This window comes from Sceloporus occidentalis, unplaced genomic scaffold (genome assembly GCF_023333645.1).
Source record: "Sceloporus occidentalis isolate IW3139 unplaced genomic scaffold, rSceOcc1.0.p SCAF_5, whole genome shotgun sequence".
NCBI classification, from domain to species: domain Eukaryota; kingdom Metazoa; phylum Chordata; class Lepidosauria; order Squamata; family Phrynosomatidae; genus Sceloporus; species Sceloporus occidentalis.
This window is the reverse complement of record NW_028316985.1, coordinates 10,968,032-11,090,448: the sequence shown is the minus strand read 5'-3', so window position 1 is coordinate 11,090,448 and position 122,417 is coordinate 10,968,032. Positions and strand designations below refer to the sequence as shown.

The 122,417-nt window shown below is 40.4% G+C and overlaps 2 protein-coding genes across 2 annotated transcripts; both read left to right on the top strand.

The window, feature by feature from the left end:
* The first annotated feature begins 1,827 nt into the window (after nt 1-1,827).
* LOC149311658 (ATP-binding cassette sub-family C member 9-like) lies at nt 1,828-89,321 on the top strand. The gene is made up of 41 exons (XM_089527575.1): nt 1,828-1,918; nt 2,018-2,203; nt 5,165-5,331; nt 6,519-6,660; nt 7,818-7,939; nt 8,585-8,751; nt 10,017-10,259; nt 12,719-12,961; nt 14,753-14,911; nt 15,914-16,069; nt 18,431-18,565; nt 19,739-19,901; nt 21,437-21,477; nt 23,948-24,090; nt 26,392-26,500; nt 29,480-29,590; nt 30,281-30,353; nt 30,585-30,690; nt 32,423-32,461; nt 34,569-34,607; nt 36,895-36,993; nt 39,870-39,954; nt 41,089-41,169; nt 41,840-41,977; nt 43,807-43,932; nt 45,810-45,906; nt 47,716-47,960; nt 48,774-48,922; nt 50,429-50,498; nt 52,473-52,630; nt 53,314-53,406; nt 66,279-66,381; nt 71,477-71,578; nt 73,250-73,370; nt 75,226-75,356; nt 77,270-77,348; nt 80,618-80,726; nt 82,158-82,261; nt 85,161-85,294; nt 86,777-86,839; nt 89,003-89,321. Exons 2-41 carry the CDS (start codon nt 2,196-2,198, stop codon nt 89,138-89,140), a joined length of 4,791 nt encoding a protein of 1,596 aa, XP_089383701.1. The 5' UTR covers nt 1,828-1,918; nt 2,018-2,195; the 3' UTR covers nt 89,141-89,321.
* A 6,161-nt stretch (nt 89,322-95,482) lies between these two features.
* On the top strand, nt 95,483-102,779 carry LOC149311657 (ATP-sensitive inward rectifier potassium channel 8). Its single transcript, XM_089527576.1, has 3 exons — nt 95,483-96,037; nt 99,961-100,433; nt 101,258-102,779. The coding sequence occupies exons 2-3, from the start codon at nt 100,069-100,071 to the stop codon at nt 102,156-102,158; spliced, it is 1,266 nt and encodes a 421-aa protein (XP_089383702.1). The 5' UTR covers nt 95,483-96,037; nt 99,961-100,068; the 3' UTR covers nt 102,159-102,779.
* The last annotated feature ends 19,638 nt before the right edge of the window (nt 102,780-122,417 follow it).

Genomic DNA, 122,417 nt, shown 5'->3' with positions numbered 1-122,417 from the left:
GGCATGCGGCCCCGCTCCGTAGGGTGGAAGCTCCACCCCCTGCATGTGGCCTTGCCCCGGAGGGTTGAAGCTCCACCCCTGGCTTCGGACCCCCAGTCGCCTCAGGGACACCAACCCGGCCCCCGGCTCAAAAAGGTTGCCTACCCCTGCTCCAAGTCCTAGTCTGTCTGGAGCAGCAGAAAACAAGCTTCCTACATCATCAACGTGACACCCCTTCAAATATTTAAACAGGGCTATCATATCACCTCTTAACCATCTATTCTCCAGGCTAAATGTACCCAGCTCCCTAAGTTGCTCCTCATAGGACATGGTTTCCAGAACTTTCACCATTTTGGTAACCCTTCTTTAGACACGCTCCAGTTTGTCAGTGTCCTTTTTGACTTGTGGTGCCCAGAACTGGACAGATTATTCCAAATGAAGCGGGAAGAATGGAATACCTCCCTTGATCTAGACACTATATTTCTATTGATGCAGCCTACTTACTTACATACATACCCAGGAGTAAGACCCACTGACACAAATGAGTCAGGCTTGCTTTAAAGTTTATATTCATAGTGTAATTTAGCACTGTAAGATGCATTTATATAATAGCTTTGTCAATTAAAATGGGAATGACAGTTTTGAAATAGGCCTAAATAACCTAAAGGCACCATATCCCATCCGATCTCAGAAGCTAAGCAGGTTCACCCCTGGTTAGTACTTCGATGGGAGGCTGCCCATAAATACCAGGTGCTTTAGGCTATATCTCAGAGGAAGGAATTGCCAGAGCCACCGGAGTATTATTTGCCTAAGAAAGCCCTGTGAAATTCCTGGGGTTACAATAAGTTGGTAGGTGACTTTAAGGCACATACACATATTGAAATGTCACATATTAGTAATGACATTTTCAACATGGAGCTTTTTTTTTCTTTTGGTCACAAGGTCCAAGTTCAAATTCACCCACATTGGGTTAGGTATGTGTGTGGATCTAATTACTCATGTTTATATTACACAGTTCTCTCATTGTGCTTAAGGTTTATAGTCTTCCTCCTCCTTATTTTATCCTTTCAAAAACCATGTTAGGTATGCCATGCTAAGGCAGAATGTCTGCCTGAAGGTGTTCCAGTGACTTTCAGACTGGAGGCTGGACCTTTCAGTCCCACTAACCATTATACAACATTGTCTCTCTCTTTCCAAACACAAACACACAAATGCACCTATACATAGGAACATACCAGGGCTGCATCTGAGGCCCATTACAGACGGGCTACAAGTGCCGTGTTGGCACCAAAATTAGGGTTTCAGAGTGCGCGGCAACCACACACTCTGCAACCCTAATACGTATGGACAGCGCCATCTTTATGTGTCGCTGTCCATACGTGACATGAATGCATGATGCAAGCACGTCGCTGCATCCATACCTCCAGGCCCCGCGCTTGCGTCATGAGCACGTCACAGTGATGACGTCCTCTCTGTGTGCTGAAAAGAACCAGCTCTCTTCTATGCCAACATTTTCTGAAGATGCCAGCCACAGATGCTGGCGAAACATCAGGAATAAACTCTTCTAGAACATGGCCACGTAGCCAGAAAAACCCACAAAAAACTAACCTTGATTTTACTACACCATTTTGCTACATCATTGTCTATAAAGGGACTTGAACATCCGTGGATTTTGGTATCCATTTGGGGGGGGGGTCATGGAACCAAATCCCAACTGAGACCAAGGGCCCACTGTATTATTCTTGTCTTGTTAAGGGCTGTGTTGACAGGCAGTTAAAATTTCTTTCCCCAGCTTCACCTGTTGAATACGTGCCAGTCCAAAAGCTTTTAAATGGGCAAGAAGCCATGCCCAAAGGACGAAAATGGAAATGAGACTGAAGGCCTTGGAGTATCCTCCAGACAAGAAAGGAGAGATCATTTAGCACAAAATTTTAAATAAGTAAGTAAAAACAAAAGGAGATGTTAGCTTGGTTCTCCCAAGTTTCCTGCCCTCTTGAGTGCACATATGAGAAAGACAAGAAGAATCTGTACATTTCAGAAACCCGATAGGAGGCAGCAGCTGATCTTCCCATCACCAGCCTAAAAATACTCCACTTTTCTGGGTCCTGTGTGTCGGCTTCTTCTAGCAGAGCAGATCGCTGTCGTCTGAATGATAACGGTCACACCCAAAGAAGTTTTGTGTGGCATTTTCTGTCTGGGTGTGTGTGTATTTGTGTATGGGAAGGTAAGACACTCTGAGCAATTTGATCTGGGCTGGAAAAGTCAATCCCTGTTTTACTTTCCCCCTTGTTTGTCTTATACCTTATGGTACAAAATATCCCCCACCCTCCTTGTATTTCAATGTTGAAAACAGTTTTAAGGTTTTCTTCAACAGCTCTGTACCGATAACTTTGTCATCCTGATTAAAAAAAAATCTTCCATGCCAGCTCCTTTTCCTCCTTTTCTCCACCTCCTTCTCCTTCTGTTTCCTTCTCTGGAAATTGTGACAGCAACTTTTTACCGGTTTGGTAACAGTCTGTTGCATAGTCTAAAGGCAGGCAGTGTTGCATGATGACTGTTTTAAGATGATTTTCTTTAGACAAAAGAAGAGAAAGATGCAAAAGAGCTATTTATATTATTGCAAATTGCATTTGCAGCGATATTTTCTTCTTATTATTAAGCAAATATGTGATTGTAACTTTTTCTTAGTAATTCCACCATGGTGAGGAGGTTTGAGGAGGGTTCAAATTGCCATGCAGTCATAGAAACCCATTGGGTGACCTTGAACAAGTCACACTCTCTCAGCCTCAGAGGAAGTTGTTGTCAAAAAAGAAAAGTTTCCCAATCTCTGTACAATGGTATGCACGATTATTCAAAAGCAAGGCCCATTATGCTCAGTGAGACTTAGTGTATAGACTCAGTGAGACTACAGTGCAGAAAGAATGCAGATCAACACCAGCTTAATTGCTATGGTGCCATCCTACAGAATCCTAAGATTTGCAGTTTTGTGAAGCTCCAGCACTCTTCGGCAGAGAAGGCTAAAGACCTTCTCAGGATTCCATAGGATGGAGCGACACCACTCAAAGTGATGGCAAACTGCATTATTTCTATGGTACAAATGCACCTGCCTCTCAGAAAAGTGTGTTCTAAGACTACAGCTTTACTCTTTTGTGAGGTTTCATCAAGAGACCCACATCTTTTCATCTTGATAATCTCTTCATCCTGCTATTTACATTATTCTTTATCAAATATAGATAAAATAATTTTGATATTTTTGATTAATATGGCAGCCCATCTCATTATTCAACAATATCAAAGTAACCATCTCTGTCCTTTATCTTATTTAGTAAAGAATGATGATGTAGGATGAAGAATATGGAGCAGAGAAAACAAAGTACAGGTTCCTAATGTGAAATAGTTAAATAAGTGTTAGAATCTAGCTATACATACATGATTTTGGATCCAGATCTCCAGTACCTGGTGGCCCTGAGGCCTGGGCAGATCATTTATCTATCAGCCTAACCCACTTCATAGGATTCTTGGGAGCATAAAATGGCATAGATTCATTGAACTGCATAGAGGAAGGGCATGAGACAAATGTGCTAAATATTAAACCATTATACAGAGCTTGGAAAAGTTATTTTTTGTACTATAAACAAAGTATCTCATCTGATTTTGCAATCTAAAGAGTGTCACACATGAGAAATATTACCAGCAGGTATTATTAAAGATCTCCAAGGTTGGGACTGAATTCTATATGAAACCCTGGGGAGCTATTGCTAGATGGACGAATAGTCTCATTCAACATAAGGAAGTTTCCTGTATTCTAATTAAATTAGATTAGGTTGGGTTGGGTTGGATTAGTTTGGATGCAGGAAATTGTTGTTGAATGCCTCCTCACTGTTTTCGATCTATGGAGACCCTAAGGCAACCCAACATGGGGTTTTCTTGGCAAGTTTCTTTAGAGACGGTTTGCCATTGCCATCCTCTGAGGCTGACAGATTGTGACTTGCCCAAGATATGTGTGTGTGTGTTTGTGTGTGCATGTGTGTGTTGGGCTTGAATGGATCACAAGTAAGACCCATTAACTTTAGAAAGAAAAGCAGTATGATATATTGGCCTGGGTGTTGAACTGGGAACCTAGAGACAAAGCTTTGAATCACCTCTTGTCCATGGAAATCCACTTGCTAGTCTTGGGCACATCACACTCTCTCAGCCTTAGAGGAAGGTAAGGGCAAATCCCTCTGAACAAATCTTGCCAGGAAAACTCCACAAGAGGTTTGCCTTAGGGTTGCCATAACTTGGAAATGACTTGAAGGCAAACGAGAACAACAAACTTTACAAAAATCTGTTTCTGATGGTGATGGAAACCACTAGAATTGGATGATTGATCTGGCTTGATTGAAATGCAAAGCTGCCTACATTTTGAGATTCCCTTTGGAAATGTGGCTGTGGGAATTATCCTGCACTTAAGAAACTACACCACTGTGAAGGGTTGGATTCAGTGTTTTCTGTTATAAATCCCACCAAATCTGTATTTCATCCATTTCTTTATTCAGTCCTTAGTTGCCTATCTCTCCTCTTGTTCTTATTTTGTGACTTCAAGTCCTTTCTGAATTATGTTTTCCAGAGACACAGTCCGGTGTTCAAACCACTACATCACATTAACTCTCATCACCACCTGCCTTCCTCTTTGTTTCCAAAACCAGCTTGAAACACTCAATAAGATGATCAGTCCTTCCCGTCCCTGTCTTATGCTTTTCTGCCTGTGACAGAAAAAGCTTCATTGGCTTGGTTTCTGAATGTCCAAAAACACACTTACCATCTTCTATTGTGCAACACAGTCTAGAAACCTATTTCTGGCTTGTACGACTTTGGATGACAAGCATGGGCTCGTGCAATTGAATGTTCTTGCGATCAGTTAAAATATCTGCACATAGAAAATGGGTGTGTCATCTGTTTGAGATGCTAGTTTTCTATATGAATGGAGGTTTTGTATGGAGTAGACTCACTTTAGTGACTCTGCCTTACGCTGAAGGAGTACATCCCAAAGATAGGTTTGCCAAGTCAGAGAGAACTTGACAATAACTGGAGTGGAATTTTCTGGTGGCAATAGATTTTTTTATGTTTTGGCCAGGAAAAGGCAACGATAAGAAACTTCTCCTGGTTTTATCACAACTTTTCTTGTTTCTTTTGCTTTTGATAGTACACCTGTTTCAACAGAAGAAATGAAAGTCGCATTTTGTGGCAATGACAACCCTTCTGCCTACAATATGAGTGGAGGCTTCTTAAGTAATGTCTGCTTTCTGGATGCCCTCAACTTGGTACCCCATGTTTTCCTCTTATTTATCACCTTTCCTATATTATTCATTGGTAAGTAATCAAGCTGCTAATATCTGGACAATCTGCCGTAACAACAACGACAACAACACAATGACTTTTCTCATTCCATTGAAATGTTTATAATATTTCTTCATACTGTATACCTGGCCAAGAGCATTTGGTGGCTCCAGTGTTGGTGTGGTGTTGAATCCATCCTATCTTCTGTCTAAACATGATGGGAATTCCTTTCTCCCAAGTATTGGACCAATTTTTTACAGTTAGGAATGTATCAACTTGAATCATAGAATCATAGAGTTGGAAGAGACCACAAGGGCCATCCAATCCAACCCCATTCTGCCATGCAAGAAATTATAATCAAAGCATCCCTGACAGATGGCCATCCAGCCTCTGCTTAAAGACCTCCAAAGAAGGAGACTCCACTACACTCCGAGGGAATGTGTTCCACTGTCGGACAGCCCTTACTGTCAGGAAGTTCCTCCTAATGTTGAGGTAGAATCTCTTTTCCTGTAGCTTTCATCCATTGCTCCAGGTCCTGTTCTCTGGAGCAGCAGAAAACAAGCTCCCTCCCTCCTCAATATGACATCCTTTCAAATATTTAAACAGGGCTATCATATCACCTCTTAACCTTCTTTTCTCCAGGCTAAACATCCCCAGCTTCCTAAGTCGTTCCTCATAGGACATGGTTTCCAGACCCTTCACCATTTTAGTCGCCCTCCTTTGGACACAGATGAGTGAGATGTTCATTTGGTTCCTTAAATTTGTTTTAAAAAATTTAAGATTTTGCGAAATTAAGTATGGGAGAAATGAACTTGAAAGAGTGCCCTATCCAGGAAAGGATCCTTAGCTCTTCAGAAATTGATCTATGTGTTCATCTGTGTTTGGGGTGCTGAACTAGGGTTGCCATCTATTTTCTTTCTAATGGGTTCCTTATCAAGCACAACATCATCTTCTCCATCCTGGGAAGAGTTCTATCCATTGATTTTGGCTAATACCAGTGGTTGAGAATTTTATTGGATACATTTTATTAGATACACTTTCAAACTTTGGAAATAAAATTTTCAAACTTTTCAAGTTTCTTCCTAAAATGGATGAGATACTAGCATATGAGAGATGAGATACCAATATGTGAAAGTGGGAGGGTGATGCTAAATAGACCAATCTATCCTTCAACTCAGGATCTGCCTTTCAACACTGTTTTTATGCATTCTTTGTTTCAGGATGGGGAAGTCAAAGCTCCAAAGTTCAGATCCATCACAACACATGGCTTCACTTTCCTGGACACAATTTGCGGTGGATTCTGACGTTTACCCTCCTGTTTGTGCATGTATGCGAAATAGGGGAAGGCATTGTTTCAGATACGTAAGAACAAAAATCTTTGCTAATACACTTTCATACACTTGCAAAAATCTTTGCTAATACACTTTCATACACTTGCAAGGTTTAGAAAAGATTTCTGAGAAATCAAATGGGCACAAAGCAGTATACATCTATTAAAATGGAAATGGATAATACTAAAGAAACAAAAACTGAAATGGACTTTAAGCCATGGGGAAAAGTTGCCTAAATTAGGTAAATTGCACATATTAGAGAAAATGCATTAAAAACTGTATGATCAGGAAGGAAACACAAAGGCCTCCCTGGCACCAGGAAGCAGTTTGGCCAGTTATTCATAATTTTTTATAAGTGCCTTCAATACATCAGTTGATTCACTCGGATTGCAGAAACAGCAAGCACATTTACAGATGTGTGCAGCTGGCTGCACAACGCCATTATTCAGCAGAAGGATGGTGTAGTGCAACCACTGCTGCAGGTTTATGTGAGGCCTAGATTCACACAACACAAGTGCAAATTTGGATGCTGGCAATAATAATTATCTGTTTGTGTTTTTGTTGTGTGCCTTTAAACAGTTTCTGACTTATGGCAACTGTAACGAGGATGTGTCACAGGGTTTTCTTGGCAATATTTCTTAAGCAGAGGTTTGCCATGGTCTTCCTCTGAGACTGAGAGAGTGTGACTTGACCAAAATCATCCAGCCGGTTTCCATGACTGAGTGAGGATATGAACCCTGGTCTCCAGAGTCATAGTCCAGTGCTCAAACCATTACACCACACTGGCTTGCCATTAGTTTCTACCATACCATTGAATGAGGCATTGAAGCTGTGTGGATAGCTGAAGGTTGACTACTGAATTCATGGAAGATAAAGACTATTGCCATGCTGTAGAATTAATGCAGTTTGACATCACTTTAACTGTCATGGCTCCATTCCATTGAATGCTAGGATTTGTAGTTTATTTTAGCACCAGAGCTCTCTGACAGAGAAGGCTAAATATCTCACAAAATGACAAATCCCAGATTTCCATAGCACTGAGCTATGGCAGGTAAAATGGTGTCAAACGGCATTAATTTTGTAGTTTAGATGCAGCGGAGTTTTAACCCCTCACTATATAGTGCATCCCCTTGACTGCTGTACTATGCAGCCAAGACACCTTTTCGATATCCCCTTTCTTTTGTGTAGACGGCTGCATACCCGCCATCTCCATCTCTTTCTTCCTGCCATAATGGGATTTGTAGCTGCTACAACATCAATAGTATATTATCACAACATTGAGACATCAAATTTTCCCAAGCTACTTCTTGGTAAGTACTATTAATACCTAACTCTGTCTCTGTCACTATGTCTATCTCTGTGGCTATGTCTATCTCTATGGCTATGGCTATCTCTATCTTACATATTATATATTCAAGCAATTCTTCATGCAGTGTGTTTCTTAAAGCAACCTGATATATTGTTGTTGTTGTTATTATTATTATTATTATTATTATTATTATTTTATATATATAGTGCTGTAGATTTGCACAGCGCTGTACATAAAAACAATAAATATAAAAGAGTAAACCTGCCTATGGCGTACAATCTAAGACATATTTGGGCATATTTATGTATCTATATTGATATCTAACAAGCTAGGGATTGCTTTGACTGTTCTAGAAAAGTGGGAATAAACTACCTTTGCATTGTATGTAGATGGAACAAGGTGTGAATGTGGTGTAAGTTTCCCTTTCTGCTTAGATCTTTCTCTTTTATACATACATGCATACACACAGCACACAAATACATACATTTCAGCTCACCCCCCCCACCCCCCATTTCAGCTGATCACTGCTAGAAACTGATGATGGGTGTTTTGTTCTACTCTTCCCAGTGCTAAATACAGTACTGTAAATCACATATGTGTTATGTATTATATAACTATGTGTTTTAATTTCCTTCTTGTGCCCCAGCTCTCTTTCTGTATTGGATCATGGCCTTTGTCACCAAAACTATCAAGTTAGTCAAATATTGCCAAGACGGGATCCATTTTGCTCAGCTACGTTTCTGTATCACTGGAATTATGGTTGTACTCTATGGGTTGTTAATGGCGGTGGAGATCAATGTCATCCGCATTAGGGTATGTTCTTCTATAGATGTATTGCTGGTAACTCTGTGACACCATTTGCAAGCCACTCGCAATTGGGGGATTTTTGCATTTGCTGAAATCTGATTTGTTCACTTACTCTAAAGGTGTCTCTGCCACTGTTCAGATAAAACATTCTCCCAAAGCTCTTGTCAGACTTGTTTTGGCTGCTTGCCTGTTTCATGTACAATTCCTGCTTATAAATTTCTGCTGCACATTACCCACTGTTGCTTTACTTAAAGCCTAGAAGCCCATAGAGCCGTGCTGAATATTTATCCCAGCTGTGTTCTCCAGACTTTTACTACGTTGCAAAGGCTAGGAGAAACCAAGAGAAATTCCATGCTGCAATAGAAAACAGCTAATTTCCTTCATATATAACTTATGGAAAAACACTTCCCACATTCCTGAATTTTAGAATAGGCAGATATTCAAAAATACTAAATAATAATAAGTGCCAGTATGATACTTAACTGCTTATGATGAGGCACTAAGGTGTATATTCATTTTTAATAGTATGTGCATAGAATAGTTTGTGAAAACAAAATCTGGATTAGACAGAACTGGATAATTTATTTTTTTATCCATCCTTTTGTTGGCGTTTTCATCCCTTCCTTGTCATTTTTAGGGGGTAAAGAGTGGGGACATCCATTTTCCATAAATATGGACAGAATGCTTGTAACTCACTTGAAAGTACCCCTGTGTTAAGGATGTACTACTTCATGAATTTGTATGCAGTGTTTAATTTTAGCAATTTTCTTCCTACTGTGAGAAAGTTTTTGAAAACTGAGTGGTTTTCAAATACTAGTCTCCATTCAAGACTTATTCTGTGCAAAATTCTAACATTTTTTGTGCAGAAAATGCCAGTTTCTGTGCAAAAAATACAAATTTTGTATAAAATAAATCAGATTATAGTCAGTCCAGGATTTTCCCCATCAGGGTTTCCTAGCACTCAAGAAATACCTTTTTAAAAACCATTTTGGGGAAAATATTTGCAAATATTCTTTCCATTTCTGCTCTTGGTTCAAAACCTTCTTCTCATAAGTTTAGTGAACCATGACTTATGTTAGGTTAAAATTACTGTAATGTTTCTCGTTGCTGTAATGTATCTCACATACAACCTCTCTTGTATCTTGCTTGTGTGTTTTTGAAAAGCAGGTGGCTCTACAATAGGTAATATATTTTTTGTTCCACTCAAGCCGAGACCCGTGTTTAGAAAACTTCACTGTCACTTAATAAGGCATGTCCTGTTTTATCCCCAGAGGTATGTATTTTTCACAAACCCTCAAAAAGTAAAGCCTCCTGAAGATCTTCAGGATCTGGGTGTGAGGTTTCTCCAGCCCTTTGTCAACTTGGTCTCCAAGGCAACATATTGGTGGATGAACCCTCTGATCATATCTGCTCACAAGAAACCAATTGACTTGAAGGCAATTGGGAAGCTGCCAATAGCAATGCGAGCTCTTACAAACTATGTCTGCTTGAAAGATGCATATGAAGAGCAAAAGGTAAGGAGCTGAACTGATATTATTTCTTATTGTTAAGCACAGAGCAATGGTTTTTCCAGCCATGTTTCCCCAGAATCTGGATTCTTCTTTCAAATTTGGTTTATCTTTAAGGCACACTGAAACAGCCTCTGCCTGACCTCTGTGTCCAGGTACTATAAAAGGCAAGAAAATACAACTTATTACCTCATTGTAATAATTTTTTTACCACTATTGAATAGAGAGGGCCACATAGGTTTTCCGTTATGGAGAAATTGTAGTATTTCTCTGAGCTTGCCTGGTATTTGAGATCCTCAGTGAAGTTGCTGTTACCTATCTCAACATCTCAAGAAACCAAGTTGGTGAGTACATGAGACAGGACTTTCTCTGCAGTGGCACCTCTGTTGTGAGCTTCCTCCTCAGGGAGATCAGGCTGGCTCTGTCCCTGTTGAGCTTCCAGTAGGGGACCAGGACTGCACTGTTTTGTTTGTCCTTTGGTCCTTAAAATCTGGAACCCTGGATGAACTGCTTAGTTAAGAAAATGTAATTATGTAATGACTCCTCCTCCACTATGCCTGCTTTACTGGATCAGGGAAGAAGGTCCATTCAGCTTCCAATTGGGGTGCAAATAGGATGATTTTTCAAGCCTCCTCCTGCAAGCAGTGAAGCAGTTATAAAGACTTCCAACAGGGGTCCTGCTTCTGATTATGGCAGATCCCAGAATTCCTCAGCATTGGTCCAGGACTGTTAAAATGGTGTCAAACTGGATTATTTATGCAGTGTGTTTTGCCACAAGAAGCTGACAGCATGAGCTTTCTTAGACTCTGTCTCTATCTGGGTAATGACTCTCCCCTTTTTGGTGAATTATAAGTGGCCCTCCTGGGTAAAGCATTGATGTTTCATACAGGGGGAGCGAAGTCCAATCCTTGCCCTTTCCACATTTTAAAAAGCAAAACTATCAGCAGAACAGAGGTTCATTTCAGAAGGCAGGTGTCAGAGTTTTGTAAAACTGTCACTGGCTTTGCTGGCTGGAGAACTTTGGGAGACGTAATCCAAAAAAGTAGCCACGTCTAAGCTTTGCAACATACATATATCACAGAAGTCCTCGAGAAGCTGTTAACGTAATGCTTTTGTTTACTTGAGTACTTTAGAGAGAATAGTTACTCAAGCGTAGCCTGCTCACAAGACTCCTAAAAAGAGTCTGATGAAGTCCAGCTCTTCCTGTCTGACGTGAAACAGAGATGGTTTGGACTTCATTCCATCTTCATGCAGAATCCAGGAGTCTTCTCATCCCTGACGACTTTGATCATACTTTATTGAAAGACATTGAGCTTGAGGCTGACTGGGTTCCCCTCCCCTACATAATTGTATTTAAGATCTTTTAATGGGCAGCTTTTCTAAGAGAAGCCAATGGCTCAAGGTACGAACGGGACAAGTTCGTTCCCAGGAATTGGTACAACAAAGGTTCTTTGACAGCAGAACTACATGAATGCAGCCAATTTATCAGTGGAAGAATCAGTGGCATCATTCGTTCATTCATTCATTCATTCATTCATTCATTCATTCATTCAGAGTTTTTATGCCCAGCTCTTCCGCCAGAGTGGCTTACAAATTGTTAATTATTCATGTGAAGTCGAAGGCTTTCATGGCCGGCATCCATGTTTTTTGTGGGTTTTGGGGATATGTGGCCATGTTCTAGAAGATTTTGCTCCTGACGTTTCACCAGCATCTGTGGCTGGCATCTTCAGAGAATGCTTGCCTGGAAAAAGTGGGTGTATATATACTGTGTGAGCCTGGGAATGCAGGAGTGATTTGCATGTGTATGTTCTGTGCTGATGGCTGGCTTCAGGCTGGGAGGCTAATGCACACGAGGATTAATGTCTGCTAATTGGTGATCATTACCTGCTGGGAAAGCCCGTGACTCTGAATGGTTTCCCATATGCATTTGCTGAGTCCTTATTTTGCTATTCCTCAGGACTGGTAGCCAAATTTTGTTCACTTTAAGGGTTTCTTCTTTCCGGTTGAAATTATCCAGATGTTTGTGGATCTCAATGGCTTTCCTGTGCATCCTGACATGGTAGTGGTTGGCATGGTCCAGAACTTCAGTGTTTTCAAACAGTATTTTATGCCCAGGATGGTTAGTGGCATGATCTGGTACTGCTGATTTTTCTGGCTGCAGTGCCTCTCGTGTTCCTTGATTCTTGTTTGCACACTGCCTTTGGTGGTCCCTATGTAATTACTCAGTTTCCTGCCCTCGGGTTTACATCTAAAAAAGACATGAAACAAAAGGAGGAGGGAATGGCAGTGCGGAAGGGGATCAAGTCCAGTGGTTCTTCTCTCCTTCAGAGGCCAGGGCCATGGCAGATGAATGGAGGGAGGGCCCTTCTTCTGTTTCTGGGTTAGGCACAATGGACAGTAGCTCAGTTTGAAATTCTCTTTTATTTTATCAAATTGATTTGGCTCTACCTTATTTTCTTTTCCAGAAAAAAGTGGCTGACCATCCAAATCGTGTCCCTTCCATCTGGCTAGCGATGTATCAGGCTTTTGGGCGGCCAATCCTTCTCAGCAGCACATTCCGTTACTTAGCTGACCTTCTGGGGTTTGCTGGACCGCTCTGCATTTCTGGCATTGTTCACAGTTTCTCCAATGATACCCAAAATGACATGAGCCCAAATGTTTCTGGTCTGTTCAATGGTACTGTGAGCTATTCTACCACATTATCTAAAGTAAGTGAACGATTTTGTCAACTTTATGTCAGCAGATAACATATTCCTTTTATTACCAGACAAGAATCCATCTGATGCATGTTTAGGTTCCCCTATAGAAGCAGTTGGACTTTTTTGTACAGCATGTAATGTCCTCATTCAGTTCAAAGCTGAGCAAGTGAAGTTGTGCATACATTGCTGTTGTGCATGCATATATATATATATATATATATATATATATATTGCGCTGTGCATTGGGTTGCACAACATTGTCATTCAAGTCTCTGTTTGAAAACCTCCAAAGAAGGAGTGTGTTCCACTATTGAACAACTCTTACTGTAAGGAAGTTCTTCCTAGTGTTGAGGTGGAATTTCTTTTCTTGTAGTTTGCATCCATTGCTTTTGGTCCTAGTTTCTGGAACAGCAGAGAACAAGCTTGCTCCATCCTCAATATGACAGGCCTTCAAAGGCTGCTTCTTGGCCTTTTGGCTAAGATCAAGTGTAGTAAAAGGCAATAAACTAGGCTACAGAGACAATACAAGGAGAAGACTAAAACTTTAACAAAAGGAGATAAACTACTTATATTGACTAAACACTCCAACCTATACAATAAAATAATGCAAAGAACATTTGTTAAATAGAGAGCAAGACACAATTGTAACCAATCTAGTCATCTCACCTACTTAGTCTAACCTCACCTACCCTACCCTGCTTAGTACATGGACTTTTTTCACTCTCATAATAAAAAAATACTTTAAACTTATGTCAAAAATGATTTTATAGTTTTCAAACACAATTTAAATAGTAGTGAAATACATTTATGTTCTATAAATGGCTTTTTTATCTTGTATTGTTTTTAAGTTTAAGTAATTAAAACCAATCTCAAATTACCATTAAAAAGACCAAACCTTTATTGCTTTAATGTCACAGCAATAAAAAAGTCTTTAACCTGTAAAAACCTAATTGGCTTTTTGACTAATTCTCAGTACTATAATAATAATAATAATAATAATAATAATAATACATTTTATTTGTATACCGCTTTTCCATAGATCAAAGCAGTTTACAGACCATATAAAAACCATTAAACAGCTCATAAAAATAGATAAAATCCACTAATACAAATTATACAAAATCTCTATGACGAGAGATTGGAACCTAAGTGTTATGTCATGTTTAGCATTAACAAACGAAACAACAGAAATCAAGGGGGGAAATAATTACGAGGGGCAACAGGAAGAGCCAAAATATTTCTCACCTGGGGTGGCCAAATAACTAGAGCTGGCCCTGTTGCTAAAATACAGTGGGCCCTTGGTATCCACTGAGATTTGGTTCCAGGACCAAAATGGATACCAAAATCCATGGATGTTCAAGTCCCATTATATAAAGTGGCATAGTAAAATGGTATCTCTGATATAAAATGGCAAAATGAATCTCTGCTTTTTTGAATTTGAACATATTTAAAATATTTTCAAGCAGTAGATGCTTGAATCAGCAGATAAATAAAACGTGGCTATGGAGAGCTGACTGTACTGCTTTTCTAGCTGTTGTGATAGTCTTAAAAGGCTGGATACCAAGAATGTGTGGGTCCTAGAGTCCAGAAAAAATAACTTTTTTGACAAGTAATGGAGGCACCTGCATTGATTTAACATGAAACAGGTCAACTACCTGCCCCTCAAAGTCGCTAAAGCATTTGCAGATATGAAAAGTATGTGAGGATTCCCCCAGAGATTTCTTTAATCATATTTTTCTCCCCCTTGATACTGGAGCTTCAGAAATTCTCTGAATTTATCTCTGTCCTTTTGTTCCTAAGAATCCTACAGATCCATATCTCACCTCTAGCGATTTTCTCAAAACCAATTATGTCCTGGCCGTTCTGCTTTTTCTGGCCCTCATCCTGCAAAGGACGTTTCTCCAGGCCTCCTACTATGTTACTATAGAAACAGGCATCAATTTACGAGGAGCTTTACTGGTGAGTAAAGGTGTTACTTCATTAAACTGCACACTATGAAATCTGATGAGACCTTTATGCTTTGCTTCATTTGTTCTTTATAGAAAATCACAAGCAAAGCTGGAGTAGGATAAAAGACAGAGCCACATAGATCTGATAAAAATGTTTACATACTAGAATGAACATACTCCAGGAATTGTTTGGCTTGCTTTAACTAATAACTCTTTGGTAGTCTTCAGTGCATATTTCTACTATAATGTGTAAAGGCTTGTGGTGAGGAGAGTGGAGCCACTTGTATGGGGATTCTTGGATTGTGATAAAAATATTTAAAAAGGGGTTTTTAAAGTTACTTTTTACTTGTATTTTTAAACTTATCTTTAAAATAGAAATCTGCTTTGTGTTTTAACTCTTATATTAATAGATGTTTCATTGTGCTGTGCTTTTAAATGGTTGTAAGCCCTCTTGCATCCTATGTGTGGAGAAAAGTGGCTAAATAAATAAATGTGATATTTCCAACTGCTGGTCCAAAATTTGTTAAAAGACAACATGCAAACTTTAAAAAGACCATCACACACCATAAAAGCCTATTCCAGTCAGTTTCCAAATGACATATTATTAGCTATATTTTTATTATTTATTATATTTTCTGCATAGAAAATGCTGTTTCTTGTGCAGAAAATGTTGTTGGGGACTTATTCCATGCACAATTTGCACATTTTGTGTAGAATAATATTGTGGGGTTTTTTTTTGGTATATTTTAATGTGTGATTTTAATAGTTAATTGTTTAATTGGTGTTTTAGGGGTGGGTGGGAATTATTGGGACATGGGGTTTGTATGGATGTTTTAACTGGAAGCCGCCTCAACTTTCACTGAAAGAGAGGTGGGGTATAAATACAGTTTTATTATTATTTATTTTATTTTATTATATTTCCTGTGCAGGTATCAGTATTTCCTGTGCAAAAAGTTGCATTTGTGCCCAGAATTTGTACTTGCTGATTGTATACTTGCTTCTTTTTCTTCAGGCAATGATTTATAATAAAATCCTGCGACTTTCCACATCCAACTTGTCAATGGGAGAGATGACACTGGGACAGATCAATAATTTGGTTGCCATCGAAACAAATCAGCTCATGTGGTTCTTGTTCCTGTGTCCCAACCTATGGGCTATGCCCGTTCAGGTAGAGCATGGAAGTAAGGGACTACTTTTTGGAAGACACAACAGATACATTCACTTCATTGGGGGGGGGGGGGTGGTGTATAAAAAGTCATGCACATCTCTTAAATAACCAGGTCTTAAAGAATAGTATGTCTTTGAAGACAGCCCTAAGGTCTATAACTGAAGTCATGCACAACAGGTTTAGTTCCACATTTAATCCTTGGCATCCCCAGGTTAAGTAGCAGGGAATGAGACCTCATGTGATATGTACCATGGGAACTCCCACCACCACCACCACCAATGTGTAGAAAACTGACCATGAGCTATAAAGGAATAATGTGATTTTCTGAACTCCTCCACCAGCTGCTGCTGATATGAAAGAGATGGTATAAAATGAACAAGCAAACTGAGTGGCGGTTGGGGGGGGGGGGGAGACTCACAAGGAGAGAATACTGGATGAGTATCCCTTACCTAAAATACTTGGGATCAGAAGTGTTTGGGGGGGATTATTTTGAATTTTGGAATATTTGCAGATACATAATGACATATCTTGAAGATGGGACACAAATCTAAACATGAAATTCATTTATTTTTCATGTATGCCTTATACACATACCCTGAAGGTAATTTAATACATAATAATTTAAAAATAATTTTGCACTTGAAAAAATTGAACCATCAGAAAGCAAAGATGTCGCTGTCCCAGCTACCCATGTGGACAGTTTTGGATTTTGGAGTATTTTGGATTTTGGTATTCTGGATAACGGAGACTCAACCTGTATTGCTCATACATTATGTTACGACTATAGCATGTGAAAGTTACTATGGGAGTGCTCAGCCCATTGGCAAGTGTAACATTTAGCCATTTTAGTTTATAGTACAGAGATCACTTTCCAGATGTGTGGAGCTTCAACACTTAGAAGCACCAAGTAATGTGGCCCATGGGAAGGGATTAGGGGGGTTGTAATCCAAAAGATCTGAGAGGTCAGAGCTTTCCCAGCTTTCTTTTAGTCCACTTAAAGTTCAAAAGCCTCTAAGGAGTTATCCAAGGTGCTAAATTTATTTTGGGGTTAGAGTTCAGCAACTTGGATGGCTTCTTTAGAGTTCAGACTAAAACCCAGAGCTGATTCTACTGAGGTGGAAGATACTAGCCATCACTGGTAATGGCACATGACATATGCCAAAATCCAGTGTATTGCACAAAAATGAAGATAAGATGAGAGAAAAAGAAAACATTCTGGATGTTGTACTGTTCATATAATGGTCAGTTATAAATAGAAATGGGGTGTTCACAGTTGAAAAACAGGGCTTAAGGGCCTGCAAAAAGCAACCAGGTGACTTTTTCAAAATGGCTGGAATACTGGCAGAAGTTGGTTTTATAACCTGCAACCTTAACCATCTGGGGCCCAGTTGACATCTACTGCTTCTCATCTACTCTTGTCATGGCAGCAAGGTAACAGTTTATGCATCTTTATAATGCAGGGGCTTCTTGAATAAAATTATTGTATCTGGTTTAAAGAATGTTTCCTTCTCCAAACTTTTCAGTTGAGGTAGAATGAAAATAGAAGGGAAAACCAGGACTTTATTGGTCTCAATAAATCAGATTTCAGCAAATATTTTATACTACTTTATTCTTTCTTTTACCAGACTCCCAAGATGGGGAGTCTAGCAATAACTTTTTTTAAAAAAAACTCAAATGCAATGAAATGTTAACATTCTCAGTCAAAAGCAAGTCAACAAAATATATTAAAACAATAAGCAACATGGGACTCCATTACAAGGAATGACCACTGTTATCTTTTAAATGAAAACAACAACAACCCACAACCCTTTAATTTTAAGACTTTGTTAAGAGCTGTGGCCAGATAGGAGAGTTCTGTAGAGAGAATGCCATGGGTAGAGGAAACACAAAGCAGGACACTGCATAAATTCTTTGGAACTGCATAAATTCTCCTGAATTCATTCATCAAAATCGGTATCATTATCATCTTCACCACCACCACCAGTTCTTCAGAAAGATATATGCAAGATGTGTGTGTGTGTGTGTGTGTGTGTGTGTCTTTATACCCCAGATATGTGCACACCCTTCAGAGGTGTATGTTCTGCAAGCATAGTTTGATTTTGGCATCCAGATTCAAGTACAACCCTGAACACAGGAATGCACAACACCCTCTGAATGTTTTGGACTTGAACTCCAAGAAGTTCTTGTAATAAATCCCATAGTCAATATCAAGGGACAATGGGAGTTGTGCTCTGAAACATCTGAAGGGCCAAATGTTCCTGACTCCTGCCCTAACAGGTGAAGCCACCTTGACATTCAGCTGTACAGTTTGTGCTGGCAACATTTCACAACACTCTCTATGTTTTCCTCCTTTTTTTGTAGATCATCATGGGTGTCATTCTGCTCTACAACCTTCTTGGACAGAGTGCCTTGGTTGGAGCTGCTGTCATTGTGCTATTGGCTCCAATACAGTATTTCATAGCGACAAAGTTGGCTGAGGCTCAGAAGAGTACGCTTGTAAGTCACTCGCTCCAACATGACAACTGTATGGTTAGAGCAGATGGTGACCAGAATGGAATTGCTGAAGTTCTATTTTTAGCCAATGGTTCTGCCTTCTTTGCTTATGATACAGTATGGCGCCGCTCCATAATCATGGAGGATATGTTCCTGGACTTACCATGAAAAAGTGAAACCGCAGATAATAGTGAATCCCATTGAAATGAATGACTTCCTGAAGAAGTTGACAATAGAGTTGCACTAGAGGACCGAGAGATTTTTAGAGAGAACGCTTCTAGGTTCTTCTAGCATGACTCTATGGTCAGTTTCTACTGGAAGCATAAAGAATTGCAACGAAGGACCAGAAAATGCTTAGGCAGAATGTATTTTTGGTGGGGCATGGTTAAGTAAAACTATGGGTACCAGTTACATGGATACAGGGGTTGTACTGTATTTGTAAACCAATTGATAGCATGAGATCTTCAAGTAGTTCATGTTAAGAGTAGATGCTGCTTAGCATCTTTATTTAAGTTCATTTAACGTACACTGGTTTCATAAAAACTGGAGTCAGAACAATCTAAATACAATGAATTACCATGGAAAGTCATGCCATTTATGTAAAACCTCAGAAATAATATTTAAAAATATACAGAGGGTAAATACTGTTGAACCAGTTGCTGGAAATTCTGGAGAATTGTTGTGCATTTACACGTCTGGATAATTACATTTTTCAATGAAGAGAAAATGGTTCTTAACATTTAAAAAAAATAGTGATGGCATCAAATGAATTCACATGTTTTCTCAAACCACAGTTTGGAATATTGGAGGGGGGGAGCAGCAGTCCCTCATTCCCTTTCCTTGTAGCTTTGGTTTCTGTCTGCAGTTTGGCATGATTTTGGAATTGGCAAACTATGACAGTGCTTGCCTTAAAAACTAGAATCAGATTATATGACCTGAAATGAAAGCTTGTCTAAAATGAACCTTTATCTTCTTGAATGCATGAATAAGACCATTTGCATTAGCACTCATTTCACTACCTGAGCTGCGTGGAAAAAATTTCAAAAATAGGTAACTTTCTCTACAGATTTAAAGGCTGGAAAGATAGTTTCTAAGAGGTCCTTTTGTATTCCTCTTTTGATTATTTTTATGTGCAACCTAATGCATTTTTCTCTATCTCCTTTTTAATGGAAAAAGGATTATTCTACAGAACGGCTGAAGAAAACCAATGAGATACTGAAAGGCATCAAACTGTTAAAGCTGTATGCTTGGGAGCATATATTCTGTAGAAGTGTAGAAGATACACGACTGAAGGAACTCACCAGTCTCAAAACCTTTGCTCTTTACACATCTCTCTCCAGTAAGTAATTGAAATCCCATATGGCATCTTGATTTTTAGACCTTATTTAATTAATTTATTTAATAATCTATACCTCTCTATTCTTTATCAAAAGACAAGCTCAGAGAGGTTTACACTCTCTCTCTCTCTCTCTCTCTCTCTCTCTCTCTATATATATATATATATATATATATAATGTCACAAGTGAGTGAAACATGCAGAACTGAGAACGCTCAGCAATAAAAGCAGTAGTAGGCCAAAAGAAAAAAAGAAAAAAAATCTCTTCATAATAGCAATGAAAATGAAATATTATCATATCGTAAATAAAAGCACTAAAATAGATCAGGTTTAAAAAAGTGGATAACATTTATGTGACCCCCTGAAACTTTCCAGTCCATCAAAGAGTAGAGTTGCTTTACTGCAAAGTGACCCTTATTGCAAGGGATATCCCCTTATTTAAGGTGGGAAAGCTTAACACGTATAAAGATGCAAAAAATCCTATATTTTCCAGTATTGCTCATACGTGTCGCCCCTCAAATTCTACAACAAATGGCTACTGACCCCCCACCCACCCCATTTCAGTGCCTATAGATTGAGAGGAAGATCTCAAGGCTATAAAGGGGGTATCATCTTTCACCCTTTGCTCATTCCCAGGATTCATTTCCTTCTCTATATGAACACACAGAGCGATCACATGCAATGCAGGTCATATTCTCCCAAATAAGAGAGCCAGTTGGGTGCAGTGGTTTGAGTGTTGAATTCTGTAGATCAGGGTTCAGGTTCTTGTTCGGCCATGGAAACCCACTGGGTGACCCTGGGCAAGTCATACTCTCTCAGCCTCTGCAAACCCCCTCTGAACAAATCTTGCCAGGAAAACCCTGTGATAAGTTTGCCTTATGGTTGACATATGTCGGAAAGGACTTGAAGGCACACAACAAGGAACATCCTTTCAGTAGTTCTTTAATCTCTTCTTCAACTTTAGATACTTCCTGGTAAGATTGGGGGGGGGGGGAATCTTTGTGAGACTTGCAAGTTTATGTAACTGGACTAAAGGGAAAAAATGATCCAACAAAATTGCTCTTCTGACCTCTTTTTCCCTTTCTCATACTCTGGGACAAGCGTGACAACAGCACTCTTACTAGTTCTCTAAACTTCCTTATTGAACTAGGTGACATCAGTTTGTTTACACTATTAATTACAGAGACAGTATCTATGGATGTCTGATATTTGAAAATTTATTTGTTTAAGGACCACCCTGGGATTAAGGGGGACATAATCTTGCTAAATTAAATAATTCCCACACATACACACCCGGAACTATATTTTAACTGTGATACAGCCCTACAATTCCTGTGGGAATACATTTTCCAGCTCAATAAAATACACAAACTGTATTTCCAAGGGTTTTGTTTTTGGTTATTTGACATGAAAAGCTTTCTTTAATTGCCTGTTAAGGGCTGGTTGGAACATTAAATTCTGAAAAGGAAAGCCTATTAAGGCAAAAGTTCACACTAGTGCCTAAAATCTGATACATCTTGGTGTGCTTCTTTCCACAGTTTTTATGAATGCAGCTATACCAATTGCAGCTGTTCTCGCGGTAAGAACTCTTTTGAAAGGGGTTGTTTTCATGAAACAAAATAGGATTTGAGGAGGTGTAGGATGGCCATTGCAATTGCCCCCAAACCCCTGGCATGCTATGAGACACTAGAAGCTCTTAAAATAGGAATGGGGAACTACTGGGGGTTGCATTGTAGTAATGGATAAGGCTACAGCCACAAGGCAGAAGCAAACAAAATAGTCTAGCTACAGTAGTTCCCATACTGGTAACCTCCCAATTAGACTACTGCAGCGCACTCTGAGTGGGGCTGCTTTTGAAGATATCTCGGAAATTGCCATCTTATAATGCCAATCTGAAAAGAATCGCAGCCTGAATTCAAGATGCTTGTAATGACACTTAAAGCCCTAAATGGCTTGAGACCTCAGTATTTTATGAGTCTCTCCCTATGTACGCCTGTTCAAGGACTGAGGTCTGCTGGAGGGACCCTTTTCTACATTCCACCAGTGGGAGGATGAGGGTTAAGGCTTTCTCTGATGTGGAATGCCCTCTCCTTGGAGGCATGATCAGCACCAATGCTGGCTTTGTTTAGGTGCCAAATAAAAACACAACTATTCACTAATATTTTCAGGGCCTTACTGATTCACTCCCAATTCTCACTCCCAGATTCTTTGTCCCTGGATTCAAGCATCCATGGCTTGAAAATATTAAAAAAATATATAAATTCCAAAAGCAAACCTTGTTTTTACCATTTTATATAAGAGACATCATATCTCTATGCCACTATATTTAATGGGACTTAAGCATCCATGGATTTGGGTATTCTCCTGGGCGTCATGGAACCAAATCCCAGCAGATACAGTGCCCATTGTATTATGCTTATCATACTTGTATGCTGCCCTGAGATGTTGTGATATTGGTGTACACACACACACACGTGAAATAGTGTGAAGTGATGTGGAGAAGGCCAAGTGGGACATTTTCCCACCAAGTTCAGTTCTTTGCAACAATTTCCCAGGTTGCATGCTCAGTTCCATGTGGGAATGTAAAATTTTTGCTTATGTTGTTCTTGTGGGCTGGAATGGAAAACTGCTCATAATCCTTATAAGGATTATATTATAAGGATTATATTATATTACTTCCCTATAATCCTGTCCAGCGCTGTTTTATGTTCCACCTAGGAGAAAAATATTATTGCTGATTGAATGCACAGTGTTTATTATTATTATTATACTTTATTTATATAGCGCTGTATGTTTTCTGCAAGTGAATTTGATGTTTATGACCAGAAAGAACACCAGTCCCGTTCGGATATTCCTTGCAGTGTGTATTCTGATTCTCACTCCAGTTTATGTCCACAATTCCTGAAGGGAGGGTATACAAGATCATCCATTGAGATTCAATAGATATGAAAAGGTTTGAAAAGCTGAAAATATGACAGAAATTTTGAGACAATTTTTATGAGTCAGTAATGGGCTGGATGAGGGAAAACCGACTCAAGCTGAATCCAGAGAAAACGGAGGTACTTGTGATAGGTTCCCCTGGTCCAGGAATGGCGGTGGTTCCACCTGTCCTGAACGGGGTCACGCTCCCTGTGAAGGACTCCGTGCGCAGTCTGGGGGTGCTTCTTGACTCGTCGCTTCACCTGACTGCTCAGGTGAATGCGACGGTCAAGAACACCTGCTATCAGCTTCGGCTTATTCACCAGCTGTGCCCATACCTGACCCAGAGGGACCTTGAAACTGTGGTACATGCTCTGGTAACCTCGAGACTGGACTGCAATGTACTCTACATGGGGCAACCCTTATACCAAACCCGGAAGCTACAAATGGTGCAGAATATGGCAGCCAGGCTGGTCACTAGTACTTCCATATAACACCGGTGTTAAAAGACCTCCATTGGCTGCCCATTCGCTTCCAGGCACAATATAAGGCGTTGGTGATTACCTATAAAGCCCTAAATGCTTTGGGCCCGGGATACCTGAAGGACCGCCTCTCCCCGTATATTCCGTCCCGCACCCTCAGAACATCTGGGCAGCAATTACTTAGGGTACCGGGGGCTAGGCTCACCTCCACTATGAGGAGGACTTTTTCCATCGCCGCCCCGGCCCTTTGGAACACGCTGCCCACAGACCTCCGCTCAGCCACCTCCCTGGCCCAATTTAGAAAGGATTTGAAAACCTTTCTTTTTCAGTCTGCATTCCCCGAGTAAAGTCCAACCAGACCTCCATTCCTCTTTAAGGGCAAGAGGATTGGCTAACGGGGCTTTTAGCTATTTTTATTTTTATTATATGCATTTTTATGCCAGTGTATGTTGTTTATTGTATTGTTGTTATTTTATTGTGAACCGCCCTGATCTTGGGAAGGAGCGGTATATAAATAAAATTTTTATTATTATTTATTATTATTATAACTCTCTAAGAATAAAATTGTGCAACAGCTATTTTATCCTGAGTTTTGTTTTGTCCAAACCAACATGTGCTTCCAGTAACCTTCTCTTTCTCCTATGACAGACCTTTGTGACCTACACGTATTCAGAAAAGGAGCCGCTAAATACAGCCCAGGCATTTGCATCTCTGTCACTATTCCACATTCTGGTCACTCCGCTGTTCTTACTCTCCACTGTTGTTAGATTTGCTGTCAAGGCCATCATCAGGTGTGTGATTTTTATCAATACAGGTTGAGTAGCCCTTATCCGGAATTCAGAAATCTGAAATACTTTTCGAGCTACAACACAAGTGGCATGGTATATACTTGTATTTTCAAGGCCAGCTGGAGAGAGATCCTAAACTTGGAATTGTTCTTTTCAATGACCAAAAAACATTTCAGTTTAAAAACAAAACACCTTTCCTTTCTTTAAACGCTTAGACTCTTTCTATGCTATATTTAGCACATTTACACTACCAGGAGATCATGCCTATCTTGTTTTTTCTGTTTAAGCCATTCCAAATAACCTATATTTGCCAAGACAAATCTCAGCTGTTTAGGGGCTCTGTTTCCTCTTACAGCCAAATCAATTTCCAAGTGAAAAGGTCATAGGATAATACCTCCTTAGCCACTCTTTCTCCTATTATCATCCATCAAATTATAGAATTAAGTGCTCTGATCCCAAGGTCATTAAGTGCTTACATGCTTGTGCCATGCCAACCTCCTTAATTTCATTGTGTGCAATAGCCTTGCTGCAGTGCTAAATAAACCCCATAAAATCCTGAGTGTACCACTGGAGGCTACTAAAAATGGAATTCTCAACTCTTGTTAATATAAATATCCCCAAGAGTATGTGAGAAGCTTACTCCATAATTAGCTTATCATGTAAGTTATTGCCAAGTTTCACATTTCTTGGCTCAGAAAGACCAATCTTGGCAGTGTGTAATGCTTACTTGCCTCAGTTGCAAAGAAACCATTACAGCCCCCAAAGTTGGCCATCCTGGAAATGAATATAAATGAGCATTGACTGGCCTTTCTCACCATTCCCAACAATCTTAAAATCTGCATTCGTGGATGTTTGATCAGCTCCGCTTGAACTCAGATGAGTATCTGGAACTTGGACAAAGAATGTTGTGTTTTTAATGTAGCACAACCAACAATAAGAATCAGTTTTGGAACTGTTATCACATGGCATGGTTATACCACATTGCACTGTGTTAGTCCCATATTTGCTTGGTCCTTATTGTATGATGTTGTGGCTCTCCTAGTGATGTACAGTCGGCTCTTTGTATCTGCAGGGGTTCTGTTCCAGATAGAAAAATCTGTGGGACCTCAAGTCCTGTTATTTCCAATGGTAGTGTGATATATGTGTGAGTGCATAGGTGTGGCTGTGTACATATACTGCCATTGGAAAAAATGGGACAGGGCCATCTGCGAATGGCAGGCCTACAGAAGAAGAGACCCTACTCTGCTGTGCTATACTGCTGGTGGGTCACTGAGAAATTTCTTTCTTTCCTACTGGAAATAATTGTTTAATGACCCCTATCCCTCTATGGTTTAGTAATCACTTTGGGTATGAATGTCTCATTCCACTTCCTTGTGATTTTGGAAATACAGTGGATGTGGTTTCATTGCTCCTTCTTTGGTGATGCCCTGGGGATCTCCAGCAGGGGAACCCCAGATTGCTTCCAGTGATTGTGGTCAGGAGGACCCCCAGGAATTCCCAAGATGATTCCTGTACTTCATTTTCCATCCTCTTCAGAATGGCATGCTTTGTGTCCATCTTCCTGATCTGGGTGAGGAATACTTCTTTCCCCAGAGAAGAAGAATTTGTCTATTATTTGTTTCAAGACTATACAAACTCAGACTGCAGGTGATGGAAAATTGCATCTGAATATTCTTTTCTATAAGGAAGATCTAGCCTATACTATGTCACAGTGAATTCAAGAAAGCTGGATTTGTTTGTTAGAGATCCAGCTCACATTTACTTTGTTAATTCAAATTGCTTTAATTTCCCATATTAATTACAGATTGGAAGGGTGAGGTTGTCTGATCACAGGAGCAATATATATAATTTTGGCCTTCGCTGGTTAATCACGAAGGAAAGAAAGCTTCTTTTCTTTCTTTCCCCTTGTTCTCAACATGCTTAGCACTCCAAAGCCATAAATCAGAAGCAGTCACTGAAATGCCAACTGGACAGCTATGAGAAGCCATTAATCCTACAGAAAGAAAAGTAGAATGTTAGGAAGATGGGTAGGCTAGAACATTTCCTTTTGTAAATGATGGGATCTTCTTGGAAAGCATGTGATTTTACTTTTGCCACATTTAGTATGAGGTGGAACAGTCCAGGAGGACTTTGGCCATTTGATGAATTGTTTAACATGCTGGCATCCGTTATTATACCATGAAACATGTATAGGACCAGGACTGTAGACTGGGGCAGCTGCCATTCAGGGTTTTAGTAGTTATTCAACAACTGTACAATGAACTGTGATGAATAGTAACTACTTCCCCTTCTCTCTGTTTCTAGTGTACAAAAACTGAATGAATTTCTCATAAGCGATGAGATTGGAGATGATAGCTGGAGAAATGGAGATGCTGCCTTAACATATGAGACATGTGAGAAGCATCCAGGAATTGTAAGCACTTTATCTCTCTCTTTAGAACAGAATCCACATATAAAACTCTTCTCTGAGCATACTAATGATCAGTTGGCTACATCACTTTTTAAACTTGGCTATCAAAAGTGTACACTAATTGCAGTGGAATAGTACATGCACATTTAAATAAATGGGGCTCCTTATAGTGAAGATAGAAGTGCAATGGGGAAGGATGCTATATTATTGGAAATTGTTTCCACATCTATCCTGGAATCCTGGAAATAAATAAACAAACAAATAAAATCTATTCTGGAGAAATGTAACACTGATAGCAAGGTTGTTCCAGGTTTGGGCAAAGTGATTTCTGGTGCAGCCTGCCAGTGCTCCACCATGGGGTTATCAAGAGACAGTGACACTTCTCTAAGCAGCATGGGGCTGCTGGTACTACTACCCAGAGTGACATTGCTTTGGGGGCATTCTGGGAAATTAAAACATTTGCTAGACCTAGCTGCTTACAACTGCTCAGAGTAGGGAGCAAGGGGGGAAAGTCAATGGAAAAGACAGTCCAGAGTCCAGAGCTTTATTATACACCCTCCAACTACCTGATTTCTCCCTTCCTCCCATATTCACCCTTTGTCCATAGCTTAAACTAAATTGCTGCAAATTGAGTTAAAAGTGCAAAAGTGTTTTGCACTCAGTTAACTCAGCCGCGGGAAAAGTGAGAAGGGCAAAACGTCGCCCTTCCCAGTAGAGTTAGTCAAACTCAAACTGCTGCAACCTCTCCTGGCTTGTGTGTTCTTCTTCATTAATAACTTTTGCCATCTTGACCATGCTCTGATGTTCCTTGGCTATACATGTTCTAGTTTTCATCTGTGAGATATTGCAAGGTGTTTAGTGGTGGACCTGGCACATAGTAGAAAATAAAGTTGTTTGGATTACAACTCCCAGAATATTTTCCACAAGCTCTAGCTCTGCAGGCTCTAGGAGGTTGTATGGTAGTGATGCGGATGGGAGGGCTAAAAATGCAATGAAGCTATTTCGCTGTCTTTTTGTACTGAGAGGCCATTTCTTACTCCTAGAAGAAAGTTGTCCTTTCATGATGGCACCCTTGAACAAGTAGGTTTCACCTGAAACACTTTGTTCCTATCTACAAAGCAAGGGACAGTTTAAACTGTTGGTTTTCTCTTACTGTGCCTATCCTTTGGTTGCTGGTTTTAGGACTACCTTGTGATAAATGAAATCTCAGGCCTCATTCACACTGGCGGCATTGCTCTGGAACGAACTGGTCAAATTTGGGGGGCCTCCTCCCAAATCTCTCTGGAAGCAAGTGCTGACTACCAATCAGGGGCATTTTAACATGAATGCCCTCTTGGAGAATTCAGGTTTAAAGTGAAAGTGCCTGGCTGTCAATCAAAGTTAGTTCTGCGATGGTCATAGGTGACATTTCCAGCACTGATTGGGGCATCAGAATTATGATTTCCACCCCTCCTTTTTTAAAGGACCAGGCACCACTTGTCAAATTTTAAAAACCTCTGGTGTGTGTGTGTGTGTGTGTGTGTTGTGGGCATTTGGGTCAGTGTTGTAGGTTATGATCTATCCTTGGCCCCATTTTCAACACCAAAATGCAAGCTAGTGCCATCTCTGTAGCCTGTATCCCACTCCCTTGGCACCCCAGAATGCCTCATACACAGGTAATAATAATAATAATAACAACAACAACAACAATAAAATTAATTCCTCACCTTGGAATGCCAGAAAAGGATGCATTTTTTTTTCTTTCCCTAGGCTACCCCTGAATTCTTTAGAGACAGTAGCAAAAGCTGTATCAATTTGCCAATTTGCCTAATTGGAAAGAGAAACATTACATTTGAATTGTAACATTCATTTGCATCGCAGCAGTCATCCAAAGGAAAAAAGAGGCTACCCCTGAATTCCTTAGAGATAGTAGCAAAAGCTGTATCAATTTGCCAAGTTGCAACATTACATTCGAATTGTAACATTCATTCGCATTGCAGCAGTCATTCCAAAGGAAAGAATATGCGCATAGACAGCCAAAAATAATTAAAAAAATAATAAAATCCAAAGGAAAAAGTTCTCTGCCAGATAGCAGAGACTTCCTTTGCTGTAGCACCCTGACCTGCCCTGAATTGACCCCATCAGTCACCCCCTTTTTGCCTCCTGTCACCCTTTGCATCCAGATCCCCCTTTTTCCTTCGGCTCTTTCCTCCTCCCCCTCCCCTCGGATGAGGGGAGGGAATGCTCTGACCTCTGCCCGCCCTCTGACCTTAATCCCTCCCTGAATTTGCCCCGATCATGATCGAGGGCAAGTTCAGATTTTGTGGAACCCGGGTCTTTTCAGAAAAGACGGATTTTAGCCCGATTCCTGATAACCCGCAGTAAGGGGCATTTCCTTGTGCAAGCCTCGACATGGATTGTGACAGAATCGGGCCCAATATGAACTTCATATGGAAGAATTGATTTCAAAACCGGTTTAAAAGGTAGTGTGAATGGCCCCTCAGTTAATGGATCCCAAAGATCATATCCTTCCATAGAAATCTGACCCTACTCTTTGTTCCACAATCAGTATCCTGGTTTTACAAACACACCCTTCTTTTTAGATGGAAATAGACTAACATAACAATTTCTATTTCTCTCTCTCTCTCTCTCTCGTGTGTGTGTGTGTGTGTTTTGTGTGTGGGGGGGAGAGTGAAATATAGTTGTACCTTTTATTTAATGGAAAACTAATCAAAGGTAACTAGTTATTTGTAACAAATTGCTTCCAGGATCTAGGCTGTGCTGGGTTGTGTTGAATTCAGGAAAGCTGCATTTATTTGTTGAGGATTCAGCTCACATTTATTTGTCAATTCAGATTGCTGTTATTTCCCAGATTAATTACAAATTGGAAGGGTAAGGTTATCTGACTCTAGGAATAATGCATGTAATTTTGGGGTTTGCTGGTTAATCATTAAGGAAATAAAGTTATTTTTTCTCCTCCCCCTTTGCGGTCAACATGCTTAGCACCCCAAAGCCATAAATCGGAAGCAGCCATTGCGATACCAACTGGACAGCTATGAGCAGTCATTAAGGATACCATCCCGTCATGCTGACATTGATGACTGTGCTATCAAGGTGCCTTGTGTTGTTGGTTTTTTACCTCCATCTTTCTTTACCTCTGTGTGATCAGTTAATGCAGAGATGAGCAGCTGTGCCCCTCCAGATAGGTTTAAGCCTACAACTCCCAGTAGGCTAACCAGCATAGCCAATGGTAAAGGATTGTGGGGATTTTATTCCTGAAACGCCTGGAAGGCCACATGTGCCCATCCTTGAATCAGTGAATTGTTGGAAAACCTAATCTAGATAAGAGAGATATACTGTTGTTGAATCATCCCTGCATGTAGGCAAGTAGTGTTTGCCCAGTCCTGGGTGGGTGCCATTCCTTTGAAGGACAGTTTCTCAGCCTGGAGGTATTATTAGATTTTGCTTTATCCTTGGCTTCTTAAGTGGGGTCTGTAGTATACAATGTCTTTCATGATCCAAGGTTGGTATAATGCACCACTCTTGTTTTGCATTCTGGGAAATGAGAATTATTAAGTATTTTATGATAGTCTTAGCATTAAGGAGGTTAGAAAGCAATGTTTAATGTGAAATGCAATTTGTTCCTCCTTTGTATTCTAGCTCTCATGGAATTCCATGTTCCGTTCCCACAAACTGAGTCTCAACATAGTTTTAAAGAGGTTCACATGTGTATCTGTATTAAATCCAGTGCAGAAGCTGCAATTATTTGTTCGCAATTCTAATGTATGGTATTCTACATTGCAGGTAACCAATGGGTACTTCTCATGGGGAAGTGGTTTAGCCACATTGTCCAATATTGATATCAGAATCCCAACAGGTAGGATCAATAGCCCTCCACATTCAACCATATTTCTTTCAGCATTATTTATCCTATAGTCTCTGGATGTTTTATAGCAAGATGGCCAGAGTGCAGGCCTCCAGATATTATTGGAGTGCAACATCCAACATACCAACATACCTCAGTGCAATTACAGTAGTTGCGTATTCATCCACTTTCTCTTTGGAATGCATCAATGGGTCATTTTTTTCATTTGTTTTTCTGTTCTAGGCCAAATGACAATGATTGTGGGACAGGTTGGTTGTGGCAAATCTTCTCTCCTCCTTGCTATTCTTGGTGAGATGCAAGCATTGGAAGGCAAAGTTCATTGGAACCGGTACGTTTTCTAATATTTTGTTAGCTTTAATAAGGACTTTCAGTATGATAGGGTTTTTGTTCCATTAATTATTGGTCCACTATGTTTTAGGTCCATTAATTATAGGAATGTGGCCTTACAGTTTGACAAATTAGGAGGAGTCTACCCAATAGAGCAAAGTGGTGTATGAAGTAAAGACTGGTCTTATGGTCACTTATAAACATAAACATCTAGTAACATCTTTTATTTTAATAATTGAATGCACAGGTGGAAAACAGGTTGTTCTATGCTATTATTATTCCATAAAATTTCATTTTTTCATAGTAGTTGATAAAGCAAAATAGTATATGTTACTTTTCCATTTTCCTCAAGCTTTTATCTTTCTTGTAAGTTGTTGCCCATCTGCTTTGCTGCCCTATTTGTTTGACCCCCTCCCCATCTTTTCTTAAACACATATAAATTTGAAGACAGTGCCCAACAAAGTTTATGCATAATTTCTGGAAACTATGGGAAATCTGCAAAGTGGTTTGCACTCCTAACAAATGTAGCTGTGCTGGAGAAGCTGCAGAAGTATGTTCTTTCTGCTGGGTTTGTTTTTAAGAGCAGTCTGGACAGGCTCCTTATTAAGAGGAGTATCTGAACACATCACAGTATAACTAGTATGTGCATTGTTCACCTAGCTCAGGCCAGAATGGAGGAAAAGATTTGATAATGGCCACTTAGTATGACTTCCTACATACATAATCCCAAACTGCATTTGCAGGATTAATGGATTGTACCCAAGGTTGGAAAAGCTGCTTTTTGAACTACAGCTTCCAGAGACATCCAGTGGAAATACTGGATGGGTGAGTCCAGGATAAACAACCTCTCTGAATCCCCCCCCCCCCAAGTTTTTAGTATTTAAGAACAAAGATCCCAAAATATGAGCAGCCCACAGCAATTATAAATAGATTGACTAATTGGCAGGCAGTTGGTGGTCTCCAGTTCTTCATGTCTTTAGCAAACTTTTCACAATTGATTTCAGGAATGAAGAAACGGGGGAATTGAAAAATGTATCAGACATGTGCCATGATAGGGAAGGCCACAGCTAATCAGGATTATACTGCTCCATGCTGTTGGCTTTGTTTGCATATAATTTTCATTGCTATGCTACCTATCTGGAGTTAATACACTTACACACAAATATGAGAAACCCTCCAGTGTATCCAGAGAACAGCACCACTGTATAGAAGAATAGATTGTGACAAGCAACGACCACTGAAATTCCTTCTTCTATACAAACTGTTAAAAGATTTAGAAGCCATGTGCTCTCTCACAGCTGGCTACTCAAGATTTGGAACTGTTATTTTGGACTACATCTCAAAGACTCCATTAGACATTATGGCCAGTAGGAACTGAGGGACATTTGGAATGGCCATGCTGGCAGGAGGACTATTGGAGTTGTAGTCCAGAAAAAAACATTTCCACCTGAGCTGGCCATTGACAAAAAATCTGATATGGATTTCAAGATCACATGAGCTGAAATAATAGTCAGTTTAGTGTTAATATATCTCTGTTTCCAATTATTTCATATTTTGTCACCTATTGGAATTTATTTCTGTGATCATGAGGGGAGGGGATTGTAGGGAGTCCTATGAAAGAAGAGAATTCATACAAAGAAACCATACAGTGATATATCACAGGCTTGATGTTTTCCAACCCTGTGTTATAACTGGCACAAGACAATGTGGTTGTGTTTTGCTGATAATTTCAGACTGCCTGACAGAGAGGCGTTTTCAGGAGGATTCTACAGGTATTACTAAATCCAACCCTGTTGGTTTTCATTCCCTGAAATAATAATCAAGGTTTTAATCCTTTTCATTGTTCCTTTACTACATAATTCTCTTTCTTTACTACATAATTCTGCATGCTTGAGTTTGCCATCTGATCTTATGGAGGTAAGCAAAGGGAGAGATATAGGGCAACTGCATTAATACAGATTTTGTCATACTCTGGAGCCTTGTTTTAAGCCTTGTGCTTTTTAGGCATGAGTTTATAGTTGTGTAACATGCCACCCTATGCTCAAACAGAGAAGTGAGTTTCTTTGAGCATGAAATGTCACGTTACACAGCTAGCAGATACTAAAAAAACAAAACAAAACCCTGACCCAAAGATTAATTGCACTCTATTAATACTGAATATAAATAGACTGTACAACTTGGATCTTTTGCTTAGGCTGATATTTCCTTCATTCAAACATTTATCTCATGTTCCTGGGCTTTATGAAAACTTTCTATATCCATGCAATAGTGAATTAATTAACAGTGATATGTTTTCCTTCATATGTGTGTTTCCCATCAACTACTGTAGGTTGCTTGTTTTAATAAAACATTGCCTGCTGTAGTGAAGCATTCACCCATATTAATAATAAAGCCATCAAGCCATATATAGTATTATTGTGATTTGCATGCATATGCTGTTTACACGTTCTTCAAGGAACTCAGATACTTGTGAGAAATGGCACAGATAAAATGTGTGATAAGAGGAGCTTGAAGTTACATTATTGGGTTCCATATTGAGAGAAAGGCAGGATATAAAGAAAACAGAAGAAAATGAATACATCTGTTCACTGTCCCTGAAATGGGTAGAATCCTGACATAAGATCAAGCAATGAAACTGAATTGACAGCTGGAAACACTGATACCAGTTATGTCCAAAAAAGAATGGAAGGAGAGTTACAATTGTATGATCAGTGTTATAGTATCACAGAACTATTGAGTTGAGTTGCTCAGTAGATGTTACAGTTAGGGTTGCCGGATCTCAGAGTCTGGCCCTGAGTTTTCAGTTTTTATAGGATGAGCTGCATGCAGGAGACAAAGATGCTAAATTACTAGTTTTGGTGGGTCAGGCAAGAGGAAACGGCTGGGATCAGATCTGCTAGTAGAGCAACAGCTTTGTACTACAGGTTGAATATCCCTTATCCAGAATTTTGACATCCAAAGTCCTTCAAATACCAAAATCATCCACATGGGTGGCTGAGGTAGTGACACCTTTGCTTTCTGATGGTCCACTGTACACAAACTTTGTCTCATGCACAAAAATATTTAAAAACAGTTTATCAAATTACCTTCAGGTCACGTGTATAAGATGTATACAAAACATACATGAATTCCATGTTTAGACTTGGGTCCCATACCCAAGATAGCTCATTATGTATATGCAAAGATTCCAAAATCTGAAAAAATCCAAAATTCAAAGCACCCCTGGTCCCAAGCATATTGGGTAAGGGAGACTCAACATGTATTTGCAAAGTCTAATTAATTTCTTGCTGCAACATACAAAAACTCTAGGTGTATTTACTTTGTTAGCTTCTTCTTTCCCTCCCACCCTCTGTTCTGCTCTGCATCCATTCTTTGCCTAGATTAAATGTTCTTTATCCCATCGCCACACAAGCAGTGAGCAAGTGTGGTTGGTACTTAATGCATAATGCTTAATAACATGACCAGGAGCCATCTCTAGATCTTAGGTTTTGACAGTGAAAACTCAGGGCCTGGGACAATCCAGAACTGGCAACCCTAGTTACAATATAACATATTACAGGAAGAATGGGGGGGGGGATATAAAGAGCCATATATGCACACCTATATGTTTACCATTTTTGATTGTACTGTACTAGGAGATGGTGATGGTTGCAAAGTAGGGACTTCACAAAAGTAACTGGAAGTTCCATCAGTACTCTGTGTAGCTGCAATGTAATCATGCTCAATTATCTGAGAGAATGCAGAATTCGTCTTCTTTCCATCATAATTTTGTGGGAGGAGGGCTTCAATATTTTCCCCAAATGTGTGAAATTTGTTCTCCTAGCTGCTGATAAACTTTTCCCTGACTACTACTAAAATATTGTTTGCCATAACTTGCAGTGTAAATGAAACTGAGTCTTCTTTTGAAGCAAATCGGAGGTATTATTCTTGAATATTTTTTTTCTTGAGTCCTTACCTTTCTTATCCCCAAATAGCACCTTGTTTTCTCATCCCTTTTACAATAACTTGCTAGATATTATTAATGAGTAGAGTTCTTCAACACAGTGGTTCCCAATCTTGGGGGTGGGGATGATGACACAAATGTGTTTAATCGGTCTGAAATCCTGATAAAAGCCAGTGGATACATGCCTCAAGATTTAAAAAACCCAGTGTAGGTACCATCAGCAACCAATGACTTCATATGATAGAATACCAAACCTAGCCTTTCCCTCCATTTTAATTCCTCACTCCAGGATTTGAGGGGTGTTGGAAGGCTGTAGGATGCACAAAAAAAAAAAGAGGTGGGTCACATGTATTTGCAGGTTGTACATTCCCAAGTCTTACAGTAGATTGTGAGAATTAAGGAGCTGATTTTATCACCTATTCAAATTTCAATATTTGAATTGATCTGTAAATTTTGGTCCTCCATTACTTTATGTATCATGACATTCAGCTGCGTCATGGCGTAGTATAAATTTGAGCAGTGCTCCCAAAAGAGGCAGCCCATGGATTGATGGTTGCCAGTTTGTGGAAAGTTTCCAGAAAGAAAGAAAGAAAGAAAGTAAGTAAGTTGTGCTCAATGGGCACAAATATGATAGCAGGATAGTATAGTGGTTTGAGTTTTGCACTAGAACTGCTCAGCCATAGAAACCCACTGGGTGATCCTGGGCAAGTCATATTCTCTCAGACATAGAGGAAGGCAATGGCAATAACTAGCAGGAAAGCTGAAATGAATTTGGAGTCTGAACTGTAGATTTTAATCAACAAAATCCTAACTTTGGATTATTTTGATAAATTGTACCATCTAGAATTTGAGTTTAAACCTTCACATTTAGCTGTACTGGGAAGGACAAGAATTTGATGGCCAAGCAAATGTGAATGGTGAATGTGAAAAACTTGATGGTCAAATAATCTTCAGTGGCAAAACTTAAGCTTCCAACGCTACTATTTAATTCAGCCAAAGTTCACAATTCTGCAAATTTCTATTCAAATTTGGGGTGATCTAAATACACAGACAATTTTTGAACTAAGACAACATTTCAGCTTTAACTTTTATAAGATGTGGCAGTGACTGGGAACCACTCTGTTATCAGATACCTGACAACTTAAAGGAAATTAACCCTGTACTACATATTTTGTTCCCTGTAAACTCCTTAAATATGGAAACTTGTAGAAAATGCTTCTAACCAACATTCAGTATTCAGCACCCATGTCTCTTTTTATGAAAATGCAGGTGACTACCAGTAACACTTGGGCAGTGCCTGTTTAATGAAACAAGTAAAATGAATGTGAATGGCAGTTAGAACTGAACTGAGTAGGTGCAAATATTAAATATACTATGTCCACATTTGTCTTGTAATGTTTGGATTTTTTTTTAATTTCAATATTTGAATTTGCATTTGGAACATGACGTTTTAACCTTGACACTGGTTAAATGCCTTAGATTTGTTGAAAACTTTGGGTTGCAATACATTGGGCTCGGACACACATTCAATATCTAACCAAACTCCGCTGGGGCATCCCATAGACAGAACAGGCATGCCCTATGTCAAAGTGAGGGATCTTGCTCCCTTACGGCGCATTACGACTACCAATTTTGAGATAAGTATCAGTAGGTCACATTTCAAAATACAGTGGTCCCTCCACATTTTCTGAAGTTAGGGGTGAAGGGCCCCCATGAATGTGGAAAAACCCCAAATTAAAAAAAAACACTATTCTTTTTACCTAGGAAGACACCTCTCTGGGAATCTCCAGGTCCTCCAGTGCAACTCTGTGGTCATCATATGCCAGAAGTTGGAGGACCTACAAATGTCTTGAGAAGTGTTTTCTCTAGGAACTTCAAGCTTCTTCAGCACAACTCTATGGTCAACCTCTGGCAGAGTTGCACTGGAGGACTTAAGAGATTCCTAGGGAAAATATATTAATCAAAACAGCAAATAATCAAATCTGTAAAAGTCAAAGCTGCACATGAGGAAGGCCAACTGTACCTTTTCAGCCTTTAGTTTTAGTACAGAAAGAAAGCCATGGCAGAGAGTGGGTGCTCCACTAACATAATGTTTTCCTTTTAAATTCCCCACCCCTTGATCCTTTTCTCTGGTTATAACAGCTGCTTTTCCTTTGCCTGCTTCTTTGTCTCTTACCAATTTCAGTTTATAGTTGGCTAAACCCCATGCCAGATCTGCCTGCCTTCAACCTCTAATGATTTTACATCAATTTATTCCATCAGGAATCGATATTCGGTTGCTTATGCAGCCCAGAAGCCCTGGCTCTTGAATGCAACCGTGGAAGAAAACATTACCTTTGGGAGCCCGTTTAATAAACAGAGGTAAAGATTTTTATGCTTCTAACAGCCAAATTTCTGAGTTTCACGTGATCCTCTTAGGAAGGCTAGAAGACATGGTGTGGGGGAAGGGTGTAAAATTTCACAAGACATTTATAGAATTGGGACAGGGACTCATTCAGGAAAAGTGCTCTTGCCAATACTGCTGTGCCAGTACTACTGAAATGACTGCTATAGGTGCAAACAATTATAGTAATAAGTGTGTAACCCCACTTACATTCCACAATTCTAGCTTAGTAACAATCACCTGCATTTTTTCTTGCTTCCTTGCCCAAAAATGCCATGACTTGTACATCTACAGAAACTGCCTTCCATTTCCAATGGAATTTTCTCTTCCAACACTCCCATCACTCGCAATCCTAAAAACAGCACTGAGAGTCTGGCATTCACATAACAACATTCTTTCCCCCTGTCCCTTTATCTCCTGACATTTTAGTGATACTGTCAGCCCTCCATTCCATGGATTCCTTATCCATTGATTTAACCATCCAAAGTTTGGAAATATTTTATATACACACACACACACACATTCCAAAAAGCAAATCTTGATTATGACATTTTATATAAGGGGGCAAATCTCTAGCTCAGCAAGGAGAGCAGTGTTTTGATGCCATTTGCAAGATTTAATTGATTTGTTGCTTCAGCTTGCAAAGACACTCGGAGGGAGGTGTTTTAAAAGCATATTAAAAGCCTGCTTAAACAAAAAGTTATTTGCTTGTCAAAGAAAAGAAAGTAGGGAAGAGGCCAGCTTAGCCTCCCACAGAAAGTAAACTTCTGGGGAAAGGGGTTGCACATCCATTTTGTTCAACCAGAAGTGACAGGATTGTTGTTGTTACTGTGTGCCTTCAAGTCATTTCTGATTGACTTCTGGTGACTCAAGGGCCCCGTTATTATGGGATTTGGGGGTGGTAATATTTGTTCAATGATGTTTTGCCTTTGCCTTCCCCTGAGGCTGAGGACAGAGCACCTCCATCCAGGATGCCAGTATCCATTTATCCCTATCCACTTCAATAATAATAATAATAATAATAATAATAATAATAATAATGGCTCCAGAGTGCCTTATGAAACAACCAGGAGATTTAACAAGCCAGTGGCATGTCTTTTGATGAACCAAAGAAGACAAGTGGCAGGAGATTGTGATATTTCGCTAATGGTAACTGTGGGAATTTCTTGCACTTCCGCTTCCCTACACAACACTGTCCTAGAACATAGTCGTAAGCTTAGCCTGTAGGGTCTGTTGAAACAGCCACAAAAGATAGGACAAAGATAACATATTTGGAGTTCTCTTTGGGAAAGGTAGGAGGGTCACCATTACCATTGTTTCTGCTGAGATGTCAGTCAGATTCTGCTTTTCTCACTAGTGTTCCCCAGGAGTCAGATTTTTCTTTTTCTTTTTTCCCAGTGAAGTTAAATGCTGTTTTAGCTCCCCATACAATTGGAGCAGTTGTGCAGGAATGGAACAACTTTTTTTGAGAAGAGGTTACAACATTTGGGATTATATTCCCAAATTGCATAAAGGAAGACATTACAGAAGTATATAAAATACGATGTGGAGAAAGTGGGCAGTTGCTCTCATAAATTACTAGAACTAAAGTTGGTTCAGTGGTATATATTCAAGGGTGTAAATCTAGTGTTTCAGTGGCAGTCACAGTAGAACTTCCCTCCCATCTCCTGGTCGCTTTAGATATCCATTGTTTCCTAAACACGAGATCTGAAGAAGTTCTTAGTCTTCCAGAGCCTGGTTTTGAGGCTCCATGGGAAGTTGCAATACAAACATTTGCTCTTTTCCTGGATGCACACACTTGCATAGTTCCATCAGTGGACACCAGTGCTGGGTACTACTAAGATAAATATTCCTTCACACAGTGACTAGTTAAATTGTAGAATTTGCATCCATAGAGGTAATAACTTGTTAAAACCTGTACCACTTTAAAGTAAGATTAAACAGAACTAGAGAAAAGAAAGCTATCTATACTGTCAGTACCCTCCAGCTCTCCTGATTTGGCAGGAACAGCCCTGATTAAACTTCCATCGTTCCACATTTTCATCTGCTTTTAAAAAATGTCCCAGTTTCTCTCTCCTCTTCCCACTTTTCCTCTTTGTCAGCTTGTTTTGATTGCTGCAAACTAAGTTTGAAGTGCAAAAGGAGTCTGCACTTAATTCATTCAGTAGGGGAGAAAGGAAAGGAGGGTATAATCTTGCCCTTCCCAGGAGACGCAGCCAAAAGCAAACTGCTGCAACCTCTTCTATCTTGTCTGATTTTCCTCATTAGTTATTTTTGCCATATCATGACCAAGCTCTGACGTTATATGGCCAGGTTTTCATCTGTGAAATTTTGAAGGGTATGCCTACCGGTCTTTATGTCAATCTACTACTTCAGAAGCAGAATATCTCACTTGCTGTGGACAATGATTTTACATTGACATTATCAGACAAGGGAAATTGGAAGTATAATCCAATGGCAATCTGAACGCAATCATGGGGTTTAACGTTATTGCGTGATAGACTACCACACGTAGTTTCAGGCAATGAGAAGTCAGTCTGAACGCAATCATGAGGTTTCACGTTATTGCATGAGAGGTGATCACATGCAATTTTGGGCAATGGCAAGCTATTTTTGAACAATGGGAAATCAGTTCGAATGCAATTCGAATTCATGTAAATTCACTGAACTAATGAATTCACGTGAAGGCGTTCTGGCCCCACTTTCTTTTCATTCGAAATTAAGAGAAATTCCTCCCGTGTGATAAACTCCATTCTTTCTGGGCTTATAGCATTTGCTTGGCCATTGTGGCAACAAAATGCAGGGTTAACTAAGACTTTGGACTGATCTTTATGCTATGTTCTTATATTCCTAGGTACAAAGCTGTCACAGATGCATGTTCTCTTCAGCCTGATATTGATCTGCTGCCATTTGGGGATCAGACAGAAATTGGAGAAAGGGTAAATTAAGATTTTTATTTTCGATTGTGGTTTGGTCTTGTTGAACCCATTCTTACATCTGTTTTCAAAAGTGATGGTTGTTCAAGTTAGCTCTTCTGTAGAAAGTTTCTGCATGCATACAAATATGTTGTCATCCAGCTGGGAGCCTTCCCCTTCCAGTTGACTAAGTGGCTGTTCTTGCCCTCATTTCTAACCTGTGCCAGGCATCGTGAGTGTGTGCCTTTTGGCTGCCATGGCAATGGGACCTACTGGACTGGGGCCCTGTCTGTATGGGCCAAATAAAGCATCCTCCCCCAGTCCTGAGGCAATCAGTCCAAATGATGCAGGGCTTAATCCCCAGTTCTGATATGAACTATCTGGATGGTGTCCAGCCAGTTCAGCTCTATACCAAAGTATACTCTCCTGTAAAATGGCTTTTTAAAAAATCACTTTTTGCTCTGGATCTTTCTGGAAGATCCAGAGCCTTCCATTATGATGCTGGGTGACTGTTTACAATGCATCCTTCTGTGTCACACTCTGTTGTGTGTGAACAGCTATCTGATATCACAACAGAGTGTCCAAGCTAATGCGGGGACATCAGGGTAACTTCAGGCCCAGAATACTCTGATTGTTCCTGAAGTATTTTGGCCTGTGTGGACCCAGCTTCAGACATTCAGAAGCTTCCTCCTGCTATTACAGAACATGCTTCCTGTCTTCCAAGAACTGAGGCAGGATTTGGAAATGTTACTGTTCTAGAGGAAAACTGGTCATACTGGCTGAGGGATGTTGGAAGTTGGAAAAAGTAATTTTTCAAGATCTGGGGTGGTGGTTGTTGCTAAGTAAACATAGTGCAACAGTGCAGTACGTTCACTAGCTGGTCCACTTTTGCTTTCTCAAAATATAGTATTTATAACTTGCACGTTATTTGGGATATTTTATTTCCTACTGAATGCTGAGATACACTTGCTATTTTAGACAGTTCAGGCCCTCCTTAAGTTCAGCAACCAAGAGCTGTTGCATCACATTATCTAAATTTAGTGAATTTTTGCTTTTAGTGTGGTTACTAAAAAGCCCACATTTTTCAGTGTCTTGTCAATACAGATGTCATAGTGTTTATTCAGTAGACTGATATTCATGGTCTGTTGTGCCCATTAGGGAATTAACTTAAGCGGAGGCCAACGGCAACGCATCTGTGTCGCTCGAGCACTCTACCAAAATACCAACATTGTCTTTTTGGTAAGACTTTTATCTTAAACAAATTATGCATACTTTCCTCACCTCGTTTCTACTTTATTTTCTGAAATTAATGTTTTATTTTAAAAAATTAAAACAGCAGCTTGAAATTTCCTGAAAGAGATAATATATATAGACATCAGCATTGAAATACTTGGGACTGGACATCTGTGATGTAGATCAAATATGTTGGTATCAGAACAGTTGGGATTAGATTTTGTTTGTAGGAAGTGGTTAGAGGCCATTGTGGAGCAGGAGCATGAATGTGGTGAAATTTGAAGCAAATTTACTTGGAAGAGTAATGGGTCTTCTCAGTTGCTGATAACAATGCATTATTGCTGAGAAATCTGCATGCATGCAGGCACAGGTGCACACACAGATTACAGTGGGGATTTCAGTTTAGAGGGAGGTCAGACCTGGATGTGGCAAATTACATAATCAGAAAATCCTAACATTGTGTCCTAGCAGTATTGGGCTCCACTATACCACTGAAAACCATGAATGGAGTTGCTGTTTTAAGGTCTCCAGTTCACTCCTCCTTGTTATGCTTCTGAAAAGTGACAAAGCTTGATCTCATAAACCTGAAGATTTGAAGTAGCTGTTCTTCTACAAGGTACCATTTGTCCAAAATGTAAGACCTTGCCCTTACTGCTCCATTTATAAATATTTCCAGGATGACCCATTTTCTGCCTTGGACATTCATCTGAGTGACCACCTGATGCAAGAAGGTATCCTGAAGTTCCTTAAGGATGACAAAAGGACACTTGTATTAGTGACTCATAAACTGCAGTACCTTCCACATGCTGATTGGGTAAGAGTTGCATACATGTATTTTTTAACATGCCTTACTGAATCCAACCAAATAAGATATGTCTAAAGGTTCTAGTGCTGACATGAACAGGACATGATAGGAATAGTTAATTCCTGTTTTGGTTTAGATTCGTTTTTTCCCCAGTATTTAATAATTGGAAGAACCTTCATGTTGATAATCAGAACATTTTTGCCTCTCATACTTATTAGGCTTGTCCCGTCTGAACATACTGTCCTCTCTTTGACAAACATCTAAGATAATGGCTACCATTTTATCCTGTGGCAGTGTATTTTGTTAAATAGTTGTGTACTGCATGATAAATTATCTTGTTTTGTCCTCAGCCTATTACTAGTCAATTTCACTGAATACCTTCTAGCATTTTCGAAATGACAAAATAATTTATCTCCGCTGATACAGTGCTACCAAAGTTTTAATTTTCCTCTGTCAGTACTGTTTGTGCTCTTTCTTTTCTGTGTTATAGAATTGCACATAATTTAAACCTGCAGCCACTCAGATGAATGCAGTGCTCATGTGATATTGGATTATGGTCATTCTGGAAGGTCATGCAATCACATGCCCCTGGAAAAAGAACTCTGAATAGACATCTTTTGAAAATTCAAAGTGGATTGCTTTGATTATATGAGCCTTATCACACAAGAAAACAAAAATGAAACAGAGCTGGAGAGTAGTACCTTTCTCTGTACCCTTCTGCATGACATTGTGGTGCTTCAGTTCTGTTCCTGTGGGAGATGGTCATCAAAGTAAGCCTTTTTTTCCCCACCAGAAAAATCTGTTCAACAAAAGACTCACTTTGAAAACCATCTCTCATGAGAAGAGAACTGAAGTGCTAGATATCATGCGGTAAGACACAGAGAAAACCACTACTCTCCATCTCCGTTTCAGCTTTATTTTCTAGTGGGATAAGACTCTATGAATACTGACAAAAGTGGTCATAGTCCACAAACAAATCCTCATAGATCTGGTTCCTGCAGTTAGATGTTACCACACAGTTGTGCAGAAACCAGGTCTATAAGGATTTGTTTGTATCCAGCAGTTTGTTCCAATCTATTTTCTACAATTGACTTCCAATCGATGAAACATGGAGCCAATTCATTACTTATGTATCTGTCCTAACTTGTGTAATTACCACTCACATAGATGGGTCTAACAGACACAGTATTCCTAGTAGGCTGTTCAGTTATTGCTATAAGGAGGAAGAGTTTCAAATGTAGAATGAGGAATAGCTGATTATCCCCATTTCACTTCAAATATCAATCAGGTGCTTTACAAGCATTCTGTTTAAGTATTCGAGAACGATGCAAACTGAAAGCACTAGTTTTGCCATCCTGCCTGCACACATCTCACAATGCAAGCCAGCAGAGAAATATAATGACCTGCAAGAGCCACAGAATAATTAAATGCATGTATGATGCTCTGAACTCATCCTCCAGTCAAAGGCTCCCAGATCAGAAAGAACAAAAATGACCTTGGTTTTAGGACATGTCACACTAGGGTTATTTAAAGGTTCTAGAGTGCTGATTTACCATATTCTTCCCCTAGCATGTAACCCATCCACCAACCATGCTAATCTCTGGAAATCTGGAGTCAGAGACCAGTAAGGTCAGCACTGATAGCACAATCCAGATGGGGGAAAGAGTACACATTGACTATATTGAATACCCCACCCCCACAAATCCTAATTCCTGCATTTGTAACACTAAGACTTTCAGTGTGGGTAATGGCAAACTCATTGATGTTGCCCATTTGTCAAAGAAGCAAGTAACTTTGTGTGATTATGGAACAGCTTCTTTAGTTGTCTTCCTTCTTAGATCATTGCCATGAAGGATGGTACTGTGCTCAGAGAAGGGACACTGAAGGACATCCAGACAAAAGATGTAGAGTTGTATGAACATTGGAAAACTCTAATGAATCGCCAAGACCAGGAATTAGAAAAGGTAACTGCAAACAAGACTGGGTGAAAGGCTACCTAGTAACCCATGTTTTATGCATTATATTAAGAGTTACGATTGTCTATTTTTAAAGAAATCTGAGTTACATTTCTATTTGCGTTTAACAGCATAAGGTTCATACTTGCTTCACTTATGACATGTTGTGTCTTTTCAATAAATGATCCATCCTTCAACTGAAATTCATTGGAAATTTCTAACTAAAGTAGATACATTGACTCAGTGGAACGTGCACAACTGCTGGCTGACCATGTTTTTATTTATTTAATGAGTCTAATGTAGTTGGGACTAACAACCGGATGCAGGTTTTGGTCACCTAATACAAATAAGATTGTAAGCTGTGCATTCAATCAAAATGAATTATTACTACAGTTGCAAACAGACCAGCAGAATCCTCAGCTTGTTATTTGCATGTGTATTTTTGTTCCCCTTATTGGAGCTCCACTATCCTCAACAGTCCTCCTTCTGTTCTGGCTTCCTTTCAATACTCCCCCCCCCCCTTTTTTTTTTTTTGAAAGGGCCTATGATAGCCAGCATGGTGCTATGGTTTTACCATTGGATTATTACTCTGGAGGCTAGGGTTCAAATCCCTGCTTGGCCATAGAAATCTACTGGGTAACCTTCGGCAAGTCACACTCTCTGAACTTCAGAGGATGGCAGTGGCAAACTCCTTCTGAAGAAACTTGCCAACAAAAACCCATGATAGGCTCACCTTAGGGCCACCAAGTAAAAAATGACTTGGAGGCACACAACAACAACAACAACAACAACAACAACAACAGTGGTTACAAATCGAAGTACTCAAGCGTCAGGACCCAGTCACCTTAGTCTGTATGGCAACTTGCCAAATGAAGATGTTATTTTTGTCATCTTTAATCTGTTTTAGTCCAAAACAGGTGCAAATGGCCAAATGTTATTATAGTTGTGGCCACTCTGCAGGACAAATGCGTAGAGAGGACAGTAGGGTTATGCGTAGTCATGTGAAACTAACTGACATAGGTTAATCTGAGCAATGTGTTATTCAAGCATAATTTCAACTACCTTCCTTGTTCCCAGATTGACTGCCAGTTTATCTCTAGCTTGATATTTTCATTAGATCTGTTTCTTCTTCCCTCCCCATGAAAATGTTTACAATTTTCACCCCTTTTCCCATATCTTGACAGCCACTGCTATCCTTTCTCTACACACTTCCATTTTGATAGGAATGGCCTTATTTGGCTTAATCTCTTGCACTCCTACTAAGCTATTTCTTCAGGTTAGTGAGCAAATAAGCTAAGAAGCCATAGTTAACCATAGCTTCCTATTACATGCCTTATCAGATCAGAGTGGAGCGATATGTAAGTGGGTGTGGTGTTTTAATACATTTAGTACATTGTGTATTTTAAGCTTTTTAATTGTTTTAAATTTTAATGTTTTAAAAATAATGGTTTAATTGAATGTAGTATTTAATTCTTTTTAAACTTTTGAACTTCATCCTTCATTTAATTTATGATATGAACTGCTTTGAATCCCGTTTGGGCAAAAAATGAGATAATAAACAAACAAATAAATAAAGTGTAATGACATCCGAACAAGCCAAGATTTGAAAGCCAGCTTATATCATGAGTTCATATCCTGGCTTGTTTGGAAGCAATTAACAGTAGTTCACTTGTCCTGCAATAATAGGAATTTATGATAAATTGAGGTTTCCTGGCTTGCTTTCCTACTTGAACAAATGGAGAAGCAAAGGTTTTACATTGTCCAAACTGGGGCACTGTGTTCCAAGCAGAAAATTGAGTGTGTAAGATCTGGTTTAATCACATGGGTTCTGTTTTGTGCTAAGTATCTTTGCACGAAATATTTCAGTCTTAAAATCTTGTTGGCAGGATATGGAATCTGACCAAACCACTCTAGAAAGGAAGACTCTCCGGAGAGCTATGTATCCAAGAGAATCTAAAGCACAGCTGGAGGATGAGGATGAAGGTAATCATATATATTGCCTGTAAAAAAAATTCTTTTGCTTTAAAAATTATTATTACAGATACATGCACACATGAGAATGCATGATAAAATATAAATACATGAGGACACTTGAGCCTTACTTCTCAAAATTGTTAAGTAAAAGTATGTTTACAACAGATAAAAAGCTACAATTTCCTTTGAATGAAGGCATGAACTCTTCCTTATAACAAAAGCCAGCAGTCCTGTGTGTTATGACACAAAGAGGGCACAATATTGTCTTACTCCTTCCAAACTATCTTCAGTGAAGAAGTGTGGATATGTCATGACAGCCAGGAATGTCAATAAGAAACCTAGTGCCAGTGGTGGTGTTTTTGAACAAAATGGTCCTGATGTAACTTACGTGGAGTATGGACAACAAGGAACAGAAGGGAGTCAGCAGTTTTATAAAGAGATATAAAAATGTTGAGCCTCTTATTTCATAACTTAAAATAATACAGTGTGCATATTATATTTCTTCAAAATGGTGTGCAGGCCTTACAAATGTACAGATTCATTTTTGACCTGCATGAGCTATTTTAAATCTAGGAGAGGCCCTTTGTAAAAAACAAAAATAAAACAAAACCAACAGGAAGTGATTTCCAAGTCACTTCCTGACGCAAAAAAGAGCCTAAAATGTTCCAGAAGAAAAACATGGTGAAAATGCCCCATGTCCCCTAGAAGGTATTTGGGAGCAAAAAACAAACAAACAAAAAACCTTTATCAATTTTCTTTTGAGGGAGAATAGTGGGAGACCTTGAGAGGCACAAAAATGACACCATTTTTCAAACAAGAATTTAAGTGTATGAAATCTGGCAAAGGCACCACCAGAATTTCATCACATAAAATCTCTTTTGTTCTAAGCATTCTTTTATGCACCATTTTCCTATGTGAAACATCCCACAACATTATTCCAAGGGATCTTACAGCACCTTTGAGACCGAGGAGACTATCACACAGGGGAAAATCAGGGGATTCCTGGGAATATTGTGTGATGGTGGTAAAGATTTTGACACCATTGTGATCTGAGAGGACTTAACTTGGGAAGAACCAGGAATGCTCCAGCACCAAACCATTCGTGGGGAAATCCCATGACTGGTTTGTTGCTGGAGCATTCCTGGTTCTTCCTGGGATAAGTCCTCTTAGATCACAACGTCATCTGAAAATCTTTGCCATGATCGTGTGACTTGCCTAGAAATATGTCTTTTTAATCCCTTGATTTTCCTCATGTGATAGTCTCCTGAGAGAAATAAGTCTGTAGTATAAGCTTTTGTAGCGTGGATCTATTTCAACAGATGTATCCAATTTTGTCTCATACTTAGGAGATTATCACACTTACTTTTTTGCCTGATTCAGGCATAGGATGGGATCAAGCCAGGACAGGTAAAAACGGGTGTTATTGCACGCGAAATTGCTGCTACACTGCTGGCTGACCACCACTCGTCCCTGAGCTGATCGATTTTGAAGGACAGAAAGCTTCCGTACTACCAAAATCAGTGGGATAAGCGCAGCTTGGGGATGGGTGGTGGTCAGCCAGCATTGCAGCAGCGATCCCATCTTCCCCCGTTGCAACCTGATCCTATCCCATACCCAGATTGGGCAAAAAAGTAAATGTGATAATCTCCTTAGACCCAAGCAGCTGATTGTTCAAGGGAACTTTAAAACATTTATGTTTCAGCCATAAATATTTCTACCCAGGCACATCTATGACAAAGTAAATCTTTCTCCTGTGATAGGTGTTAGTTAGCTGCAACTATGATATATTAATCAGCCATTTTATTTTTGACATATCAGAGGAAGAAGAGGAAGAGGAAGAAGATGACAACATGTCAACAGTAATGCGACTCAGAACAAAGATGCCATGGAAAACCTGCTGGCTATACATCACTTCAGGAGGTTTTCTTTTACTCTCCTTGATGGTCTTCTCCAAACTACTGAAGCACTCGGTCATGGTTGCTATTGATTATTGGCTGGCACAGTGGACATCATCGGTGAATAAAAACGAGACCTTGTGCTCCATTGATGGACCTGACAGCCGGGTAAACTAAAGTTGAAGTCTATAGCAGCAAATAAAGAACAATATGTGCAAGTATTACTGACTAGGGAATTTTGGGAGTTGTAGTCTTAAAAAGCAGAATTTTCAAGCTCTATAGGGAAATGAATCCAAGTGTCTCCAGGTCTTCTACAGAATACAACATTTATATCTTATATGTCCAAAGGAGGAAAGGGACTATATTTTGCCTACTATATCAGAGACATAATTGCTTTGTATATAGGTTGCTGAGAAACATATGAGAGAGGGTGCAGTTGCTCTCATGCTCTGCTGGCAAGCTTCCGATAGGCATTTGGTTGGCCCTTGTGTCAAGAGAATGATACACTAGATAAGTCTATGTTGTAATGCAGTGATGACCTGAAGTATTGTGGTTCACTCTTTTTTAAAATAGGAGTCAATGAAGGGAAGACATTCATTTATATGGGAGATGAACTTGGCAGGGGATGTCACTACTGAATGACTGTGTTAACCATGCGTTGTTCTCTAGTTCATCCCTACTGTTCATCAACATTTCTTCCAGTCTAATTTCAGCACTGAAATTCAATTTTGTATCCTAGCAGTATTCCCATAGGCACACACAAAGGAGATCACTAAATTCCACTTTTTCCAAAGTGCTTTAAAAACATCCAATTAATCTGAATAGGAAGTGCATAGAGTACTAAAACAGTAACCCTTTGGAACTATGACCCTCCAGCTGCTCTGCAGTGTAGTTATAAACATGTCGGGAGGGGGTATTTCATAATCAAAGAAAAATTATATTACTTCCCAGGACTGGAATTATGCCCCTTGTTTTAAACAGACTTGCAACGTGGCTGTGTTCAGCATCCTCAGTGGTGCAGGAATTGTCCTCTGCCTTGTCACATCTTTGACAGTTGAATGGATGGGACTCACAGCAGCCAAGAACCTTCATCACGACCTTCTTAACAAGATCATCCTTGGACCAATCAGGTATGGCAAGCACCACTTCATTAAAGCTCCTTCAGTGTCCCCAGTGAACCTACAATTGCCAGATCTACTGAGGTTCAGAACATGAAATGCAGATAATGGAGGCTGTAAGAAAAAGGGTCACAGTGGCTTGATGTTGGAATCTGAAGTGATAGGATGTCAAATAGAGGTAGATGATGGCACATGGCATGTTAGAAGAGAAGCCTGGCTGTAGGGCAGATCATATCCTTTGGGAAACATGTCAACTGACAAATGCTGTTAGGTGGCAGCTAGCATTTGGAGAAGATAATTGTGTGCCCCACATCTTGCCCTATGCAACCTAAGCTAGCCTGCACTGTAATTACAGTGCACTGTAACCCTAAGCACTGCACCATAAGCTAGCCTGCACTGTAACTACAGCAGAGAACAGTATTACATAGCCAATGTGGAAGAATAACTTATTTGCCAGTCCATTTACTGTCTGTACGTGGAACAGGATGAGGCAACATCTTGCTGTTTGCATGAGGCAGCAAAATGTTTTGATCAAGCCTGGTTGTGCCTAATGAAGATGGGGGTATGGGGAAAAGTGAACAGAGATGCTTCCAAGGCAGTCAGAAAGTAGTCAGCTACCTTGACCATGTTCCTTTTCATAATATCTAACTCTTCCCTTTGGAGATTCCATGCCAGTTCTTGAGATCTAGCTATCAAAAGGACAACTACCAAATGAATACAATAAGAGCCCTGCTAGAGCAGCCAGATGGTCAGCCCTAATCAACTGTGATGTGTTACTTAAGTACTTCTGGAATTCAGAAGCCTGTAGATTCTCCATTGGTTATCATGATTAATAGGTCTATTTTCCATCAATCTGCATATGTTCCTTTTCAAATGGTCTAAGTTAGTGGCCACAAATCTCATAGGATTAACAAAAATGTAGACCAATGTGTTTCTTTCAGATTACATTCATTCTGAATGTGGACCTCTAATATTTTGCTGAAGTTGTACTGCCTTAGACCCAGATGATTTGAAAGTGAGAGGACTGTGATCTAGTTTAGATGCTTCTCCCAAGGAACAGCTACTCATGCTGAGGAGATACAACTGGAGGACTTAGTTCTATAAAGACAGTGTTGCCTGTGTTGGTTCCAGCCTTGCCTAAGCTGGAATGATGAACCAGAGCACTGCCTCTGCCCATGATGTGGGTAGAATTGCAGTTCAGTAAAGACTGGGCCAGCAACATCATCATGGCCACCCTGAAGGTTAGAGGAGGAGGGACCAGCTTGTAGCCTCCTAAAGGTTGTTGGACTGTAATTCTCAACAGCTTAAAACAGTATAGCCAAGAGATGGATTATAGGAAATATCTATTGAGAACCACCAGTTGCTCATGGCTTGTTTAATGTTTAAGTTATCTGAGACCTTCTACTGGAGTCTCCATATTGATTCCCACTAGCTCTAATAACCTATATGATATAATTCAGGAGGCAGAAGGATAAAGCAGCATTCATTTTCATAAAAACCCTTTACATTTCTCCCCAGATTCTTTGATACAACACCCCTGGGACTGATTCTCAATCGCTTTTCAGCCGATACAAACATTATCGATCAAGTGAGTTTGTTATTTGATTTAGACTTTTAAAGATTACATTGGCCCAGTAAATCATATCTTTTGGGAGGATATTTCCCATTTTTCCAGATAAAGTCCTCATAAATGAAATGGGAATGAAATTGTAATGAGCTTACAGGGTTCCTATGAGGGTGGCTGAATAATAGTTATAAAGCACTATGCAGTTTTACAGCATTATATGAATGTCAACATACTACGATTGTGGAAGACTAACAAATCATATCTACACCAATTTTAATTCCCTTGGGATCAGCCTAATTTTACATGTCACAGTATGTGTGTCTGGTACATATAAACAATGAAATAAAATTGTAGGTTTAATGTGTTTTAGCACATTTTCAATATGACATGAAAAACTAAACAGTTTTTAGAATTGAAGAAAAAAATCTCATTTTGACAGCAAAATAATATACATTGCATGAAAATGCATTGTATTATACTATGCTTCCTGATATAACATTTTTATTCCTTACATTTTATCAACATCCTTGAAAAATTTTAAAATAACAAACCCAATCAATGTTGCTTCAACTGCCCCATTTCGCAACCAACTCAATGAGGTTGATTCAGTTATTCCTTCAAAATAAGTTGTGAAAACATCGTTACAGACATGTAAACTTGGTTTAAAATATTATTCAGAACATATTTTTTTCAGTTATTTTGTTTTTATTTATTTACAAATAAATTATATAGGAACCTGGGATATTTTAAAAGCAGCTGAAAAAGTGGGATGACAGAGGATTAATTAGGGCTGTCTTTGCCAAATTGGGACAGAAGGAAGGTATGAACTTCACCAGTTGTAATACAGTAGTAACTAGCCATGTAAATATTTCTTTATTTCATTCTTGCATGAAAGAACATATAACTTCAAAAATCTTCTCCCTAGGGAGTGAATTTCCTGGGTGGGTAACTAATTTTTATGTAAAAACAAGCCTTTGGAGCAAAACCAAATGAGTTGGTTTGGGCTTTTGCAAAAAAACCTTCTGCAAATAAAGTACTTTGCTATAAAAGAAATCTTGTGGTGTATATGCACATGCCTTCAGCTTATCTGTCAAGTTATGATGACTTCATGAATGTCATAGCATTTTTTAAGGCAAGGAATAGTCAAAGATACTTGCCATTTCCTTCCTCTGAAATATAGCCTAGCTGGCAATTTTCTTGCTGAAGTGTCATAGGACTTTACCCCATGAGGCTAAAAACTGAAATTTTAACAGGATAAAAGCATTTTGGCTGATACTTATCAGACAACATCGTGTCCATCCTGCCGCTGTACTGCATTCCACTCATTACTGCACTATACCTTTTCATTGATGGACAAAAACTATCAATACGTATCTTAAAAGCTGCTATTACAGTGAGCTGCATGGGTGCAAAGAGCCTTGTCTCTTCAATTCCCACATTACATCAGTTAAATGGTGGGACAGGGAGGATTCTCCTCTTCTCTCTCTCCCCCCCCCCATTCCAAAGCAGGCTAACTCCATGACTGTTGGGTTTTTTTTAATCTTTGCTGAGTTTGCGTATTTATGGCAAAACAATAAAATAAAAATAATTTAAATTATTTTGCCATAATTAAGCAAATACAGCAAAATTTAAAATAAATAAGCCAACAGGCACAGAGTTACGCTGCTTTGGAATTGTAAGTGGGAGAGGAAGAGAATCATGGCTGCATTGCTGGAGCTGCAGTAAAGAGACTTATCACAACATGGAGGTAATATCTGTAGCCATTTTACACAGCTAATCTGTACCTGATCCATGCAAGAATACATGTTTTCATTTTATGCTGCCTTAGAGACTGAAAAGAGGCATTGAAGTGATCTAAATGAAAATAACTGTGCTGCATTGAATCCCACGACAGAAGAAAAGTTATATGGAAATGAAGTAAATAAATAAACATGTGGCTATAAAGATGTGGACATTGGGCTCATGTGTATCATTTATGGCTTATCTTTGGTGCAGCACATTCCTCCAACTCTGGAATCCCTCTCACGGTCTACATTACTCTGCCTGTCCGCCATTGGGATGATTTCATATGCTACCCCACCCTTCATGGTTGCTCTCGTTCCCCTTGGGATAGCATTTTACTTCATCCAGAAATACTTCAGAGTTGCATCCAAGTAGGTTTCTTCAATTATTTTTTTAAAAAGCAACTGTGCCAGATGTTTTCCTATTCCATGGCTGTTGATATATTCCATTGTCATTTTTATGTTAGCAACCACCATTACACCTTAACATTCAGATAGAACAGGGGAAAGTTCTTTTTTTGGAATTATATTCCTAGAATCCTCTATCCAGGATGGCATACCTTTCAACATTTCACAGATTAAAACTGGGACACATGTGACCATAAAACATCAGATTGCAGTCAAGATGGTAAAGGTTATTAATGAAGAAGGACACATAAGTGAGGAGAGGCTGCAGCAGTTTGCTTTTGTTTGAGCCGATGAGGAAGGGCAAAATTTGCCTTTCCTCTTCTCTTTCCCCTGCTGAGTGGAAATTCCTTTTGCACATTGAACTCAATTTATAGCAACTGAAGTAAGCTGAAAATAAAGGAGGAAAATGGGAGGAGGAGAGAGAAACAGGCATTTTAAAAGCAGCTGAAACAGTGAGATGGCAGAAGATCAAATGGGACTTGTCCCTGCCAATTTGGTGCAGTTGGAGGGTAGCGGATGGCTATATTTTTATGGCTTTTTAATGTTTGTCATCTGCTCCTCATTATTTTCTTTATGGACTATGGATATTTTGCTTTGGTTTAGTTTCATTCTTTGCCACTTACAAACCTTCTTTCCTTCCACGGCAGAGATCTTCAAGAGCTTGATGATAGCACTCAGCTGCCTCTTCTGTGCCACTTTTCAGAGACAGCAGAAGGCCTCACTACCATCAGAGCATTCAGGTTTGTATATTATAACTTGCCTTTCAAACATCATTTGGTTCATCCAGGAGAAACTTACTCCTGCAATCCTATTCAAATCAAAGGATGGCATTTTCTGTCTTATCTACAGACAGCACAGAGACATAAGAGCTAAAGCCCCTAGGTACTTAGCATTCAATGGCCTCAATTCCACTTACAAATAAATTGCTTTGTGATCTGAATCGATGGATCAATTCAGCTATGGAGCATAGTTCACACTACATTTGCCCCGATCGCATTTTCTTGCAATAAAATAATATAAAACAACCCACTTGTGGTTCACATTGACGAATGATTCGATTCAATTTAAACCATTTCCTGCTGGAATCTCTCAAAATAACCCATTTGTAGTTCACATTGGCAAATGAATTGGTTCAATTTGAAGCATTTTTAGTGGGATTTTTTCTCTCTCTGTCCATCACTGCAATTGCATTTATGTACTTCTGGCAACTCCCACAAACAAGAGGAGGAGGGTTGAAGGGTGGGTGGAAACAGGTTGTTCATTTCTGCTTCCCCACCTGGCAACCCCTTATCACGTCATAGTAATAATAATAATAATAATAATAATAATAATAATAAATTTTATTTGTATGCCGCCCTTCCTTCGATCAGGGCGGCTCACAACAGTAAAACAGACAATTTTAAAATACATATCAATAAAAATACCATAAAAATACAATAAAACGTCCAATACATCATAAACAGCTTAAATCCAATAAATAGAAAAAAAAATCAAAAGAAAACCCCATGACCCAACCTCATGGCCACGAAAAGAGGAGGGAGGCCCGCAGGATAACTATTTGGGGAATGCCTGTTGAAACAGGAAGGTTTTTAAGTCCTTCCTGAATTGGGCCAGGGTGGTAGACGAGCGGAGCTCTATGGGCAGCTCATTCCAAAGGGCTGGGGCAGCTGTGGAGAACGTCCTCCGCGAAGTGGAGGCTAACCTAGCCCCAGGCACCTTCAGTAACTGCTGCCCAGTCGATCTGAGGGTGCGAGGCGGAATATACGGGGAGAGGCGGTCCTTTAGGTATCCTGGGCCCAAGCCATTTAGGGCTTTATAGGTAATTACCAACGCCTTATATTGAGCTCGGAAACGGATGGGCAGCCAATGGAGGTCCTTTAAGATCGGTGTTATATGGCTGGTCCTGGAAGCGCCAGTGACCAGCAGAGCAGCCATGTTCTGCACCATCTGGAGTTTCCGAGTTTGGTATAGGGGTTGCCCCATGTAGAGTACGTTGCAGAAATCCAATCTTGAAGTTACCAGAGCGTGTACAACAGTTTCTAGGTCCCTCTGGGCCAGGTATGGGCGCAGCTGGCGAATCAGCCGAAGCTGATGACAGGTGCTCCTGACCGTCGCATTCACCTGAGCAGTCAGGTGAAGCGACGAATCAAGGAGCACCCCCAGACTGCGCACGGAGTCCTTCACAGGGAGCGTGACCCCGTTCAGGACAGGTGGAACCACCGCCATCCCCGGACCAGAAGAACCTACCACAAGTACCTCCGTTTTCTCTGGATTCAGCTTGAGTCGGTTCTCCCTCATCCAGCCCATTACTGACTCCAGACAGGCCACGAGAGGAGAGACGCCATCCCCAGTCACTGCATCAGTCGGAGACATAGAGAAGATTATTTGGGTGTCATCAGCGTACTGATAACCCCGCGCCCCATGTCTCCGGATGATCTCTCCCAGCGGTTTCATGTAAATGTTAAATAGCATGGGAGACAGAATGGCTCCTTGAGGGACCCCAGTTTTAAGGGGCCTCTCGTCGGAGCACACGTCTCCCAGCTGCACCATCTGGGACCTCCCGGAGAGGTAGGAGCGGAACCACTGGAGCGCAGTGCCCCCAATTCCCACCTCTGCCAGGCGTCCCAGAAGGATACCATGGTCTATGGTATCGAAAGCCGCTGAGATGTCCAAGAGCACCAACAGGGACACGCTTCCCCTGTCGATGCCCAGACGGAGATCATCGACCAAGGCGACCATGGCCGTCTCAACCCCGTAACCCGCCCGGAAGCCAGTTTGAAATGGGTCCAGATAATCCGTTTCATCCAAGACCGCCTGAAGCTGGATAGCAACCACCCTCTCGATCACCTTTCCCAAAAATGGTAGCAGCGAAACTGGCCGATAATTATTATGTACCAGGGGGTCGAGGGAGGGCTTTTTTAGGATCGGTTTTACGATGGCCAATTTAAGATCCGATGGAAATTGCCCATCCCTCAAAGATGAATTAATTATCCGGCGTAACAATAATGTTACCGCCGGTCCCCCCTGGGCTGCTAACCACGAGGGACAGGGATCAAGAGAGCAGGTCGTTTTCCGAACACTTCCGAGGATCTTGTCCACATCCTCGGTACTCACCAACTCAAACTGATCCAGTTTAACATAGTCCACGGAGGCTCTGGACACTTCTACTCTAGGTTCTGCTATAACGTCGGCGTTCAGACTTTCGCTTATACGAGAAGTTTTATCCGCAAAAAAGTCGTTAAACAAGTCGCAGCAGGCCTTAGAAGGTTCAAGGATCTGGTTCGGGGTGGGAGGGAGCTGAGTTAGCTCCCTGACCACCCTGAACAACTCTGCCGGACGCGACTCAGCGGACGCAATACGAGCACCATAGAACGAGTTCTTTGTTGCTCGTATTGCCTCTCCGTAGTCCTTTAATAATTGGTCTAGGAGAGTCTTGTCGTGTAAGCGAAGGTGTTTGCGCCAACGGTACTCTAGCCGTCGCAGAGCTCGCTTCCTTGCCCGGAGATCTTCCGTATATTGATTCCGATCTGCATCTTGTTCACACTGACACTGAATCGATTCATGAATTCAGTTCTTCAAACTGATTCTTGAAATTGATTCTGATCCACATCTGGTTCGCACTTGAGCAGAATCAATTTATCCAAAAAGATGCGAAAAAAATCAACGTCAAAAGGATTGAGGTTAAGTGGGTCTAGTGCATGCCCCCCCTCCGAATTGCTTCAGCGATTCAGTTCAAGTGCAAACCAGGGTCATTTAAACCACTTCAAACCGATTTGCAAACTGGTTTAAAACGTAGTGGAAATAAGGCCAAACTAGAGCTGGGCAGAACTGCCCAGCTTGGTGAAGTCTAGGGGCAAGCTGCCCCCTTGAACTTTTGGGGTAGAGAACTTAACTTTCCAACATTCCCTAGGAGGCTAGTTGCAAGGCAGCCGTCATGTTTGTAACCACAAATGTCCCATTCTGAAAGACACCCTGGAGGCGAAATCCTCCTTCTGTGCATAGCTGAGTGCATGCAGTTCCTCATTCTTTCACCATCAGACAGCTACTAAGCTGAGACTTATGTATGTGTAAGCTGCACTAATGCACACATAAGTCACTAACAGGATGTCAGCCTAGGAGCAGTGAATTGCAACTACCTCCTGGCAACTGCTGGCAATGTTTTTCCTCGATCCCATGTCTCTTGAAACAGGGCAATAAAATAATGGTTGCCCACCACCAGTCTGTAAATTTGTTCTCTCACCACTTAAAATTGTACACCATTCCTACAAAAAACAGGAGATTCCTTCTCCTCATGCATTTTGTAGCCTGTGAACAGGGCAGCAATATTTCCTCTGCCTTAGTTCAGGAAGCTCTCCAGGTGTTGTTGGATTTCAACATCCATTATCCCAGACCCCCTGGCTATGGTGGTTGGGAGTGATGGGATCCAAGCAACATTTGGAGGTTCCCTATCCTTGTAAAGGAACATGGTGCTGATATCATAAGTGTTTTAATGAATAAGGTAAGCATATTATTATTATTATTATTATTATTATTATTATTATTATTATTATCAACCTTTATTTATAAAGCGCTGTAAATTTACACAGCTCTGTACATACAATCTTTTAGTCAGACGGTTCCCTGCCCTCAGGTTTACAATCTAAAAAGACACAACACAAAAGGAGAAGGGAGTGGTGGTGGGGAATAGGATCAGGTCCAGCAGATCTTCTCAAATTCCGAGGCCTGGACCAAGGCAGATGGACTGGAGGAAGGGCTTGGCTTCTTAAGAGATGGTTAAAAGGAGGCTTCCTGGGTCAGAGAGGGGCTCGCCTCTGGGAACGCTTCTCTAAATAATATAGTCTTTAATTCAGTTTTGAAACTGGGTAGAGAAGTGATGAGGTGTGCATGTGGGGGAAGAAGGTTCCAGGAGTAAGGGGCAGCAAGCGAGAAGGGACGAATTTGGGAGGGGGCAGTGGTAGTCCTACACTGTGACAGGAGACCTTGACTACCAGAGTGGAGGGTGCGAGTAGGAATGTAAGGAGAAAGAAGGTCAGATAAGTAAGGAGGGGCCAATCCATGGAGGGCTTTGAAAGTCAGTAACAAAAGTTTGTACCGGATGCGGAAGGGGAAGGGGAGCCAATGAAGGGAGGATAAAAGAGGAGAAACTATATTCATAGTTATTGTCCAGGAGTAAAAAATATCTAGTATAATAAATAAAATAAATATTAAAATAAAGAATAATAATAATAATAATAATAATAATAATAATAATAATAATTGAATGTCCATTTCATTATGGACTTTAACCAGTGCTCCATCTTTGAGATGCAGCAAAGAAATGGTACTTGGTATTCCATATTTTTATAAAGCTACACTGTCATCTCTTAAGGGCCTTTTTAATAGTTCTCCACAAAATGCCAAATGTTCTCCCATGGTGTTTGTACTCTTCCTCATAATTTGCTACACTTCAGAAATATACTAAAATATATTCATTTAACTTTTCTTTTGATGCCATTTTTCAATATTGCTATTCACCAATTTTATACCCAGGTTGTTATTTTCTCCTGCTTTTAATAGTTTTATTGTTGTGGGTTTAAAAAAAATTATAGATGGTTTCGTGAAACTTGCTCAGAAAAAGGGATATAAAAATGTCAGCTGGCATTCTGTATTTCAGTAAAAGATTTATAACCTGGAGTTAAAGATTTGGAACTGCTCCATATTTGTAGAAAATGCTCTCGCAAACCTATTTTACCAGGCAGCAGCTGCACTGAGAGATGGAGGTCCATTCAGCTGGGTGCAGAAGGATGTGGTTTTCTTCCCCTAATGCTTATAGCTTTGTGGAGATGGACCAGAAGATACTACTTAGCTATGCATGTGTAACTAAGTAGATGATGTAGAACAGGGGCCATTGTAAATTAAATGATAATATCGTTGTTGTTGTTCTGTGCCTTCAAGTTGTTTCTGACTTATGGTTGCCCTAAGGCAAATCTGTCACACGATTTTCTTGGCAAAATTTGTTCACGGGGGGTTTACCTTTGCTTTCCTCTGAGGCAAACTTGCCCAGCGTCATCCAGTGACCTTCCATAACCAAGCAGGGATTCAAATCCTAGTTGTCAGAGATATAACCCAGTGCTTAAATTGCTACACCACATTGTGTGTATGTGTATGTGTTGTTGTTATTATTATTATTATTATTATTATTATTATTATTAACCTTTATTTATGAAGCGCTGTAAATTTACACAGCGCTGTACATACAATCTTTTTAGTTAGACGATTCCCTGCCCTCGGGCTTACAATCTAAAAAGACATGACACAGAAGGAGAAGGGAGTGGTGGAGTGGTGTTGTGTTACCTTCTAGTTGTTTCTGACTTATGGTGATCCTATGGCACCATAAGGTCTATCATGTGCTTTTCTTGGCAAGATTTGTTTCAGAGGTGATTTGCCATTGCCTTCCCCTGAGGCTGAGAGACAGTGGCTTCCCCAAGGGCACCCAGTTTCCATGGCCAAGCTGGGATTCAAACCCTGATCTCCAAAGTCGTGGTCCAATGCTCAAACCGCTACGCCACACTGGACACCAGGGTGTGAATTCCCTCTGTGCAATGAAACCCACTGGGTGACCTTGAACAAGTCACACTCTCTCAGCCTCAGAGGATGGCAATGGCAAACTCCCTCTGAAGAAACTCCCCAAGAAAACCCTATGATAGGTTCGCCTTAGGGTTGCCACAACTTGAAGGCACATAGCAAGAGCAACACATAGTGCTTTATGTATTCAAAACATAATATAAGGATAAGCGTATAAGAAAGCCCATAATGGGGATGAGGATGATAATGATGACAAGAATGACAATACCAGTGACAAGGCTGAGACAAAGAGCTCTCAGAAATCCCATGGCTGAAATATTAGATGAATATAGAATCTCCCTGATCATGCCTCATTTGCTTAGATATTCTGCTACACCAAAAGACTTGCTTGGTGGAATACTAGCATTATTCATAGAATCATAGAATCATAGAGTTGGAAGAGACAGCAAGGGCCATCCAGTCCAACCCTTTGCCATGCAGAAAATCTAAATAAAGCATCCCCGACAGATGGCCATCCAGTTTCTGTTTAAAGACCTCTAAGGAAGGAGACTCCACTACACCCCAAGGGAGTTTGTTCCATTGTTGAACAGCCCTTACTGTCAGGAAGTTCCTCCTAATATTGAGCTGAAATCTCTTTTCCTGTAGCTTGCATCCATTGCTCCAGGTCCTAGTCTCTGGAGCAACAGAAAACAAGCTTGCTCCCTCGACTTGTGGCCCCTGGTGCACCAGGGCACCTTATCCTGCACCCTGCTTGGGCCATGGATTACCAATGAGGAGGGGATACAGTCTCTAAGCCTTTACAGCTAAACAGATTTCATTGTAGAACTCCTTCAATCCTGTTCAATATTGTTGTATGTTTTGCCCATGCTAGGTTTTGCATTGCAAATTTCTTTTAAGGAAATGCTACATATGTAGTCTTCTCTCACCTAAATTTGCCCTATAGTACCATGCATTTTCATCTGCCTTCACAGCAGCCAACACTGTAGTCTTCCATCCCTTGACTTTAATAGAAAATTAGCATTTACTGGACTCAGCCTGGTAGTTGTTTCCCTTTGTCCTGAGTTCATTATGTACCCATCAAGCAGTAATGAACTCCCTTGACTAGTTAACCTCGAAGTAGCATGATCCAATTAGAATGGGATTTGGGTGACCTTTTTGTTCGTCATCTGAACAGGATAAAAAAAATAGTCTAAGAATGTGTAGAAGAGCTGGATGGGGATGAAAAGATGCAGATTGAGTGTGTCAGAGTTTCCATTGTGGAGTGTATGGGGGAAGGGAAGAGAAAGGAAGAAGCGTGGCTTCTAAAGAAAAACAGTCCAAGAACAGAGATGCACAGTAGTTGTGTGGAAAACAGGGATGGGAGACTTGCAGTCCCATCAGCTCTAGCCAGCATAGGTAACAAGGCTGAACAGGGATGCATGGATTTTTATCCCTGATGTAAATATTTCATGACAGTATACTAAGATAACAACATCTTTTTGCCTGATATGCAGAAGCATGTCATGGCAACAGTATGTTTTGCATGAGCATCTTTCGGTATCTCAAGGAAAGTCCTGGCATCGTAAAAAAGAGAAGCATACCAGCTGAGGCATTTTAATCTGACAGAAAAAGCCAGCCCAAAGTTGAGAGATACTGACTTGCTTAAATCAAACAAGTGAGTTTGTAGGTGGTATTCTTAAAGTAGAATTTTAAACCCAAATTTCCCTTTCCAGGGCTACCCAACACTCGAGCTAACGGGTGAGCAAAGAGGAGTATGCAGCCCTTGGGACACCACAATGTAGCCCCCAAAGCTGCTCCTGCAAAACGCCCAACATGATTTTTGTTTTTTTAAAAAATCACAAAAAAATATTGTTCTTTTTATCCCCAAAACTGGCCAAAGGCATGGCAAATGTTGCTGTTTACCTTTCTATCTCCAGAAACATCCCACCAAAAAACCTAAAAAGAATTTAAAACCCAGTCCAAAATTACACCAAATGGCATTTTGAGAGCATGGGTATTAGTGATGAAAGGAGTTGTAGCCCAGTGATATCTAGTATTCCACAGGTTCTTCAATCCTGTTATTATTATTATTATTATTATTATTACATTTATTTATAGAGCGCCATAGGCTTAACACAGCACTTTACAAAGCAAAAGAATCCAAAAACAGATAAAAGCCTACCTACGGTGTACAATCTAACCAACAACAAGGAAATATAGAATTAATAAAATAGGGTTATGCTAAAACATGAACAATAAGATAAAATAGTACAAATTAATACAGATAATCAATAATAAATCAATCATAAAATCATAGTGGTTTGAGCATTGGACTATGGGGATTATTACATGGAGGCTTAGCATGCTGAAATCACTGGCAAAACACTCCAGAAGCAGGTGTGATAGCTGGTTGCGCTTCTGAAGCATCACTGAAGTGTCCCCTCTCCTCTCCCATCAACAAAGCATTCACAGAGCAGCCATTTCTTCAAATGGGAACTTCTGCTATGAAGAAATGGCTGTTACGCAAATGCTTTGCTGATGAGAGAGGTGAGGGATGCTTCAGTGATGCTTCAGAAGTGTGACTGGCTATCACACCTTTGTGCTTCTGGAGTGCTTTGCTGGCGATTTAAGCTTGGTAAACCTCAGTGTGATAATCCCCTATGTCTCTGACACAGAGACAACCAACTATCCTGATTTGGCAGGGACAGTCTCGATTAATCCTATGTCGCTCTTTCAGCTGCTTTTAAATGTCCCAGATTGTCATTCCCTCTCTAATTTTCCCCTTTTGTCCTCAGCTTACTTCAACAGTTGCAAATTGAGTACAAAGTGCAAAAGTAGTTTGCAATCAATTAATTTGGCAGGAGAAAGAAGAGAGGAGGGAACAGAAGCCTGCCCTTCCCAGTGGGCTCAGGCAAAAGCAAGTTGCTGCCACCCCTTCTAGCTTATGGGTTCTTCCTCATGAATACGTTTTGCCATCTGAACCACACTCTAATTTTACTTGGCCTCACATATGGATGACAACTCCTTTGTTCTATTGCATGTGATTCCACTGTCTAAAATGCATGATGGATGGTTGGGAATTATGGCATTCCAAAATTTCACACTCATTCACTCACACTTTAGGTGGATGGGGACCAAGCCAGCTGTGTGTCACCTTTCTATATGTACCCCCCTTTTTTATCTGTTCCGTTTCAAACACTGGCTATCTGGCACAGATCAATCACAAAATGTCATTGCCCTAGAATACAGGAAGAGTATGCCTTTCATGTTTCAGCCAAAATTTCCTAAGTGGCTGTATTGCTTTTTAATGTACTTTTCTGAGCTTTATACAGGCTAACTGTTGTTTGACAGTAGCCAGGCTTTTACATAACTATCAGATCTCCTTCCTGCCTGAAAACTAGCTCAGAGAAATGTCACCATGGTGCATACATTTCTCCATTAGGAAAGCAAGAAGGAGGGGGGACAAGGCGATTAGTCTTGTCCAGAGTCTGCTACAGTGTTGTTTAGAAAACTGTAAATACTGGCAAAAGGCCCAACTGTGTTGTATAAATGTCAGACTTGGGCTTCTGGACTGGAAGAAAAGGATGAAACCCTCTTTGGTGGTTTATTATACAATACAGGAATACTGTCCTTGTGGTTTGGTTGGGTTGAATGTTGTTTTCTTCAAACCTGGAAGCCATTTTACAAGTAAGACTGCTTTAACAAAAGGTAGCTGGTTGGATTATGATTCTGGAGAGCAAGGTTTGATTGGAGTATACCACATGGAGCTTTTGGGTGGTGTTGTGGCTCAGTTCCAGCTCACTTCCAAAGTGACTGCACTTCCAATGATGCGGTTTCATGTCATAAAGGGACTGTTCTATCAGAAGCCATTGATTTCTATGGGAGCCCCTTGCGAATTGCTTCAGCAGTGTTTCTGAAGTCACCCCTCATATTGGTAAAAACGGGGGAAAAGTGACTTCAGAGAATTCGCTTCCAGGCTGCCTTCGATTGCACTGTGAATTGGTCTGGTGTGGAAAAGCACTCCGATGCCACCCCCCTTGGCCTCTGCATCCTGCTCCATCATCTCCCTCCTCCTCCTTCATGCCATCTCCTCCTCTCTGCCAACCAGCTGATCCCATCATCCCCTGAGTTCCCCTAGACCCTGATCTGCTCCACTCCTTCAGCCTCCCACCAATCCCATCATCCCCTGCCTTCTCCTAGACCTCAATCTGCTCCCCTCCTTCAGCCTGCCACCAATCCCATCATCCCCTGCATCCTCCTAGACCTTGATCTGCTCCCCTCCTTCAGCCTGCCACCAATCCCATCATCCCCTGCCTTCTCCTAGACCCTGATCTGCTCCCCTCCTTCAGCCTCCCACCAACCCCATCATCCCCTGACTGCTCCTGCATCCCAATCCTGGCCCCAGGGACCCCCAGCGAGCTAACCCATCATCCCCTGACTGATCCTGCATCCCAATCCTGGCCCCAGGGACCCCCAGCGAGCTAACCCATCATCCCCTGACTGATCCTGCATCCCGATCCTGGCCCCAGGGACTCCCAGCGACCTATCCCATCATCCCCTGACTGCTCCTGCATCCTGATCCTGGCCCCAGGGACCCCCAGAGACCTATCCCATAATCCCCTGACTGCTCCTAGACCCCAATCTGCTCCTCTCCTTCAACCTGCCACTGATCCCATCATCCCCTGCCTCCTCCTTCACCTTGATGAAGGATGACAGCTAAGGAGGGGGCAGGGAAGGAGGACAGCATCCAGAGCCCCACTGAGCATGCCCAAGGGTGCCAATTCAGATTGTTGAACCCTCAAAGTATGTTCTGGTGTGGTAATACAATGTGCACTCACTCCCCTTTGCTTGAGTCTTCATCAAGTGACTTGCTTGGAATCGAACTGACTTCACTTGCCCCTCACTTCGGAAGGACAACAGAAAGGCAACCAGGTGTGGAAAAACATCACATTTTAACCTCAATCCGCATTGCTAGAGAGGAATGACTCTGTGTGTGGAAAAACATCACGCTTTGCATTGCTAGAACAGGAGTGACTGCGGATCTGAGCTGCAACCCCCCCCCCCCCCAATGTGTGATAAGGTCCATTCTCTGATCAGCCGTGAAGCCTACCTTGGGCAAGTCACACTCTCTCATCCTCAGTGGAAGACAACAGCAAACCTCCTCTGAACAAATCTTGCTAAGAAAACCCCATAATAGGTTTGCCTTAGGATTGCCATAAGTCATAAATGACTTGAAGGCACACAACAATGACAACTACAACAACAAGTGCGGCAGAATGGTTTGAGTGTTGGCCTACAACTCTGAAGACCGGGTTTGATTCCCAACTCGGCCATGAAACTCACTGTGGGTGAATTTGGGCAAGTCACGTTCTCTCAGCCTCAGTGAAAAGCAATGGCAAGCCTCCTCTGAACAAATCTTGCCAAGAAAACCCCATGATAGATTCGTCTCAGGGACACTATACATTGGGAACAACTTGAAAGCACACATCACCAACAACAAAGTCCAATTTCTAGCATGGAGGATCTTAAAGCAATGATGCAGATGCAGAGCTTCCAAGAATCAATTGTTTGGCCACTGATTGTACAGGCTTGGGAATTGTGAGATTTGGAAGAGCCACTGTGGTGCCCTGGTTTGAGTGTTGGACTAGGACTCTGGGAGACCTGAGCTTGAATCCCCACTCAGCCATGGAAACCTTCTGGGTGATCTTTTGCATTTCAAACTCTCTCAGCCTCAGAGGAAGGCAATGACAGACCACATAACAGGTTCACCTTAGGGTTGACATAAGTGAAAATGAAGGCACACAACAACAACAACCCTCTTCGGAATGCTGTACCATGGGAACCATGGGAATCATGTAGCCTTCCACTCCCAGCATTGCTCATCATTGGCTGTGCTGGCTAGGCAGGATGGGAGCTGTGGCCTAACAACTTCTGGAGGGCCATAAATTGCCCACCCTTACTTTATTATCTTTCCCATTTTTAAATCTGCATTGATCTTTTAAGATGTAACCTGTTAGGGAAATTTACAGCGCTTTATAAATAAAGGTTAATAATAATAATAATAATAATAATAATAATCAATTTGAACAGTAGGGGCAATCCCTAATGGTGTAGAGCAGAGTAGACAGCAACAAACAAATAAACATGCTTGTTTTCTTGCCAATTGATCCAAATGAACCATCTGGGGAGTGGGGGAGGCCTTACAGAGCAGCAAGAAACAACTGGCTATTCCTGCACCACATCCAATACTGAATATTGCATTACGGAGGCCAGACATAAAACTTAAATACTTGTTTTGTTATTGACTGGCCTTTCAGTTACTTTCTTCTTATGCCATTTTCCAAATGCAGGAGTTGAGAATTTGTGGCCTCCAAATGCTGGACTACCTCTCCCAGCATTCCCTACCATTGACTATTCTAGCTAACTGATGTGATTTATAGTGTAACAACATATTGAGGACTATATTGTGTCCTAAATTGCAGTCCAGAAATATCTGGGTAGCCACGTCCTTTTCACCTGTGAAATAAATAACAGTGTTCTCATACTTTGCAACTCAGTAAATATGGAAAATACTGTAGAGCTGGAATTCTAAGCCTATTTACTGCAAGGTAAGGCCCACTGAACTTAAAAGAAATGGATAGTGGGTGGTGGCCTCTGTGCAAGTGAGATGGTGAATCCACTCTGGGTTATGGCCTAAACTTTAAAAAGAGATTTCCAAGGTGCTGAACACTATCTCCCAAATAGAAACCAAAGTCAGAAATCAGAGAAAACAGCAGAAGGGTTTTGTGTGTTGAATGAGGAACCCCATAGTTCTATGAACAGGAGGTTTCCCATTCCTCAGCTCAGTTTATAAGGAAAGGGTGTTCATGAACAAGTTGGCCATCCTTACTCCCATACCTGCTCCTTAACAAGTACTTGGCAAGCTGGGACACACATGCTCAAGTTTCAGTTTATGCATAGGTCTGAAATGCTGAGGTTTCATGGCCTAAAATTCAGAAATCTACTTTGCATATGTCACTTGCCGTGAGTCATGCTGTCGTTAATGTAAGAAATGTTTTGGCATTTTCAGGCATGAACCCAGATTTAAACAGCGAATGCTGGAACTGACGGACACAAACAACATTGCATACTTGTTTCTGTCAGCTGCCAACAGATGGCTGGAGGTCAGAACGGTACGTACGGCTTAGTTGCTGCCACGGTTTTGAAACCTTAGAACCCAAGAGTTACTTTACGTGATGCAAGATGTTGGACCAAGAAGCATCGCTGGGATGCATCTGGCAACAGTTTCATATACGGCAATACTTAAAAATAGCTCAGGGTTGTTTCTGTTATGGGTTTATTTTCTTTGTTGAAGCCAGGAAACCTCTTCAGTTGCTGCTGCTGTGGTGACTGTCATTTGGAAGAGACACTAAGGTAGATTAAATAACACTTTTCCCCAATTTGGTCAGACACAGAGAGTGTGTCTACACTACGTAGTTATTGATGTTTAATACCTCTTTTAACTATCATAACATTATTCTATCCTGGGATGTGAAGTTCAGTAAAGCATTTGGAGTCCTCTGTTCTAATGCTGTAGTTGTCGAGAATTTTAAGTACATCATCACACTATGAATCCTAAAATTCTGTAGGACGGAGTCATGACAGTTAAAGATCTATCAAGCTGCTGTAACTGTATAGAGAAGAGTGGAGCAGAAAGAAGAGAAACAATTCTTCCACACAGAACTAATCCAATTTGACACCACTTTAACTGCTCTGGCTCAATGTAATGGAATTTTGGGAGTTATAGTTGCTTTGCTCTGGTGCCACAACCAACTACAGTTCCCAGAATTTCATAGCACTGAGCCAGGGCAGTTAAAGTGGTGATTCTACTGATTCTACAGACTAACATGGCTATAGCTTTGAATTCTACCACATGTTACACCAGTAGGATTACATGGGGCCAATGAGGGCCCATTGCTGGAATGCTTATTGTAAAATTTATTGTAAAAGAAGCATGGGGGAAGGAGAAAATTTGAATCAGATTCAGCTCCCAAAGTACAGTAAGAAAGAAACTGCAGCTCCAATCTAGATCAGGGTGGCAAGGAAGCTCTGCATATGGATTTGTATTTGGGAATTCCAAATTGTCCCATTTATTATTCCACAGCCAATACATATGACATCCCACCTTTAAATCTAACTGAGGAAAAGACATTGTAGCATAAGCTTTTGCAGATGTGGTCTACTACCTCAGATGCAGGGACATCCATACATCTGAGGAAGTAGACCAAGCCTATAAGAGCTTAAGCTACAACTTCTTCCAGACAGTCTCAAAGGTGCTACAAGATCCCTTTGCTTTCTGATATCCCAGATTACACAGCTGATTTTGATATTCCAGACTACATCTCTCAATTCTACTCCATTTGGGAATCCCAGTCAAGGAACTCCAATATAATGTGCAATTAGGGGCTGAGTCAAGAAGGAGATATGTTATGGTCCATCTAACATTCAGCTGACACATAACAAAGATCTACCCCTCCCCACACTCCACCTCCCAGTAATTGTGCTATAATGTTACTGAGATGTTTTAAGTGGAGATGGCAGAGATTGAACCAAAATGCTCCAAACATGAAAAGTATCAGCTATACCCTCTGATTACTAGGAAGCTCCAAGGTGGTTTGTTAGAATTGTCCTCTGTCCAAGGGAGAGATTACTGAAATACTGCCTTCAGTGTGTTCAAATGTCATTGCTTGGCTGACTGAATAAAGAGCAAGTGGGTATTTGGAGCAGTGGGTGACTAGGACAGAGGAAAACGTTATACAAAAACAGTAACAGCTACAGAAAAAAAAAGGTGTTAGTCCTAGATTGGTAAGTAGGTTGAACTTCACTCCTAAATGTAAATATTGCATTCATTCCTGGATGTACACATGCATGCATGTAGGCATTTAGTCAGTTACAGATTTGAATCCTTCTTTTCACATGAAGAACTCTCAAGACACAACAGTGTTAAACAGTAAAATGCAATATGCAAACAACAAGGGAAAATGAAACTGATTAGAAACAGTAACTACAAACAAACAGTAAAAATCTAGGACATTATTAAAAGCATAAGAGGACAAGATGGATTTTGCCCCATAGACAGAGAATCTGTGGACCAAGGTTAGGCAAAGCCAAGCCCTCCAGATGTTGTTGGATTGCAACTTCCATAACTCCGAACAAAGGTGGGGAATGCTAGGAGCTGCAGTTTAACAACATCCATAGGGCTAACCACACAATCCCTGTACAAGTTGTAAAGGAAAGAGCTTTATAATCTGGATACCTTTGTCATAATGTCACCATCTTCCTAGCCTTCCTCTTCCCCAGCAGTTATAATAATCAGTGTTGAGCATGAAAAATGAAATGAGAATCTGATATCATAATACAAGCAAAGTTCTGCTAGATGTCATAGAAGGGTGAAGATGCTAAATGTGTGTGAAGGGTTTTCCCTGACAGTGAAATCTAAACTTCAACTGAAGCACATGTATTTTCCCTCAAAATTTTCCAGATCTTAGAGGAAGCGTTGTCATCATCCTCAAAGTTTGAAAAAGTTATTGTTGATCTAAATTTTCTAAATACCCAGTGAGCTCATGCCACATCTGGAAGTGGTGGAAGCTGTAGACCAAAAAAATAATGTTTCAAAGTACTGATCATCCCAGATTAATTTAAAACATTTTCTATAGGCAAATTTTCATTTGCACATCAATGTGCATCCTCCTCCTTGTCTTCATTTCTTCTACATATCTGGTAGAAAAGCTGAGTATGTCCTTTCCTATGACCTTATGCATTCAATTGCAATTGATTCTATCCTTATGCTCCCCACAGTATCAGGGAAGGTTTTTCTTTGAACTTTCCAAAGAAAGTTGTAATTGATGCCCCTCCTCCCATAGTTAAGCTTCAAGACTGTTTTGTCTCTAGACAGTTTGGGGAATTACAAAATCACTCTAAAGTAAACTGATAACATTCTGCCAAATTAGAGAACGTAGATTCTGCACTCGTACCCTGCTGAAAAAATAGGCATTTGCTTCAGTGAGTAAAGGTCGCATTCAGCATAGTCCCTATGGGCTATCCACAACCCAGAATCCTGTCCTTAAAAGCTGATAATTCTCATGGTGTACTTTCCATAAAAGGCCCGTTCTTTTACAAGTGATTCTGGCAACTGAATGTTCTTGAAAATATCTCTAAATGGTGCTTGGAAATGTTACTTTTGGGGGACTACATCTTCCACAATCCCCCAAGCAAAAAGTAACATTTCCAAGTTCTTTGTCAGAGTGTGCACTACCTGTGCCGTCATTATAGCAATAGCAATAGTAGGTACATTTCTATACTGCTTATCAGTGAACTAGCACTCTCTAAGCAATTTACAATGTGTATGCCAATTGCCTCCAACAAACTGGGTACTCATTTTACTGACCTACAAAAAGATGGAAGGCTGAGTGAATGAATGAATGAATGAATGAATCTTTATTTGTATACCGCTATTCCAATGATCACAGCGGTTTACAATCAGTTAAAATATCACAACAGCAAATCCAATAAAAGAAATCCCCCCACATTAAGCAATAAAATACAACAATAAAAATATCCATCATTCAATCACCTTTTAAAACCATTAAAACTAATGGAATCAAACTCACAACCTTGTGGATCAGTACCAGCATTTAACTACTGCACCACCAGGTTTCTTGTTGCTGTTGGAGAACCAGTTTTTTCTGACTAGATTAGGGGTGAGAAAGTGTAGACCTTGGATTGCATGCGTCTCCTAGTTCCCACTTTTATGGCTTCTGAAACCCAGTACTCCTAAGTTGACTAACCCTTCTTTACAAAATGTTTGTCATAATTTCTGCACAGTTTCTGCCTGAAAATTTCCGGACAATTTTTGCCTGTACCGAAAGCCCCCGAAACATACAAAGACACATGAAAACTTCCCCAGCTGCTGGCCCAGAAATCCCCCAATACCTCTGTTTCCTTAAGAGTCCTTCTGAAAATGGTGACAATAAGTGATGTGACACCACTTCCAGATGCATGGATTTTGGTGCACGGGGAGGGGTCATGGAAAGAAATTGACGCCTTTACTTATGCGGTTACCCACATCTTTACTAGACAAAGGTAAAGAACCTAGCCTTGCATAATGTTTTAAGCCTGGCTTTCCCAGAACTCCAGATATTTTGAACAATTTATTCCTGTCAGCCCACAGCAACAGAATATTATGAGGGTCAGTGGTCTGTGCATCTGGAGGGTACCAGCTTTAGGAAAAGCTGTCTGAAGTATTTAGTGATGGAAATGGGTTTAAGCAAAGGAAGCAGAGGGATGACTTGGTTCCCTTCAGGAAGTCTTATGGCACTATAGGATTCCTCTTGAATTCCAATGGGCAGCAAGAATCAGTTCAAACAGAAATCTAGGTAGCTTTGTCTTCAAGAGTCAGTATGGTATAATAGTTTGAGCATTGGACTACAAATCTGGAGACCAGTGTTAAATCCCCACACTACTTTAGAAGCCCATTGGGTGACCTTGGGCAAGTTACACTCTCTCCGCCTGAGAAGGAAGCAAAGGCAAATGTCCCTGAACAAATCATTATAAGAAAACCCTGCACCTTAGGGCTGCTGTAAGTCAGAAATGACTTGACAGCATGCAACAATAAAGTTCTATCTTCTTCTAAGCTTGTTAACTGTCAATAAAACTATAACAACAACAATGCCCTTTCCACCAAGGGGTGGAACAACAAACATATATAATCAAAAACAGATGATAAAACGGAGACAATAAAAATGCTACAATGCTAAAATAACATGGTAATATACTAAATCAACTTCTTATCAGTCACCACCCATTTTAGCAACCTTAGGCACACTCAGCAATTTAGCAGTCTGGTGGATTAAAGAGGAAGGTCTTCAACCCTTTGCAAAAGCAAATAAGATGCTCCTCCAGCCAAAGGTGCAAAGATTGTTTCTACACAGAAACAATGTCTCCAGTGAATTACTTCTGGAGGAATGTTGTTCCTTTGGATCTTCTCAGGTCACAGAAGATAGGGTACACTTGCCTAAGAATATAGAAGAATCTCAATTTCCATCTTGCCTTTGCATCCCGTAAACCCAGTATGACTGCAGCAAGAATTCACACAGAGTAAGAGGTAACAGGGCAATTCTGTGGCACTGCAATACTAAGAAAAACTGATGCTGAATTGATGGTGATGTAATGGATCTGGCGTCAATTACTGGTATTTCATCAGGAATTTTGTTTTTGTTTTCATTTCAGGATTATTTGGGTGCTATCATTGTTCTCACAGCAGCCGTGGCCTCCATTTCTGAAAAATCCACTTCTGGCCTTGTGGGCCTGGGGTTGCTTTATGCATTGACGGTACGTATGGTGGTAAGAACTGAAGATCCTTCAGCACAGTCTATCAGGAGTGCCTCCAAACTGCACTGAAAGGAGTGGCAATAGTTTCCACTCATAGTTGCACAGCTCCCCCTCATTTTTATTTGTGCCCTTTGAAATTAATCCACTGGGTTTGCAACCCACTGGTGGAAATCCCAAATGTACAGCTCCCTTCTTAACTTTCTTAATACTGAAAGAAATAATCTTGCAAGTCATGGATTCAAGCCAAGGCCAAAGGAGTTTGGAACAACTTGGACCAGCTTCAGATTTCATGAGCCAAATGAATAATAATAATAAAGCCACTAAAGATTCCCAGGCCCTGAGTGCTCCCAACAAAGATAGACAAAAATGCATACAAGGACTTTGCTTTACTGTATAATACAGCATTAGTGGCCTTCAACCTCCCCAAATTCATCCTTCTAGAACAGACCAACATGTTATTTTCTTCTAATGCTGTGTTGTTGTAATTATAAATTGCATTGAAAGGAAAATTTGGATTGAAAGGGCAGGCTGGATATTTAAATAAAAATGTATGCCACTTGCTAGGAAGTGCTGCTTGCCGATCTTTCATCTCCCTCCCTTTCTTCATCTTTGTTGTTATAGCTGTTGCTGCTATTGCATCATTATTGTATGTGGTGCTCTACAGTGTAAATTGGGCAAAAATACAATCCTTGCCCCAAGAAATGTCTAATCCAAATTTCAAACCAGGAAACACAAAAGAAGGAAGGGAATCACTCTAAAATTTAGAGTGCCCCTTCTCTTTTTCTGTGACCTTTCCCTTCTTCACCAAAAATGGACATGGCACTATGGGGGTGGCCCATCTTAGCTTAGGATACAACACAGTTTAGAGTTGTGAGCCATCAGCTGAAGATGAAGATGAATTATCCAAGAATGTTAATGTTTACAAATTAGACTACCTATATAAATAATGCTGCTGAGAGAGAGAGATGGCATTCAGTGCCAGCACCACATATCATCAAAATGGAATCATTCATAATGTATGCCACACATCAAGCGATGTAGGGAAGGAGATAGCAACATTATGAGGGAGAGAGGGAGATGAAAAGCTGTGTGGTTCCTTCTCTAGTGTAATCATATTATGAACTCTATTGACTCAAGGACAGTAGAGATTCTTGCCTTCTTTTAATCTTGCTCCCTTACATCCCCTCACAGTTGTTTATATGACTTCCTATCTGATCAATTCTTTTCATTTTTCAAATACAACTTTCCATTTGTGAAAAAAAATCTAATTTTAGAAAGAATAAAGAAAAAGCTTAGCTTGTCTGTCTTTTCCCTCCCTCCGTTCCTTCTACAGCTAATCTTTGTATCTTCTTTCCTTGAGATATTGCCTTCTGCAATTGGCAGGGATGGAAATCATACAGCCCTCCATTCTTACTGCTTTTTTCTCCCAGCATGGTGCTGGGGAGTGAGTTCAGAGGAAGGGAGTGAATGGGCAGTGCTGAATGTGAACCATGCAACCACGTATTGTTTACAGTAATGCTGTGCAGACTTTCAGAAATGACAGTTTGTTGGTGAATGGGTGGTTGATTGATTGAATGAAAGATTCAGTTGCTTTGCCTAACTTGTGACCCTTTTATTTCTCACGCACACCCTCCCAAAGAGCTACTTCATTCTCACCTTGCTGCATTATAGATCACAAATTATTTGAACTGGGTGGTGAGAAATCTGGCAGACCTGGAAGTACAAATGGGCGCAGTGAAGAAAGTGAACAGTTTTCTCAACATGGAGTCTGAGAACTATGATGGCACCATGGGTATGTATTTTTTTTAAAAAAAAATACACAAAGTATGTACACAATTCTAAGCAGCTACTTGTCTTTTCTGGCTTCTCTGCAAGATGTCAAGGGGCAGAAGACCCACTTAGAGGCTGCAGCCTTTGACTTCCAGAAAGATAACCATGGCTAGGGAGATCATTATGCAAAGAGATCTAGTAGCTCACTTGAGACTATTTAAAAGAAAAAGCTGGAAGCATGAGCTTTCGTAATCTTGAGCCTACTTCTTCACATACATAGGGTGGAGTGGCAAGGGAGACACCAACCTGGCCCCATCCATTGGCCAGAAAAGAAGAGGTGTGAAGGGTTTACTTTCATTACACCAGCTAGAAGCAAATATTTGAAGTCCAACAGCCACTTGTCCTTTGTGCTCTTTCACACTACACAGTTATTGTGCTTTCATTCCATTTGAACTACTGTGTCAACATACTAAGGAATCCTGGGTTTTGCAGTTTAGGAAGGGGTATTTAAAATTCTCAGCCAGAGAACTCTAGTTCCTCTTCAAATGTCAGGATGCCATAGGATGTTGCCTTGGCCATTAAATGGAACATAGCGCTGTAACTGTGTAATGTGAAAGGCGCCTGAGACTAGGGGCCGGAACAGAATCTTGCTCTGATACCTTCCATTAACAAGAGAGCTGGGAGTTGCTGTGTTTTGTATGTGTCATACTGAGTTTGGAAGGCTTTTTATATTATAACCTGTTATTTGCAAGATGTTTTGAAAATAATTTGATTTAACGACAGTAGTTGTGGCAACAGAATTTGCTCTTAGTGGCCCAACTGTCATTTGATTAATCCCAAAATGACCTAAGTGCACTGAGGCAATTTGGGAGTTACGTAGATGGCAGCTGGAACTTATTGCTGGAAGAGCTGTGCTTATTGCTGCTGCCAGCTATAGCAGTAGTGGAAAATAAAAATATAAGAAACCATCATTGCTGCTAAAGGTAGGCTGCCATAATATACAGACAGATGGAGTGACAAATGTTTGCCTCTGGACCACTCTCCTCCTCTCTACAAATGTTCATCATAGCTTCTGAAAAGAGCATGACTGCATACTATATATTAAAATAATTCAAATTCAAGCATTCAAATAATTAGGACCTTTCGTTCTGTGTAGACTTCCTGCACTTTTGGTTCTTTAAAGAAGTATGCTCAGAATAGAAATATAAAGAAAACTCTCAAATTTTCTCATCTCTCATTGAGTGTCACAAGACTTTAAGACACCTGGTCAAGAAAATGGTTTTCCTTTTATCTGGAGCATTTTCTGGAAAAAAATTGTCTGTGCAAAAACACAAAATGCACCAGTTTGGGTGCAAAAAGAAGGTTTATGCAAGTAAATCTGTAACAGTAACAAAAAGTCCACAAATGTGAACGGTCATTGAAAAATGTACAAAACACTGCATAGGCTCAGTAGTAGAAATAATACTTTTGGATTTATTTATTAATTCATGTTAGAACAAAATAAGCAAAGATTTACATCCCCTTCTCAGAGCTTGCAGAAGGTCTCCTCTATTTTTGGACTCAGCTTGTGGAGTCTCCCAGACACTATGGCTACTTGATGAAGGGTGCAGTTGGTGTGATTCTACATCCTAGGTTGCATGTTTTCATAATATATACATGTCCTAAATTGTCACTGTACATTAAAATGAAGCATATCTGAGGCAAGAACATGAACTGGTGGCTCTTTGGCTCACCTATTGCTCATCTGGTTTCTAATGAATGTCTTTATCAAGTACAAACCAGAGGGTGAAATGAAATTGTTACTGCATGCTAGCTTGTCTTGTAAATATTAAGATTTCCAAGCATTTGCCTTCAACTTCCTTTCTTAATCTTTTCAGATATTTCTCAAGTCCCCAAGGATTGGCCACAAGAGGGGGAAATCAAGATTGAAAATCTCTGTGTCCGATATGAAAACAACTTGAAGCCCGTTCTCAAGCATGTCAAAGCTTACATCAAACCAGGCCAGAAGGTCCCATAAACTTACATCATTTTACTCTATTTATGGGCTTTGTTACCACGAGGAAAATAAAGAATAACCACTGTGACATATATCATGGTGTTAAACAAAAGGAAAAAGGGGGGGGAAATGCTAAGTTGGTTTTAAATAGGCTCCAAAATCTCCCAATAGGTGACTATTTATAGGTCAGACTACTTCACCAAACTACAGATCCCAGAATTTCTTAAGAGGGAATCATGCCAATTAAAGTCATACAAAACTGATACCACTGTGTAATGCAGATCTCCAAACATCCTATTGTTAACAGCTATTAACAAATTCCAGGCTTTGCAAACTCAGGGCTGTGGCTTTATTGACTCAATGCATCTGTAAAGACTATTGTCTTTTCCAGTGTGTTGTGTTTTCTCACAGTGTTCCCAAATTATGATAGCCTCAGGGGTAATTTTCAATTCTAATGAGAATTCAGACTTGATTTCTTCTTATGATTTTTATTTATTTGTCTTCTTAGTAGTCTTTGATATCCATGGAACTTTCTTCCAGCGCTAACACAGGCAAAAACAAACAAAATAAAACCAGTAGCTTAAAAAGAACTAAATAATAAAAAACAATCAAAATCCATTGAAAACAATTCTGAAAAAAAAAAAAAAAACACGGGGGTGCCTGATTGTTCATCGTTGGGAACATTTTCAGGACAATGCCCAGGTAAATGACCAACATAGGCAGCCTCCCAAATCTCAATGGGGAAACCAATGCAAAACTCAGAATCTGTCCCGTGTGAAGCATGTTTCCTGTGTTAGTAAATATGATCCTCACTTCAGTGAGTATGTAGTAAAAAATGAGATATAAACAACCTATATAAGATTATTCAGTGCTATAAGCCTTTGTACACATCAAGGCCACAACTGTAGCAACAATATAATCTGCTATGGCTAATCATGGGGAGACTTCTCTGTTCTTCCTCTCTTTGTCTGTGTGCCTTCAGGTTGACTTATGATGAGCCACAGGAATTTCATAGGGTTTTCTTAGGCAAGGAATACTCAGAGTGGTTTTACCAGTTTCTTCTTCTGCCTACAGCAGCTGATATTCATTGGTGGTTTCCTATCCAAATAACTAACCAGGATTGACCCTGCTTAGCTTTAAAGATCAGGTGGGATCTGGTGTCTTTAGGATATTTAGACCATTTCTAACTCTTTACTTTTCTCTGATTTCATCAAGGCTTACTGTTAGACTTTTGACCTGTTTATGAAGGGTGCTGGAGAAGAGTTCTATAGATACCACGGACTGCCAAAAAAACAAATAAAAGCGTTCAAGTGCCAATCAAGCCTGAACTCTCCCTAGAAGCCAAGATGAATAAATGGAGACTGTAGCACTCTGGATATATCATGGAAAGACACGATTCATAAAAAAATACAATAGAGCTTGGTAAAGTGGAAGGCAGTACAAAAGGAAGTAATACACCAGTAATACAAACTCAATCACATAGACCTGAGTTTGCAAGACCTGAGTGGAGATGCTGATAACAGAGTGTCATAAGCTGAAGTTGACTTAATGGCAATTATTAACAACAAATATCAAGAGTCTAAAGTTGGTTTCTCTGCCCACTCCATTGACAAAAGAAGCAGAAACTGGGAAATGTCTAATGAAATCCACAGAAGAAACTGGAGATACATCTCAAGATGCTCAAAAGTGGTTATTTTATTAGTAAAAAGCCCATATTAACATTTTTACTAATAAAATAACCATCTTTTTTAGCATCTTGAGATGCACTCCATTGCCAAGCAAGGCACTAAAATGCACATGTGTATGAAATATTTCTCATCTCCAGAGAAAAATCACGAATCTGAAAATATTCTCATTATCGTCTCCTCATCATGTCCCCAGCAATGCTTCAAAAACAAGTCCCAACAATTAACTTTATTTTGCAGGTTGGGATCTGTGGTCGAACTGGCAGTGGCAAATCATCATTGTCATTGGCATTCTTCAGAATGGTGGACATATTTGATGGTAAGTACCTGAAAGTCTCTTTTCTTAGGATTGGTCTTCACAATGTGTAAACCACCATGCCAAATGCAGAGCTCAGAAAGCTACTCTATTATACCACAAATTCCCAAGCCAATGTGCTCCATGGCGATTCTATCTTGGGAACTGTGGATGTGGTGGTCCAAAAATGTAACTTTTCTAAGCTCTGTCCACAATCTATATAGCTTGGGCCATCGGGCACTTTATAAAACTATTTTGCTAAACCCAGGAGTGACCTGGGACACTGAGGTCACCCTTTGCCTTTTCCTTCTTATCACTTAATTTATACTACTGCTAAGCATTTGTTTAATGCTAGTTTGTCTCTTCTCCCAGCTACAGGCTTACACAGCCAGTCACTGGCAAGGAAGAGGTGAAGCAGATGAGAAACGAAAGGGCCAGATCCTATTGCATGGCTGAGTTAAATCAGGCTCAGATAATGACAGCTCCATTAGCTGCTGCTCTTTCTCTGCTCCTGTGTCCAACACATAATAAATTACTCTTTCTGTAGCATCATTAATCATGTACTGTGAATCAAAATATTTCCTTTATGGGAAGAACAAAAGAGATGGGAGACAAAAAAACCTTAAGCAGTGGAGGGCATGTCAATAATTTCCCATGGTCTGGAATAGATCAGTAAAGAGTTGCCTCCACTTTGGTTGAGGAAGAATATGGATTTGGATGTGTCAACTACCTTTTGCTGCAACTCTTTCTCATTAAATATCTAGCTCCCCCCACTCCTGTTTATTGGGACTGATGAATTGCGATGTTTAATCAAATGGAATGTCAAATAATTTAAGGAGCAAGATACTTGAGTGGAAAATATTTTTGCCCTTTCATAGCAACCTCAAAATGACAGTAGACTGATGGCTTCCATATCAGTGGAGTTGAATCCCTTCTGAGTTTTTGTCAGGGGCTGTATCTACACTGCAGAAATAATCCAGGTTGACACCACTTTAACTACCATGCCTCGATGCTATGGAATTCTGGGAATTAGATTTGTGAGACATTTAGTCCTATTTGTCAGAGCGCTCTGGTGTCATAACAAACTACAACTCCAAGAATTCCATAGCATTGAGCCATGGCAGTGTGATGGTAAGTCTCACTCAGCCAACTGTGTTTCTCTGATGGCAGCACAATGGGTCTTTTTATCCCACCACTGCTACTAATATGTGATGGCTACCTCCCTATCTGCCACTAATAATTAATGGGGTGCCATGTGAGGCTTTCATTCCAAATCCCCTTTTAGGTTTTTTTATTTTTATTTTACCCCACTGCTTGGCACCAAATTGCACAACGAGACCCTTGAACTCAGATCCCTCGCTTGAGTGACTCCCACACTTTTCCTTGCCTCTGGGCCACTGAAGGGAGACAGAGCACTCACTATTTTGAGTCTTCTCAGCAATAAAACTATTATTAATCCCTGGTAGCATTTGAATGATAGTTTCTTAAAATACCACATGTTGAGCCAAAAAAGAGAAAATTTTATTTACAAAATAGTTGGTTACAGTTTGTTTCTTATGGTTGGTATTCAGAACTGATATGGTGTTTATTTGCTTCAACAGTTGCAAAGATTTACAGTATCGATTACTATATTCTGTAAGTGGTCTCCAGGTTATAGTTTCACATAAGACTTTGACTAGACTCTGAGCTTTAAAATTGAGGCCGGTGGAGTCGGGGCATCGTGACCACATGATGCATGCCCTAACCCTGCCCCCAGGGTACTGTGACAGCGTGTGCTGCTGCACCAAGTGTGCAGCATCAAAGCACTCCTCTGGCAGTGCATCCACATGACGCAGTACCAAGGGAGCACGATATAGCTGCGTCGCCATGGCTATCGTGCCCTTTGCAGGGCACAAAAAGAAGCCACATTTTGTGGCTCCTTTTTGCACCCTGGAAAGGCTGGATTGAGGCCACGGTGTGCAATTGCCAAGGCCCTGATCCCGCTAGGAAAGGGGCAATGTCGCATCGTCCCTTAGGGGCTTTGTGTACAGCTCCCTTGTTGCTACTTTATGACTATACCAACCACACTAACTCAGTTTCCACACAACCTTTTTTAAGGCCAACCTGAATACTCAAAACCCCTTCCAACTGTCCCTTTCACCAGTGTATCTCAGCCACCTTGGCTATTAAAACCCCTGAGGATCTAATAAACCTCTAACTCAGAGCTCAGTCCCTATCTGGTCAAGGTACAAGATGTTGGTGATTATCTTTAAGCCCTACATGGCTTGGGTCCAGAATACTTAAGGGAACGCCTTCTTGCGTACTGTTCATCCCGCACATTAAGGTCCTCTGGGAAGAATTTGCTTCAGCCAAAATAATCAAGGCTAACTGCAGTTACCCAGAGGGCTTTTTCCATTGCTGCTCCAAAGTTATGGAATGACCTGCCGGAGGAGATCCACCACATTTCCACTCTTGCAGCCTTTGAGAAGGCTCTTAAGACGGATCTCTTCCGGCAGGCCTTTCCAACCTAGTTTCCTCTCCCCAAAAATGAAGATGAATATGAATATGACTCGATCATGATCAATGTTTCTCTATCCGCCCAATTTCCCCCCAATGTTTATCCTATTGTATTTTAGTGTTTTTAATTGTGATTATTTTATATGTACTTTTATAATTGGAATGGGGGGTTGGGAAGAGATTAATTTTGAATTTTATTGTATTTTTAATGTATTTTTACTGTTGTAATCGCTTGGATTCCTCGTGATTGGGTGGGCTATAAATAAATCATCATCATCATTATTATCTGGTTCCTATCTACCTTACACATGCCTCACTCAGCCTATTTATATCCACTCTTGAGAGTAACCTCCACCTTTTTTGGCTAAACTCCCATTGACTGATGCCAGGCTCACTCTGATTAAATGTTGCCAATATTCCAATCTGCCTTTTCTTCACAGGCATTTAAAGTAATACACCCTTCGCACAATATGACAAATGAACAGAGTGAATGTGTGAATGACATCCCATCACAAAAGTATAGCAACCTTTTGCAGTGATGAAGTTATGCAATTGTATGTTTTGTCTTTACTAACCTTATGAACACTCTCCCCATTCCAACCCCATCCTGCTCGTTTTGCTCAATGAGGCCCAGGATTTTTGCCCCCAAGTCCTGCCCAACAACATCATGACATTTTGGGTTGTACCTTTATGGATCAAGCCATATATCCTGATGCCTTTCTATATTCTTTACTCATTTTATTGGATATCTTATCCATTTTGCTCTGTATTTTGTTTGTTTGTTTGTTTGTGAACAGGGAGGATTGTGATTGATGGCATTGATATCTCAAAACTGCCGCTGGATATGTTGCGCTCCAGGTTATCCATAATTCTTCAAGATCCCATATTGTTCAGTGGTTCCATTCGGTAAGACCTATTGCCTTCTCTTGGTAAAGACGAACCTGTTTCTGAACCACGTCAGCTCTGCATTTCTTCAGTCATAAATCTGTTCAGTCCAGTTTCTACATCAGAAGAATTTGGAGGCACATCTCAAGATGGATGTCTTGTTAGAGAAAAAGGAGATGGAGTGGATTTTAAAATTCAAATCTTTGGTTTCTAGACACCTGAGTAGGGATCATGATTTCCACCCACACTTGTAAAATCTTTCAGAGTTTTCTGGTGCTTTCTTTATCTGTTAATTGTTGTTGTTCCCCACCTCAGTCTATGGAGGAAGGTGGGTAAGAAATAAATATTATTATTATTATTGTTATTATTATTATCAACCTCATTATTATTACTGCTTTCCCTTCAGCCCAGAGAGAACTAGATGTCCTATTTTTTCTACCATCTGCTTGCAAGGTATAAAGGATACCTTCAGCATTTGCTCACCTCTTTTCCCTTGTCCAGAAATGGTTTGAGAGTTCCTGATCCTCTGAACTTTGATTTTAAAAGAGCTGTGTACAGGCCACAGGAAATGTACCAATGTAATTATGATTCCGTGTAATATGTTATAGTGTGTTTATGTCCTGTTGTGATTTTATGTAGACCCTAAAGAAGACAACAGTTAAAACAAATATAGTTAAACCATCATAAAACTTAAAATCAGTTACAACAAAGGAAAGCAACAACAACATCAAATAAAAGTCCAGCATATTATACAAGGCCTCTATCTCAAGATGTGTCTCCAGTTTCTTTTATGGATTTTATTGAATGTCCCTAGTTTCTCTTTCTTTAAACTTCCACACCATTCTGTAATTTTTAAAAAATATATAATTTCCAATATATTCTCATGTAGTTCTCCTACAAAAGGGTTTGGACTCAATGTGAAGTCGAAGGCTTTCATGGCCGGCATCCATAGTTTCTTATGGTTTCAGGGGCTATGTGGCCATGTTCTAGAAGAGTTTATTCACCAGCATCTGTGGCTGGCATCTTCCCACTATTTTCATTTTTATACAACATTCCTTTATTTAATTTTTGGTGCTATTTTTGTGCTGAGAACTGCATTGCAGAATATGGAGAGGTACATAGTCTCAGTGATAACTGTGCTGTGATAGCCATACTAGTCCAGAAAGTGTGGACAGAAAGGTCAGCTCACTTAAAAATGCAGACCAAATGAAATTCCCTGCATCTCTACCTCTTCTGTAGTTCAATAGGGCAGGTTTATCTTCTACAGTTTTGGGGACTGAGAATTTTAGTGTGTAGAAGGGATTGTTGAGGTAATGACCCCCAGTTTTCTTTGATTAGAACTCCAGGCACAAGGTTATGCCTGAATGGATGGAATTGACTAGGCAGCATACTCCCAATTGAGCTTGCAAGGTGTACATCACATTCAGTATTTGTTTATCTTCTCTTCTTCAGCTTTAATTTGGACCCAGAGTGCAAATGTACTGATGATACACTTTGGGAAGCTCTGGAGATAGCCCAGCTGAAGAACTTGGTAAAATCATTGCCTGGAGGTCTAGGTGTGTATACCAGAATGAAATGTGATACCAGTTTGCATCCACCAACACATTTGGTTAGAAATAGAATTTGATGTGTAAAGTAGCTGTTAGGTTGCTTGTGAAAAGGCTCATTTTGCACAAATTGTTTTATGCATAAAATTATTTAAAATGTTGTATAAAATTACCTTCATGCTATGTGCCTAAGGTATATATGAAACATAAATGAATTTATGTTGAGTCCCATCTTTTAAGATATCTCATTATGTAAGCATATGCAGATATAATCCCAAAAGCTCTGAAATGGAAAACACTTCTGATCTCAAGCATTTTGGATAAGGAATATTCAATCTGTATCTAATCACCTGATTGTCTTATTAAGACATTTCATTTTGGGGAGTGCACCTGAAAAAAACCTTAGCTGCCCAAAGAAATCTTAATCTTGTGTTACAATGCTGTGATTCGTTTAATTGTGTTTTAGTACTGTAATGTATTATGATTGTATTTGTTCCTTTTTAGGTCATGTTGAAAACCACCTTCAGTCCCAGTTCTGGGGGAAAGGTTGCATATAAGTCAAACTAATAAATAAAATAAAATACCCACAGTGTATTAACTGGACCAAAATATATTCAGAAAGCTGAAAAGGGGCAGCAATCAAGTGTATATATTCTTCTCATTTTGAACTTTTTAAATGAAATGTCTCCCCAAAAAGAAGTAGTATTTCTGAATTGCAAGTTAACACATACTTGACTCATGAGTGTCTGCCTTGTAAATTATCCACAATAACTGAAAGTATAAAAATTTCAGAAGTATATCTGAAAGCCAATATTTTCAAGCAAAGGCAAAATTTGAAGGGAAATTGAGTTACAAAATGAAATCCAAATTTGAAAATAAAATGAAAACCCAAATGATAAAGCAGATCCCATTAATTATGTCAAGGCTAGGCTAGCACTTTACTGCTAATAATGCTTTCCCCCATTAGACTGCAAGGTAAGCCACACTGGGCTACTTTCCAATGCGATAACTGAGTTTATGGAAGTCTGAGTTACTGGAATTTCTCATGTAAAGATATTGAATTGCAGTGTTTGTATTTCCTTTTCCCCCCTGTTTTACACAAATTAAGCTCTGGATGAGGTGGGAGGGGAAAGTGTCCAAAAGATTCATGAACATATCTTAAAACTACCTACATATCATTTCAAATATCTTCTCAGACTGTTAAGTGTATTTCAGGGATAGCTCTGGCCAAGATTACTCCATTAGTTATACCAACTAATCCTGACTTGAATGTTTTCTATTTTTAACCTAAAAGGGAAGTGAACAACTCCCCCTAAAACAGTAATCCTACTTTTGCCATGCATAGCCATTACTCCCCTCCCCTTTGTTTCTACTTCATTTGTTTCATTTATCCTGAAATGATTTCAACTAATCTGGGATCATGTATTGGCTGTGGTAAGTCTCACAATGCTATCTAGTATGCAAAAGGATCTTGCAGCATTTTTGAGACTAGTCCTGTGATGTGGGAGATTATTGCATGCCTCTTTTCACCCGATCTGGGCACAGGCTGAGCACGGGTTTAAATGGGTGAAAACGGATCTTATTGCACACCCTTGTGCCTAACTTGGTCACATTGTGTACCTGATCTGGCATACTTTTAAAAGAACCATACTTTCCCGTATCTTAACCAGATCAATTACATGATATGGCCAAGTTCGGCATGCAGGCGTACAATAAGATCTGTTTACGCTCCTGCCCAAACCTTGCCTGAATCAGTCAAAAAGAGGCATGTGATAATATCCTTGATCTTGTGCTATAATTTATTTCGCACAGTCAGTTTCAAAGATACTGTGAGACCCTTTTGCATATTCCAGATGAACACAGCTATGTCTCTGAATGTTATCTAGGCATTTAAATTTAGCTAATGTCATTTATTTATTTATTTCAAGGATTTGTATCCCGCCTTTCTCCCACAATGGGATTCAAGGCAGGTTACAATAATTTTAAAAAAATAATAATTTTAAAAGACAGAAGTAAAAGTGCTAATTTACAAAAGTTAAAAATTATTAAACATTATTAATATTAAAACATAAGTTAAAACCAGCACAAAAAAAAATCTGTCACCAAATGCCTGGCTAAATAAATAAAGGGCTAATGAACAGAGCAGGGGTTCCCAACCTGGGGTGCCCATGCCTTTAGGGGTGTGAGACGAAAATTTCAAGGTTGTGGTTCAATTTGTGGTTCAAAAATTATAAACTTCTTCATCTCCAAATGTGATATTACTTTTGTAGAGGGTGGGGATATTAATCAAACTTTTCCTAGGGGTGTGGGGCATAGAAAAGGTTAGGAACCACTGTGTTAGAGTGAGGTATTCCTTTATGTACTCACATGGATGATCATAGTCAGTCATGACTCATTTTAAGGACTGTATCGTTTCTTAGCCACTTTGAAACAATTCTCCCAAAATTGATGACATTTAGTCATTGTTGTTGTGTGCCTTCAAGTTGTTTCTGACTTATAACAATCCTAAGGTAAACCTATTGTGGGATCCTTGGCAAGATTTCTTCAAAGGAGGTTTGCCTTTGCCTTTTTTTGAGTCTGAGAGAGTATTGAGTTGCCCACGGCCAGAAATTCAAACCCTGATCTCCAGAGTCTTAATCCGACACTCAAACCAGGCTAGCTTACTATCTTTATGGTAAAATCATTCACAGCACTGCTGCCACATCAACACAAAAATAAAACCTTTTCTCAGTAACAGAGAAAGGGGAGATTTGTCCCATTTTTGGTACAGGACAAGCACGTTATCCTATTCTGTGGTTTGATGCTGTTGTCCCAGGGGTTATAGTATGTACTACTTTTCTAGTTGCTCTTATGTAGAAAATGAAGCTGAATCACTGATATAATCCTTGACCCTTTATCTCTTTTCCAGATGCTATAGTAACAGAAGGAGGAGAGAACTTCAGTGTTGGCCAGCGGCAGCTTTTCTGCCTGGCCAGAGCCTTTGTACGCAAGAGTAGCATCCTCATCATGGATGAAGCTACGGCATCTATTGATATGGCCACAGTGAGTAAAAAATTTAACACCCCCCCCCCCCCCAAATTTCCTTCACTCATTCACATTTTTCTTTGCCATTGTTCTAAAACACAACAATGGGTACATTTCTCCTCCAGTTCAGGCAAGATAGAATCATGGAGGATTAAATTGCATTTATCTCCAAAACTGAGGCCAAGCCAGTCAAGAATAAAGTATTATTGCAGATGAAACATCACTACTTCAGTCAGAGAATGCCTCCCAGATCAGGAGAAGTCTTCTGCCCCAATGACCTAATGAACAGTTGAGAGGTCTTGTGCCCTAAACACCTTTCACAGGGAAAATCCAGTCCCTTAAATCTGATACACTGGCCAACTCCACTTTAGGGGAGAAGGGCATTTGGATTTACAACCTTCTTACAATCCAGGCATTTCAATGAGAGGTCCAACCTCTTGTCTTGCAAGCATTTATTTTTTAAGGTTGGGGTGTGACATGTGCAGCCTTAGACTTGATTTCATTTAACCCTTATTGTTATATGGCACTCTTGAGGCTCTGGTGCTGCTGCTCTGAGGTTCACTTCCTCTTCTGCATTGTGCATGTCTGTCTGCTCAAGAGGAAGAGAAGAGATCGAGTATCATAGAGAGAAAAGGGGCAATTGCAGTGTGGCATTTGGATTTGGATTTGCCCAACATGTGTGTAGTCCCCAGTAGAGCCTTCCCATGTGCTAATGCATTTTCCTAGCCTTGTCTTAATAGGGAAACTATTGTGGGCTTTTATCTTTGGCCACTCTTGATTCCAACCTCTTTTGGAGGCCCAGTTCCTACACAAAATGAGCCACACAGGCAGAGCTACCCATCACATAACTGTGTGGGTGCCTTGATGGACTGTTCCATTATTTACGCTGAGTGAATTTTACCCATCCATCTTCTAGAAACATTGGGTCCATTGGTGCTTTGATTGTCTGGCCCATTATATATATTGAGTGAATTTTACCCGTTCAACTTCTAGAAGCATTGGGCCCACAGACCTACCAATGGGTCCATTTGTGGGCTAAATGGGGTGACACAAAGTAGCAGAGAACTACAATTTTCCTTCCATGGCTGGCTTCCTGCTTCCCAAAACCCTTTGTGATGTTTATGTGGGCCCAGGAAGAGGCAGGACAAGGTAGGCACTGCTTAGGCAGCCAATGTTGAAATCAAAAGTGGTTTTCCTGAGAAGCATTTATTAGGAGGCTTTCTGGTTTCCAAGCATTCAGAATTGTGGACCTTACTTCCAAATTGTGGTTGTTGGTCTTTTTTGCTTTCTGTGCCTAGGATCAGCTTCTTATTGCTAGTCCAGAAACTAGGGGATTCTGTTGGTGTGATCCATTCTTATTACATGAGGTGCAACACATGGACTCGTTTTTACTCATTTGCAACACATGGTCTGACTTTTTGGCTGTACATGGAAAGGCCTTACTGTACAGGGTTCCACTTGTGAGGTCAATGAGTGATTGTTGCATTCCTTCTTTTCTAGGAAAACATTTTGCAGAAGGTTGTCATGACTGCCTTTGCACATCGCACGGTTGTAATCATAGCTGTAAGTATGTGAGTTCACAGCAAACCTCCTTTCCAAATCTTCCCAGCTGATATAGATTTGTTTTGCAAGAGATACTAGGCTTTATGGTAAAAACTCAGGCCTTCGGATTTTATCTGAACTGATAGTTGTTGTTACTGTATGACTCCAAGTAGTTTCCAATTTATGGTGACCTTAAGGCGAACCTATCACAGAGTTTCCTGAAGAGGTTCTTCAGAGGGGCTTTGCCATTGCCATCCTCTGAGACTGAAAGAGTGTGACTTGTCCAAGAATACCCAGTGGGCTTCCATGACCAAGCCAGGATTTGACCCCTGGCTTCCAGAGTCAAAGTCCAACACTCAAACCACTATGCCATGGTGGTGAATTGTTACTACTATAGAATTTTGGAAGCTGTTCAGATACTACAGTCTGCCCTTCCTTTACGTGGGGCATCCATTCTGGACTCCCACGCCTAAAGGGAATTCCACCTATGCTTGAGCCCCATTTAAATGAATGGGTGCGCACCCCATTATCCCTTATGAGATGTGCCACACCTTCTCCCAGCATGGCTTTCAGCATACACTGAAAGCCGCATAAAGCACACCCGCATATGACGCGGGCGCACTGTATGTGGAAATCATTGCATGCACAATTTTCCTGAGATTATGTAAATTGTTGTATGTTATATTAATTGGAGGAGGTTCAAGATATTTAGCTTCCCACATATATAGAATAAATACATGTGTGTAGAATTATTGCATAAGCTAATTTGACATAGGATACCTACAACTTTCAAGCTAGAGTCTGGACCATTCTAATAAATTAAGAATTACTCTTCATCATGCAGGAAGATGACATATCCAGTAAATCAAAGGAGGAAATTACAGAAGCTGAATGAATATTCCTTTCCTGGTTTCTTATATGGAACATCTTTCTAATTTTTATACTTGCACATTCATTCTCTGTAGATCTCTTTTCTCAATTTCAATAAAACATTTCTGTCTCTGTTTATATCAAGCTTTAATTATATTCACATTGAATTACCTTTCTGTTATTTATCTCCCTCCCTCCCTCTTTCCTTCCTTACTTCCTTCCTTACTTCCTTCCTTCCTTCCTTCCTTCCTTCCTTTTCCTCCTTCCAGCATCGGGTCTCTCAAATCCTGGATGCAGATATTATCTTAGTCTTCTCTGATGGTATACTTGTTGAGTGTGACACAGCTGCCAATTTACTCCTCAAAGAGGATGGTCTGTTCACCACTTTGGTGAAGACAAACAAATAGATACTCTCAGCCCAGGAATCCTGTGAGATCACTAGCTTTCTGGTATTACATTTTTTACCTTCTCTTCTTCTTTGTTCAAGCTTTGAGCAACCGAGCTTGTTATATTTTGGCATGGGGTATTCTAACTTTTGTTATCAGAGCTGCCTAGCATTTTAAAGGTAAGAGACACTGTGTTATATACTAATTGGGGAGGCATGCTTTCCTCCTGCCTACAAAAAGTGAATAAACATGGTTTCTCTAACTAAGGTGTAATTCAGGAGTGTGCAATGGTAGGTTCTGGATCCCTCTGTGGGCACACAAAGATTGCCCCCTGAACCCCAGATGTGTCCAAAAGTCCATTTCTGATTTTTAATGTTTTTTTAAAAACAGTACAGGGCCCTCTTGCAACCAATTTAACCCTAACTTCCCATTCTTGGTGGCTTCCAGGACAGACATTTCATCTTCTTTTTGTCATCAGAAAAAAGGGAGTTGAAAGGGTCTGGAGAGGTTGAGAAAATAAAGATCAGCTAAGGAAGAGCTTCTGTGGGTACCAGTCTTTGTATCTGAACTCCCTTCTTCAGGCTATCCAATTGCCTCTCACTCTATCACTGTTCTGCAAACTGACCAAGATGGTCCTGTTCCACTAAGTACTTGAGAGAGTATTTCTCTAGTGGATTAGTTTCATTAGTGGAGCATTATTCTTCCTGTGCTCACTTATGGGTGGCTTTAACATGTTGTAGTTGTTCTTCTAAGGTTACAAGTTCTTTTAAGATGTAAGTGGGGATCAGCTCATGTAATCTTCCACAATGCTAATTTTATTAGTCGGCTGATCGCTGTGTGAACTCTTCTGCAAAGTTCCCTTGACATAAACAGAAAACAGTGTAAAAGTGAACAAGTTTTATTTTTATTTCTATTTTATTAATTGCAGCACCGAGTCCACACCATCCTGACAGCGGACCTGGTCATTGTGATGAAACGAGGGATCATTTTGGAGAATGATACACCTGAGAATCTCCTGGCTCAGGAAGATAGCATCTTTGCATCATTTGTTCGGGCAGACATGTGAAAGGGCCACTAAGTTGAATGTTGCCAACTTTTTTACATCTGATTTTTCAACAAAGGGAGGAAAAACTATATTTTCTATATGCTGCAGCATCACTGCAAACTTTGCCTAGGAGTTTTGCATTTGTAACTTTTATAAAATTGAAAACCATTATGTATGCTTCAGAGTAATAAATTCTTCACAAAATGCTATACAATCCTGTACAGAATTCCTGGACTGTTTTTTTAGAGGAAGAAACAACATAGGCCAGAATCCAGTTGGTTAGTCCCCAACTAGAGTAGCTCCATGGAATCAAATGTTGTAGTAGAAAAGGGGAAGGAACTTATATAAGATAAAAAAAAAACTGGCACGTCTGACTCAGGTGGAAGGAAACTTTGTACCTGGGAACTTGGTCCTGGTACTGGCTGCAGGGTTACCTCCAGAGACAACTGGATTGGCTGCAGTCCTGGCATGTCCCTTTGACTCTCAACCTCTTCATTAGACTCAGAGGACATGCCTGTGCCAAACGTTTGGCTTGACAAAACTTTCTTACTCACCCCCATGCAATCGTGTCACTTAGAAAAGGGTTTTGTGCAGTTTTCTTAGTCCTGGCAAACAAGCTTTTATGGGGGGTACAGGGAGGAGGGGACTAGCTTGGGTCCCAGTCCCACTGACAAAGTACCTTGGTTCCTGCCTTGGTTTCCACATTTTAAGCTTGATAGCTACCACTGAAAAACCACTGTTAAAAACAAGTATCTCGAATGGAATAAGCTGTCTCTTTGGATGAGGCAAAAGCAGCAAGAGTCTTGTGTTTCCTTTGGCAAAAGATCAATTTAATATCAGCACCGAACACATAATTTGATAAAAAAAAAAAAACCCACAACAGCAATTGAGTCCTCTGCAACCCATCCAAGAGCAGCCAGTATAAATTCCCCACTCTTGTTTTTTTTAATGAGCCTGAGTTCCTTCCGCCAAGATTTCGCACTCTCTCTGTCATCCCCTAAAGCGGACTCAATTACGATTGTCATTTGTTATAAGATAAGAGGACTTTGACTCTTACAGACCTAAACGCCAGCATGAGAATTGTTCTTAATCTGAAGTCAGTTGATAGCCCCAAGCAATAAAGTTTAGAAGCAAACTCTTGGCTAGTTCACATGGCACATTTTTGTCCACTCATGTCATGGTTGACAACAGGGCATTCTTTCACTAAGCCCTGATTGGGACTCAAGAGGAGGAGAGGAAAGGGCTTATCCTACAACATTTCACAGATGAAAACCAGGACATGTGGGGCCAAGGGAGATCAGAGTATGGTCAAGATGACAAAAAGTTACTAATGAGGAAGGATTTACAAACTGAGCCAGCATGGTGCAGTTGTTTGAGTGTTGAAATATGATTCTGGAGACCAGAGTTTGAAGCCCCACTGAGCTATGAAAGCCCACTGGGTGACCTTGGACAAGTCACACTCTCTCAGCCTCAGAAGAAGCCAAAGGCAAACCATCTCTGAAGAAATCTTGCCAAGAAAACCCGTGATTGGGTCGCCATAGGTTGGAAACAACTGGGAAGACACACAAGAACAACAACAACAACAACAAACAAACAAACTAGAAGAGGCTGCAGCAATTTCCTTTTGCATGAGTCTACAAAGAAGTGCAAGGCACTGCCTCCTCCTCTCCACTCTGCTGAATTAACTGAATGCAAAATACTTCCACACTTGAACTCGGTTTGCAGCAATGGAAGGAAGAAAGTGGGAGGCAAAGGGAAAAAATGGGACATTTTAAAAGCAGCTGCAAAGTAGGACTGCAGAAGATTAACTGGGGACTGCCCATGCCAAATTGGGGCACTTGGAACATATGAAAGGGCCCCACTTAAAATGGCAGAAGTGAAAATTTGGAGGTAACCAGTGTCAACATGCCAGACTTTTGGCAAACCAACAGTCAATAGAAATGGATGCATGATTTACCACAACATAGGAGATAATTCTGTACTTAGTGGACAACAAAGTGATTCCACATGCAGGTTAGCTATGTTACTTTTCCCAGGTTCCCACCCTGCTCCAGCGGCTTCTAGAAGTTGTAGTACAAGCATTTCATGTTCTTGGGGCAGCTGCTGTGTGTCAACCTAAGTTTACAGACCAGTTGTAGGGATAAACTAGGGTAATGGTCTGGGGCTCCTTAGGGAAGCTAGATTTTTTTTAAAAAGTCATTATGATCTAATTCAGGAATGGAGAAACTTTAGTGAGTTCAAAGATGACATTCTGTTTGATCACGCTCTTAAAGTCACACTCCTCTGGTAGAAAAGGTGCAAGGCAAATGTGAACTAAGGACATTCTCACACATATATACTAGGGATAGAAAAAGTATTCAGAAATATTTGAACAACAGATGCAAAAAAGGTTTCCCAAGTATCAGGGGACCGGATGAGAAGAATCCTGAACTGAGATGAATCTTCACTCTTTGGGACTTGGTTGTTGCTATTCTGTGCTTTTAGTTTTTTTCCATCTTATGGCAACCCTAAGCCAAACATAGCATGGACTTTTCTTGGAAAGATTAATTTAGAGAAGGTTTGCCATTCCCTTCCTCTGGGGTCGAAAGAGTATGACTTTCCCAAGATCAATCAGTGTGTTACCATGGCCAAGCAGAGATTCGAACCCTGGTCCACCAGAGTCCTAGTCCAACACGCAAACCAAGACACCATTTTGGCTCTCTTGGGGCTTATTCCGTGCAAAATAATTGCACATCCCCCCCAGAAAATGGAGTTTTAAATGCAGAAAGCAAGTGTCCCAGACAGAAAACATGCTATTCTACACCGAAACACTGAAAAGAAAAACACCTTTTCTGAACCAAATATGCAATTTTCTGCACATAAATGTTTTTTCCTACAGAATAAATTTGTAAACAATGTTTGAAAACCTGAGGAATTTCTTGAACTAGTGAGAAAAATGGTAATAATATTCATTCTTGCCTATAAGAAGTCAGTTTATGAAGATTTATATCTTTAATATGCACACACAAATAAATTGATGCACACAATGTTTTAGTTTCAAAGGTAGATTCCATTTCTGTGGGCTGGTGAATCTGTTCTGGGTTTTAGTCCATAATTAATTAAAAATTAATTAATTTAAATTGAATTAAAAATAATAATTAAAAATAATAATTGTAAGCTGCTCTGATAGCCATTAGGACTGAAGGGCGGGGTATAAATACCATAATAAATAAATAAATAAATAAATAAATAAATAAATAAATTAAAGGAACTATGCAAGGGACTGTATCCTAGCCCCTAAATAAAGCTTGGACCTAAATCTGTCTAAATGTAAAAATGTCTTAATATGCCTTAACTTTAATTCAACTTGGAAAGGAACTGAGAGCATGTAACACATTACACCAGAGCAGTAACTTTATCACTGCCCATTGTGCTAGATTTCATCCTTGTTCTCTCATCATCAAAAAGAAAGAAAGAAAGAAAAAGTTGTTACAGATGACTAACTTGCAACTTGTTACTTCCAGCTCAGAATGAGCAGTATTAACTTGTCAAAGACACTTGTAACTGGCTGCTTCTCCATTACTGCAGAGAATGACTCACCAAGCTCCCCCAATGATTTTCCTAGCTCACCATTATACCACGCTGCCTTTACAAACACTGGACATGTAGATAATTCCATAGGTTTTCAGATGATTCAAAACAGAGTATCACCTATTTTTCTAAGGCCCAGTGTCTGTCCCTCCTATTAGAAACCCTAATAATTTGCTGGGAATTTGTACTAGGGAGGGATGGGAGTATGAGGGAGAGTAGGATCAGATTTCCAGGAATATACGTTTCCATGAAACAGAATAAGCTGGATGCCAGGGCTCCACATTTTGTCAACTCAAACCAGTGGGGAAAGCTACAAACTTCTGCTGTATGGTGATTATCTTTGTTTTGTTCTGAAACGCTCTTTGGAGGGCATGCTTTCAGTCCCCTCCACCGCACATTTCCCAGGGTGCTCCAGGCTGAGAGAGATCACATAGGTAAAGATATCTTTTATTAGTCCCATGGTTTATGCAAAGCCTTTCGCCAGCTTTCAAACTATAGTGAGTTCACTTCAGATGAAAGCAATGCATTCCTGTTGTGTTGACCTTGTCATGTGGCAATGGTTATAAGATTTTTAAAAAGCTACACTGGGTCTTACCCAGCAAAAATTAGTCACAACTAATTTCTAGCAAAAGCAAGGGAATGGGACTTAGCTGCAACAACCAGCCGATTTTAGTCTAAATATTGCATGAGCTATTGGAGTGCTCACCTATTTTGCACAGGTCTGCAAAACCATGCATCAGTGGTGGTGGAGGTAATAATGTTTGTATAAAAAGATGTTGTTATTATTATTCTTACACAGGGTCACACGCTATATATACTTTTCTAGATCAGCATTCTCTGAAGATGCCAGCCACAGATGCTAGCGAAACGTCAGGAATTAACTCTTCTAGAACATAAAACCCCACAAAAAACTATTGTTATTATTTTATTGCATAGTATGTCCATGTTTAATTATTTTTTTAAAAAAATCAAAAATCAAAAAAACCTAAAATTCAGCCAAAATTCTGCATCAGATACTTGAGTATACTATACTTAGTCTACTTACGTATGCCATGGCTCAATGTTATGGAATTCTGAGATTTATAGTTTTGTGAGACCTTTAGCCATCCCTGTCAGAGAACTCTGGTGCCACAACAAACTACAAATCCCAGGATTCAACAGGATGGAGACATGGTAGTTAAAACAGTGTCACACTGCATTAATTTTGCAGTGTGGCAGCAGCCTGTTACGCATTCACAGCTATGATAGTGAATGCTAGCCAAAGTCTAATTGATGGCCAAAACAACCAGCAGTGAGAACCTGAGTACTTATATCCAGAATATATGATTGATTCATTGCTTGATTGAAATGCCTTATCTGAAGTATCATCCTCCATGATGAAGTATGAATAGCAATGAGTCAGGATCCCCCCCCCCCCCCAAGTTTGCTTTTGACAAGAATTTACCAAAATTTTCACATTTCTTCATAACTGGAATGAAAAGAAGTAGAAATCTTTCTTTCTTTCTTTCTTTCTTTCTTGGTTACATTCACCCATCCAGAACCAGGGCTTTGAGTACATAACTCTTCAAAGTCTAGTTCTGAAGTCCTGTGGATTCAATCAAGTGCCACCTCCCCCCCCCCCCCACTGGCTCTTCATCTTCAACACCCAAGTACAGTATGATCCCCTCCATGCTGGGAATGGTTGCAGTCATTGAATCTGGCTGATGCAAATGGAGGCAAATTCTGTCACAGTTTGCAGGGAGAGGATTTACCAATATTTGCAGATTTCTTCACATTCAGGATGGAAGGGAATATTTGGTTTTGTTTTGTTTTGTTTAAAAAAAATGAATTTCAGAGGAAAGTGAAATTGAGAAATTTTTGACTTCTCTTTTATTGTCCACTTCAAAAAGATAAAAGAAAACTCCTGGGATGTGGTGCTGGGGAAGAATGCTGAGGATACCATGGACAGCCAAAAAGACAAACCAATGGATCCTTGAACAGATCAAGCCTGAACTCTCACTGGAATCAAGATGCTTAAATGGAAGCTGTCATACTTTGGCCACATCACGAGAAGGCATGAACCACTGGAAAAGACAATAAGGCTAGGAAAAGTTGAGGACAGTAGAAAGAGAGGAAGAGTGAATGCCAGATGGCTAAACTCAACTAGGGAGGTCACCGGTCTGAATTTACAAGACTTAAGCAGAGCAGTGGAGGATGGAAGGCTTGGAAATGTCTCATCCACAGGGTCACCATGAGTTGAAGTCAACTCGAGGACAGCAACAATAAACAACAATCCACAGATTTATCTAACCCTCCTTTAAAGCCATCAGAACTGGTGGCCATCACCTTATCTTATAGCATACAATCCCACCAATTCCTCAGTCTCCCACCAAGCAGCTTTACTGGATAATTGCTCAGAGAACCAGAATTGTACAGGGGTGCAGAGAATAAGTGTCCTGCTATCATAGACGTATGTCCTAGAAAAATCTCTTCCAATGCACTGGGAAATGCAAAAGCAAAACATTCCACCATGCCCAATGCACATCAGTACGCCAGTACCTTCTGTGACATGTCACAATGGATCCCAAGAAACCTATGAAACTCTATGAATCACATGGGATGACTGGTTTTTTTTTGGGGGGGGGGAGGGGGGCAATATATTTCACGTAAGCCCTCCCTCTTTCCACCCTCTATCCCATAAGCTACAATGTTTACAAAAGCCAGCCAACATCAGAATTGAGTGTCCTATAATCTCTATATTCAGCTTCCTTTTATCAGTGAACTCTGTCTAATTCAGGGGTTAGAAAATCTCTCTCTCTCTCTCTCTCCCCCCCCCCCCTCCATTTTCTCTCTTTCTTTGTGTCAACAAAGTTTTGGACACAGGCCAGCATCCCTCCCTCTCCTTTCTTCCTCCCATCCCCAAAGTCTGGAAAATGTTTAAAACTTCATAAAGATTTCTATGTCCGAGGAAGAGAAGGCATCTCCTTGTGCCGCTACCACTGTCAAGATTATTCTTTCCTACCAAACCAGCTTGGACACCCTTTCCCCTAAATTGAGCTGGTTTGTGATTTCTTTCTTTCTTTCTTTCTTTCTTTCTTTCCCTCCTCCCTCTGGCTGAGCCAAAACTCCCAGTCTTAAGGGATATGAAATCATGGCACTGTCAGTGCACTATGACTTTTGCATCTAGTTTGGAGATCAAGTGATGCAAGAAGAATACCAGAAGGGAGAGTAGCTAGCTACCTGCTGCATCCTTTTCCTGTCGACTTGACCGTTGCCTTTTGCATCTTGGGAATTTCGGCTGCCATGGAAGCTCAAAGGGTTCGGCCTGGCTGACAGTGTGCTTCAGAGTACGGCTGCTGTGGAATCTGTGTAAGTTTCCATTTTCCTTCTTAGGTCTGTCTGCACATAGTTAGACATTGCCTCCTCCTTCCCTTGAGTCTGACAAAGTAACTCCATGTGTTTGCAGCTGTTGTGTGGCTTGCTCTTCCTTGTTACCCCCTTTAAACATATTTCTCAACCTATCCCAAGTAACTCTTAACTAATAGCACCAGTGCTAAATTTTTAATATTTAAGATGGCAGAGTTCAAATCTATCAGTGAGTTGGAAGTCTCCCCCCAACCCCCTCCCCAGTATCAAGTTGTTGTTGTGTGCCTTCCAGTTATTTTTTACTTATGGTGACCCAAAGGCAAACCTATCACAGGGTTTTCTTGGCAAGATTTTTTTTGGGGGGGAGGGGTTGCCATTGCCTTCCTCCGAGGCTGAGAGAATGTGACTTGACCAAGGCGAGCTAGCAGTTTTGCATGCAGAGCGATTATTCACTGCCTAGTCTCCAGAGTCTTGGTTCAACTCTCAAATTATGATACCACATTGGTTCCCGGCAGATGGGGGTAGCCATAATGAATTAGGATTTGAGAAAAGTACTTTGGACATGCTCAGAAAGATTCTTACTCACTTGTCTCAAAGATAATATTGAATCTAGGGCTAAACTCTTATATGTCCTAGCTGAAATTTAACCCTTTCTTTTGAAACAGAGATACAAGTATTTGAAAGTTTGCCTGACTTCTCCCTCCTTGTTTGCAGCATCATGTTTCTAGCTCGGTAACATACCCTGATCGTTATTTTATGAACATTTGCAAATATATCATGCTGTAGCAGCCAGGATAAGAGCCTGTATGCATGTGTGCAACATCCCACCTAATTAACATTAAACACTAAGCAAAGGAACCACAGGTTTTATTCAGAAAATTATGATTTCAAATAATGGAGGAAAGTTTTCAAGACAAACGGGTCTCTTCCATCAGGTGTTGTTCTGGGATAGATAGGAAAAATATCACTTTGCAGGAACTGTGTTTGCTTTTAAGAGTATTTTGTAGCCATGTCTGAACTGAACAATGTTTATCTGTTTATCAATAGTAGTCCTAAGGAAGAACTTTATGTGATCCAAAAGCTTGCTTTTGTATTTCAAAAACTCATTCTCCAATAGTACAGTATCTGAAAGAATACATTTTCTCTGCTTCTAACCTCTCTTAAAGTTCTCTTCTCTTTCTTTTGATGCCAGCAGAACTCCTGCATTTTGAATCTGACCATTAATATATCATAACATGTGTTTGATGGTGCATTGAATTTACTGGAAACATGCAAATAAATTTTGGGAAGCTTTTGTCAATGCAATCCTTTCACTAATCAATTGTACTGACAATGCAATCTGATCCTTTCACATTGCTTGAAAAAGGATTCATTAAATTTACTCTGCCTTTTAAATGATGTTCACATGAATCTTGCTGGAAAAGCTGGGGAGTCTTGCTGTCCCTCAGGGAGAGCTTTCTTGTGGGAGTCCTCTGGGGATGTTGTTTAAGATCTGCATCCTATTAGTCATTTAAGATGGGACCATCAAATCAACATCCCTATGGGTCATGCCCTTATTTTGGATCAGCATTGCTCTCCAGTTCATTCAGCTTCTGCCCAGGATATGATGCAAGCCAGGACTGTGCAGAACCCTACTAAGACATATGGATACTCATCTGAACTTCCCTTGCTTTTGAATTCCTTTCACATTTCTCCCTCAACATTCACTTTGACAAACAGGGGAAGGACTGTAGCTCAGAGACAGAGTGCATGGTCTGCATGCAGAAAGTCTGAGGTTCAATCTTCAGGTTCCACTTTCGAAAACTAACACAGTGGTCCCTTGGTATCTGTTGAGGTTTGTTTCCAGGACCCCCCATGGATACCAAAATCTGTGGATGCTCAAGTCCCCTTAAATACAGTTGCAGAGTAAAATTGTGTCCCTTATATAAAACAGCAATATCAAAGTGTTGTTTTTTTTTAAATTTGTATATATAATTTAACATTTTCAAGCCATGGATGGTTGAATCCATGGGTAAAGAATCCATGGATATAAAGGGGCAACTGTAAAAGAGGGTTGAGAAGGACCACTGAGAACTTTGCAGCTGATCAAAATGGGCAATATTGGGATAGATGGATCATTGCCATGTTAGTTTGTTTGTTTAAACATTTTAATGGATTCACACAAAGCCTGATTTACCTGCATAGCTGAACACTGTGTAGTGGTCTTCAGATGGCCACCATCACGGCATTTCAATCACCCTCACTTCCAGTTGCCACCCAAATGTCACCTAGAAAACTGAGACAATCTGATGTTCCAATATGACTTGAAATTTGATTTGCAAGAGTGAAGAAACCTGCCAATAAAACCCTATAATAGGGTCACCATAAGTTGGAAACAACTTGGAGGCACATGACAACAACAACAACAACAACAACAACAACAACAACAGGGTGTACATGTAGAAAGTCACCATATAAGTATCTGTAAAATTTCTATGGAATGCCAGAGACATTTTTTTTAGGAAGGCATTATATGTATCACTATTTTAACACTGTTTTAAAAGAGATAGTCATGTTAGTCTGTTTCAGCATTTTAAAAAGGAAGGGGAATAATCTAGCAGCGCCTTTGATATGAACTGATTGATTTTAGCATGAGCTTTCGTGGATGTTAATCTACTTCTTCAGAGGAATTTATGGAGTACAGTAATAAGACATTGGTATTTAAGAATCATTACTTAGTTGTGAGGTTGTGGGGTCAGAGTATGATGGGATACAGAAAGATACAAATTATCAGAGTCACAATATTGCCCTTGCAGCTATGTAACTGTCCTTGAATACCTGTGGCTTAATACTGTACTCTCACAGTACACTTTAAAAAGTGGATGGAAATCTATGAAAGCTCATGTTAAAATAAATCAGTTAGTCTCAAATTTGTTGCTAGATTCTTCCCCTATCCATTCCACTGCTTTTTTTCTTTTCTTTTTAAAATTTAGACATTACATTTTGATTAAAGCAGAGGTCAAAAGAGGTCAAATTTTAAAATTTGGGAATTTTAAGGGATTGTGTGGAGGCAGTGTCACATTCTTTATTAACTGTCTTTTAATCAACCGGGTTGGGTATTATCCTTCTCCATAATATTACTGTTATGAAAACAAATGGGACATCTCTTGAGTTTAGAGAAAAGGGGGCAAATTTATGTGGGAACAGTCAGAAGAGGATTTTATTTGCTTGTTTATTGGCTACCACAGCACTGCTTAAAACCACCCCAAATGCTGGCCTGTAGAATGAAATTTGCCTTGCAAATTAAACTGCCTGAATCCTATGCCAACCCCAGTTAGAGTAAACCAATTAAATCCACGTGATTTACCTGTATGTTGACATACCAGCCAACAACTGAGTCAGTGAGTCTACTCTCATTGGAACTAACCAAAAAGATTTAGCCCAAACATTCTGCAGGACTGTATAGTGGTTTGAGGGTTGGACTATGGCTCTGGTGGGTTCAAATCCCCATTCAGCCATGAAAACCCACTGGGTGACCTTGGGCAAGTCACACTCTCTCAGGCTCAGAGGAAGGCAAAGGCAAACCACCTCTGAACAAATCCTGCTAAGAAAACCCCATAATAGGGTCACCATAGGGTTACCATAGATTGGAAATGACTTGAAGGCACACAACAACTATTTTTACAGGCAAAGATGAGTCTGTTAAAATCAAAGAAGGTGAATCTCATTCCAGAATATAAATACTCTCAAGTTCCAAGTCAGAATTCATTATTTGCTAAGAGAGGGCCAAACACCTCCTATTCTGTAGACACTGGCTGATTCTTAGAGGAACGTTCTCACAAACCTGACATGGCTGTTTGGAAGGTCTTTCCTAGATAAGTGCGTTATTTTTTGCTAGGAAGTGAATAAGAAAGGGGGGTCTCATCTTGTTTTCCTGCTATTTCCAGGACTTGATAAGAGTAAAGAGAATACAAGAGAGATCTCTGTAGGGTTGCTTTGAGCACTCAGCCTCCAACTGCCTTCTCTGTTGATTGGTGGACTATGGTGAAAGGAAGATGTTGGCTAGGAAGAGCATCATCCCTGAAGAATATGTTCTTGCACGGATTGCAGCAGAGAACCTGGGCAAGCCACGCATCCGGGACCGTCCACGCAAGGCCCGCTTCATTGCCAAGAACGGAGCGTGCAACCTGGCCCACAAGAATATCCGGGAACAAGGGCGTTTCTTGCAAGACATCTTCACCACTTTGGTGGACCTGAAATGGCGACACACCTTGGTGATCTTCACCATGTCCTTCTTGTGCAGCTGGCTCTTCTTTGCCATGATGTGGTGGCTGGTGGCCTTTGCCCATGGAGACATGGATAAACCCTGTGCAACTAATGAAGATGTTAGCAAGTGGAAGCCATGCGTCACTTGTGTCAGGTAAAGTGCATTTGCAAGAATAATGTATTCAGTTCTTAGCAAATAAATTTGGTATTGGCCAGTGCCCCTCAATTACACATTTTGGTATGTAGACTAGAGGCACAATGCAAGGTATAGCACGGGGTTATGCACATACCATGTGCTGGGTTGGGCCTCTAGTCTGCATGTCACAATTTCACATATAACTGCCCATGTTGTAAAACCATCTTCCCCAACCAAGTAGTCTCCAGATGTATTGGACTAGTAGTATGACCAAGGTAGTATGATCATTGGTCATCTTGGATGGTAATGATGGGAATAGTATTCTAAGACATCTGAAAAAGTACCAGGTTGGGGAAGGCTGCTGTAATGTATTTGGGAATTTCTAAGCAGACTATAGTTTATTTTGAAACCAATTCATCATTCAGTGGTCAAAAATCATTCAATGGTCAAAAATGTATTTGTAAAGTGTCAAAAAACCCTGATCAGATGAATTTGGGACTGATGTGAATTAATTTCTTTGAGAATTGGTTTAAGAAAGTATTGCACCCATAGCAAGAAAGCCTTGGCCTATCCTGTTTCATGTCATGCTATATTTCTATATGCAGTGATTTGAGTTGCAGGGCTAGTTTTTGGTTTACCTTGTGGGAAAACATTCCATGATGCCACTCAAATTCCTTTGCAAATTGAACTAGAACAATAGAAGGCTCTTTCTACCACTTGATAGAGTTGACTGGATATAAATTTGGGCTTCAGTCCATTCATACATAATGCTCTGACTGCCCCCTCATCATATATTAATATTTTATAATAGTGTGTTACTTTTCTCCCCTCTTTCCCTATAGATCCTTCACCTCTGCTTTCCTCTTCTCTATTGAGGTCCAGGTGACCATTGGTTTTGGGGGTAGGATGATGACTGAAGAATGTCCCATAGCCATCAGTGTCTTGATTCTCCAGAATATTGTGGGCTTGATCATCAATGCTGTCATGCTTGGTTGTATCTTCATGAAAACAGCTCAGGCCCACCGGAGAGCAGAGACCCTGATCTTCAGCCGGAATGCAGTCATTGCTGTTCGTAATGGCAGGCTCTGCTTCATGTTCCGGGTAGGAGACTTAAGGAAAAGTATGATTATTAGTGCCTCAGTGAGAATCCAGGTTGTAAGGAAGACCACAACCCCTGAAGGAGAAGTCATCCCAATCCACCAGCTAGATGTTCCAGTTGACAATCCCATTGAAAGCAACAATATTTTCCTAGTGGCCCCTTTGATTATTTGCCATGTCATTGACAAACGGAGTCCTCTTTATGATATCTCTGCCAATGACTTGACCAACCATGATCTAGAAATTATTGTAATACTTGAAGGTGTGGTGGAAACGACCGGGATCACCACTCAAGCAAGAACATCCTACATATCAGAAGAGATCCTCTGGGGACATCGCTTCGTGCCCATCGTGACAGAAGAGGAAGGGACCTACGCAGTGGATTACTCCAAATTTGGTAACACAAGCAAAGTGGCAGCACCCAGGTGTAGCGCCAAGGAGCTGGATGACAAACCTTCCATTCTCATCCAAACACTCCAGAAAAGTGAGCTGTCCCATCAGAACTCTTTGAGGAAAAGGAATTCCATGAGGAGGAATAATTCCATCAGAAGGAATAACTCCATAAGAAGGAATAACTCCTCCTTCATTGTGCCCAAAGTCCAATTCATGACACCTGAAGGGAACCAGAACACGTTGGAGACATGACAGATCTGAAACAGTTGCTCATAGCTCTTTGGGGAAAACAGTAGTGTTATTTTGCTATTTCTGTAAATGAAACATGAATATTAACTTTGTATATACACATTTAATGGAACCAAGGAATGTTTATTACATGCAAACATCAGGTCAAAGCAAATAGAGCAGGGACTGGGGGATGTGTGACCTGCTAAATGTCATTGGACTGCAACTCCCATCACACCTAGTCAAAAGAGCCAAAGGCAAAAGATGATGGTAGTTGCAGTTAAGCAACAGCTGAAGGGCCCCATATCCCCCATTCCTAAAACAGAGAAATATGTTTTTTACTTGGGAGTAACTGTGTCACCAATATGATCCATCAATATGTGGGACATGTGTGTAGCATTTCAGATTGTGGCTAAGAGACACTCCTCCACGCCAAAAGATTACCTTTTCATAGAAACATAGTGTGCCAGAAGGAATACTAGGCCAGAACAAGGCTGACCACATTTATGCCTCAGCAAAAAGAGAAAAATGCATTATGACAAAAGGAGGCAGAATTTTTCATAATGTATAGATACAGTTTTGAAAAGAATTGCTAAAATTTCAATAAAAATCTAATGCACCATAATGGGCAAAACCATGACCTGATGACCTGTGTCTGTCTGCTCAATCTACTGCTTACTGTCGATGGAGCAATTTGAGGTTTTCGATCTCCCTTCTTACAGTCATTTATTTATCTTTAATGGCATCACCATACGAGCCCCATTCTTCCCGCAATCACACTTGTTTTAAAAAAAAACAGAATTATACTTATTTGCGAGGAGCCATTATCACACATCTTCTCAGTCATGCAACTGGTGCTGCTTTTGCCATTGTGCTCTTGTCTGGGCTCCCCTTCAACCCGTCCTCCCTGCCCTACACCCTACCCAGCATGTATTTGGAGTTTATTTTATTTTATTTTATCTTTCACTTTTTCATACAATTCCAGAGCTCTCCTACTGTAATTTACCATATATACTTGACTATAAGTCGACTTCATTTATAAGCCAAGGGCAGGTTTTGGGACCAAAATTATGGATTTTGACATGACCCATGGATAAGTTGAGGATAAAACTTGTAACAAAGGATGTAAATGATGAAACAAAGGAAAATGATGCTAAAGTTCTTTTAAAAGTTTTGACAGGCATAACTGTTTATGCTTACCCTAAAGTCTGGATGGATGAGATAGTAGAGGCGGTTGATGCTTCTTTTAAGTGCTCTGAGAAGAGATTAAGTTCTCAACTTTCACCAGGGCATGGTTCCCTTTCTGATAAGAGTTAAAATACAGTACGTCCATTGACCCATGGTTAAGTTGACCCAGGTTTTTGGGGTCAATTTTTTGACTAAAATTACTAGACTTATACATGAGTATAAACAATAAGTCTTTAAAAAGAAAAAGAAAAGTAATAGGAAAGGAAAAGGCATTCAGCCTGCTTGAGAATAATGAAGCAGGGAGAAGGGAAGACACTGACAATCACATGACTGTCAATATCACAGCTGTCTCAGCAGTGATGTTTTGCACAATTGTGTGCAATTGTGAGCTCATTGACTGGTTTTCCCCATCAATGAAAAAGGATGCCCTAACCTTACTTCATGGATACAGCAGCTATAGGTTGGAGGAGGCAGTGTGCGATACGTTTCACCAAAACCACTTCTTTCCAGCGCTAATCATGATTTAAAAACTGTGTGTAATGAAGTCCAAAATCAAACTGAGACCAACCTGAGACCAGAAGACACCTTCAGAGAAAGGACTATCTTCTAATAAGTAGGGCATGTGGCAACCACCTGAGTCTTTTTTTTTTGCCATGCTAATTCTTTATGTTATTGAAGGATAAGGTGGTGTGTGTGTGTGTGTGTGTGTGTGTGTGTGTACAGGACCATTCAATCAATGTGAAGAGCTGGAGCCTAGCACAGACATGGACAACTTTCTTGGCTCAGAAGGCCATCTTGAATCTCCTCTGAAATTTTGTGGCCATAGTTTAGTCTCCCCACCACTGTTGCTGCCAGTGATGGCTGCTGATTTCTTTGTCAGTAGAGAGTTGTATCCACTCCATGTTTTAGCATGAATTTTAAAGAAGCTATTAAAGGTGCTGATACTATTTTGGGGACAGGACCCAACATCTTAGGTACTTCACAATTTTGACTAAAGCTTGGAGAAGACTCTCTGGTCCATTGACATGAAAGCCACAAGCTGGTACTGGCCACTAAAATACTGAAGATGTTGAAAGGTACTTTCAGTTGTGGATCTGTGATTCAAGAGGGTACCATAGCAACTTTTTGCACCATAGAGATGTACTAATCTGCAGGATCATGGCTATCTTTCCTTTAAGATTTTGGCAGCAGTGATGGTAGTGGCAAAGTTAAGCAGAGCAAGGTGTAAAGGTGATCTCGGTGGCTGCATGCAGCCTGTCTGTTGCCATCTCTAATCTAAAGATAGACTATCCTGTCAGAGAATTGAGGCTCAGTGTTATATTAAAAGAAGTCTTCCCACTTTATAATTCATATCTCTGTCTAGAAATACCTTTCATCATCTTCAGTAAGTAGGACAGCTGCTTCCCTTTCTAGAAAATAAAAAGTAAACATCCTCTTGCCAGGGTTATCCATGCCACATTTGGATTGTTGTAATGTTCTCTATGCCCAGCTGCCTCTGAGAAATGTTTGGAAAGGAAACATCAGCTTGCTGAGAGTACAGTGACCAGGTTGACTGGGATTTACTGTACTAAATGCATTATAATGGGCTATTTTGAAATATCAAATGCCTTCCATTTTGCTTCCAGGCACTCTTCAAACTTCTTGTGTTGTGCCCCATCTGTCAATGGGCTGGAACCAGGGAATCTGCCTTTTCCAATAAGGGGCTGATTGTTTGTTAATGCCATGCTCTGGGTGATTCAGAAGCCATGCTCTGGGTGACACTGGGCAATCTGGTTGTCCAACACAGGACGTATCCACACTGCAGAATTAAAGTAGTTTGACACCACTTTAACTACCATGACTCTATTCTACAGAATTCTGGGATTTGTAGTTTGGTAAAACATTAGAGTTCTGTGACACAGACTGGTCTGAATACTTCGCCAGACTACAAATCCCAGGATTCCGTAGAATAGAGTCATGACAGTTAAAGTGATCTTTAACTGTTCAACTATAACTTGGTTTAACTTTAAGAGTTTTCCTTGGTGATGAAGGCAGCTTTCTGCCATCCTCCCATTTCCACTCCAAAAGTGTCTTATAGTGGCATAAAAGAGCATTGCATTGGCATAAGTCATCAAGGGGATTGCTTTTCTTGGAGGCATTCCAGATGTGGCAAGCCTTTCCCACCAAGAATTTGCTTGGCAGACAAGTCTTTTCTTTTCTTTTCTTTTTCCTTCTTTTTTTGATGCCAAGTCAAACCCGGTTTGTTTACACAAGCTTTTGTTACACTCATTTGGAACACTTTGATACAGTCATTTAGAACAGTTTCTCATCATGTCTTTATGTCCTACTTAATTCTACTGATGCTTTTTATCTGTTTTATTTTCTTGCTATTTTTTTATCTATGTCCTTTCACAAAATATATGACTTGCGTTTTAGCGATGAGCTATTTTTGGCCAGTATTGTTGAACTGCATGCTTAAAGTCTGGTGTTAGCCATCTTGAAAACTGTATTGTCAAAAAGGTTGGAAGTTAGAAACAGGGGCTGAAATCTGATTGGTTAGTCCCAACTAGAATAGACCCAGTCAATCATTTGTTGAACACAAAGGTAAATCCCATAGATTCAAAGGGAAGGGTTGACAGATGGATGCAAAGTGCTTCTAGATGAGCTGATTGTGGAAATGGATGTGAGAGTAACCTGTTTCAATGGGCCCAGATTTAGTAAAACCCATCAAACAAGGTAATGTGTCAACTTAAAGCCAGGGTCGGGGGAACTTCCTCACTTCAGATATTATGATGGAACTCAAGTGCATGCATCCCTAGCTTTTCTCTCGTCCTTTCCCCCTGCTCCTGGCTTTTCATTGTATTTCACAAGTGTAGAAGCAACCTACAAGCTGAGCTCCAGATCCTGGGTACCAGCTGTGAATAGGTGGAAGTGGGTACCCAGTCTTTAAAGTGAACCTCAACTGTTCTCTTCCATTGTCACCTCTTCTGAGAACTGTGTTCCTTCCTGGAGATCCAGAGAAGCCCAGCAGTTTCCCAAGACTTTGTAACCTGGCAAGTCTGGTTTGTCTGGTATATCTAATGCAGACTTGAGAAGTAGGGGCAATTGTAAGTATCAGGTGAATACATAAACAAGTGTCTACTAGGAATTTCAACTCCTACATACATTCCCATGAATCGTGGCTGTGGAACCTGTGGAACCTCCAGATGCTGTCAAGCTCTAGGCACCTACAACATTTACCAGGGGCCCATTCACACTACAGAATTATAGTGCTATTATGCCAGTTTTATGCCACTTTATGATGACATTTTAACTGTCATGTTTCTGCCCTATGGAATCCTAAGATTGACAGTTTAGGGAAGGGCATTTACATTCTCAGCCAGTGCCACCCCAAACTACAAATCCCAGGATTCTGTAAGACGACACCATGGTCATTAAAGTGGAACCACCGTGCTATAATTCTGCAGTGTAAATGGGTCTCAGGATGGCTGCTGTTCAAGTATGATGACAGAAATAATTTATCCTATCTGGAAGACTGCAAATTCTCCGCTGCTGCCCTAAACTGTCCATTATCTCCTCCGCTAATCCCATTTTTGGCCTGTTCAAGCAAAAAAGGAAGGTGTTCCATCATCACAATGATGCTTGGAAAGTGCACTCTGAATTGTTATGGGTTTTCAAAGTTACATCACATTGCGATGATTTGTGACAGCTATATGTTCCAGGTAATTGTGCCAGGTTAAATGGTATCACTTGCCTTTCTTTCAGCTTTGGTCTTGAGCTACTGAGGTTCATTTAAATTCATCAGAGAAGCCCAATATCCTGAAAATCAATTTTAGAGCAGAGTCCTGGCCACTAGTGATAGTACAGCCAAATTCAAGTGACCATGACTCCCCACATTGTATATACTTATGGCCTGGACATAATGAAGAGACAGTTTGGTCAGAGGTCTGGGCCATATAACTTTGTGGTCAAACAAGGATTTAAGCTTCTGTATCCCCACTCAGAATATGACTGGGAAAATCCCAGGGTGACCAGATGTCACAACACAAAGGAGGACAAGGCACCACAAAATGTAAGACATTCAAGAACAATGTAGGACGTGAAGTCATAGGCTTTCAGGGCTGGTATCTATAGCTTCTTGTGGGTTTTTTGGGCTATGTGGCCATGTTCTAGAAGAGTTTATTCCTGATGTTTCTCCAGCATTTGGGAAAACGTCAGGAATAAACTCTTCTAGAGCACTGCCACATAACTCAAAAACCCACAAAAAACAATGTAGCAAAGTAAATGCTAAACTCACTAATACAAATATAAATTCCTTTCATATGGTTAATTTACAATTCTGTTATGTAAACTGCATTTTATTATATAGTCAACCATATTTTTCTGATGAATTTATTTTCCATAAAAGGTCTGATTGTCTTGCACTATACTTGCAAAATTCTGAGTGAGACAAATGCTTAAAATTCTACTTTAATAATAATAATAATAATAATAATAATAATAATTTTATTTATATACCGCCCTTCTATGAACCAGGGCAGTGTACAACATAAAATCATATACAATACATTAGCAACAAACCTTTGACAGAATCTACATTTAAATTATTCCTTCCATTTGTCCATTGTGCTGAAATTAAGGGAAAACCCCTTTCAACATTTGCAAGCAGCCTATTGCCTAACATTTTTGCTATCCCCTTCCCCTCTGAGAAACAAATGCATCCTGACCTCTGGGAACAAGTCTTGTCTGCTGCTGCTCCTAGGGAAAAAGAACTTTAGAAGGATCTATCATAGCCCCCTGTTTGCAGTGAGGACAGCCTGTCAAGTAGACAAATTTCTTGAAGATCAACAGCAAACATAGTGTTACTCAATGGGTTTCTTAGCCATGCTCAAAGTAGAGGACATTTTGGAATTCTTCCTGACCAGAAGGTTGAAATGTAGGACATATCATGGAAAATCCTTTATCACCCATGAAACTCATTTTTATCTCTCAACCCTATCTACCTCACAGGATTGCTCTCAATGGAGTTTATCACATGGGAGGAATTTCTCTTAATTTCAAATGAAAAGAAAGTGGGGCCAGAACACATTCACATGAATTCACTAGTTCAGCGAATTTACATGAATTCGAATTGCGTTCAAAATGACTCCCAATTGTCCGAAAATAGATTGTCATTGCCCGAAATCGCATGTGATAATCTATCATGCAATAACGTGAAACCTCATGATTGCGTTTGGACTGACTTCCCATTGCCCGAAATTGTGTGTGTTAGTCTATCACGTAATAACGTTAAACCCCATGATTGCGTTCGGATTGCCATTGGATTATACTTCCAATTTCCCTTGTCTGATAAACTCCAATGACAGCTGATTTCTTCCATTTCTGTAAGGTGGTGTTTAATAGAGCAATCTGAAGTGCTGAACCCTGGATGAAGATGGAAATAAATGAAAGAATGATCCTATCCTCCAATTGGTGTGGAAGCCACCACTAGTCCCTGGTTGCTGTGAAGATAAAAGGAACTTCTCAGGGTCAGAGAAATAACTGGGGACATGGTTCAGAATATGTCTCTCCCTGACATGTATCTTCTCTGTTATAGTGCTGCTCCAAAGTGTGTGAATGAAAAAAAGCATCCGAGCATATGCAGAGTACTTCCCTCCTCTAACTGAGCAACTGCAGATGGCCCATATGCATGTATTATTCTGGCATTCTGTTCCCCTTTTCAGAAAATAAACACCACTTAAGATCTTTGCCAGAATAAGCAGACTATAATCCAAAATTTTCTTAGCTTACCCCATTTGGGTGGTCATTTTTAGACTCCAAGTTTATATTCCAAATGGTGATTCAATAAATATTATAAAATACAACCTCTAGTATGTCACAGACAATTGTTTCTAAATTCGGTCGAAAGAGAGACAAGCCCCAGCAGCATACTTCGAGTAATTTATTGCAAACTAATTTTCATTGCCCTCCTCCCTTGCCTTACTATAAGAATCCCAAGAATACTTTTGCAGACTTTTTGTCTAAATTATGCTCATTAGTAATGTAACACCAGGCTGTATGCTGGAGTTTTCGTTTCTTTTTCAACATATCATGGCTGTATATATTTGGAAATTCTTTCCTATCCCATTTTCAGCACAGATCTGTTAATATAGTACTAAATTCTTTAATCTTCCCTAAGCTTTGTGTGTATGTTTTAATTCAACAAAATAAGCATTTTTGCTGGGGTATGATGTAAACCAAGGAAGAAAGTCCTCTCCATGGTTGAAGTTGGGGATAAATGTTCTCTGCTGTCTTTTGCCTAGACCATTCACCAATAGAATTGACCAATACGTCAGAGTTTGTTCTACCCAGAGAGCCTTCAAGAGACATTGCTACTGGGAATTAAAGTCCTCAGAATCCCTCAGAACAATTTTGGAGTTGCAGTTTAAAAAACTGAACTAATGTGGTGTAACAATTTGAGTGTTGGGCTGGGATTCTGCGAGTCTAGGGTTCAAATCCTTGCTCCACCATGGAAATCCACTGAGTCTTCTTGGCCAAGTAACATACTCTCTGCCTTAGCAGAAGGCAGTGATAAACTTCTGAAGAAATCTTGCCAAGAAAATGCTAGGATAGGGTTGACATAAGTTGGAGTTGACTTGAAGGCATGTAATATAGTCAAAAAATTTTTACATTTCCATGGTTTGGAGCCCTTTTAGATGGTCATGATAACTTTGGGTGTGCTCTTTCTTCCTGAATTAACTTTGTTATCTATATCATTCTGTCAAGTGTAAAGGTGTATTAGAACACTAGAAGAAAAGACCACCCATATTGTTGCTGGAATCCTCTGACATATGTATATGTAAGTTTCCCTTGCACTCGTATATGTCCTTTTCTGGGGCTGTGCACAGGCTGGTGGTATTCCCTTCCTTTTACAACACCCAAAGTCCCCTTTCGACTTACTGTACAGTCTCTGAATCCTGGCCAAGGCACTCTATGGGGAATGGTCAGGACTGGAAAAGCATCTGGCTATGACCCTGTAGCCAGATTGCAAATGATGACATCAACCTTGAGATCCCCTGGGTCCTGTGAAGGTCTCAGTGCTGCTTTAAACATTTCATGTCTGGCTACAGGGACATAGCCAGATCCTTTTCCGATCCTGCCCATTCCCCACAATCATCTCTAATCTTTATCAGAGTTTGTTTCACTTTTACACACTGAGGCTGCATTTTCATAGCTTACATTTGAGTAGACCTATGTAGGACTATCCTGTTGGTCACCAAAATAGTCTGGGGGTTAGCTCAAATGCCAGGGAATGCAAGAATGTAATGGCTGAGAAGACAAGAGATTTGTGGACTAGAATCCTAGGACGAGTTACCACTATGATTTAAAGTGAATTGCTGATCGGGTTATATGACCGTCGTTCCCATTTGAAACTGGTTCCAATCCTACTTTGATTGATTTCTGTCATGATAAAGTGAGGCAAATGGAAAAAAACTGGTTTTTCCAGACACTAGTTTCCTAGCAGTTCTTTTGAAAAGAATTGATTCCGGAGCGTGTTCAACATGTGGGAACGATGGATCTGAATTGCATCATTCTGGAGGGAAGGGACTAATGGCAGAGGGGTGTTTACCATCCCTCCTTTGTTTTTGGTAGCTCCACCATTTCCCCCCCCCCCCCCCTCAGTGCTGCCTTTGTGCTTGTGGTGTGACCTATGGGCACATGTTTGTTTGTTTGTTTGTTTTTAAAGAAAATTGATACAAGATTTGATTCACTGATTTTGCAACTACTTGTGATCAGTAAAGCAAGTAGTTGCAAAACCAATGAATCGAATCTTCTACCAATTTATTTTAAATATTCCCAATATTCCCAACCTAGTTTCCTCTCCCTGAATATGAATATGACTCGATCAATGTCTCTCTATCTGCCCAATTTTCCCCAAGTTTTATCCTACTGCATTTTAGTGTTTTTAAATTGTGATTATCCTATATTGTAGTTTTATAATTGGGATGGGGTTGGGAAGGAATTAATTTTGAATTTTACTGTATTTTTACTCTTGTAACCCACCCAGATTCCTCATTATTAGGCGGGCTATAAATAAATCAATTATTATCATCATTATTATTATTATTATTATTATTATTATTATTATTATTATTATGTTCCCAAGCCGGGCTGCCTGGGCTGCCGCTTACATCACTGATGATGCACAGATGATTAACATACATTTTGAAACAGTGCAAACTAGTGGGGATGACAATTGTGCCCAAAAAGAAGCCATTACAAGGGTATAAGGAAAAGATCGACTTTCACTGTGGGAATGACAGACATTTGGAATCAATTTATCAACACAGAACGAAGGCGAATCGCATGCCGGTTTAAATGTAAGTGGGAATGAGCCCCTAAAGTACTTACCATACTCAGCTATTTCACAAGGAGGTATCCAGAGTTGCTTTGTACAACACTTTTCTCCAGGTACAGAGTTAGGCACACCTCCAAGTGTGCCATCACCTTCCTTCATGGACTCCTTGCATACCACCCTCCTGGGTCTCACATAAATGCCCACCAGTGTTAAAGAGGTTCCTGGAGTGTGATGGATGGGGGTGCTAGAAATAAAGAAGAAAAAACATGGACAGATAATACACTCAGCATAATAACATTTTATACAGTGGTCCAGTTTTGCCTGAGTAAACCTGAAACCAACACTGAATAGAACAAAACATTGGATGAGGGTTTTCTTTTCCCTCCTTAGAAAGGAAGTATTTGGATTTAGTTTTCCTCTTTAGAGGAAAAGTATCTTTTTAAAAATAGAAAATTACTCTGGCTGAAGTGAGACAAAAAGCAACCTTTCAGTGATTATGTGTGAATGTGATTCTCTTTTCTGGGCTCTTTATTTCACAGTTGAATAAAAAAAATTATTGAAACTTTGTGTTTTCAAAGCTCTGTCTTCTAGCAATAGGAGTAGTTTGGTTACTTAAGGACAGGTTAGAAGAGTCAGCAATCATACCAAGGCGGAATTCATGTTCTGCTAGAATAATCTTCTTCATCTTGGTGTCTTCTGGTTGGGGTAATCTAAAACTCCCATCATCCCCAACCATCACAGCCAGCTGATAATGTTGTTCATGAAGAGTGGCATTTAAACCAGACCTACTCATAGTGGTGGTCCCTGGACTGTGCCAATGTGTGAACCATAAAGAGTTTTCAGGAAAGAAACAAACAATTGCAACCAACGGATTCCAATATGGTGCCAGTCAGTGGCACACTGGGGAAAAATAATTACTGGTTCCCCCTGCATTGGAAAGCTAGAGAAGCACTTACTTATGCACTATAGAAATAATGCAGTTTACCACCACACCACGTATGATTGGGCTCAGGATGGCACTGGATTGGTAGTGATTGGACTGGAAGTTTTTGTTGTGTGATAATGGTCCTAGTGAGATTGCTCTGGGCAAATAGCTTGAGGACCAAAGACAAAATCTTAGCTCCTCAGAGACATGAAGGGAGTTCATTCTTGGATGTCCTAGTCATCCGCAAACCGAACCAATGTTTGGGTCACACAGTATATAGAAAACCCACACACAGAGACAGATACCTGCACAAGAACTCCAACCATCACCCAGGACAAAAAAGAAGCACAATCAAAACACTGGTAGACCAAGCAAAACGCATCTGCGAACCCCACTTCTTGGAAGATGAACTGAAGCACCTGGAGCAGGCTCTACAGGCCAATGGTTATTCCAGATCAGACATAAGAAGGGTTGCCAGGCCCAGGAAAACCCAGAGGAATGAAGACAAGCAGCCACCCAAAGGGAAGGTATTTTTACCATACATCAAAGGAGTCACTGACAGAATAGGCAAAGTGGTGAGGAAGCACAACCTTCAAATGGTTTCCAAACCAACAAAGAAAATCCAGCAAATGCTTTGCTCAGCCAAGGACTAGAGAGACCCTCTCACAGCCACAGGAGTGTACCGCATGCCATGCAGCTGCGGATAAGTCTACATAGGGACCACCAAATGCAGTGTGCAAACCAGAATCAAGGAACATGACAGACACTGCAGACTGGGCCAGCCAGAAAAATCAGCAACAGCAGAACATGCCACAAACCATCCTGGGCACAAAATACTGTTTGAAAACACTGAAATTCTGGACCATGCCAACCACTACCATGTCAGGATGCACAGGGAAGCCATTGAAACCCACAAACACCTGGACAATTTCAACAGGAAAGAGGAAACTCTTAAAGAAAACAAGGTTTGGCTACCAGTCCTGAAGAAAACTCAACAAATGCAAATGAGAAATCTGCCAGATTCAAGGGATTCCCAACAGACAATGAGCACTAATCAAGCAGACACTCATCCTCCTTTGCATACCCTCCCACCCTGAGGCCTGCCATTAGCAACACATGCATATCACTCCTGCATTTCCAGGTCACACAGTACATATACCCAACTCCTTTCCAGCCAAGCATTCTCTGAAGATGCCAGCCACAGATACTGGCAAAACAGGAAGAAACTCTTCTCGAACATGGCCACATAGCCCGAAAAATCCACAAAAAACTACAAAGGGAGTTGTTCATAGCTGGACAAAATGAACTGTTGGCCTTGGTTCTCTGGGCTAGACCATGTATACTGGGCTGCTGAGGAAGATAACGTTTTCCCATGACCTAGAGGAGACACCACGAGGCAGGTTGACAGATGTTTTGTGTTATAAAAGCTAGACAACAGTTGTCAACAGCCACCAAACAGTAATAATATATTTTTTAAAAACTTAACTTGAAAATAAACAAAGGAACACTGTAAGGGGGAGAGAGACACCAGCAAAAACATGGGTAGGAAGCCTGCAAAGAGGGAACCTTCCTGGTGGGGTGTTTATTTTGATGGATTATCAAAACTGTTTTGAAACCAAACCAAAACATGAGAGAGTCGAGCTTCCCGTTTTCCCAGTGGAAAATAAACACTAGAGAATGTGCCACTGAAATCTGCAAAATTTTGGGTCATACAGAAGTATTACTGTCACTACCTTCTGACAGTAGATGTACAGGTTTGGTCCAAAAAGTAACTTTTCAAAGCTCTTGCTAGGGATAAGCGCAGGATCCAAGGGGATAATCTAGGATGCATCTACACTGCAGCATTAATATAGTGGACATGAGAGTGGAGTAGAATCAGTTTAACTACCATGTTAACTACTCAGTGCTATAGGATTCTGGGATTTGCAGTTCTGTGAGATGTTTAGCCTTTTCTGTCAGAGAGCACTGGTGCCACAACAAACTGCAAGATTTCAAAATTTCCATAGGATTGGGCCATGGCAGTGAAAGAAATATCAAACTGCATTAATTCTGCAGTGTGGCAGCATCTTTAGTGTTGTAGTTCATGAGAGTGGACTAGAACCAGTAATAGGAAAGAACTAATTTGAATGAATTAGGGTATTGATTAAATTAGATGTTTTTTAATGAAAACAATTAATTTAATTTAATGTTTATGTAATTGGCCTTGAAACTTCAGTTTATTTCAATTAAGGCATTTTTTGATTAATTAAATGAGATTTTGCTAAAGGGTCGACAGGTTTTAATTCTCCCAGCTGGTTCTTAAGATGATTTTCGGGGGTGGGGGTTGGGGAGGTGGGATGTTCCTTAAGAATTAGCTTACTTGCTAATTAGCTTACTTGCTGTTCACCGCTATGATCTTTGGAATAGCGGTATATAAATAAAAATTATTATTATTATTATTATTATTATTATTATTATTATTATTCCTGGGTTTTTGGTAGCCCCTCAAGGTTGCAAAATTCAAGGTTTATGTCACAAGATTCAAACTGTTTACTCAAAAGTAGATCCAGTGGGATTAATTATGTTAAGGGCTTTTGAGTTTAGTAAAAGCTTTTGAGCTTGAGGAACTAATCCTCCTCCAAGCGTAGTCTACTTTTAAATATGATAAGGAACCATATTATTGAAAGCCCACATTTCTTTAGACCTATAACAAGTTTATTAGAAAGTTGTACAAATGCTGGAAATCCACATGAGTTAAAGAACACAAAAGCAAACAAAGGAGTCAAGGACATGAGGAGTAAAGCCATAGATGACCTTTTCCAGTACTATATTGAGGGACCTCTCATGCTACTCAGTTATACTGCTATGATTCCACTTTAACCACCATGGTTGAATCCCATGGTTTACCTGTCCCTCAACTATAAATCATGGAATTCCATGAGATGTTGCCATTTGCAGATGAAGTGGAATTATAGTACTATAGGGTCAAAGGGCCCTTGGTAAAGCTTGTAGTGCAGGTTTTTAACTTAAACCTAATTGGCAATCCACCGATTCTTCTCATCTAAGGATTCAACGATACTCTATGTGTGTAGCCAGTGTGGCGTAGTGGTTTGAGTGTTGGATACAACTCTGGCCAGCGTGACCATGAAACTCACTAGGTGGCCTTGGGCAAATCACACTCTCTCAGCCTCAGGGGAAGGCAATGGCAAACCTCCTCTGAACAAATCTTGCCAAGAAAGCCCAATGATAGGTTCATCTTAGGGTCGCCATCAGTCGGAAACAACTTGAAAGCACACAACACACAGAGAGAAGAGATATCCCATCAGACAAACAACGTTAATCTAAAAAGCATCTTTCAGTTGCCTTTGAAACAGTCTCAGCCTCTATCATAAACTCAGACCTCATTCAATCACATCTTACTAATGATCTTTCCCTGTCTGTCCCCTTGGGACCAAATCCCACTTCCTCTTTGCTTTGGTTCCTCTCCTTTCCCATGGTTCTTGTTTCCCAGGAAGGAAACACTAGCATGACCCAGGTCCTTCATTGGGTTTTGAAGAACCTTTGGGAATCCAAAAAGCACTAACTTCCTTCCCTGGGGGTCCAGTACATCTGTCATAACACGATGCAGTTTACAAAAATATTGGACTAGTGGTGTGCGTGAGAGCATGCTGTGAGGACAGAGCTGCAAAAGTTTGGAAAGGAATTGGGAGATAGGAAAAGAATTAAAAGTTCCCACCCTTTATTATTCCCTACTCACTTATATGATGGCTAGGGAGGCAAGTAGGGTTCCCACAAGGCCTGGAACCTCTCCTCCTATTTCAGGGCAAAGGGGCAGAAACTCAGGGCATGAGCTTTGCCTTCAAAATTATGTATGTACTATATTATGGGTTTTGCCTGATCACCCACTACATTCCAGGGGTACAGTTGCCATTTGTTTGCATTTAAACTGCAAGCCTGAGGTCAGAGACTTCAAATTAACACTTTATACACCACTCTGGGAACCCTCTTGGCTAAAGAGCAGTCTATAAATCTTTGAAATAAACTAAATTTCAAACCATTTGCTGCTGGTAGGATTTATTTATGTGTAAGTACTGGCTAACCAATGGCAGTGGGAAAAATGCCTCCATAAAATGTTCTGCCTTGGGCTTTCTTTAAACCTCCCACACATCTCTGTGGGTCATCCGCTAGGAGAAAAAACTAAATCATTAGTCTTAAAGCAGCAAAGTCAAGGCAGTCATTTATAGATTTGTTCCCATAAGAAATGACATCACAACATAAACAATATTTCTGTTATCATGAACCAAATGGGAATGCGAGAATTCACTGCAGTACTGTGAGGGCTGATTAAATATTGCAGATTTTTTTTGGAGGGGGGGTTGTTTGTTTGGGCCAAAGGAATTTTTTAATGGCCATTTATAGTTTAGAGAGTTTTGGAGATTTCTTCTTCTTCTTCTTCTTCTTCTTCTTCTTCTTCTTCTTCTTCTTCTTCACTAGTGTGAATTCAGGCTTGATTTGCTCTTCTACCCATTTATTACTCTTTATATCAGTCCATGCTACCTATAGAACTTTTCTTCAGCATCACATTTCACTATCCAGCTTTCACAACTATACATAGAACTTTATCGCACCACATTCTCCAGGCAGGGATGAGAACGGAATGGAAGGGGCCAGGAATGAGTGGGGGACGAGTGGGGGATGCATTTTACCGCACACGTTCCGTTCCGTTCCCCATCCGTTCCCCATCCATTCCAGAGGGGGCGTTCAGAACAGTTTTCAAAAATCGCCCCCTCTGGGGACGGATTGGGAGTGGAAGAGAGGGGAACGGAATGGGTGAGGGACTTCCTTGTATGTGGTAAAATGCGTCCCCCACTCGTTCCGTTCCCTGCCAGGCTCTTTTTGTCCCGTTCTCGTCCCTGCCTGGAGCCCTGTGCGATAAAGTTCATAGAAATCAGAAATACTACACCCTGGATGATTCTCATTTTGGCCTTTAATCATATATCTTTATAGCTGAGAATCTTTCAAGTATCTAGTTCTTTCCCAGCTGCCCTTCAAGTCTTATTTGTCTTCTGATTCATTGACTACAGCCTCCATTTTAATTAATGATCAAGCCAAGGAATAGAAAATTTGTATTTCAATGTCTTCATCGCTTAAAGTTTTGTAGATCATTTGTGACCAGTATTTGTGTTTTCTTAACAGCCAACTATCATTCTGCTTTTGCAGTTTCTTACTTACCTTTCATCAGTAGTCTTTTCAAATCTTTGCAATGTTCTGCTAGTAACATGGTGTCATCTGCATATCTTTCACTATTGATCCTTCCTTCCTCCATTTTTCACCCAAGGTATATTGAATCCTATCCTCCAAATACATTCTGCATCTTGGAAAATGGCTTTCAAGTTCAGACTGAAACCCAGAACGGGGTGAGAAAAAGCCTGACCTTGGTGACCCTAGTATTGGGGCAGAGGGCAAATTTACCCTGTATCCTAAGGCTGGCCAGAACTAGAGTTTGCTCTGTCTTTGCAGATTGTGTGCTGGCACTCAGCATATTTGTAGTCACATTGGTGTGTATCAGAGAGATGGCACAACAAAACACACTGCTGGGAACTAGAGTTATAGAGTTGTTCTAATATCTGGTGTTTTGCTATACCAATAAGGTCTGAAACAACAAAAAACAACTTAGAAATAGCTATATTGTGGGAACTGTGTGGCTTACAAGGTGGGTTTTGGAAGGTAAGAACAGGATACATAGCTATGCAGAAGCAGCTGCATGAGACACATACATCTCCCAAAGTAGGGTCTCATCCATAATCTTCCAAACTTGTGACACTAACGTAAGTTTTCTTTTACAACCTATTGCTATCTAGTTATGTGAATGTTGTTGCTGCTGGTGCTCCTGTTGTTGTTATGTTCCTTCATATCAACTCCAATGTATGGCAACCCTATGTTTGTCCTGCCCTGGCTGGTGATAGTCCATCCACAGTTATCCAAGCATCCCATCTGGATAACCAGAATATGTTGTAAGTTTGAGCTACAATAATTTGTAAACTAGTTAGTTTACAATGTTCTTGTTGTAACTGTTGTCCTGTGACTTCAAGTCAACACCATCCTATGGCAGCCTTATCATAATCATAGGTGTACAGATGAAAACATATTACCAATTATAAAACAGCTGCCCTGATGACAAGTCCCAGAATCCCACAGTCAGCATGGCCAGTCTGAAGGATTCTGGGAGGTGTAGTTTCAGAGGGAAAGAGGGAGGGAGAGAGCTTTCCCAAGCTTTCTGGATACATGTCAATTGTCATTCAGAAGACAAACACAATTCATGTTATATTTTGGAAATAAGAGAAGCACATTATTTTCCAATGGCACAAAAATGTTCTGTGCAAGCATTAGTTCATAAAACTCTTGCGTGCACTTGTGTGCTTCTCTCCCCCTGCCTCCACCTTCCCCTGTCCTCAGACTGTAGAAAGAATGACAAACTCCTTATGGTAAGTCTGCTTTGACGTTATTAAGGGATGCTGGCAGACACAAAACCAACAGTGGGCTGCGTTCCTGCAGAACCATCCCAACAAAGTCTGACTAAGACTTTCAGCCAAGGCAAGAGGTCCCTTTTGACCTGACACCTTATCCATTTTCAGTCATCACTATACACAGGGGTGACATTTCTAAGATCCCAGAAAGCTGGAAATCTCAAAGTGCTTGAGAGAGCAATTACCTCCGAGATCTGCAACCTCAATGACAGACAGGATTTCTACAGAGAGAGGTTATTAAGACCTTCCTGGGGGGAATTCACAGGAAACTGCTTTATAACAAGTATGACTATTTGCACTTCTAAACTAGCGTTGCATATTCTGACCTGGAGTAGCTTCCTAGGGTATCAGACAGGGTCTTTCCCAGCATTTTCTGACTGGTTTTTTTCCACTGGAGATGTGAGGAACTGAACTTGGGAAATTCTGTATGCAAAACATGCACTTTTTGCCTGAACTGCTCTTGCTCTTCATGGGTTCCTTTCACATTGCTCTATCATAACACTATGGTCTCACTTTAACTCAAAATCCTAAGGAGTCCTGGGGTTGGCTCATAGGGAGGACTGTTTAAAATTCTCAACCAGAGAGCTCTAGTGTCTTCCCAATCTACACATCCCCGGATTCCATATGATGTTGCCATGGCAGTTTAAGTGGAATATAGCACTATAACTGTGGAGTGTGAAAGGGGCCACAATGTATATACCAAAACAAATCAGCAAAGAGTATACTGTTTAGGTTCTACATATGTTGTTTATGCGAGTTTTGTGCCTTCAAGTGGTTTCTGACTTATGGTAACCCTAAGACGAACCCATCATGGAGTTTTCTTGGCAAGATTTGTTCAGAGGAGGTTTTCCATTGCCTTCCCCTGAGGCTGAGAGCATGTGACTTGCCCAAGGTCACCCAGTGGGTTTCATGGCCAAGCTGGGAATTGAATTCCAGTGTCGTAGTCCAATGCTCAAGCCACTATCCCATGGTGGCTCTGCATATGTTAGGGAGAGCACAAAGACAGCATGTTGCAGTGTTTTTGACTTTGTTTTTCCTTTGGGGAACACAAAAAAGGCCCCAAAATGTTATAATTGGAGGAAATCTGGAAGCTTGAAGAAGTGGTATACATGGCTCCATCCTAGAGAATCCTGAGATATTCTTTGGTGAGGTACTAGACCTCTTTCCTAGACAACTCCAATCTACTCACTGAAACCATAATTTAATTTTCTATGGGGTCATTCCAACTACAAAAAGCTCCAAATCCTGGTTCGAGTTATATGCCCCTAGTTCCCACTAGAAATTGATTCTAATCCTCATTTGATTGATTCCAATGGGGGAAAAGTGGAGCAAACGCAACCCCCCCTGGGGTTTTTGGTAACAGTTATGTTGAGGTTCTTTTGCGAAGAATCAGTTTTGACACAATTCCCAACAGTGGGAACACCAGATTAGAATCAATTCTTTTTCTGAGGGAGGGACAAATGGCAGAGGGGTGTGTGCAATCCCTCCCCAGAAATGTCACACACACACACACCCAGTGATATCTATTTGGGCATTTTTTTACAAAATAAAATTAATCGCATAATTGATAGATTGGCAAAGCAACTACTTGCAGGGGCAAGTAGCTGCTCAACCATTCAACTGATTTTGCAATTAAATTTATTTATTCATTTTAAAAAAAGAAAAATGTGTTCCCCAGCCTTGCTCCCCCCCCCCCCCCCCCGACAGTCTCCCTGGTCAGACCCCAGGCTTCCCAGGATGAGATGGAGAATGTGTCCTGGGAAAGGAGGATGTGCCAGTCAGCCTGGGAGAAGGTTGTGGGCCCTTGTCTTCTTCTCCTGAAGCTGAGAGAGCATGACTTGCCCAAGGCCACCCAGTGGGTTTACATGGCTCAGCAGAGAGTTGAACTCTTCCAACCACTCCACAAGACTGTCATTTGCTGTCCTCTTCCTCCTCCATCACCCTACCTTCCTCCCCACAGTCTGGGCTGCTGTGACATCATGATGATTGACATGATGAGCGGCCCAAATGGGGACTAGAATTGTGTCAAAAAAACGAGGTTTCACAGCAGGATTAAAAAACTCCCTTTTACAGTGGGAACTGGGGGGCCTTTTGGAAACATTTCCCGACATGGGCAGAGCCAGATTGGGAGTCAGATTAAACAGTAAGTGGGAATGGGCCCCATAATACAGAATTAACCAGATTTTAATCTTCAAGCCCTCTTTTGTCCAGCTAGCTTGAGAACTGTAATTCAAAGGATAGCACTAGAACTCTAGCTGAAAATTCGAAGCCACTTACTAAACCAGGATATTATGAAACTAATACAGCTGTTTAATGCAGATTGGTTCCTGCTCAAGCTGGGTAGGATGGCTGGGGATGATGAGAGTTTTGTCTGTTTGTTGCTGTTATGTGCCTTCAAATCAGCTCCAACTTGTAGTGACCCTATTATTGGGTTTTCTTGGCAAGATCAGAGTAGATTTTCCATTGCCTTTCTCTGAGGCTGGGAGAGAGTGGGATTTGCCCAAAGTCACCCAGTGGGCTAAGTAGGGATTCCAATCCTGGAAGGGGTCTTCCAAAGTCCAAGTCCAACACTCAAACCACTATATCATACTGAGTCTCCCAAAGTGTGTCTGCAGGTTTTATCAAAAGATGGAAACATACAGTTTTTTACAATAATCACTATTATAAATTGGAGCAATTCAGATACTTCTGTGAAGTCATGGCCTTCTGTATTAATTCATTTTTAGAAAAGTAACATGTACAAATACTGCCATCAAGTGGTGAATAGCCAGGTCAGTCTTTATTGTTTTTCATCAACCACGCTGCTGTATGTATATGTGCCTTCAAGTCGCCTATCGACCCCATGAATTTCATATGGTTTTCTTAGGCAACAAATATTCAGAGGTGGTTTTGCCAGTTCTTTCTTTGAAATATAGTCTATAGCAACTGGTATTCATTGGTGGTCTTCAAATGCTAGCCAGTGCTGAAACTGCTTTGCTTCCAAGATCGGACAGAACCTGGGGTCTTTAAGGTCTTTAGGCCCTAACCACATTGCAAAAGAAAACCCTATGAAAACATATAAAAATGCTGGCTGACATCCTATTCAGCAGTTGTTGTTGATGTTGTATTTATATCCCGCCCTTCTCCCAGGACTGGGACTCAGGGCGGCTTACAACATTAAAAAACACCATACAGTTAAAAACATGCAAAAAATAGTGTACTAAAATAGAATTAAATTACTACAATAATTAAAATAAATCCAGTGCTAAAATCAAGTACTTTAAAATCAAGATCATAAACTGGTCTTAGAACATCCCCCTGGGGATTCCTGTATATCATTCTGAACAACCACATGTGACCCCAAAAGC

Bases quoted from the DNA above. Each gene is read 5' to 3' on its own strand.
- LOC149311657 (XM_089527576.1), top strand. From the start codon at position 100,069: ATGTTGGCTAGGAAGAGCATCATCCCTGAAGAATATGTTCTTGCACGG. The intron at 100,434-101,257 runs GTAAAGTGCATT...CTTTCCCTATAG, and splicing joins CCATGCGTCACTTGTGTCAG to ATCCTTCACCTCTGCTTTCC.
- LOC149311658 (XM_089527575.1), top strand. The intron at 16,070-18,430 runs GTAGAGCATGGA...CTTTTTTTGTAG, and splicing joins TATGGGCTATGCCCGTTCAG to ATCATCATGGGTGTCATTCT. The intron at 43,933-45,809 runs GTAACTGCAAAC...TCTTGTTGGCAG, and splicing joins AAGACCAGGAATTAGAAAAG to GATATGGAATCTGACCAAAC.